This window comes from Lactuca virosa, chromosome 4, assembly GCF_052849685.1.
Source record: "Lactuca virosa cultivar CGN04683 chromosome 4, Lactuca_virosa_CGN04683_v6, whole genome shotgun sequence".
NCBI classification, from domain to species: Eukaryota; Viridiplantae; Streptophyta; class Magnoliopsida; order Asterales; family Asteraceae; genus Lactuca; species Lactuca virosa.
Window position 1 is genome coordinate 199,331,768 of NC_136429.1, and position 144,179 is coordinate 199,475,946.

A 144,179-nucleotide genomic window follows, 5' to 3' on the forward strand; every position below is an offset into this window, starting at 1 on the left:
ACAGTAGCAGTTCTTCATCGAGCTCTTCTAAGGACTTTTTATATCTCCGACTTCTAGTATTTTCTTGATCAAGTGGCGTTACGAATCTTAAAATTTGGGTTGTTACATGATACTTTTTGGTGTCTTATATCATTGGCTTATTTGAAGATCATTGTGACTTGGAGGGGGAGCTCTTCAAAGACAAGAAGTGATTTGGTTTCTTTGTTCTGAAATGGGTTTTTATGGCGGGTTTGGCTTTCTTGAAGATTTTTGGGATTACATTCAAAAATGAAGTTTAAAGACATTACTTCGGTGCTTGGTTTATATATCCTACAGACCGTTTTTGAAGACTATTGAAGAATCAAGATTCGTGGATTGCTTCAAATATTCCTCGATGCAAGATCATATCTTATTTGCTAGATGCTTGTTTTGGAAGTTAAAGCATTGTTATCCATTCCATACTTTGAGGGGGAGATTGTACGGTTTCAAAGTACTCCATGGATGATGGCAATGGGCCCCCTTGATGAAGTGTAGGTTAAAAGCCGAAGACTTGTCTTTTCCCTATAAATAGTCATGTATTATTCATTATTAGGGTTAAGAGTTTGATTCTTATTCCTTAAAGTGTAATCTGTTCCTCATAATTGAATATATCGAGTGATCATTCACATAATCTTCATATTTGTGTTTGTTCTTATTTTCCGCATCTTGTTCATCAAATATCAATTAGGGTTTTATTCCCAACATTTTTATAAGTGATCAAATCATTGCAAAAACTCTTTTAAAGTTATGTTACTTTATGGTTTATAAAACTCCGCTTTTAAAGTACAATCATAATTTAGTAGATAAATGAGTCTTTATTTCAAGGTAGTAACAGTTCAAACAAACATACTAGTAAAGTATAATAGGTATAGTTTAGGGATTCAGTTCATACTATAGCTAGTACAGGGAGGAGCATACTATAACTAGTACAGGGAGGAACATACTATAACTAGTACAGGGAGGAGCCTACTATAACTAGTATAGGGAGAAGTATACTATAACTAGTACAGGGAGGAACATACTATAACTATAACAGAAGAACAAATCATGAATTACACACTTATACTATATATTCCTAGTATCCTAGGAAGAGATCGTATCTTTAACTCATTGTTTATAACAAATTATGGTAATAACACATCGTACCAACTTTGCACTAACAAAGGTACAAATACAATGTACCAGGGTTAGCAAACACGAGGTAATAACACATCATATCGGGTTTGCACTAACAAAGGTACAAATATAACGTACCAGGGTTAGCAAACACGAGGTAATAACACATCATACTGGTTTTGCACTAACAAAGGTACAAATACAACATACCAGGGTTAGCAAACACGAGGTAATAACACATCATACCGGTTTTGCACTAACAAAGGTACAAATACAATGCACCAGGGTTAGCAAACACGAGGTAATAAGCATCATACCGGGTTTGCACTAACAAAGATATGAATACCACGTACCAAGGTTAGCAAACACGAGGTAATAAAACATCATACCGGGTTTGCACTAACAAAGGTACGAATCCCACGTACCAAGGTTAGCAAACACGAGGTAATAACACATCATACCGGGTTTGCACTAACAAAGGTACAAATACAACGTACCATGGTTAGCAAACACGAGGTAACAATATATCATACCATAGTTATTTATAAAGGGTACATCTACAAAGTACCAGACAATCATAAATAAAACACATAAATATATACAGAACTGACAACAGTATCGACTGAGGCGTTAAGAGTATAGGATTTAATTACTTCTAGTAGTTGTCCAAATATTAGAATAAAGCCACATAACTTACTCGTAACATGAACATTCAGTTAGAAGGGGGCCTATAATGCTAACTTTATGATTCCTTGGTAGATACATCAGGGATATATATTAATCGAGTCCAGCAGATAGTAGGATGTGTGCCTTCCGCTTCATTTCCTGTTCCTTGTTTAGTTGTGGGCTTTGAGCAGATGCACCCAGTCTACTATCTATTCGACTTTAGATATATATATATATATATATATATATATATATATATATATATATATATATATATATATATATATATATATATTACGTATACACCAAGTAATCATAAGGAGTACCAGGTATGGGTCAGGTCATAGTATACAAATTCAATACACCGTTTTCTAGTACAAAAACATACTTTCAGATAGAACATTGAGTAAACTAAACTAGAAACTTATCAGTGAAAGGTTTAATCCATTTTATTAAACTAGTACAACTTAAAGGACCTTAAGTGGTTACTTCTATAAAAACTTAGTTTATACATCAAGGTTATATATAATTAATATCCGATAGGTAGTTGGATGTGTGATTTCCACTTTACTTCCTGTTCCTTGTTTGGTTGTGGGCTTAGGGCAGATTCACACAATTAACTATCCATTCGATATTAGATTATATATATCTTGTATAAACTAAGTGATTATAGAAGGAACTATTGTGGTTACCATTTTTACTAAAGGAAAAAAGGGTTATTCTTAAAGAATGTTTTCTTCAAATATAAAGGAACTATTACAGTTAACTCCATGAGTACCAAATGAATACACCAGGGTTATATACAGTAAAGATCTAACAAACAATGGGATGTGTGACTTCCGCCTCATTCCCTATTCCTTGTTTGGTTGTTGGCGTAGGGCAGATTCACACAAACGATTGTTTGTTTGATCTGGATTCTATATAATTTGTATCCATTTAGCATTCGTAGAAAGGATTGAACTGGAAAGGATTTGAGCATGAACTCGACGAGTTGGGAGCTCAACTCGTTGAGTAGGGTTGTATTTCAGGGGCACGAATCGGAAGTGACTCGGCGAGTCAGAAGGGTGACACGACGAGTCAGGGTTGTTTAATGAAAAACCCTAATTTTGGGGTTTGCCCCTATAAAATCCTCATTAAGCGCTCTTGTAGCCTCCCTTAGCATCATAAGAGACGGTGTACGACCGTAAACCCCCTGGTGTGTGAAGCGTGTGCATTGAGAGCTTGACTTTGGGAATTTAGGAAGGAATCGAAGCTTGGAGAAGAAGAATCAAGGGGAAGACACTGGATCTAGCATCTAGTTCGTCTTGGGCATCAAATTGAGGTATGAATCTGTTACCTTAAGCCTATATTCTAATTGGGAGTTCATGACCCAACTTTGAGGAAATGGAAGCAAGCCTAGATCTCGACCTATCACAAGGGTATGGTTCTAGATCTGAACCTCAGTAGGTCCCAAATATCATAAAGTTGCATGCTTTATAAGCTTATTCCCACCCCATGAATAAAAACCTTGTTGGAGTATTAGTTTTGGTGTTTACGGTTATGAAAGGCCCTGCATGCACGTAAAGTTTGTAACTTTACGTGAAATCTACAATAGGAGATGATGGATCTAAAGTTTGGGACCTTAAATCCCACTGGAAAGAACCGTAATCATGATGAACTTTGGAGGACTCTACGAGTCGTGCAAGTGACTTGGCGAGTCGAGAGGGTTTTCTCGTTTACGGCCAAGGGTGTTCGGACAAGGGTGTTCGGCCAAGGGTGTACGACCAAGAGTGTACGGCCAAGGGCGTTCGGCCAAGGGTTTATGGTCAAAGGCGTACGATTAGTGGTTTACGACCGTAAACACCAAGGAACTCGACGAGTCCCTCGGGTTACTCGGTCGTAACATGTATCCTTATGAAAATAGTACCTCTGTTCATGGTTCATATTAAATAATTTATGTGTTCAAATGTGTGTTAACGATAAGGAAATATAATAACTAAATTATATTGTTAAACACCGATTACTTGTGCTTTTACTTGCATTCCCCCCCCCCCTCCCCTTTAAAACATTAAAAATCTTGGAAAATATGGGGGTGTGAACTCACTATTGGTTGCGTGTATGTGCCGGACAACGAGAATTGAAACGAAGACCCTCCATTTGCTATACGCGGAACTTAATGGGATCCTAATAATAATTAAATACATATACGCATATTATTAGCGAAACCATTAATTATAGTGTTGGAAAAACACTTGCTTTTGGTTTAGGAATGTTATCAGGACTCGATTGAATCGGAAAAAAGCGGGTTTTCAACCAAGTTCACGACTTGGGAAGGTGTGCGACCGTGAAGGGTTTCCAGCCGTGAAGTGTTCTCGGCCATGAACAGTTTACTGCCTTTGAAAAGTTTACGATCTATGAAGGTTTTGTTGAGAGAAAAACTTGAGACACTTGAACAAATGTTAGAATAAGTATAGTTGCGGAATAGTTTATCTCAAAGGATCTAAAAGCTCAACAATAATAATAAGTTAACGAGTTAGATAATTAGAGAGTTAGTTGCGGAAATGTAAGGAAATATAAATAACAGCAGGTGATATATCAAGTATACACGTAAGTTGATTCATAACATGGAATGCATTCAGACCAAGTAAGTAAGTGAGATCAAACTTAGTGATTAAGTCACGAATGACTTGCTCCGAAGAGAAATAATATTCGGTTATGTTCTAGAGAACTTTGAGAGTAAGGAGAGATTTAAAATGTCTAATCAGATAGAAGTGAAGTTGTGAAAGTTGTATTGAATGAGATAGAGTGAGCTCTATATATAGAGACTCATGAATTACATTGGATCAAATCTGTCAGAGTAGCCATGCAAGGCATACTGGACAATAGAGAGTATTACAACAAAAGTAGATAAAGTAAAGTAATCGTCTAAGTAAGAATGAATGACTGCGGTTGATGATGACTTTGGGTGAGGTTGCTGATGAAGATCTGACTGCGGATTCTTGAGGGCTGCGGTAGCTAAAGTTCAAGAGGGTCACTTTCTATGATTCAACAATTTCCCCCTAAGTGACCTCTTTAACTTCTCTTCAGTGATCAAGTTTTAAGAACTTGATCAGAATCCACCAAAACTTTCTGATATTTTCCAACCATGTGATCCTTCTTAAAATTTCGAACTTGACTTCGGCAGTCGTGTGTTTTGATCTTTCAACTGTGGTTCGACAAATTTCAAGTTGCTTCCTTGTAAGACGATTCATGGCAGTCATAGGAATGAAGTATTTGATTTTATCGAATTTCCTTTTGAAAATGACTCCGAGTTCAGGGAAGTTTGTTGCACCTAGGGATCTCTCTTGATAACCTTCGGTAGGCATCGGTGCAGGATCAAGTGGTGGTAGATCAAACTTTTTAGCAATTATAGGGTAGATGTCTGCATCAATCTTTGCAAAGTCACAGACAGTTTCCCTCAGAAATGTGCTTTCCCTTTCAAGTGCTAACTTCATCTTCAGATACTTCTCGCTTTTGTTTTGGAACACCTTTGCTATCAGGAAGACTTCTTCTGGATTCATACATGGGAAGTCAGCTTGGGTGCGGACATAGTCCTGATTCCTTATTGTAAGAGTATACTGAATGAAGTTAGCTTTCATGAATTTTCGGGGCTTAAAGTTCTTGACTGCGGATGGTCTATCATTAGACCAGATTTTCTCTATGGAAGAAGCATGTTTGGCATAGAAATAGTTGAGTCTTTCAAATTCCATAGGCAGTCTCTTGTGATCAGGTAGGCTACGGTCAAACTGCTCAAATACATTGAAGTACTTAGCATTTGGGGAGATTGGAACATCCCAGTAACCATCAGAAGGGGGTTCAGCATAGGTAAGGTAGGGTTTGTAGTCATCATCCAGTAGTCTTCGGTGAGGATTGATCCAGGAATTGACTAAGGATTCATCCATAGTGATGTCAAATCCGTTCTCTCTCCATATGAGTTCAGCAAACTTGGCTGCTTTCCAATTTGCTTTCTTCTGTTTCGTAGTGGGAGAGTCGTTGGAGTGTTCGGATGACATATTGGATGCAAGATTCTTGAAGTGGGGAGGGGTCCCTCGTTGCTCCGTAGAAGTTTCTTGAGTGATTTTCTGTTGCGGTGGAGACTGACGCAGTGGTGTCTGATGAGTAGATGGTTGCGGTGAGGGAATTTTTTCAGTTATTATGGGGGGGCTCCTATGATGAGAGACGTTGTTTGAGTGATGGTCTTCATCACTTCCCCCTCTTGAGGAATGCAACATCGGAGCATCCTCAAGCCATTGTTTGGAACCATCGACTTTGGCACACACCTCCTGGAATTGAGCTTTAAGAGCATCAGCCAGTTGCTGATTGTCTGGGATGGCGGTGTTGAAGAGTAGTCGATGAATCTCCATTGTCAGTTGAAGAATCTCCGGGCCATGAAAATTTGACGATAAAGATCGTTGAAGTCTGTTGATTGTGGATTGAAGGACTGAAATGGTGGACTCATAAGCAGTGTGAGTCTCTGCTATCAGCTTTTGAGAGTGAGTTGATTGGTCCGTAATGGCTGATTATAAGTCTGCCTTGATTGCGGATACCTCAGAGATGAGGCGCTCCGCAGCAGCCATGAATTGCTTATGATCAGCTTGGCGACATGTATCTAGGGATCGGATTCGCATTTCAACTTTCAGGGAAATGCGCTCAGCAGCCAGTCTTTCACGGGTTTCCAATATTTCAATTCATTTAATTAAGGACTGCGGTCCTGGAGTGTCTTCAGGTTGCGGTTGAGTGGGCTTGACCGCAACTAGAATCTGATCTACTTTGGCTTGTAGACTCAGAAACTCTTTTCTGGACACATCCATCTTCTTTTTATTCTTCTTCTCTTTTGGCTTGGAGGTTGAGTGTTGAGAGCCACTCGATTTTTCTTCCTCATCAAACATCATCAAATCATCATCAGAAGGGTTAGGCTGATTTACCTCATTAAGATCAAAATCGTCGAAGTCGAAGGTAGGAGTAGAGCTAACTTCGATTGTGGTTCCCTCTTCTTGAGAATCTCGAACAGTTGGAGTTGGAGTTGGAGTTGGAGGGAGTTTAGATGTACCTTCACCACCATGAGTGGACTGAGCCTTGCGGATCGTCTCAGCCATTTCGGACATCCACTCTTGTACTTTCAGAATGGTGGCTACGGTATTAGCATTGTTGATTGCGTCCACCCAATACTTGGCTACGGATTGGATCTCCTGTTGTTTCTGTTGGAGTTGCTTGATTTGCTGATACTTCCTTGCTTGAAATGCCCTATGGAAAGCGACATATTTCTTGACATCGGAGTCAGATACCGGAGTGTAATGTAACCATGAATCATTCGATTCATCACCGTCAAAATCCTTGGAATCGCACCGAGGTGTCCCTCGGGTCCACGGATCCTTTCACATTGGTGCTCACCATGCCTAAACCACCTGTAAAAGGTGTAAGCAGAGTAGGATTTCCTGAGCTTCCTCGGTCTCCTTGAGACCTTAAGGCGAGAACCAGTTCCATCCTCTTGGGAGTGAGCTGGGGGTGAGTCTCCACGTTGAGATGAAACATACTCACTTTCTGTGTCTGAGTGGAATTCGATTGTGGTGTTGAATGGGTATGCGGCCACCCCAAGGACTACCGGAGCCTTTTGAGAGGCTGCAGTATCAGTCCGGTCACGCATTTGGTCTGTGGGATTGGTTTTTCTTTTCTTAAGTACAGAGATGGGTTGTGCATCCTCATTAGAATCACTCATAGAGGGAGAGTGAGATCGATGTTCGGTTGATTCGTGATCTGAGGGCACAGTTTGTTTGAGTTTTCGTTACTTTGAAGGTTCAGCTTGTTTGGGAGCATCTGTTTTCTTAGGGGTTCTTTGTTTCTTGGAGACGTTGCGGGGGCCTTGATGGGCTGAGGCTAACTTCTTTCGTCTTTTTGATAAATTGGATAGAGTGGTGGAGGATGGGACTGCGGTACTACCAGGGATGGTGAGTGCGGTTGTGGCTTGTAGAGGCGGGGTAGAAAGGTATGGGCTAATACCTTCCGTAGCCTCTATATGGTCTGTGACATCAGGGGTTTCAAGACCAAGTGAAGATAGAATGTGGACTGGTAGCCATCAGATGGGTCCAAAAACAGATTGATCAGTAGAGGGATTGTACCTTTTCAGATCTTTGGTGATAAAGAGGTTGGTGTCGTTGCCCATGCTAAGTCCTACATCCGCATGAAGATCTGAGATGCATAGTGACCAGAACCTAGGAAAAGTGAGTTCGGTAGGGTTTTCTCTTGGACTCTCTTTGGGAATGTATTGTAGAAAGTCATCCCATAAGATCTTACCGTAGTTAACGTCGTGGCCAGTAAAAATACTCCACACCAGCTCCAATAGCTTGAGACCCATATTATCAGTGCCTCTGGTTCGGCCTGACAGGCTGCGGATCCCAAAGTGGCAAACAAATTGCAACACCGCAGGCAGCTGATTTTTCTTGAACTCGCCTATGCCTTTGATCTTTTTCTGGTAACCCATATGGTATAGAGCAGAGAGAATTTCCGCCATGCTTGGAGTGAAAACCTTGGTGGAAGGATGAACTAGCAGATTGATGGCATTGAGGAATTTTTCTTTGTTCAGAATAACCAAAGAATCGGTTACCAGATTGAGGTGCACCTCTTGAAGATTTTCAAGAGGTCGATATGCAGAGAAGGCACATTTGAATAGAGTCGAAAGAGGAAGCACATCTGTGAAAGAATCAAAGGGGCCAAACAGGGGGTGATTGGTCAGGAACTTGATCATTAACTTCGTCAGAGCATTGTAGGAAGAATGCTCTTCGAACACAGCCCTAAAATTGCATGAAGCAATCTTTGGCATTGGGTTCCTTGATGCAGAGTCTGAACTAGTAGGGTTTTCTGAGGCAGATGCCTTGGAGTGTTTCTTTGAAATGTCGGATTTCACCATTGTTGAGAGGTTGAAGAAGGTTGCAGAAACAGAGTGCAAGAAAAACAGAGAGTAAGTTCGATGTTCAGAAAGCGTAAACCTTTCTTGGGGAAGAAGAAGGGTTTTATAGTGGTGGACTTGGAACGGTAATTGATTTTTACCCTAGGTGAAATTAGATAAGGTAAAAAACGTTTGGGTGTTTTCTTCGATTGGGAGATGAAATCTCAGCCACAGATTAAGAAAAGGTTTAATCTATTTTTCGAGATTTACCAAAAAGGTTGGCATTTAATGATGTGTCAGTCGAAAACATCACGTCTGAAGAACGTGTGGTGAGGGTGGGTTTAATCCGTTGTGTAAAGGGGAAGGTGTAACGGATTGGACGTGTTGGGGGTAATAGGAAGGGACAGGTTAAAAAGGATTTGTTTATGGGAAAACGTTCTTTTTGTCATCATACCTAAAATAGGTCTGACACAAGGTTTATTCAAAAACGAAAATGGGACAGTTACACAAAGAATGTTTTTTTTAATGATTTTCTTATTTAATGAAGGATCATTAAATAGCACACCATGAATCAAGAATTAATGAAACAGTTTAGAAAACAATCAATGTGGTTGCGGATTGAGATTTCATTGCGGACGGAACATTTGTCATTGCGGATGGATGGTTGAATGACTGCAGTAGAAGAAACTGAGGAGAACACTTGAACAAAAATTCGTAACAACAAACAATAAGGACCATTGAAAGATAGATATGATATATGGTTGCGGTACATATACTGCGGTACATATGATATACCAAAACCATCTATCATAAGTAACTTCAGTTAGGACCGCAACAGAGACCAAGGATGGTCTGCGGTACCTATCAATTCAAAAAGAATTGTGGGTTCGGATTCATTATTCCTAACATTTGTAAGAAACTGTTGAGTTTTGTAGACTCAAGTGCCTTTGTGAATACATCAGCAATCTCTTCATGAGTATCGACAAAAATTAGTTCAATGTTACCTTTCAGGATGTGGTCTTTGATGAAGTGATACCGTAGTTCAATATGCTTTGTCTTGGAGTGCTGAATTGGATTGTGAGAAATCGTTATAGCACTTTCAGAGTCACAGTAAATTGGTATCCGCAGCATTCTGTATCCGTAGTCCATAAGTTGTGTTTTCATCCATAAGACTTGTGAACAACAGCTGGCTGTGGCCACATATTCAGCTTCTGCGGTAGACAATGATACATAATTTTGTTTTCTTGATGACCAGCTGACGAGTCTTCCACCCAAAAATTGACATCCACCGGAGGTGCTTTTTCGATCTAGTCTGCATCCGGCATGATCCGCATCAGTGAATGCCTGTAGGCTGAAGTCATTTCCTGCGGGGTACCATAAGCCAAGAGTCTTGCTACCCTTTAAGTATCTTAAAATCTGCTTGGCTGCGGTCATGTGTGACATTTTTGGGTCAGCCTGGTACCTTGCGCATACACCTGTTGCAAAAACGATGTTTGGTCGACTTGCGGTGAGGTACATCAATGAGCCAATGATACCTCTATAAGTCTTGTGATCCACTGATTCGCCTGAGGGATCAGTAGATATCTTATATCCGAAGGCCATAGGGACCTTAGCCGAAGAACAGTTGTCCATTGAATATTTCTTTAACAGTTCAGTGGTGTATTTCTCCTGATGAATGAATATCCCTTGAGGAACTTGTTTCACTTGAAGTCCTATAAAGAAGTTAATCTCTCTATTCATGCTCATTTGGAATTTGTTGGTCATGAGCTTAGCAAATTCATTCACCATTTTTTTATCAGTTGATCCGAAGATGATATCATCCACATATATTTGTACAAGAATAAGGTGATCACCATTTGCTTTTTTGAATAAAGTAGGATCAATCACTCCTCTTTTGTATCCGGACGAGACAAGAAATTCAGAGAGAGTCTCGTACCATGCTCTTGGGGCTTGCTTTAGACCGTAGACAGCTTTTTCAAGCTTGTAGCAGTGGTCTGGGAACTCAAGACTTTCAAAGCTCGGAGGTTGCTGAAGATAAACCTCCTCTTTTAATTCAACGTTGAGAAAAGAACTTTTCACATCCATTTGATAAACCTTGATGTTCTTGTGAGCTGCATATGCTAAGAAGATTCGGATGGCTTCCATTCGTGCTACCGGAGCATAGGTTTCATCATAGTCAATACCTTCAAGTTGACTATATCCCTTGGCAACTAGTCTTGCCTTGTTTCTGACGACCGCACCGGATTAATCCAACTTATTCTTGTATACCCATCTAGTGCCAACAATGGTGTGATCTTTCGGCTTTGGAACAAGCTGCCATACTTTGTTTCTTTTGAATTCTTCTAGCTCTTCTTGCATTGCGGATATCCAGTCTGGTTCTAGTAATGCTTCTTTGATCGTTCGGGGCTCGACCGAGGACATAAATGCTGCGTAGTGACAATGATCAGATAAATCCTTGGAAGATCGAGTCTGGATACCTGCGGATGGGTTACCGATGATTTGACATGGTGGGTGGTCCTTCGTCCATACATGTAGACGGGGTTGCAGATAATCAGCAGCTGCGGTAGAGGAAATATCTTCAATATCTGAAGATTCTTGGGTTGGAGATGGCAGTTCCCCCTGGATTTGAGAACATCCTGCTAAATTGTCTTGAACTGGAAAGGTGGGATCAAAGTTTTCTTGGGCAGATGGTGAAGGTTCCCCCTGGATTGCTGACGGGAGTTCCCCTTGAACCTGAGAAGGTTCCCCCTGGATTGCGGATGGGAGTGTGATAGTCCTTGAGTCTGTTCTTGTGTCAATGTTCTCGATGTTTTCATCATCCGAGTCCGAAGACACGTTTGATGTTTGAAAGTCTCTGCGGATAGGGATTGGAGCTACATCCTCTAGTATTGGAACATCGATGGTTGTTGTATGGTCCGGAGTTGAGTTTTCCCCCTCAACCGGCGAGGTGGAGGTATTTAGTGATACATCATCGGACGGTGTAGGACCAGATACGTCAGCATGTTGTTGCTGAGCTTCCAGGGTCACAAGAACTTCGGATAACTTGGCTGCTTCTATCGGGTCGAGGAGATCGTCATAGTTTACTTCAACTAGGTTTAGTGGACCCGAAGAGGTAGGAATATCACTTTCTAGGATTGTTGTGGTTTCGGTGGATGGAGCGGTGTTGCGGATGTGATAGTCACCAAATTTCACATCGAAGCTTTCAATTATCAGCCTTGTGCGTCTAATAAGAACCCTATAAGCAACTTTTGTTTGTGGAGTCGCCAAGGAAGATACCTTCATCAGACTTCGGTGCGAACTTGTTAAGGTGGTCTCTGTTGTTGATGATGAAACATCTACACCCAAATATATGGAAGAATCGGACATTTGGCTTGCGGTTGTTAAGGCCCTCATACGGTGTTTTGCTGAGACGTTTGCACACAATGCTTCGGTTCTGTACAAAACAAGTTGTGGCCACTGCTTCGGCCCAGAAGTAGAGAGGAAGGTGTGCGAAGTTGAGAATACATCTGGCAGCTTCTACTGGAGTGCGGTTCCTTCGCTCTACTACCCTATTTTGTTGCGGTGTGTAAGGAGTTGAGAAGTTGTGAGTGACGCCCTTTGAAACCAAGAAACTATTTAGGAGATGATTAGTAAACTCGGTTCGATTATCACTTCAGATACGTCGTACTGGTAACTTGATCTGAAGTTTAATATCCTTGATGAAATTGATCGGGATCTGCGGAGTTTCTGATTTGAGTCGTAAGAGCGAGACCCAGGTGAATCGTGTGAAGTCATCAACTATAACCAGTATGTATTTCTTGTGATGAAGACTGGCTACGGTAGATGGACCGCAGAGATCAATGTGTAAGAGTTCCAATGGTTCAGAAATTGAGGAGTAAATCACCATGGGGTGACTTGCTTTGGATTGCTTTCCACATTCACATGCAGGACAGACAGTATCATTGCTGAACTTGAGGATTGGAAGACCTCTGACTAGTTCTCCGGTGACCAAATTGTTGATGTATCTGAAGTTGAGATGAGCTAGCTTGCGGTGCCATAGCCAGCTGACTTCGAATACTGCTTTGGATAGGAAGCATAACTGCGGTTTGCCTATGATCAGAGATACGTCCAGAGGATACATAGTACCTTCGGATCGGGATTTGATCAGACACGTGCTCCTATCGCTTGTCATTACATAGCAAAATTGGTCATCAAATTCAACTCGATGGCCTGCCTTACATAGTTGACCAACACTGATGAGATTGTGTTTAAGGCTTTCTACATAAGCAACCTTTTGAATAGAGAAGTTTCTCGTAGTAAGAACACCATAACCTCTGATTATCCCATTCACATTGTTGCTGAATGTGACATTTCCACCGTTGCAAATTGGCCTGAAATCCCGAAGGTATTCTAACCTTCCGGTCATGTGCAAGGAGCAGGCACTGTCGATTAACCATTCTTCTTCTTGTTCCTCCTTGCACAAAGCCTGAGAATTACACGGTTAGTTTAGGCATCCAAACTAGTTTGGAGCCTGGGCCAAAAGCTGAGTTTCTAAGTGATGCATGAACTGAGGTTGCAGGGACTGGTTTCGTGTCAACTTTTAATCCTAGTCCTGGGTGTTTGTGAATTTTTGGAGTGTTGCGTTTTTTGGAAAAGTTACGAGGTTTCTGAAACGGATTAGATTTGACATGAGATGAATGATTTTGACAACTACACTGACATTGACATGCTGAAATTTTGTCTTTTGTTCTGACACTTGGTTTGGTCAGCGGTCTAAAGGATGAAGTAGGCTTGTGACTGGTCCGAGGTTGGTAATATCTGACATTGGTGCTGTTGGAATTTGAAAAAGTTTGTTTCGAAAAAGATTTAGCACGTGTAGATTCTTTGGACCTTTTTATTGGATTTGGTAAAATGCCCTTCCACTTGTTAAAACTTTGATGTGATTTTAAAAGTTTTGGAGTGGGTAAGATACTCTTCCATTTTGGATCATCTGAGGAATAGATTTGAAAACCATTGCTTCGAAAAGACCTTGCATTCTTTTGGGTTGTGTCAGATGAGTTAGGAATGACTGTTGAAACTGTACATTCCTTTTTGCATGTTTTCTTGATGCGAGAGTTTTTTGAAAAATAGTGTGACAAAACAAACTTTTCTGGACTTTTAGATTTTGGAAATCTGATATGTCTTTTGTTTTTAGAAAAGATTTGTCGATTTGTGCCTCGGGATCGAATTTCCTCTTTGAAAGCCTTTTTTGCTAAGGTTTTTGGAGAACCGCAGTCATTAGTGTTCAGATGCGGTTTCCTGGAAGCCTTTGAAAATTTTTGAAAACGAGGGCTTGATTCATCCGAACTTGAAGATTCAGGGTTTTGAGAGCATTGACCCACTTCAAAGTTCTCTATGGGTAATTCATGATGAATTGGCTGAAGAGTCACAGAGCCTTTTATTGAGGACTGCGGTAAGGATGATTTGACTACCGCAGAGTAAGTCTGAGTTGGGACAACAGTGGGACTTTTGTGGGACTTCTGTGGCTCATGACTACAGTGAGAGACACTGCGGTCTGAGGGCAGAGATGGGAAGTCCTGTGAGACTTTGGATAGATTGTGCCACAAATAGGAATTTGATCACTTGTGTGACCCGAAACCTCAGGCACGATTTCCTCTATGACACAGTTATTTCTTAGATTATGAAGTCTACCGAAGTGTGTTCTGATATCCTCGGGAAAGATCTTGTCATTGACTGGGAAATGAAATTCTCAGTCCGGAGGGACATACAGTCGATCTTTGATAAACCGGGGTGAGGAGTCCTTTGGGGTAGGATATCCATTGGACCAACCCTAATTGTATGTATTGTCCACAGTTCCATTCTTCACCAAATTTTCAATAGCTTCACTTTCATTGAACAATTTTTCTATTAAAAGATTTAAGCGTACAATCTCACTATGAGCTAAATCTCTTTGGTTCAAAGCTATCTCTAGTTGTGTTTCACTTAACATTCTTGCATCTTTTTCTAACTCTAAGTCCTTTTCTAACATACCTATTTTGATTCTTTTGTTGTCCAGTCGTCCTCTTACATGAAACATCTCTTGGGACGCTATGTTCTTCTCATCTAAGGCTTTGTTATATTCTGTAAGGACGGCAACACATTTGTCATTAAGATTGTCTATGAAGGGTTGACAGTCATGCGTGCTATAGTTTAGAGTTTGAATCATGAGTTTTACCTGTTCGACGATGCTTAGAGTTCCATCCTTTGCCATGTAGCAGTAGTTCTTTTCCAGCTTCGTAGACCCATCATCATCCGCAGTTGCCAGCATGCAGATTTTGCCTTTTCCTTTGACATTGCTGATGGCTTCCTCTTCATCTTCGGATGACCAAACTTGATGGTCTCTTCTGACATGGGTTATGTATGCCCTAGCCTTTTCTTTTTCTTCCAATTCTTGAGCCATTATAAGGTAGAATGCTCTGTCTTTTACTACATTTGCCTTGCAATCTCTTGCAAAATGATTCTCTTTGTTGCATTTGTGACAAATCACAATATCAGTTTCGTCTTCTGAGGGAGTACCGAAGTCAGTGGTTTGAATGGACTGCGGTGCCTCCTTTGGTTGAGTATTTTGAGATTGCGGTGGTGGATGAGAACTTTTGGGATAACGAGAATAGTTATTCTACGGGTTGAAGTTACGGTTGAATGGAGGTTTGTTGAACTGTTGATTTTTACGAAAAGAAGGTGGTGGTAGTCGGTTGAACTGTTGACTAACAAGAGCAATAGCCTTCTGAAATTCTTCTTCATTATCATACTCTGACTCAGCTTCGTATGACTGCGGTATAGTGTCATACGATGGAGAGTAGGATTGATTATGTGGAGCTTGTGCTATAAGAGCAAGTGGTCCTCCGAAGTCAGCACAGTCTTTGAGTACGGTTGATTCTTGTGCTTGCAGTTCCCAGTAGAGCTTGTAGAGAGACAAATAATGAATCTTTCTATCTCCTTGAACTATCATCTTAGCAGTAGTCCAATGTCATCCCAAACCGTTGAGAAACTGAAGGTTTGTTTCATGGTTACTGCGGATGGTGCCAGCATTCGATAACTTGGTGACTATCAGGTTGAACCTTTTAAAGGAGTCTTCTAAGCTTTCACCAGTATGAGCTTTGAAATTGTTGAACTCATTGAGTGCAGTTGTGAGCTTCTTATCTTGAGCTTGTTCTGAGCCTTCGTACAAATTCTTGAGAACTTCCCAGATCTCTTTTCTTGATTTGCAGTTTATGATAATGTCAAAGTTGTCAGGAGCACCTCCACAAGAGATTTCATAAAAAGCAACAACATCATTTTCCATTTTATCGAGATCATCTTTGGTGGGATGGTTCATGACAGGTTGTCCTCCTCCTAGTCTGGTTGTGGCGCCATTGGTTTGAACTGGTGTAAGATAAGGGACATGTGGTCCTTCTTCCACGGATCGCCATACATCTCTACCAAGTCTCCTTAAGTATCTTTAAATTCTCTAAGACCAGTGATGATATTCATTCGCAACCAGTATTGGGGCTCGATTAGAACCACCAACAATGTTGGAAACATTCAGAGATAATGCTTGTGCCATTTTTCCTTGTTTTTTCCTTGTTTTTTTAAGAAATGTGCTTCAGTGGTATTGAAGGCCCTTTGAAAATCAGAGTTTTGTTTTTCAAAAAGCAACCACTATGCCTCTGATACCAATTATTAAGAGAAAAAATTGAGACACTTGAACAAACGTTAGAACAAGTATAGTTGCGGAATAGTTAATCTCAAAGGATCTAAAAGCTCAACAATAATAATAAGTTAACGAGTTAGATAATTAGAGAGTTAGTTACGGAAATGTAAGGAAATATAAATGACAGCAGGTGATATATCAAGTATACACATAAGTTGATTCATAACATGGAATGCATTCAGACCAAGTTAGTAAGTGAGATCAAACTTAGTGATTAAGTCACGAATGACTTGCTCCGAAGAGAAATAATATTCAGTTATGTTCTAGAGAACTTTGAGAGTAAGGAGAGATTTAAGATGTGTAATCAGATAGAAGTGAAGTTTTGAAAGTTGTATTGAATGAGAAAGAGTGAGCTCTATATATAGAGACTCATGAATTACATTGGATCAAATCTCTAAGAGTAGCCATGCAAGGCATACTGGACAATAGAGAGTATTACAACAAAAGTAGATAAAGTAAAGTAATCGTCTAAGTAAGAATGAATGACTGCGGTTGATGATGACTTCGGGTGAGGTTGCTGATGAAGATCTGACTGTGGATTCTTGAGGGCTGAGGTAGCTGAAGTTCGAGAGGGTCACTTTTTATGATTCAACAGGTTTGAAGGGTTCACAGCCTGTTCTTGGTGAAATATGAAGATTTGAAGGGTTCACGGCCGTGAACTCCAGAACAGCAATGCTTGATCTGATGAAAAATGGATGTTTTGATGCTCCAATACGAGTTCCAAGGCGGATAGAGTGGTAGATGAAGAGAAATCTTATGTTTTCGGGTGATGATTTTTAGAGAGAAAAAGGGTGTTCGCGGCCATAAAAGTATAAATGAGGGTAGCACACACATATATAGGGGGTGTATGGTCGGTGGTGGGGTCCACCAACCGTGAACAGGTTTACGGCTGTGATCAGTTTACGGCCGTGATCGGGTTCACGGCCATGAACACTAATCAGACCGGATTTTGCTGATTTTTGAAGGAAAAACTCGGGTTTTCGCGATTTTGGTTCCGACTCTTATATAAAATCTATTTATATAAATTAATGATTTTCCAAGCTATAAGAATTTGACGGAACAAAATAAAATTAAAAATTTATTTAACGGAATCGGGCTAACGTTAACGGGAAAAGTTTCGGGTTGTCACATCATCCCCCCGATAGAGGGAATTTCGTCCCGAAATTCGGATTCCAAGTGGTTGGTTAAGGATAAGGAAAAGAGGTGCGTACCTTGGTTCAAGTTAATCCTTGCGTTCTTCAGTGAATTCAGATCCTCGCTGGGTGTTTCAGTGGATCTTCACTGTTGGATCTGCTGTTCTGATCTGTGGATAGTGTGTGGGTTGACTTGCTTGACTATGTTCATCCAACTGGTAGGATCTCCATTCATAGTCCTGAGCAGCTTTTTCCCAGAAGTTCATGGTAGGACTCATACCTGGTTCATCTATCATCGCCTTGTGTACACAAGTCGTATATAATTAAGATTGATAAGACGGACGGATGGGTGGCTCTGCCCCAGGTCCACAACTAGATAAGGAACAGGAGATAGGGTGGAAACACATATCCTAAGTCTGTAGAATCTTAATTATATACCACCCTCACGTATACACAAAACATTGATAGGCCAACCGTATCCGTCCCTAGCCTCTGAGCTTGAACTTGACTTGCTGTGTGAGTGGTATTTCCAAAATGGTCCGCTGGGAATACTGAGGGAAGGTTACGGGAGGATATCATACTCCTCGCATGAGTACTTCAGAGGTTTGAAGCGAGAGACAATTCTGAGGTTCGTATCTAGTTTGTCGTTACGAGTGACGAGAGTTTTTCTATTCGATCAGTTTAAGGTGAAGGGTTTTCTCGGAGACAGATAGGTTTGGTATGGCGTGGACTCAGTTAGACTAGGCGGGATGACGTCTTCGGATCACTTGTTAAGTTAGTTCGGAAGGAGTGTTTTGTTAGAACATTAGTGTATATGTGTGTGTATGTCTCTAGTGCTTTCTATTTTGACCTTGTTATTACTACTGTGAATGTTTTGTACTGCATTAAGTGTGTACTAACTGAAGGATTGTTCTGATGAATGATACTTGATATTATGATCTCTATCCGGTTCCTCTATAATCTATTGGTGTCTACAAGTCATATATAATTAAGATTGATAAGACGGTCAACTGAGTGACTCTGCCCTAAATCCACAACCAGACAAGGAACAGGAAATAAGGCGCTGTTATAGTTAGGATCTAGTTGGCAACGGTTTTTGTGAAAATGTAAGTTTGAGAAATGATTCGAGTTGGGAAACGTACCGCTGTTCTCAGGTGGTTCCGGGGTAGACTCTCCTGCAGTGATCATTAGCACTCTTTCCTCTTCACCAGGGTTTCTGGCCAATGTACAATCTCTCATGTAGTGCCCCGTTTCACCACATTCGTAGCAGATCTGATTTACTTCCTCAAATGGAACCTGAGATATTGGTCATGCCGGTGCCCTACAGAAACGGATGGTGTGTCCCCTTCTGAGGCAGTTCTTGCAGTACATCTTCCGACACCTTCTGGTATGATGAAAGTTGCACTTATTACATTTAGGGAGGGTCCCAGTATAACGACTGCCAGATGTTGGTGTGGCTGGGGTCGTGGCAGCATAGGTCGTACCCCTCTATTGTCCCTCGGAGGGCTCTTGTGTTGATTGTCTATTCTTCCTGCTCTCGGAATTTTGTTTATCATCACCTCCTTTGGTTGACTCAGGAATGGGGTCCATTATACCTTGGCGGATTCCATAGTCCACCAATGTTCGAGCCAGGCGTTTGGCGCTGTCAAACGTAAGAGGTTTCGCTGCTAATACGTTTCCTTGGATTGGAGAAGGTAGTCCCCAAATGTATCTCTCTACCTTCTTGCTCTCCGGGGTAACTATCCCAATGCATTGTGCAGCTAAATCGCTGAATCTATCGGTGTAGGCTACTATGTCTGAGCTTGCCATGGTAAGATTCCACAACTCTTGCTCTAGTTTCTGTACGTCGCCCCTCGGGCAGTACTCTTCCAGCGTCATCTCTTTTAGATTTTCCCAGCCCATTGCGTTTACCACTACCCGATCCACCGGTACCACTTGCGTTTATTTGAGTCATGACAGCTATCACTGCGGCTGTTACTGCCGCCCGAAAGACAATCGGGTCATACTGAGGAGGTGGCGGAGGTGGTGCGTGGTTTTTGTTTTTTTTCGACTTATTTGGTGGCATCTTTCTGCCATAAGGTTTAAAAGATGAAACGAGGGTAAGTCCTAAGTGGTTACGAGTCGAGTGTTATCTGAATTGAAGTTATCTTAGTTCTGAGTGTTTCATGTTCTGACTCTTGAAGCAAATTCACAATAGAGGTCTATGCAAAAATTAGACTTATAAATTTGATAGTGACTACTCTCTTTGTGAAGTTCTGTGACCCGGTTTACTGTTACTAGCTGATATGATAAAGGAGATAATCCTGACACATAGTGTTAGCAGTGTAATCACTAACTCACTAGATCGAATTAGTTAGTTAATTATTAGTATGACATATATGGTGCTCTACCACCTTGTGCTCCTCGAGAGGGGTTTACTGTCCTAGTTACGATGGTCCTGAATTCAGCTGTGGGGATTTGTTGTCTCTGGACTTTCTTATGGTTTTCCTATTCTCAGTAGATCATGCTTTGGGTTCTATCATTGATCTGCATCCCTCCCTGATGAAATGTTTTGCCTCTTCGTATGATTCCTTCTTCGAATCCACCTTATGAATCCTCTCTCTAGCTTCTCCTTGACTCCTCTGTCGGTGGTCGTAATTGTGATAACCCAAAATTTTTTGCCTTGTAAGTCCAGCCAATCAATCGAGAGTCAGACTCATTTCTGCTATCTTATAGCATTTTTTCGGGTCTGTTTGAGTGTTCTAAGCCTGGTACATTCAAGTTTTGAGTTTAGGGATGAGTTAACTTGGGTTCTGCATGTTGCACTCGAGCCAAACACTCCACCAAGAGGAGTGTACGGCCGCACACATGGGTGTACAGCCGTACACCCAAGGTGGCCGTGAACCCATGCCCATATATAATCCATCCCTTCATTTCTTCATCTTCCAAGTCAAGAAAGCCAATTCTCTCGCAACTATCATTAAGCTTTTCACCTTGTTCTTCAAAAAAAACGTAAGTATTCCTTCCATTGATTAGTTGATACTTGCATTATCTAGTAAAGATTCATGATTCAAAGCCTTGAAACATCATCAAACTCAAGAACATCAAGAGTGTACGGCCGTACACTCTATCTACGGCCGTACACCCTTGTTAGAATCATAATCTAAAGCCTTAAACACTTGTTAGGTACTTGTTATCCATTAGAACTCTTGAACCCTTGAATCCCTATGAATCAAGACCCAAAAATGCATCCATTTTGGAGTGTGTACGGCCGTACACACCTCAAGTCCTTCCAAATCGAGTGTTTTGCCCATCTTCTTGTTGAACACTAGACCCACTAGTTTCCCCATGGATTAAACACCCTATTTTTGCATGTTTTCCCATGAGTGTACGGCCGTACACTCCATGGCCGTACACCCCTTGGCCGTACACTCCCTTGCATTACCATAAACCCTCTTTAGTTAATCACATGTGATTGTAACACTTAGTTCAAGTGTTTCCTAGTCCGTAAGGGTGTTTTCTTGCATGTTAGTTGTGTAAAACACTAATTTCATGCCTATATATGCCATTATATGTCATTTAGGACTCGTTTGGGTCTTGGGAATTCATTCGTGGAACTTCTCATCCTTACGCGAATCTGCAATTGAATCACCCATATAAGGTGAGTTCATACCCCTATCATCAATCTTTTAAATGTTTTAAATGCTTTTAGGGGGGGGAGGAATACAAGTTGAACACAATGATAATTGTGTAAATGTTTTGTGATAAACATCATTTTTTTAAGGATTGCTTATGTGTTTATAAGTGATCAAATCATTGCAAAAACTCTTTTAAAGTTATGTTACATTATGGTTTATAAAACTCCGTTTTTAAAGTACAATCATAACTTAGTAGATAAATGAGTATTTATTTCAAGGTAGTAACAGTTCAAACAAAGATACTAGTAAACTATAATAGGTATAGTTTAGGGATTCAGTTCATACTATAGCTAGTACAGGGAGGAACATACTATAACTAGTACAGGGAGGAGCATACTATAACTAGTACAGGGAGAAGTATACTATAACTAGTACAAGGAGGAACATACTATAACTATAACAGAAGAACAAATCATGAATTACACACTTATACTATATATTCCTAGAATCCTAGGAAGAGATCGTATCTTTAACTCATTGTTTATAACAAATTATGGTAATTACACATCATACCTGGTTTGCACTAACAAAGGTACAAATACAACGTACCAGGGTTAGCAAACACGAGGTAATAACACATCATACCGGGTTTGAACTAACAAAGGTACAAATACAACGTACGGGTTAGCAAACACGAGGTAATAACACATCATACCGGGTTTGCACTAACAAAGGTACAAATACAACGTCCTAGGGTTAGCAAACATGAGGTAATAACACATCATACCGGGTTTGCACTAACAAAGGTACAAGTACAACGTACCAGGGTTAGCAAACACGAGGTAATAACAAATCATACCGGGTTTGCACTAACAAAGGTACGAATACCACGTACCAAGGTTAGCAAACACGAGGTAATAACACATCATACCGGGTTTGCACTAACAAAGGTACGAATACCACGTACCAAGGTTATCAAACACGAGGTAATAACACATCATACTGGGTTTGCACTAACAAAGGTACAAATACAACGTACCAGGGTTAGTAAACACGAGGTAACAATATATCATACCGGAGTTATTTATAAAGGCTACATCTACAAAGTACCGGACAATAATAAATAAAACACATAAATATATACAAAACTCACAACAGTATCAACTAAGGCATTAAGAGTACAGGATTTCATTACTTCTAGTAGTTGTCCAAATATTAGAATAATGCCACATAACTTACTCGTAAGATGAACATTCAGTTAGAAGGGAACCTATAATGCTAATTTTATGATTCCTCAGTAGATACATCAGGGATATATATTAATCGAGTCATGCAGATCGTAGGATCTGTGCCTTCCGCTTCAATTCATGATCCTTGTTTGGTTGTGGGCTTAGAGCAGATGCACCCAGTCTACTATCTATTCGATTTTAGCTATATATATATATATATATATATATATATATATATATATATATATATATATATATATATATATATATATATATATATATTCCGTATACCCCAAGTAATCATAAGGAGTACCAGGTATGGGTCAGGTCATAGTATACAAATCAATAAACCGTTTTCTAGTACAAAAACATACTTTTAGATAGAACATTGAGTAAACTAAACTAGAAACTTATCAGCGACAGGTTTAATCCAATTTATTAAACCAATACAACTTAAAGGAACTTAAGTGTTTAATTCTATAAAACCTTAGTTTATACATCAGGGTTATATATAATTAATATCCGATACGTAGTTGGATGTGTGATTTCCGCTTTACTTCCTGTTCCTTGTTTGGTTGTGGGCTTAGGGCAGATTCACACAATTAACTATCCATTCGATATTAGATTATATATAGCTTGTATAAAATAAGTGATTATAGAAGGAACTATTGTGGTTACCATTTTTACTAAAGGAAATAAGGGTTATTCTTAAAGAATGTTTTCTTCAAATATAAAGGAACTATTACAGTTAACTTTGTGAGTACCAAATGAATACACCAGGGTTATATACAGTAAAGATCTAACAAACAATGGGATGTGTGACTTTCGTCTCATTCCCTGTTCCTGCTTTGGTTGTGGGCTTAGGGCAGATTCACACAATCGATTGTTTGTTTGATCTGGATTCTATATAATTTGTATCCATTTAGCATTCATAGAAAGGATTGAATTGGAAAGGATTTGCGCATGAACTCGACGAGTTGGGAGCTTAACTCGTCGAGTAGGGTCGTATTTCAGGGGCACGAATCGGAAGTGACTCGGCGTGTCAGAAGGGTGACTCGACGAGTCAGGTTTGTTTAATGAAAAACCCTAATTTTGGGGTTTGCCCCTATAAAAGCCTCATTAAACGCTCTTGTAGCCTCCTTTAGCATCATAAGAGACGGTGTACGGCCTCAGACCCCCTGGTGTGTGAAGTGTGCGCATTGAGAGCTTGACTTTGGGAATTTGGGAAGGAATCGAAGCTTGGAGAAGAAGAATCAAGGGGAAAACACTGGATCTAGCATCTAGTTCGTCTTGGGCATCAAATTGAGGTATGAATCTGTTACCTTAAGCCTATATTCTAATTGGGAGTTCATGACCCAACTTTGAGGAAATGGAAGCAAGCCTAGATCTGGACCTATCACAAGGGTATGGTTCCAAATCTGAACCTCACCAGGTCCCAAATATCATAAAGTTGCATGCTTTATAAGCTTATTCCCTCCTCATGAATGAAAACCTTGTTGGAGGATTAGTTTTGGTGTTTACGGTTATGAAAGGCCCTGTATGCACGTAAATTTTGTAACTTTATGTGAAATATACAATAGGAGATTATGGATCTAAAGTTTGGGACCTTAAATCTCACTGGAAAGAACCATAATCATCATGAACTTTGGAGGAGTCGACGAGTCGTGCAAGTGACTCGGCGAGTCGAGAGGGTTTTCTCGTTTACGGCCAAGGGTGTTCGGCCAAGGGTGTACGGCCCAGAGTGTACGGCCAAGGGCATTCGACCAAGGGTTTACGGTCAAAGGTGTACGGTTAGTGGTTTACGGCCATAAACACCAAGGAACTCGACGAGTCCCTCGGGTAGCTCGGCGAGTCGACGAGTTAAGCAGGGAACCCGACGATTGAATGATTGTACTCGACGAGTCAAGGTCAACATGGACTGTTGACCTTGACTATAGACTTTGACTTTGACCCCGGGGGTATTTATGGGATTATGCTGTGTTATTTACTCATTGATTATAGGCAGTTTTGGAGGGGCAGCGTGGGACATATCTGACTACAGTTTCTCGGTTCATCCTGTGAGAGGTGAGTCTTCTCACCATATCAGTGGGTCTAAGGCACCAAGGCCGGACCATTTTATGAGATACGGTTATTGATTGAATGTGCAATATGGTAGTATGTTATTTGCATGGAAGACCACGTGGGGGTTTGCATGGTTTTTGGTGTAAGACCTTGGAGGGTTTCCATGGCATCCTAAATTATTGGCTTGTATAGTTTGCATTATGTTTTGTATGGTAGGAAGACCTTGTGGGGGTTCCTAAGGTAGGAAGACCTTGTGGGGGTTCCCAAGGCAGGAAGACCATGTGGGGGTTCCCATGGCAGATAAAGACCACGTGGGGGTTCCCGTGGCATTTGGTCTAAGACCCGGGAGGGTTTCCTGGGCTTCCCTATTTGTCGAATGCATGAGTTTTGTGACTTATGTAGCGTATGGCTAATTTGATATGTGTTATATGGTTTACGTGTGGGATATGCTCTGGGGGACTCACTAAGCTTTCAGCTTACCATTTGTGGATTTGTTTCAGGTACATCGGAGTCCAAGGGTAAAGGCAAGGCGTGATGATGTGGCGTGCACTCTATCTCTCTTTTCCGATCTGGTTTGGGGGACACTCTGATGTTTTGCAATTAATAATGTTGTAATGTTGATGGTTTTAAAAACGATTATTGGAATCTTTATGAAAATGGTTGACTAATTAAAAATGAAAATTTTCTTTGTAAAATTTGGGTCGTTACAAGTTGGTATCAGAGCCTTGGTTTGAGGGATGCGGGCATACTCTTGGGTGTGTCAGGACTCAAACTAAGGAAAGGGTAAATTTGTTTTCAAAAATAACATAAAAAGGTTTTGAAAGAAGGAAAAGATGAGAGTGCAACGCGTGTGATCAGCCGAGCCAAGTAAGTATAACCTCAATATTCTAGTCATGCTATTTTGATATTTGAACTTGGATGATCGTATCGAATTTTCCATGTGTATGCTTTTAAAAATTATATACGGTTAGGAGCTTGTAGCCTTAGATGGATAGATTTGGCCTTACTTCCTGTTCCTTGTTTAGTTGTGGTCCTAGGGTAGAATCTTTTATTCGAAAATCTATTTGATCCTCTTCTGTGTATAATTCGCATGCATAAAGGCAACCTGTGATGATTGGTCTGTTGATATGGGTAGGGGAAATCTTAGAACAGTCTAGGATGTGGGTTACGCGGTGGTTGGTAGTATATGGTTTTTTTGGGACGAATTGGAATTATCAGGTCGAGCCTTGGGGAAAGGTACAGGTAGGTGTGGAAGGTAGTATTGGGCCCGTACTACTGGAAGCACAGAACCTGTACCCAAGCCAATGTTAGATCTGACAACTTCAAGGAGGGCCGGTGTGGAGAAATCCGTTTTATGAAAATCCTGATCGTTATGATTTATGATATTCCAGTTCAACATGGTAGTGACACGTTTTGGGGCGGGAGGATCAGGATCGGGATCTGGATCCGGGAATGGATCGGGTGACACCACAGACGGCATAGATGAGAGGCTGCGCGAGCTTATTGCAGCCGATGTTACCAGGGGCATCCTTGACGCTACCCCAATCATTTTTGGGACGGTCAAGGAGGGCATAATGGAGATTATGGAGGAGAGACTCAGATCATTCAGGACTGATATTGCTGCGGGCCCGTTGGGGGCCCGAACTTCCTCGTTTCGGGAGTTCAAGGCGTGTGGGGCGCCAGAGTTTTTCGGGGTCAGGGACCTCGTTGTCAGTCGACGTTGGGTGGTGGATATCGAAAACGCCCAGCGCACGAGTTCTTGCCCGGATGTGGCAAAGGTTGGGTTTTCTTCTTGCATGCTGCGAGACAGGGCCCGGGATTGGCAGGGCGAGGTTACTAAACAGGTGGGACCAGCCGGGGTGGCTGAGATATCATGGGCCGAGTTTGTTCGGCGATTTGATTTGGAGTTTGCACTACCCATTGAGGTGCAACGACTAGTGCGAGAGTTTCATGATTTGCAGCAGACCACCCAGACTGTGGCGGAAATCACCGCCAAGTTTCGGGAGCGAGCTTTGTTGATTTCGCAATACGCTACCGATGAGGAAATGAGGCGGACCCGATATCATTCCATGCTGAGGGAAGATATTCGGGAGTTTGTGAGCTTTACGGGGTGTAAGACCCTGAATGAAATGGTGGAGAAGGCCCGAGAACGGGAAATGGAGCTGGAATCCCGCACGAAGCGGAAGCCTGAGCATGCTCAGGCAGCAGTAGGATAGGCTAAGAAGCCTAAGACCTCGGATACATCTAGTAAGGGCCAGCAGGGACGTGGCCGGTGTGCCAAGTGTGGGAGATCCCATGGGGGAGCTTGTCGGGGGTCAAACCCGGTGTGTTATACGTGCGGTCAGTCGGGCCATGTAAGCAGGGACTGCCCCAAGAAGGGCCTGATATGTTTCCACTGCAACCAAACTGGCCATAAAAAGGCCGATTGTCTGAGGTTGCAGGGAGGAGGGGGAGCAGTGGCAGTGCTCGCGCCCGCCACAGTGAGGACTACCGATGGTCTCCCTGCTAAGGCGGAAGCTCCAACAGTGAGGAGCCGTGCATTCCAGTTGACCATCGAGGAGGCACGGGCAGCGCCAGACGCTGTGGCTGGTACGTATTTATTCTTCTCTACTCTATGGATCCGTTTCGCTTATGTGTACTATATGCTTGTATAGGGACCTTTTTGGGCAATGGTATGTCTGCTCATGTCTTATTTGATTCGGGTGCTACCCGATCGTTTTCATCTCTTGCGCTTAGCAAGAAGTTTCGGGATGCGTCAGGAACTTTAGATTCCCCACTCGGGGTGGAGATTGCAGATGACCACACCATTAGTGCTGTGAGGGTGTATCGGGATTGTGTCCTGAATATGCTTAGTGAGAGATTTCGTGTCGACGTAGTCCCGATACCGTTGCGAGGGCTGAAAGTGATTATTGGAATGGATTCGTTGGGGGCCAACGGGGCCATGATTGACTGTGAGCATCAGTTGGTGAGGGTTCGAACCCCAAGTGGGGGAGAACTGGTGATACATTGTGATAGGGCATCGCAGGGGCCAATCCTCTGCTCCGCTGCGAGGGCTAGGAGGTTCCTGCAGCAGGGTTGTTCCAAATTTCTAGAATTTATCTCGGATACAACGGTAGAGATCACGAAGGATGTAGGCAGTGTGCCCGTTGTTCAAGACTTTCGGGACGTTTTCCCCGAAGAGTTACCAGGGGTGCCTCCGGAGAGGCAGGTGGAATTTCGCATAGATTTGGTGTCGGGTGCCGCTCTGATAGCAAAGGCACCATATCGGTTGGCACCACCTTAGATGCAAAAGTTATCTACACAGCATCAGGAGCTGTTAGACCGAGGGTTCATTCGTCTGAGTAGTTCCCCCTGGGAAGAACCAATCCTTTTCGTTAAAAGGAAGGATGGATCCCATAGGATGTGTATCGATTATAGAGAGCTAAACAAGCTAATAGTGAAGAACCGTTATCCGTTGCCAAGGATCAATGATTTGTTCGATCAGCTGCAGGGTGTGTCTTGGTTTTCTAAGATGGATCTTTGGTCGGGATACCATCAGATGAGGATTCGGGATGAGGATATACCAAAGAAGGCTTTCAGGACTCGGTATGGGCATTATGAGTTTGTAGTGATGCCGTTTGGGCTCACCAATGCCCCAGAAGCGTTCATGGACCTTATGAATAGGGTGTGTAGATCGATGCTCGATCGGTCGGTGATTGTCTTCATTGATGATATTCTGGTATATTCTAAGACCAGAGAGCAGCACGAACAGCACTTAACAGACGTGTTGGAGACCCTAAGGGCGGAGAAGTTGTATGCCAAGTTCTCCAAGTGTGATTTCTGGCTGCGAGAGGTACAATTTTTGGGGCATATCTTCAACCAGGAGGATATTTCGGTTGATCCAGCCAAGGTTGAGGCTGTGATGCGGTGGGAAGTACCGAAAAATGCATCAGAGATTCGTAGCTTCTTGGGTTTAGCAGGTTATTATCGGAGATTTATCCAGGAACTCTCCAAGATTGTTGTGCCATTGACCCGTCTGAGCAAGAAGAATGTGACGTTTCGGTGGGGTACGGATCAGTAGTTGGTCTTTGAGACCTTGAGGCGGAGATTGTGCGAGGCTCCGATCCTTGTACTACCAGAGGGATTAGATGATCTAGTGGTGTACTGTGATGCAGCGATTTCAGGGTTAGGTGTGGTACTGATGCAGAGGGGGCACATGATAGCATATGCCTCGCGACAGTTAAATCCGCATGAGGCAAATTACCCTACTCACGATCTGGAACTGGGGGCAGTGGTGTTTTCCCTCATGATTTGGAGGCATTACTTGTATGGGGTACGGTGTACCATTTACACCGACCACAAGAGTCTGAACTATCTAATGGACCAACAGAACCTCAACATGCGACAAAGAAGGTGGTTGGACGTGCTAAAGAACTATGATTGCGAGATTTTATACCACCCAGGGAAGGACAATGTAGTGGCCGACGCTTTGAGCCGTAAGACTGGCCGATTCCCCGATTGGGAGTGTGTGTTTGAGGATGACGGTGATCTCTCCATTTTTGGAGATGATCAAAGAGGCTCGGTTCGAGGGAGTGAAGAGAGAGAATTGGAATGTAGAGAGGATTCGAGGACAATATCCTTTGTTTGTTAAGGATAGTCGTCGTCTCTTGACGTAGTGTGGCCGGGTGTGGGTATCGGTAACCGGGGGAGTGAGACAGAAGATATTAGAGGAAGCGCATAAGTCCAAGCTCTCTATACATCCAGGAGCTACGAAAATGTATAGGGACTTGAGGCTGAGTTATTGGTGGCCATGTATGAAGCGGGAAATTGTTTGGTTTGTAGAGCGGTGCTTGACTTGCAGGAAGGTCAAGGCCGAGCATCAGCGGTCTCATGGTAAGGTCCAGCCGCTACCCATTCCTATGTGGAAATGGGAGGAGATCACGATGGACTTCATTACGAAATTGCCAAGGACGGCGAGGGGCATGGATGCCATATGTGTGATTGTGGATAAACTGACGAAGAGTATCCATTTCATTCCGATATTAGAAAGTATATCCGCAGAGAAGTTAGCAGATATTTACGTGCGTGAGGTGGTGGCTAGGCATGGGGTTCCTGTGTCGGTAGTCTCTGATCATGATGTTCGGTTCACATCCAGGTTCTGGAAGAAATTCAACGAGGAGCTGGGCACTCAGCGACATTTTAGCACGGCGTACCACCACCAGACCGACGGTCAGAGTGAGAGAACGATCCAGACATTTGAGGATATGCTACGGGCATGCGTGTTGGATTTTGGAGGGAGTTGGGATACGTATCTCACACTAGCGGAGTTTTCGTACAATAACAGTTACCATGCCAGTATCGACCGAGCTCCATTCGAAATATTATATGGTCGAAGGTGTCGAACCCCGGTTTGTTGGGATGAGGTTGGACACCGGGTCATGGGAAGCACTAAAGTGGTGCTCAAGACCACTGGGTTGATTCAGCATGTGCGCGACCGGTTGCGGGTCACACAGAGCCGTCAGAAAAGCTATGCTGACCGACGGCGATCAGATCTTGAATTTCAAGTGGGGGATTTCGTGTTGCTGAAGGTATCGCCCTGGAAGGGGATCATTAGATTTCGGAAAAGGGGCAAGCTAGGGCCCCAATATATAGGACCGTTCCGGATTATTGACCGGGTAGGTAAGGTAGCCTACCGCTTGGAGTTGTCGGCAAAACTTAGCCAGATTCACAACACATTCCATGTGTCGCAACTTAGGAAGTGTGTCACGGACGAGGCTGCGGTTGGCTCGTTGGGTGATATCCAGGTGGATGAGAGCTTGAACTACATCGAGAAGCCCGTTTCCATCTTGGAGAGGAAGACGAAGGTTCTTCGAAATAAGAAAGTAAGACTGGTGAAAGTGCAATGGCAACATCGGAAGGGCTCCGAATGGACTTGGGAACCTGAAGACGAGATGCGAGATCATTACCCCAATTTATTTGAGTCAACAGACTTCGATGACGAAGTCTAGTTAAAGTGGGGGAGACTTGTAACACCTGGTTTGAATTGGAAAGGATTTGAGCATGCAATCGACGAGTTGGGAGCTGAACTCGTCGAGTAGGGTCGTATTTCAGGGGCACGAAACGGAAGTGACTCGGCGAGTCAGAACGGTGACTCGACGAGTCAGGGCTGTTTAATGAAAAACCCTAATTTTGGGGTTTTCCCCTATATAAGCCTCATTAAACGCTCTTGTAGCCTCCCTTAGCATCATAAGAAACGGTGTACGACCGCAAACCCCCTGGTGTGTGAAGTTTGTGCATTGAGAGCTTGAGCTTGAGAATTTGGGAAGGAATCCAAGCTTGGAGAAGAAGAAGAATCAAGGGAAAAACACTGGATCTAGCACCTACTTCGTCTTGGGCATCAAATTGAGGTATGAATCTGTTACCTTAAGCATATATTCTAATTGGGAGTTCATGACCCAACTTTGAGGAAATGGAAGTAAGCCTAGATCTGGACCTATCACAAGGGTATGGTTCCAGATCTGAAACTCACTAGGTCCCAAATATCATAAAGTTGCATGCTTTATAAGCTTATTCCCTCCCCGTGAATGACAACCTTGTTGGAGGATTAGTTTTGGTGTTTACGGTTATGAAAGGCCCTGCATGCACGTAAAGTTTGTAACTTTACGTGAAATCTACAATAGGAGATGATTCATCTAAAGTTTGGGACCTTAAATCCCACTGGAAAGAACCGTAATCATGATGAAGTTTGGAGGACTCGACGAGTCGTGCAAGTGACTCGGCGAGTCGAGAGGGTTTTCTCGTTTACGGCCAAGGGTGTACGGCCAAGAGTGTACGGCCAGGGGCGTTTGGCCAAGGGTTTATGGTCAAAGGTGTACGGTTGGTGGTTTACGGCCGTAAACACCAAGGAACTCGACGAGTCCGTCGGGTGGCTCGGCGAGTTGACGAGTTAAGCAGGGAACCCGACGAGTGAATGATTGTACTCGACGAGTCAAGGTCAACATGGACTGTTGACCTTGACTATAGACTTTGACTTTGACCCTGTGGGTATTTATGGGATTATGCTGAGTTATTTACTCATTGATTATAGGCAGTTTAGGAGGAGCAGCGTGGGATATTTCCGACTACAGTTTGCCGGTTCAGCCTGTGAGAGGTGAGTCTTCTCACCATATCAATGGGTCTAAGGCACCAAGGTCGGCCCATTTTATGAGATATAGTTATTGATTGAATGCGCGATATGGTAGTATGTTATTTGCATGGAAGACCACGTAGGGGTTCCCGTGGCTTTTGGTGTAAGACCTTGAAGGGTTTCCATGGCATCCTAAATTATTGGCTTGTATAGTTTGCATTATGTTTTGTATGGTAGGAAGACCTTGTGGGGGTTCCCAAGAAAAGAAGACCTTGTGGGGGTTCCCAAGGCAGGAAGACCATGTGGGGGTTCCCATGGCAAATAAAGACCACGTGGGGGTTCCCGTGGCATTTGGTCTAAGACCCGGGAAGGTTTCTAGGGCTTCCCTATTTGTCGAATGCATGACTTTTGTGACTTATGTAGCGTATGGCTAATTCGATATGTGTTATGTGGTTTACGTGTGGGATATGCTCTGGGGGACTCACTAAGCTTTCAGCTTACTGTGTGTGGATTTTTTTCAGGTACATCGGAGTCCAAGGATAAAGGCAAGGCATGATGATGCGGCATGCACTCTATCTCTCTTTTCCGATCTGGTTTGGGGGACACTCTGATGTTTTTAAATTAATAATGTTGTAATGTTGATGGTTTTGAAAACGATTATTGGAATCTTTATGAAAATGGTTGACTAATTAAAAATGAAAAATTTCTTTGTAAAATTTGGGTCGTTACAATTATAGAAGGAACTATTGTGGTTACCATTTTTACTAAAGGAAATAAGCATTATTCTTAAAGAATGTTTTCTTCAAATATAAAGGAACTATTACAGTTAACTCCGTGAGTACCAAATGAATACACCAGGGTTATATACAGTAAAGATCTAACAAACAATGGGATGTGTGACTTCCGCCTCATTCCCTGTTCCTTGTTTGGTTGTCGGCTTTGGGAAGATCCACACAATCGATTGTTTGTTTGATCTGGATTCTATATAATTTGTATCCATTTAGCATTCATAGAAAGGATTGTAGAGTCATTTTTTACTTATTTTTCAAACATGCGAACTTTTCTAAAAGAACTTTCAACTTACTAATACATCACTAAAATACTTATGAACTCACCAGCTTAAATGATGATCTACTCTTTCAAAATAACTTGTATTCTCGGGAAACTAGTAGACAGGTACGCGCGCTGGAATTCAGAAGATGAAGTACTGTAGTTTCATGTCTTGTTTTGTTATTTACTTTTGGATTCAATCTTTTGTGAATCACTATTTTGTAAACACTTGAATATTAATACAATGGTTGTTTGTTACTTTGATTACTATGATGCATGTCTTGTGATACTAAACATGATGTCCTCCGCCCCCGAACGTTTCCGCCATTCCGGTTTGGGTTGTGACAGTAATGGAGTGGCTATCTGTATCTAGGTTGTTCGCGCGAGAATGGGAATGTCTGAAGAATCTTATGAGATTAAGTAAATCATTTCTGCTGAAGTTATTGATGATCGAAACTGGGACCTTCGAATAGGTGATCCTACTCTAAAACCACAACCAAACAAGGAACAGGTAGTAGAGCGAAGATCACCAATTCTAAGTCTATAAGTTCCCAATTATATATAACCCTGGAAGCATGCACTTCGCAACTATAGACCTGCCAGTAAAGGTCTTTTATTTTTCATATAAGTCTGTTATAGTGCCTAAAATACCCCTATAGTATTTTACATTTATGTTTTGTTCTAGGGATTTCTTGTATATAGAGTTAGGTAAGTTTTAGACTCGTTGCAACACCACTATCACTCCCAAACACATGTTGGTCGTATCTCAAATAAATATAGTTGATCAGGTTATATTTATTCCAGATATGATTACATAACTGCTTAGGTTTAACTGTAGTGTCCAACATCTAAATACTTTTGTTTGTTTTGTTCTTATTTGTTCTTATTGTGATACTTGTTCTTATTATGTATGCTTATTAGTATACTTCTCGCAAAATACTTATATTTCAAAAGTATACTTTTAGTGAGAGCACTCCGGCCCCATTGTATTTATAGTTGTATATCTTTTACTGGTTGATATACTGAGTTCACTATAAACAATGCTCTGATACGAATCTGTCACACCCCCAAACCGAAATGGTAGAAACGTTCGGGGGCGGAGGACGTCATGTATAGTATCAGAACAATTGATTAATAGTAATCAAAGCAACAACAACCATTGTATTAATAGTATAATGTTTACATTACATTCGAATCATACACGATTGACTCCAAACGTAAATAACAAGTAAAGACTCGAAGCTACTATTCTCCATCTTCTTGAATCTGGTGTGTGTACCTGCCTACTAATGTCCTGAGAATACAAGTAGGTTTTGAAATAGTATCAGCATTAAGCTGGTGAGTTCATAAGCATTTTGTTTTAGAAAACAGGTTTTGTGTTCTTTCGAAAAGTGTGTTGTGTTTCTCCAGAAAACCTTATATTTTCTGATGTAATGAATGTTAAGTAAAAATAATTCTGACTACTTCCTCCTTTGAGTACTTAGTGTATACAAATCATATACAACCCAAATCGAACAAACAATCGATTGTGTGGTTATGGCCCAAGCCCACAACCAAACAAGGAACAGGAAGTGAGGCGGAGACCACACATTCCACTGGTTGTCGGATCTTCATGTATGTAACCCTGAAGTATTCACTTGGTACTTACAAAGTTAACTGTATTGGTCTTTTGAAATCTATTGATAGTGTTCCTCAAGAAAATCCAATATTTTCTTAGTGAAAGAATGATTAAACCAATTCCTTCTATAACTACTTAGCTCATACTAGCTATGTATAAACCAATATCGAACAGACAATTGATTGTGTGGATCTGCCCTAAGCCGACAACCAAACAAGGTACATGAAATAAGGCGGAAACCACACATTCCACTGTCTATCAGATATTCTTCATACGTAACCCGGATGCATAAACTAAGGAATTATAGAATTAATAATGAATATTAGTTAGTTGAATAATAAACCAATTGTTTGTAAAGTATTGATGTTTATCCTGGAAAATCCTATATTTACCCTAAGTGTGAGTTATTGTCTTAACAGTTCCGAAACTGAAGAGTACAAGTATTTTCCATACTTATGTTGTTTAAGCATTGTTCTGTTTGAAAACCCTGGCTACCACCAGTAATGTATAGTAGTTTTATTACTTAAAATAAGACTAGTCGAAAATGTATTGCTCTGTATACTGAAAGTGTTGTTAATACCCTCCTGTGATCACTTAGTACATACGAGTTATAGAAATCTAAATTGAACAGACAGTTGATTGGGTGATTCTGCCCTAAGCCCACAACCAAACAAGGAACAGGGAATGAGGTGGAAGTCACACATCCCACTGCATGTCGGATGTTAATTTCATATGACCCTGATGTATATACTAAGTAATCCCCTAGTTATTAACCTTGATGAATGATTGTTAAGTATATTATTACGTGAATGAGTCGTTGTTTCCCCTGTGAGTTCTTATAACCATGCTAATAGACGATAACCACTACGACGTACTTCGGACGTCGTAAACTGAAATGACATTTATCACCCTCGGTTCACTGTAGCTAATAGTCAGGGTGCGGGATTGTCAGTCCCGTGTATATCTATACACAAACTCACGCTCTCCCTCCAGGAGACTCTGGTTCCTAAGGAGTTGACTTCCTGAAAGTCGTGGCTCACAATGTAGTTCTCTAAACGAATCCACGAATAATACTAGGAAAACCCCTTTTTGTTATTAACATGTATCCTTATGAAAATAGTACCTCTGTTCATGGTTCATATTAAATAAGTTCTGTGTTCAAATGTGTGTTAACGATAAGGAAAAATTATAACTAGATTATATTTTTAAACACCGATTACTTGTGCTTTTACTTGCATTCCCCCCTTAAAACAGTAAAAATCTTGGAAAATATGGGGGTATGAACTCACCGTTGGTTGTGTGTATGTGCCGGACAACGAGACTGGAAACGAAGAACCTCGAGTTGCAATACGCGGCACTTAACAGGATCCTAATATTAATTAAATACATATACGCATATTATTAGCGAAACCATTAATTATAGTGTTGGAAAAACACTTGCTTTTGGTTTAGAAATGTTACGGGGACTCGATTGAATCGGCAAAAATGGGTTTTCAACCAAGTTTACGACTTGGGAAGGTTTGCGGCCGTGAAGGGTTTCCAACCGTGAACTGTTCTTGGTCGTGAACGGTTCTCGGCCGTGAACAGTTTACTGCCTTTGAAGAGTTTACGGTCTTCGAAAGTTTGAAGGGTTCACGGCCTGTTCTTGGTGAAATATGAAGATTTGAAGGGTTCACGGCCGTGAACTCCAGAACAGCAATGCTTGATCTGATGAAAAACGGATGTTTTGATGCTCCAATACGAGTTCCAAGGCGGATAGAGTGGTAGATGAAGAGAAATCTTATGTTTCGGGTGATGCTTTTTAGATAGAGAAAGGGTGTTCGCGGCCAGAAGAGTATAAATGAGGGTAGCACACACATATATAAGGGGGGTGTATGGTCGGTGGTGGGGTCCACCAACCGTGAACATGTTTACGGCCATGATCGGTTTACGGTCGTGATCGGGTTCCCGGCCGTGAACACCAATCAGACCGGATTTTGCTGATTTTCGAATGAAAAACTCGGGTTTTCGCGATTTTGGTTCCGACTCTTATATAAAATCTATTTTATATAAATAAATGATTTTCCAAGCTATAAGAATTTGACGGAACAAAATAAAATTAAAATTTTATTTAACGGAATAGGGCTAACGTTAACGGGAAAAGTTTCGGGTTGTCACATTAAATAGGATGAAAAACCCTGAAATTAGGGTTTCACTCTGGCAGCCCTACTCGTCGAGTTGGGGCTCTCAACTCGTCGAGTAGACTGCGTAAAACCCGCGCAATTTCTCTCCTCTACTCGAAGAGTTAGGGCCACTAACTCGTCGAGTTGCCCTTCCAAAATGAATAAATTAATGAGTTAAATGCGTACAAGGAACCAGGCGTTACACAACTAAATCGCTCCTAAACTATAAAAATAAGTGCGTAAAAATTTATGTTATTTATAATATATTCCAAAAGTGCGTGTCTTTATAATCTTGAAAATATAAATTCATAGAAATCCGACTAAGTATGAATTAGATATGTTTTTTATAGGATTTAAAAGTCAGTCGTGCACAAGGAATGTGTGACGTCGAAAAGTATGAAGAGAATGATTTACTTTTAGCTAAATTACCAAAAAGAGAATCATAGTACTCATCGAGATAAAAATTTCTAGAAAAATAACGCCAAAATCGGAGTTCGTATGAGTGACATATGATTTTCGCGAAATCATTAAATCGTATAAAAGTAAGGGCTAAAAATATAGTCAAAATTAGCAAAATTTAACCTAATAGAAAGTTGTAGTACTCGGCGATAGCTACACATGCATATAAAGAACGTCGAAAACAGAGCACGTATGTGGAAGTTGTGAATTTAAAAAGTTAGTGTTTTACACGACGCGCGCAACATACTCGACGCGCGCAACCTTCTAGAAGGGAGACGTGGACCACCAGGAAAGTGATAGGTGGCACCCCAAGACACCCCTCATTTTCACGCCGCACACCCCATTTGCACTTGTCGTACTTTGATATTTGGCCTATAAATAGCACATTGAAGCACCCTCATTCTGCATGCAATTCTACTTTCTCTCTTGAAATTTTCCCATAAAAATCTTTAGAAAATTTCCATTTTTAATATTTTTAGTTTATAAATTATTTCCCTTGAGCCCAGTAAATCCCGATCCCCGACGCCACCATTCACATTCCTAGAGTCTAGTAAAGCACGCTTCAAAGGTGAGTTTCACGACCCTTGTAACCAACTTTTTATCAAAATTAGGAGGGACACATGTTAATTTATCACAAATAGTTATAGATCATTATTATCTGTGCGTTGTAAATATTATTTTTATATTGTATCCCAAAAAAGATAATAGATATTATATCGTTACTCTGCTAGACTCATAGGAACAATATTATGTCTGGTAGTTACGGTGCCAAAATCATAGGAATAATATTATTCCCGGTAGATACTCTAACCAATTTTTAAATATCATATTATACCTAGGCATTATACTGGTCAAATCTCTAGGATAATATAGTACATAGCCGTTATTCTGGCCAAAACTCTTGGATAATGTTGGAGCATGGAAATGCTCTACAAATTATAAGTGATAAGTTAGGTTATTTTATTACCCTTTATTGTTTGTAAGGTACCTCTCTTGATAAATAGAGAGGGAGTGGTCATTGGTTTCATGTGGACCAAATATGTAGTCTTTTTCTTTAGTCAGAGAGAAACTCTTGGTTGGGATCTCACCTATCGAAGTGTTCTTCATTTTCATTTGTAACCTCTCTTTCTATTAATATCATTCAATTACTCATCTTATGTTCTTCATTTATATTTATGTTATCGTTAATTCACAAGATCTTATTATTCCTCACCTAGTCGATAGAACAAATTGGTTCCTACAATTGGTATCACAGACGTAAACTGAAGATCTAAGTGATTATTTCAATGGAACGAATCCCAATCGACTACTTTCATCTTGTATTTTTCGATTTTGATACAAGAATTTCTGGGTTCGCAATCGGAAATTTTTTATGATGAGTTTTCAATGTTTGAAGTGTTGATTCAAAGAATTTTCAAGCTTTCAAGAATAAATGTTGTTGGTGTCTCGTTCATATTTATGTTGAAAATCTGGGTTTAAGAAGATTTTATCTTATTGTTGAAGAAAAAGAAGAAGAAAGATGATATTTGTGGTCTAAAACTCTTTAAGATTTTACTCCAGACACTTTTTTTCTTTGGAATGAAGACAAAATATCATGGATATTTGGTGAAGACTTAATATTTGGAGGAGGTACCTGCAAACCTTTTTGAAGATCATACTACGCATACTTGAGGTATGCTTCTTTTTCTATATTAAAAGAATGATAATATGCATGTCCTTACAACACCGTAAAGTCTTCCCATACTTTCCTGATATTTCCATGTGATAAAGCAACCTTTTACTTTAAACTCATATTTTATCCTTACTTTTTTCCTTTATCTCTCATACTTTCTGTCACTTTTTCCTCTTACCAATACCCCACCTTATCCCCATATGCTTTAGAAATCATTCCCTTGGATAAACACGAACTTATAGCCTCTATGGTATCAATATTCATGAAAAAACAACATTTTTCATCATCGGTCCTCTCATCCTCGATGCTCAGCACCGAAGACCTAAATCCTTGGGCTGGCGGAAGAGTTAAAGGCCATACTGAAGAGACTTGTTCTACTCAGAGGTCCTCGCATGAAACTCTGTGATCCCTCTCACTGTGACATACTGAGGTCTCGCATGCCTTACCAAAGACAATACTAAAGACTCCCATGCTATACTGAAGTTCTTCCTCTGTTGTCCCTTTCACTTTGAGATGCTAGAGACACATACCGCAAACCAACTTTTTTTGATTTGTCCTTGCTCTAAAGCATACCGCAATCCATAATGCAGCCTACCCTCTCTTCGCTTCCTAAACCTCGACACTTCATTCAAACCCGCCTAGCCTCTCTTCCCTTCTCATCTTCTCAGATCTCCTCACTGCAGACCTGTCCTCCTTCTCCCACCTCCTCTCACTGCAACCCTCCTCTCTCCTCTTCCTTACAACTCCTCCTTTCCCTCTAAACCTCCTTTCACCCTTATAATATCGCAACCCCAAAAAAAATTTCAACATTATTTTTTTCAGCCAATTTTTTTTCTCTCTCCATTATTCTTTTTACCACAATTTTTTCAGCCTTTTTATTATTTTTTTACACTCATTTATTTTTTTTAAAACCCATTTTTTATAGTCATTATTTTTTATTAACACCAATTTTTACCACTGCAACCCATGATCGGGAGCACTTTTGTGAAGAATAATTTTTATAAGACTCGATTTATTGTCTTCAAAAAAGATATTATTATTCGATATTTATTCAAGCTTCGATCGTCACGATGGATTACTTTTTGCTTATTATATTGGAAGAATTTTATTTTTGCCATGAGGATTGCCCTTTAATCAAGGTCCATTGACCATCATTCCTTATATCAGTGTCCTAAAACCAATGATCCTCCGTACAACAGTCGAACATCAGATTCCTCTTCGCGAAGTTGGCACCGCAGTTGCGTCTGATCAACAAAATTGTTTTCCTATTTTCGCTCTACGAAGACCTTTTATGACTTGTACCTCATGATCTTTGTTTGACGAACCATGTGTCTTTAGCAAGTGGACTTTATTTATTGAAGACCGCTTCAGGAGTTCCAACCACAGTTCGGGTACATTAGCATTTCTCAGTAGAGCAAAGATTTTTTCATGCAAAGTTCTTATTTGTTACTACGGTACTTGTTCGAGCAGTTTTCAGCAACGGAATCAACCGTCTACTTATAACCTTGGAAGTATTAATATACTTTATGTCTTGTGTTTTATCGATACCCTTCACACATCAAGGGAGAACATGCAAAGATCTTGGTATCTGACACTCTCCATCCTGATTGATTTATTTATTTTTGATATCCTGACATTGGTTATTAAAAATAGGGAGAGAATATTATGAGCATCCGGATTATTGGTTATGTTTTTCAGAGTGTGGATTTTGAAGATATCCAGGAAAAGGTGATTATTTATTATTTTTATGGTGCTAATTGATCTTGGCTTTTCATCTTCTTGTTTAGTCAAACCGACGCCATGATGATAGTTCTGATTGAAGTTGAAGTCTGATCCTTGTGCGGATCACGCAACTTCTATTCCTCGATCCAAACTTGTTTATTATTCCAACTCTATCACATTATGTTTTCATGTTTTTAGCAGGTTATTCTTTTGAAGAATTTTGGCTATATTATGATTCTAAAACTAGAGATGTTTCAGACTTTTGAAGCCGAAGTGTGACTTGATTACGAGACGTTCAGTTCAGAAGTTATTGTGATGCACTTTTGAATTTGATCAGCTTGGTTTACTGATCACATCTGTAGATTGGAATCTCACTCTTCCACGCCATAGATGATGGACTTCGTTGCTTACAAGACTTTGACTAAAGAGATTTCATTGCCCAGTTTTAGACATCACAAACACTTTAGAGTTTCGGTGATATTTCAGCATTTGGTTATCATTATGTATCATTTTATTACCGCACTTTCTAGTTGGTTACAATTTATTTTAGCCTTTTATCACTGTATTTTGTATCCCTCATCATTTGCGAGTATTTAGGGAGAGTTTGTTGGAGCATGGAAATGCTCTACAAATTATAAGTGATAAGTTAGGTTATTTTATTACCCTTTTTTGTTTGTAAGGTACCTCTCTCTATAAATAGACAGGGAGTGGTCAATGTTTTCGTGTGCACCAAATATGTTGTTTTTTTTGTTTTAGTCAGAGAGAACTCTCGGTTGGGATCTTTCCCACCGAAGTGTTCTCATTTTCATATTGTAACCTCTATTTCTATTAATATCATTTGATTACGCATCTTATGTTCTTCAATTATATTTTTGTTATCGTTAAATCACAAGATCCTATTATTTTGCACCTAGTCGATCAAACAAATGGGTTCCTACAGTAACATAACACCGAATCATTATTCTGACTATTTCTCTTAGGTAATGTAGTACCTAGAGCCGGTCAAATATGAGGTATGGCTTTATACCATATCGTTATGCTATTCCCTTTCTCTAGGGTAACATAATACCTAGTGCTGGCCAAAGAAATATAATTGTATCAAATCGTCATGTTAGGCCAATCCTCTAGGGTAACTTGTACATAGTTGATTGATGATAAAAATCTTTAGAATAAACATCATCCTTATCAATTCGTATGGAAATACTAATATATTACGACGTCTCTGCGTTCGATCTAGAATACTAATATATGTAAACCATAATACCTATAAATAATAGAATACTATTTTCACAACCTAAACACTTATACAACTTAACAAAGTTATGTACAAAATATATTTTCAAAAATATAATATACAAAACCTGTGAACTCACCAACATTATGTTGACGTTTTTAAAACCTCATGTATTCCTAGGAAACCAAGAGGTAGAAGATTTCACTCCATGAAGCAGTTGTGGATCGAGGGAGCTATTGAAGACTTATTATTGTTATAGTTACACCTACCAGCAAGGAATCGTTTAAATTTGAATTTCTAGTATTTTAGAAGTACATTTTGATGTAATATTTTTATCCATAATGAAAGTGATATTATGTTTTATATTGTTTTGTATTGTTTAATGTATGTTCAATATATCTGATCCAACATTCTAACGTTTCATAGCTCGGCATTTCCACCGTCGGCTGAGTGTGTGACAATTTTCCTTGTTGTTCAATTAATAGATAGATTTTATTGTAAGCTCGTGATTAAACCTGGTATTTCAAGAGTTTTGAATTTTAGTAGAATTGTTTATTATGTACATAAAACTCTGATAAGTTACTTAGATATTATGTAAGAAAATTCGGTTCGTTACACCTTCGCTTCCTTTTCAACCTATTGTGGTCTCACATGAGACATATTGTTACTCTTTTGATCTCGATTTAATCTTTCTACCGATACAAATACATGATACGAATGAATCCTAACATTTGCAAGTTTATGCTCCATATTTTTTTCATCTTGGACATTCAAAAAAAGCCAAAGGCAATTTTTTTTCCAAATTTAGATAGTTTCTAAATCACATAAATATCTGCAATCTTAATGTATTCTTCAAATACTTTCGACAAAGTGTTCGCATACATCTATTTTAGAAAAAAATTAATGAAGAAATTAACCAATATCTTCTCTGCATCCCGCTGATTTGGGTTTCGACAACTCCACATCGATAGATTATTCCCTATATTGCATTTGTAATCTTTGTAACTTTTGCAATGCTTAGTTTTTCCGGTATGTTTCAAATTGCTTGTTTATTAATTCAATTATTAAGAATGAAAGGTTTTTGGAGGGCAGTATCTGCATGAAGCAGACAATTCTTGAATACAACATGAAGGAAAACCCTAAGTTGTGGCGCGACCATGTATGGGTTGCGATGTGATGCCGCTTTTGTATAAAATCGTAATCTCGAGCCTTAGCCCCTATATAATGACACTAACTCCTAGGATTTGTCATTTTAGAACCTCTATTTCCCCGGAGAAAAAACCCTATCATTGTGAGCGTTCTTAAGTGAATTTGAAGGTCCTTGTGTTTTCTTTGTGCTAATTGAAGAAGGAGGTCAGAGTTTTGGTGCAAGAAAATGCATTCTCTAAAGAAGCTTCAGCCTCTTCTTTCACTTCTAGACCCTTGTAACTTATAAATGTTCCACCTTTAGGGTTTATAGTTCACAAATCTTGTTATTATGTCCCTTTTGGTTCCGATGGATGTTCTTGAAGTTTTAGCAACTCTAGAACCGTAGAAGTGTATTAAGATTATTTTTGGAGTTAGGGTGACAGAAAGAGGGCATGCATCGGCTACCTTTGTGCCATGCACAAATTCTTTGCCACTCTGGACAATTTAGGAGTTTGGGTCTATGATTGGCATTGATTGACTCATGTAAAAGGATAAAATTGGAAACTTTATCCATTAAGACACTTAGACAATCCAGAATTTATAAGCTAAATCTTCTGTCTATATGGATTGAGCATTTAATGAAATAAATTCATTTTCTTGAAAATTACAATGCGACCATGAAGGGGTCGCATTACATGGTTCAAATTAGATTTGTAACCGTTTTGTCACCTAGTGTCCACGATGCATCCAAGCTATGGCTCATGATGCATTGATCGTCGACTTTTTGATTAGGTTGACTTTTGGTTAAACTTTTAGGGATTAAGCTATATGTTGAGGTTTGACTTTTGATTGTTATCTAGGTGGCGCATGAGATCGATTCTTACAAGGATGTGAGTATGTTTGTGATTATTCAACATTTGAAATTCAGGTGACTTTTCTCACTATACTTTGTATGATAGTATATATTCTTTGTATGATAGGACATAGGTATTGTTAGTGCATACAAGTAGACTAGATTAGTCTTCTGAATATATGTTGATTTCTAGATTATATATGTATATATCATGTTTGAGGGGTTGATAACGAAACGATGACAAGTTGTGAGACTATATACCCAGAGACATTGACAGAATGGCCATAGGTTGCGAGTCAACTGTCTATTATCTTTGAGGGGTTGATAACAGGACGTCGATAGGCTGCAAATCTTAAATACCTAGATTCGTTGATGGAACGAAGATAGGCTGTGATTCAATTATGAATGGCGGACCAATGATAGGTTGCAAGCCATTTGTTTTTCTGCATTGTATGTTTATTGTTTCATTTGGTATCTTGGGGATATTACTAATATTTATGCTTATAATTGTGGACTAAATGGTTTTAGGTAGTTTCTCTTATCGTTACGCTATTGCACATGCATTACTATTGAGTTATGATTTACATTCCTATTGTTGTATGATGATTCTGATATATTCTGGTGTTATGGTTTGATGATGTTTACAAAAATTGTTACTTTAACCTTTTATGAAAATGGATTAGATGTTATACTACTGTTTTAAAATAAAATTTTGGTTTGAAATTTGGCACGTTATAAGTTGGTATCAGAGGCTTTGTTTGAATTATTTGGATTAACATTCGCGTGATTCAAAACTTAAACTAAGGTATGAAAGATTTTATAAACCTTTTTGAAAAACAATTTATATAAAAAGGAGGAATGATGTGATGCGCATAATCAGTTCAAAATTAGAAAGGAATGTGATTCTTAATACATCCACACTAGATATATTTGTTGTTATGTGAACTTTTATAAGTGCATATTAGTATGTAGACTAAGGTTCTTTTCAGGAATTGCATGTTAGAAGTTTATGATCTTTAAGATGTCTTGTTGCCTTAGAATTTTCTTTCCATGTGCTATTTGATTAAGTAGTTATTAATTGAATTCTCAACGTCAAGAAGAATTTCTTCAAACTTGAACGTTGCATCACAACAAACAAAATAAGAAAGTGATTTTTAAGACCCTTAGAAGTAACAAGTAAATCCTACCCTTTTTGACCCAAGTCTTTTGCAGCAGTTCCCTGCCAAGAATAGAGTCACGTCATTGTGTTTGATTTCACAATAAGGGTAGATTTATAAGGTTTGACCTTGAGCAAAAAGAGGGAGTTCCCAAAGGTAGAAAGATTATAAACATGAGCCAATTCAACTAAGCCTATGCCTAGATCACTAGATTCATTCAACAGATTGATTCGAAACATTATCCTCCAAATGATAGGCATCACTTGGATATATAATATTTTACTGGTTTCAAAAAACTTAGAGATGCTACCAAAAAAGAGGTATTTCAAACCCAAGGAAAATGGGTATTCAGGAAAGCATACCCACGACGACGAAACAAAATTTTGCTGAATCGAAGCATCGTAGGACCTACAGATGGTATATGTGGGAAAATCCCCATTGGATTTCATGGACCCGATATCCTCATCATCAAAAGAGCAAGTCTCATTGTACGTGAGGAGCTTTCGATCAATGAAATCGTTATCAGAAGGGGTTGTGATACTGGCAAGAGAGCGAGCGATCTTTTTACCCACAGTGAAAAGATTGCAAAAACTAAAGAAAACGAAAAAAAATGATAACTTCGGAGATAGACGGTGATGATCGGAATAAAACAAGAGCAATTGAAGAAGAAATCTCTCACTATTTACCCTTATTTATTTACCTAACAGAAGAGAGAGGATTGAATTTACTGTGCCATCATGAGCATCAAACGGATAAAATTCTATTCGTTAGGGTTTGAATTTCAAAAACCTTATCTCCGTTTAAATGAAATTATACCTTAAAATATTTGAAATTAACTTAAATATTTTGTAGGTATAATTTGGAGACAATTGTTAGGACTAAGATCCCCAATTCTATTCAGGATCCCACATCCCAAAGATATCTGAGGATCCCTAAACATATGACATGATCCTGACTATTATTGATAATAATAATAATAATAATAATAATAATAATAATAATATTATTATTATTATTATTATTATTATTATTATTATTATTATTATCATTATTATTATTATTATTATTATTATTATTATTATTATTTCTTGCTATAATTTAACCGCTATATGTCTTGCTTATTTCTCACATGTGCAGAAATAGTCAACATAAGACTCATTCTCAATGAAGAAACATTTCAATTAGACTTAAGACCCCGAAATACCAAGTCAAACCAACATGCTATACTTATTAAAGAGTATCTCAGGAATATCGGACTTTTAGTTGCTTATATTAGACTATAAAAACACATGAATTACACACACTACACACAACTAGCCTTACAACAACACCTATACTAGTTTACATACTTCCATTTTCTATAATCCACATTTCAATCAATATAATTAAACAAGGCAAGTGATCATTATAATCTCCTGTGGTTTTGTGTCGTAGATCCTAGAAAGGATGAAGGGATTTCCTTATAAACGACTTGTTTAATTTTGTTCTAATTTCTATAATCATTTCAACTACAACACCACAGCCTGTCATTCACTTTGTTTGATATTAATTTGATTGATTTTTTACCAAAACACAACGGTAGACTTCCCAAGACCCGAGATCCATCATTTTGAAACCATTGAAATCATTCCATGAGGTTGACTGTCAATCTCCTGATATACACATCCCCTAGTCCCTCACATAAGAAACATTGGCATACCATTCTAAGACGAGCACACAAAACATTATGACCATAACAACCAAACCAATTTCCGTTTTAGAAATTCATAACTGAAAGACCTCAGATGTACATCTATTTTCCTAAAAAATAATCACTAACCCACCACTCCCACGAACATAACAATGGATTAACCAAATTATCCTGTCGCATCCAGACTTCATCCTAGCTCAGGTGCGCAACAACCTGATAAATCATCAAAAGACCCACTATGAACTATAGTACTGGTAACTCAACAAGGAAGTACTGGTATATGATGTGTAATTAATATTCTAAAGATAAAGACTTGATGTCATAAAACTTTGATGTCATAAAAGATAAAGACTTGAAAATACAAATCTAGTTTTACATTTTTAATTCTTAACAAATAAAAATGACTATCTACACCAAATCAATAATAGTACAACTTAGGTAAGCAACAGTGCCGAACACATGGAGAACAATAGTGTACAAACATATTAATATCTTCTTACTAATCACTCTCAAAAGAAAGAAAGTAAAGGGGAATAATTGACACTCAAATAAAATAGCAAACAATAAGCAAATAAACAATAGAAAAACAACTAACCTTATCAACCATGGTTAACTATATAGATAACATAATATGCATGTAATCATACTTGTATTTAATTCATCATAGTCTAATTAATTAATATCCTTTAAATAATATTGGTAAGTTATCCACCAACTCCTAAATTGATTAACACAATGCTAATATCATTAATCCTATGATTCTAAGTGTTACGGGTGATATTTTCACAAGCTTATTTTATCTAACATCTTGACTTTGTACTAACATATTGAATCGCCCAAGATCATGAACCACCTAAGATCTTGAACTGCCCAATATCTTGAACAAAGAAATATATTGGGATTGCGATCGTAGTTTTTGTTGTATCTCGTATAGGACTTGAAGAGATTATCAAAAAGAGATGGACCAGGTCAAAAGGGATGTGATCTACAAGGAAAAAATGCATAGTCTCCCAGAAATACCTGGTGAAGCTAGAATAGGGAAGATCCTGTATTTTTAGGGAAGTTATCCAGATGTGAAATGTATAAATAGAGGAGCTAAGATCATTTCACACATGTTCACCACTGATCATATACATGCACTTGGTTAATCTCACTCATACCACTCACGATCATCTTGCACTTGTAACATTTCTACTGATTTGTAATAAAATCCCAAAACACATTGTGATTTTTCTCACCTCCCGAGGTTTTATGTCGGTGATCTTTAGAGATCAAGGACTTTCCTTGTTTATCTATCTTTTCTTGCACATATTTTAATTATTTACCTAAGTATTTGATCTATATAAGTTGTTACACATGTTTTTATAAATGTTTATTCAATTTCGATACTTTGTTTTCTTAATTAGAACCTCAAGATACTTTATGGTATCTTGACCATTTTTTTGAATTTCTTATGACTTATTGCTATACTCAGTGAATTAACGATGGTTATGACATGATTTATAGTTTATACTTTACTTTTGATGACTTTTAGAGTTCTCGGTCTAGGACCGAAAACACCATGTGTTCGGTGGTGTTTGGACCGAAATCATCATGTGATTTCAGTGAGCTTAATAAGGATTTCGGTTGGGTTTTGGTTGGGCCTTCGTAATTAGGTCTAGGTGTATATATAGTATTATTTTCAGCCACATAAAGGGTTGGTGATTCTACTAAGCTGATATCGAGTTTTAGAGAGAGAGAGAGATATATAGATAGAGAGAGAGAGAATCACTATCTAATTTATATTTCGCATTCTTTAGATAGTTTGATCATTTATTGTATTCGACTGTTAAGAGGGTCTTTGTGTACCAGACAATTTAATCAAATAAATCGTGTGCCTTAAGAGTTATTTGAGTGTTCTTGAATCACTATCTAATTTATATTCCGCATTCTTTAGATAGTTTGATTTATATCATATTGATCTAAGTGTTTTGGGACTTACAGTTGGTATCAGAGCTTTGAATAGGTATCAATCGATTCAAGGACTTTGGGGACTCGTTTTTTAGCTGTTTTGAGATCATTGGTTTAATAGAAAATCAATAAGTTTCGATTTAAATTGATAAAAAATTTGCTGTTCTTCGTGTTCTTCACTGTGTTGAAGACTTTGATCGAAATTGGTCTTCACAAGTCACAATTTTCGTGTTTTTGGCGATTTTCGGGCGTCTTCGGTCTCAACCTCGGTGTTCTCGGCGACAACTCTGCCATCTCAGCTAGGGTTTAAGAGTTCTCGATAGCCAGCTAATCATCTTCGGTTAGGTTTTGAGAGTTTTCGGCCAACTCCGTGGACACGTCTTCGTTGGCGGTCTCTGCCTCGAAGTTCTCGGTGGCGGCCCCTTGTTCTCGGTTAGGTCAAATTCGCTTCTTGGTACTCCTTCAGTCTTCGGTCTGCATACTAGGCCTCGCATCCTCGGTTAACTTCTCGGTCTTAGAGATTTCGGCTAAGTCTTTCGGTTGAGAAACCTTGTTCTTGGCCAAGTATTTATTCGGACAAAAAGTTGATCTTCAAGGTTCTCGGTCAACAGGGTGTTGACCATTCGTGTTTATGATCAAATGTCATTTATTTTCTTGGTTTTCGATCAAAATCCATTTACACAATCAGATTCCTTTCATTGGTAAATAATGAGTTCCTACAACAATACCAAGAAGGTAGGTGAAACCCCATGCTCTCATTCCTGTGAAGATAAAATAAATAAATACCGTGAGCATAATGAGTTATTAATAATGGAAATTAAGGATCTTAAATATGAAGGATATACTCTCAGAAAGACCCAAAAACCTTTAAAAGAAAAATTAGAGGCCCAAACTAAAGATCTAAAAAGAATTAAGGAAGAATACAGTACTAAATGTGAACACTATGATTATGCTCAAGAAAAGATTTACAGTCTAACTGCCGAGCTTGACACATTGAAAATTATGTTTGAAAATGCAGATTTTAATTTTAAAAAATTTGATGTGTCAAGTAAGAAATTTTAGACAATGATTGAAAAGAAACTTAGATGGCAAGTCAAAAAGAATGTAGGTCTAGGGTATGATAGTGTTCCTCCTCCATTCAATGATAACTACACTTTTACTCCTACGACTGAGGAAGAAAATGCAAGGGAAGCACACCTACAGTATGGCAAACCTACTGTAGTTGAGCTAGTAAATAATGATAGGGGGCACGATACTAATGTTTCTACCTCATGTGCAGATAAGGTCACAGTGCAAGATGGGCAAGAGCAGAAAAAAAATAATTTTAGTTCCGCTGAAAATGATTCAAAAACTTATGATGATGATACTCCCACTGTTGAAAAATTCAAGCCACAAAAATTTGTTAAAAAATCTAATAAATGTTCATGTGCATATGCTTGTGGAAGTTCCTTGAAACAAACTTCATTTGGACAAGGACCAAGTCACAATCTTAAGACCGACTCGTTTTAACTGTGGGACTCCCGGTCACATTGCTAGAAATTGCCCACATCGTTCATATGTTCCCTACTATGAACAAGGTTGGCAGAACATGCCAAGGGGAGATCTCACAAAAGAAATCCTTCGAGGTCACGTTCATGCAATGGTGATTGGAATGCTAAAAAGACCAAAAACCTGACTCCCAAGGGCAAAAAGGGCATGTCGGACAAGAAGCCTAATTCGAGAGATGGTTTAGCTAAACCGAAATCAGTAAGGTTGACTTCATCTCAAGGGTCATCTTCTAGGTCACACTCACAATACAAGCCTAATTAGGTTCAGCCAAACCTAATTACCAATGGGTTCCCAAAGGTCACATTTCAAAATCTTCCAAAAGTCCTATAACTTCTTTATGTTTCTTATCTGATAAACAAGATATGTCATGGGAAAGAGTATTTTGTGTAGATAGTAATGGTAAACCCAGCTTCAAAATGGACTGGGTTCCAAAAACCAACTAATCCCGCACTGTGTGTCGGAGAAGCTATGGAGGAATATCATCAAACTTCGGTATGTTGATAGTGGTTGTTCCCAGCACATGACAGGAGACATCTCTCAACTACACGGCATTCAGAACTTGAATTGAGGGTATGTGTCCTTTGCGGGAAGGAAGAAAGAAAAGATCACAAATAGGGATCGTATTTAACGGCGTGATGAATTTTGAATATGTTAACTTCGTTCTGGAATTGAAACACAGCTAAGGCTGAATACGTTGTTGTCACTGCGTGCTTCAATTGCTGAATTACGGTTTGAATTTTCTTGATAATTGTAGGTTTTCTTAAAATGATTCGTTTTGAAAACTAAAAGTTTTTTTTTGTTTTGTACATTTAGTATTTTATTTTTGTTTTTGTTAAATTTCTTCATATTTTTATTCTATGCATAAATTTAGGGGGAGAATTCAAACCAAACAAAAATCATAAAATTCAAAAAAAAATCCAACAATATGTTTATTTCTGTTTTTATTTCTTTTTCAGAAAACTCAAAAAATCCAAAAATATTGTTTTTGAGCATATTTTACTTTTATTTTTATTCTTAGTTATTTTTGTTGTGTGCTAAGTTTATTTTATTTTTATTTTTATCTCAAAAATTTCTTTTGTCTTAAAACACGAATCCAAAACAAGAAGAGACTCAAGGAGACTGTGTCGGAATTTTCTGTGCAATAAAAGATCTTGAAAGAAATTGACGGAATTACATTTCACACTACTTTCACAAGGAATTGAAGGCATGAAACCGTACAAATTTTCCGTTGGCAGTTTCTCTTTAAGAACTGTTGTATTCATGGAATTGAAGGCATGAAACTGTACAAACTGTCAGTTAGGCAGTTTCTTTCTAAGAATTGTCGTATTTAAGGAATTTGAAGTTTGAAACTGTACAGAATATCAAAATTGGTATTGTCAGTTATCTTTGCCTAAGAACTGTCATGGCACCAGGGTGATTCACCCAACTGGGAAATAGATATGCGCTGAACATCCCGCCCAGGGTCTTGACATTCTTTTTGTCATGCAAAACTACGGAGACTCAAATGTATTCTCGGATACGTTCCCTGTAGGTAAGAAATTTATGGTATTGGAACTAGGGCGATGCACCTCGCAAGGCCCGATTATCGCTGAACGTCCCGCCAAAGGGCCTTGACCTCGTGGCATGCTAAACTGTGGTAATATGTCTTCGGATATTTTTGTCACATGATGGTTTTGTGATTTATTCCTAATTAACTCTCACTGGTACTAGAATGGTACACTCAACTAAGATTCAGAAACCATTAAACGTCTTTCCAAGGGCCAAGTTAACTTTGTTAACTTGAAAAACTGTATTGAGATCTTTGATCGAGGATATGCAGGGGCGAACATCAAAAATAGCCATGAGTAGTTCTCTGATACTCAACAAATCGCAGTGTGTTCCTACGTGTTCACATAGATACTGCGAGTAGTCTCTATCTGAGCCAAGGCTGGGTCCTTGGACAACTGTGGTGAGAAGGGTGTTTATGACTCTGTGATCCAAAGGGATTTTTTAGTCATGGTTACTTTTCAAGACGCTTCTGTGATCAACAAATAATATTCATTCGAAGGAACAAGAAGTGAAGATTATTTTCCAACACACAACCTTTCAACCCCAGAAGCAAGGTGAAGTTGTATTTGAAGTTATGTGTTAAATTACATTGAAGCCTCCTCAATCAATTTGTTGTTGTCTATAAACTTGCTGAAGTGATCCTGAAGAATCGGTCTCTCTGTAATTATCTCTGAATTTTCTCAAAGCTGAAAGTGTTGATACAAGAAGCCTCTATACCCAATGTACGTTCAAAGTTAAATTTTAAAGGAAGTCCATCTATTCAAGATGAAGTCATTCATGTAGAAATTCATATGTTCATCTTGAAGTTGTGAAGAAATCGAAGATAAAGGCTGAAGGTGAAGAACAAAGAGAAGATTGAAAAGAAAAGAAGGATATAAACCAATGGGAGATTGTTAGGAAATGATTTATGGTTTATACTTTACTTTTGATGACTTTTAGAGTTTTTGGTCTAGGACCGAAAACACCATGTATTCGGTGGTGTTTGGACCGAAATCACCATGTAATTTCGGTGGTCTTAAAGAGGATTTCGGTTCAGTTTTGGGTTGGGCCTTTGTAATTTGGTCTAGGTATATATAGTATTGTTTTTAGCCATGTAAGGAGTTAGTCATTCTAAGAAGCTGATATCGAGTTTAGAGAGAAAGATAGAACCGAGAATAATTGAGAATCTTATGTACTAGACTAATTTTCAATATAGTGTGCATTGAAGATTTTGTAACTGTGTTCTTAATTCGCCTTAACTGTTTCGCATTAATCACTTGATTAGGATTCCGCACCAATTCTAGTGATTTCGATTGATACACTAAATAGGGTTTTACAATTGCATAATACAACAAAGTCTTTTGTTCCCTCTGAAAGAGACAAAATTGGTGCACTGGACAACAATTATTTCAATTTTTGGAAAGTAGACTCTTGAATGTCTCCTCAATTGGACTTTTTGTCTTTTTGGGTTAGGGTGGTGAGAGCTTTGTCTATCTTGGAGAATTTATTGATGAATCTCCGATAGTAGCCCGCTACCCTAAAAATTGGTGTAGTTCAGATGGTGTTATTGATGCTTTTCAATCCTTAACTGTTTCGATCTTTGTGGGATCGACATGAATCACTTTATTGTTGACCACATGGCCGAGGAAATGCACTTCATTAATCCATAACTCACATTTAAAAAACTTTCCATAAAGTTTCTCTTTTCCTAAGATTTCCATAATTAAATGAAAGTGTTGGTCATTGTCTCCCTTGGTTCGTTAATCTATCAATATGTCGTCGAAGAAGACCATCACGAATTTATCCAACCAGGGTTTACACACCTGATTCATAAGGTCCATGAATATGGATGGTATGTTGGTCAGTCAAAATGGCATAATTAGCAACTCGTAGTGACCATATCGATTCTAGAATATCGTTTTTGGAATATCTGCTTCTTGAACTCTAAGTTGATGGTAGTCGGATCTTAGGTCGATCTTCGAGTAGTATCAGGATCCTTGCAGTTGGTCGAACCGGTCATCGATCCTCGGTAGTGGATATCGGTTTTTGATAATAATCTTGATCAACTCTCGATAGTCGATACACATTCTGAACGATCCAGACTTGTTTCTGACAAATAATATCGGAGCTCCCCACGGAGAGAAGCCTGGCCGGATAAAGCCTTTGTCAAGAATTTCTTGAAGTTGACTCGATAGTTCTTGAATTTCTGATGGAGTCAGACGACAAGGAGATCATGCCAGTGGTTTTGCACCCAGGATTAGGTCGATTCGGAATTCGACCACTCTAATTGGTGGTTGTAACACTCGGTTCCGGATTGCTTCGTTGCTGGGGGTTGCAACCCAGTCATTAGCTGTCATGAGACTTAGGGCTTCGGGAAGGGAAGGATTTAGCCCATTCTGAATATAGTTTTCATGGTGGTATTTGATTGTGTCTTCAGAAGCCAGGGGTAGAATCGTAATTTGATAACTCGGTTTTATAGGGTTTTGGGTTATATTCGGAAGGTTTTAAGGCTCGGGGGTGTTGCTAGGAGCGTAGGGCTTCTCAACACCTTTTCGTGGATATAAGGTTTGTTGGAAACGGACTTAGGACGAGTGAGTTATGACACTTTGAAGGTTTTGGCAGAACTAGTCCCTAATGGAAAGAATTGACGGATCAGTCCCAGGCATGCAAGGAAGCATGCATCTTCTTGGATGGGTATGCCCAGCGTAAGCTGGTGTTCGCCCAACGTATAAAGGAGATGAGTCGTAGGTGGTTCATGAGTACACCGGGCGTACAAAGGGGTACGCGGGGCGTACTCCCTTCAGACCAAAACCCTAAATTTCCAACTTGTACCCTATATAAGCAACATTATACCACTGCTTAGGTCATTTCAAGTCAGCCACCACCCCTTGTCACGTCCATGAAACCCTAGATTTGCTTTAGATAGAGATTGGGGCTTGAAAGAAGACTTGTTAGTGTGTGTGCAAGAAGAGAAAGGTGGTGTTCAAGTGTTGATCATGGAAGGGAGCTTGTAGATCCCGAAAGTTCTCATATTTCGCAACCCATTGGAGGTAAAAGACTCTGATCTTGTCTTCTCATTTCATAGATCTCCTTTTTGGGTTGTTCTTAACCATTTAAGCATCTTTTTGGAGGTTTTGTGAGCTTTAGCCATTTCAGAAGTTGATATTGTAGATATGGATGTTTTTGGTGTCCCAAAGTCATAAAAATGCAATCTTTATGGTCCATTTGGACACATGCATGTGTTAAGACCTTTCATTAAGCTCTTTTGAGCTCTAGAGTCCCATTAAGTTGTTTATGTAAGTAAAGTTGTTGACTTTACGTATTAAGTCATCCATGGGAATCAGATTTGAGATTTTGTGACAATGACTTAAGTGATTAAGTACTTTTGGGAGGAAGGATCGGATTCAGAGGAGTATGTTGGCCGTACGTATGGTACGTTGTGCGTACTAGCCCAAAGTGGTGTACGCTGGGCGTACCAGCTGAGTACGAAGGGCGTACTCGGCTTGGTTCACTCACATTGTTTTGTTTACCTTTTGGTCCTTGGACCACGGATCAGGAGTTGGTTAGAGTAGCCCATTTAGTATTTCAGGCCTTTTTGGAGATTGGGCCTTCCTGGGTTAGGTCCAAGATGGATTTGGGCCTTATTAGGACTTGTGGGCCATTTCGGGTTTGGGCTATTATTTGGGTTGTGGATTGTTGGACCAGCTAAGGATGTATGTTTCGATTGGAAATAAGTTATTGGGCTTACGGTGAGGCCCATGTAAGGGTTTGGGCCCAATTTGGAAAATTGGGCCATTAGTGGGCCATTAATGGACTTTTATGTATCTTACGATTTTGAACCTTATTGGTTTTGGGCTTTGGCCTTAGTTATGGGTCTTGTTAGGTCAGGGCTAAAATGGGCATTTTACCCCGTAGTTTGGATTATGGTTCATGGTTTAGAACTTAATTGCTAATTGGTTATTGTGTTGGAAATTGTTAGATTGGGAAGCTGTCAGGGTAGCAACTAGGGAGTTCAGGCAGCGAGATTCAGCATTCGAGGTGAGTCTTCTCACCATACCAATGGGTCTAAGGCACCAAGGCTGGCCCATTTTATGATATATGGTATACTAGTTGATGTAGTAATATGTGGTATGTTAGTTGGTTATATGCTACGTGGTATGCTAGTTGTATATGTGTACTTGCATGAAAGACCATGGGGGGAGCCCATCGCGCTTGGATGTAAGACCATGTGGGGGAGCCCATGGCTTCTCAGGTAAAGACCATGGGTGGAGCCCATGACACTTGGATATCAAACCATGTGGGGAAGCCCATGGCTTTCCAATTAAAGACCACGGGGGGAGCCCATGGCACCTAGGTGTAAGACCATGTGGAGGACCCCACGGCATCCTGGAGTAAGACCCTGGGAGGAGCCCACGGCATCCTTATATGTTTGTATGTATGGTTTATTTGGCATCTTGTATGTTGTATGTATGGTTTACATGGAAGTAGGTTAAGACCATGTGGGGGTTCCAATGGCACCCGGTGTAAGACCTTAGAGGGTTTCCATAGCACCCTTGCATGTAGCTTATATGGCTTATGTGATTGATATAGTTTATGTATCTGATATAGCTAATATGGATTATGTGGTTATGTGGATTGTGTGGGGTATGCTCTGCGTAACTCACTAAGCTTCGTGCTTACAGTTTTTTTTATGGTTTCAGGTATCATCGGTTTGGAAAGAAAGGGCCCGACTTGATCGCAGCGCAAACAACCGTGTTTCCACAATATGTGATTTTGGGATGAAATCTAATAAGTGGTTTTAATTAGCAATGTTTTTGGAATACTTGGATTTAAATGATATATGTGTTTTAACTATAATAAAAATGAAATTTTTACCCATTGATTTTTGGGTCATTACAAGTTGGTATCAGAGCCTTGGTTTGAGAGATTCGAACAACTTCTGGGTGTGTCTGAACTCAAACTGAGGATCTATAAGGTTTTCAAAAGAAAAATGTTTTCAATGAAAGAGTTTTCTAAGACAAGAAAGGGTGTGGTGCATGCAATCGGCAGAGCTCAAGTAAGTTTTCCCCAGAATACCCACATATGTTATATGTTATGATTTAATTTATGAATATGTGAATTGCATGCTAGTTAGGGCTAGGAGAGATGCATTTATATGTTGTGTGAGCTGGTACACTTGCATGCTAGTGTTGAGTAGTCAGTGATAGATTGGCCTGATATGTGATGCTTGTAGCCTTGGGGATACTGGATGTCATGCTAGAATGAGAATGATTATTGGTATTAGTAACTATTAAGTGTATGCTTTGAAAATTGTATACGGTTAGGATCTTATAGCTAACTGATTTGGCCTTATTTCTTGTTCCTTGTATGGTTGTGGTCCTAGGGTAGAGTCTATTAGATTATGTTTTGTGTATAATTTGCATGCATAAGGCAGCAAGCAGTGAGGGTGGATGTGGATAGCATGATTTGTGGTATGTGGGTTGAATGTTCTATGATAGTTCTTTGGATCGGAGTGTTACTGAACGAATGTTGCTTCTTTTGTGCTTTGTGGAACTCTTGAATGATGGGAGTCAGCTACTAACTTAATATGACGATATTCAGGAGGTGGATGGCTGGCATCATGAGAAGTTCTTCAGCAGCTGATGGCAGGGCGGGGTTGGGAACCTAGGAAAGCCTAGGATATGGTCCAGTGAGTTTAGTGGGGCAGTTCGGTGAGGTTGGGAACCTAGGGGAGAGCCTAGGAGTTGCTTCGGTGGGTATCATGCTGCTGTTTAGCGGGTATTTGGTGCATCAGTGGAGTAGGTGACTTAGAAGTGTCACACCCCCAAACCGAAACGGCGGAAACGTTCGGAGGTGGAGGACGTCCTGTGTAGTATCACAAGAATTGCATCATAGTAATCAAAGTAAACACAACCATTACATTGAATATATAAAAGGTATTTACATCTGTTTGATTCATATTCATATACATCAAAAGTAGCAAAATATAAAGACGTGACTCTAAAGGCTCCATCTTCTCAAAAGCTGCGGGAGTACCTGTCTACTGATTTCCTAAGAATACAAAGTTATTTCGAAAGAGTAGATCAGCATTTAAGCTGGTGAGTTCATAAGCATTTTGATATAGAACAACAGGTTCTAAGTTCGTTGACAAGTGTGTTATGTTTCTTCAGAAAAACCTTATAATTACTGATATAATGAAACCAATATCGAATAGACAGTTAATTGTATGGATCTGCCCTAAACCCACAACCAAACAAGGAACAGGAGATGGAGCGGAAACCACACATTCCACGGTGTATCGGATATTCTTCATACGTGACCCGGATGTATAAATTAAGGCATTATAGAATTAACAATGAATATTCGATGGTTGAATGATAGACTGATTGTTTGAAAAATACTGATGTTTGTCCGGGAAACTCCTATATTTTCCCCCTGAATGTATGTTGTCTCTTTAATTGTTCCATAACTAAAAAATACAAGTATTTTCCATACTTATATTATTAAATCATTGTTCATGAAAAGTATATTACTACGTAAATATATCGTTGCTATCTACTTGCGAGTTTTATAACGATACTAACTGATACGAAGGTTATATCAATTGCATCAGTTTTAAGTGTGTTAAAGTCCTTTTTGTATAAATTCACAAAATCATTTGTGTCTGGCTTGTATTCTCCCCCAGAAAACATTAAAAGCATAAAAGCATAGGGGTATGAACTCACTGTTAGTTGCGTGAAAGCGTCGGACAACCAAACTGGGAGTGAAGACCCTCGGGTTGATGTACGCGGCACTTAACGGGATCCTAATATCAATTAAATACACATATGCATTTATTAGCGAAACCATTATTTATAGTGTTGGATAAACACTTGCTTTTGGTTTAAGAATGTTACCGGGACTCGATTGAATTGGAGAAAGCGGGTTTTCAGCCAAGTTCACGACTTGGGAAGGTTTGCGGCCGTGAACTGTTCTCAGCCGTGAACAGCCCCTTGAATGGTTTATGGATGTGAACGGTGTTCTTGAAGGAACTATGAATGTTTGAAGGGTTCACGGCCGTGAACGGATTGCGGCCCTTGAAGGTTTGAAGATTTGAAGGGTGTACGGCCGTGAACTCAAGAACAGCAAACTCGATTTGATGAAAAACGGATGTTTTGATGCTCCAAAACAAGTTCTAAGGCGGATGGAGTTCTAGATGAAGAGAAATCTAGTGTTTTCGGGTGACGTTTTTTAGAGAGAGAGAGGGTGTTCGCAGCCAGAAAAGTGTAAATGAGGGGTAGGAGCTCATATTTATAGGGGGGTTTCATGGTCGGTAGTGGGGTCCACCCACCGAGAATGGGTTTACGGTCGTGATTAGGTTTACGACCGTGATCGGGTTCATGGCCGTGAACACCAGTCAGGCCGATTACTGCTGATTTTCGAAGGAGACTCGGTTTTTCATGCGATTTTGGTTCCGATTCTTATAAAAACGATCTTTTAAACCATAAGAATTTAACGGAACAAATAAAATTCGAAATTTATTTAACGGAAAACGGCTAACTTTAACGGATAAAGACTCGGGTTGTCATAAGAGGATTCAGGAGGATTACTGAGGAAAGTATGGATAGGTGTGGAAGGTAGTATTGGGCTCGTACTACTGAAAGCACAGGATCCATACTCGAATCAGTGAGAGTCTTGGAGAATATAGAAGCTTATGGGAAGGAGAATTCTTGGTTATGCTCTGATCGTGGGAATAGCTGCTATGCAGAATGAGAATGAGCATGCATGGCAAAGGACCAGGGTTTGGTCCCGACTCCAGTGGTGAGCCTGTTAGTGGAAGGACTGCCAGGGTTTTTGAGTTCACTTTGGATCTCTTGTATCAGGAGGCAAGGAGTTGTTGGGGATTGATTGTGCGATCTATTGCACTTTTGGGATTGGAGACTATGTCTTGGGAGTAATTTGTAGCCCAGTTTAGAGCAGAAGTTGCTCCAGCTACTGCAGATCAGTTGTGGACGATTGAGCGGGTGAGTGTGTCAGGGTGCGAGACCCTGGATGATATGATTTCTAGAGCCCTAGAGTGGGAGACTGATTTGGAGCACATTGGGAAGGGGGGCCGGATCTGGTGTATACAATGGAGGGTCCCTGGGAAGGGACCCAAGATTTCGGATCAACTTTTAGAGGCCAGAAGGTTTGGATTTAGTACAGCACATGCGGGAAACCGTACGATGGAGTTTGTAGTTCCAGGGGTTTGGGCTGCTACAAGTGTGGCAAGGTTGGTCACGTCAGCAGGTAATGCCCACAGGGGGAAATCCCATTATGTTTTCACTGTGTTCAGGTGGGCTACAAGAAGGCCGACTGTCCGAAGATCAGAGGAAGAGCGGTGAGTGTTCCTACTCCGACTATTTTGGGGATCACTGACGGATGAGAGGGTAGGGTAGGAGCCCCAGCAGAGAAGGGCCACACTTCGCAGTATCAGACATGGGAGATCGGAACTTCAGCAGGGGAGGGTGCGGGGTATGTACCTTTTTTCCTTCTTTCCAGCTTTATCTGTATTTGATTGTTGTTATCTTACATCAGCGTCAGTAAGCATATTGTTGGGTTGTTATCTCAGTTTGTGGTAGAGTTAAATGTATACTCAAGAAGAGTTATATGCCATTTGTATACCGTGAAACTTTGGTGGAGTATTATGAGGTTGTCTCCTTATACATACAGATTTCCATTGTGTTTGAATATCATCTTGGGTGTAGTCGGGTTAGGTTCAAGGGCTTGTACGAGGGAATTATGACTAGGACTCAGTAGCCTTAGTACTTATGCTTGGAAGGGCTTTTGGGGTTGCCGAAGCAAGAGAGAGTTGTTGCTGAAGTTTTGCTTGGAGCATCCAACCTTTGGACTTCGATATCCGAGCGTGATATCATTTTAAGCATCTGGAGTCATTGATGTTGTTAGGATTCGAGAAGTGTTAGCTGGTTTCTAGGAGTTGTGCTGTTTTGGGAAGGGTTACTTATGGTGTACTAGCTTTGGTAGGCACCGGTCGTCAACGCATTGATCATTGGAACGTAAGAAGGATTCGGAATCTTTCAATTTTCATGTGCCGAGCAGACTTAGTTGAATCTAAGTGGGGAGAACCGTTCAGATATCCATGATAGAAGCGAGTGTCAAACTAGGATGTGTTTCACATCCCCATCGGGGGAGGGAAGGTGGCCCTTGGGGCTATATGAATATAGGATGTTGCGGGATGGGAGTTCGGGAAACTCCCCAACATTTGGATCACGTCTTCTTGACGTCAGATAGTAGGCTTTAGGGGGGAGGGAACCAGGTTGGGTTACAGTCCGTACTTGAGTTCAGTTTGGGAGGATAGACCGTGTGGGTGCTCAACGTTGAGATGTGTTCGGATTGGTAGATGAGCGATAGGGCCATGGGCAGCGGTCATGTAGTATGGGAAGTGTTGTAAGACTACGGGTGAGCCATAGCATTCACTAATGGTCAGTTAGGGTGAAATTTGTTGGATATAGTGTCTAAGTCCATAACTATATTTGGTATGTACTTAACCCGACCCGGCATGGTCCATTTGGGTTGCATGGCATTGCAATACTTGGATAGACCAAAATGAGAGAATGGACACTTAAGGTTTATTAATATATTATAAGTACTAATATATTAATAATATTATTTAATTAGTATTGATCAAAGAATTAATGTGGAATTAATTAAGTGATCAAAAAGAGACTAATTAAATATATGGGGTTGATTGTGTAAATAATCTATTCTTGTATAGTGGGCTAATGATCCATGGTTTGTATGGATTGGGCTAAAACCCATAAGGTGCTCCATGGATAGTCCATGGAGGTTTCAAACCCATGGATCATGGAATATGGAAAGTCATGACCATTAGGGTTTACATGGTGTAACCCTACTTGTGTCACAACTATATAAACACCCCTTGTCTAGCAAAATCGGCACTACTACAAGCAAGTAAGAGGGCTAGTTGATTTTTGAGAATAGTGAACTTCACTCAAGGTTATTCCAAGTATTGTGGTGTTGTGTGAAGCATTTGAGGCATCACATTTGGGGTGCTAGGCTCACAAAGTCATCAAGGAATCCAAGCTACTAAAAGGTATGTTATTCTATTTGAGTTTTGTATTACAAGTTCCCCATAACATGCTAGTTAGGAAGTAAACCTTGGAAAATCAAATTTGCATGTATTTTAGAGAAAACATAGATCCAAGGTTTCTAGGGTTGCATGTACACCATAAAATGGCAGCTTAATGGGTGTCCACTCTCACCCACCGCTTCCTTGACTGGTGGAAGGTCGTTAGCCGAACCTGTAGGAATTTAAATCCTCATTAAAAGTATAATGAAATTATCAAGTAAATATACTTTAATAATTCCCAATCTTAGTTACTTTAGGAAAATGTGAAATAGGTGATAACCCATGAAATTACACTTTGTACCTTACCAAGTCGTTAGTGGAGCGTGTGTGGTTAACCGGCACACTAACAAGGACTGGTAAGAGTGGCAAAGGGTAACTTAATTGTATCATAGATCGGTGGAGCGCGTGTGGTTAACCGTCACTTCGATTAGGTGATAAAAGTTAAGGGTACCAAGTCAATTTGCATGGTTATTCACACCTTGTTTGTGATCCTCGGCATCCCAGTCACAAACTTGAGAGGGCGCAATCGAGATTCAAACATGCCATTGAAAGTTCAATGTATCTCAAAAAGATCTAGGAATTTTAAATCCAATAAAACTTAATAATCTATTTCGTTTTTGTGGTGGAAATTGGTAAATCATCATTTATCTACCTTCAAATATTTTATAGCTTGGATTACGGCATCCCTTTTCCAACTATAAATAGTTTGTTGGGTCCTAGCCTTAATACTTCGTTTGGGTGACTTATTAAGGACTCTTTATCTAATAAAACTTGTCTTTCTTTCTTTTTCAGATGTCTTCCAACACTGCTACTGGCTCAAACCCTACAGGCTCCTTTTCCTTAATGAACTTGTGTGGGAAAGTCACTTTTGATGGTTCCAATTTCAATGAATAGATTAGGAACATCAGAATGATTAGTCGCTATGAGGGGAAAGAGTATGTCCTCGATAAGGAGCTAAAGGTTATCGATGAGTCAAGTGCTACTCCTGAGGAGATTGCTGAGTACACTACTCATGAAAAAGATGCCACTAAGGTGTCTTGCATCATGTTGGCCACAATGACAGCATAACTCCAGAAATCCTATGAAGATTTCTACCCTTTTGAGATGCACCAGGATCTGATGGATAGGTACTATCAGAGTGCTCGTTAGGAGAGGTATGAAATCATTTCCTCCATGATAACAGCTAGGATGAAAAAAGGAGAACCCCTCACCGGTCACTTGCAGAAAATGCAAAGGGTCGTGGACCGGTTATTGAAGCTTAATGTGGACTTTCCTGAGGAGATGGCGATTGACATCATTCTCCATTCCTTACCTCCAAGTTATGATCAGTTTCGTATGACTTATCATATGAACAAGGATGAAGTCACACTAAGTAAGCTTCAAGGACTTTTAAGGACCGCTGAAAGTGGCCTTAGAAGTAAATCAGCTGTTACTCCTACTCCTACTACTGCCCCTGTCTTGGCAATTGGGCAGGGAAAGGGGAAGAAGAGAAAGACCCCTTCGAAGGGTATCAAGGGAAATTATCTTGATGCCTCCTCTTCAAGTGGAACCAATAAAGGTTCCATTCCTCCTTCTTCAAACTCAAAGGAAGCACAATGCTTCTACTACCAGGAAAAGGGGCACTGGAAGCGAAGCTGCTCCAAATACTTGCAGGATGTAAAGGATGTGAAAGATAAACTGTAACAAATTGTTATTTCAAACCTATGTAATAATGTAGGTCAATTTGTATTTCTTTTTAAATAATAAAGAGAAATTTTAGCATACTTTGTATATTTACATAATTTACCCTCAAAAATAAATTGTTAAACAATCTCGATTAGGATGAACCAAGTGGTAGAGATTGTAACAAAGTTTCCAAAAACATAAACAACACTAAAATCCGAGTTATAACGAAGAAGTTATGACCAATCGAAGATCCGCGACAAAACCGGCAAATAATGATCGAGTGATTTTTAGCCGACACAACCTAAACGAGAATTGAAGGTCTCGTCAATAGTAGTACAACGGTAAAAAGACAGACAAAAACGGACGTCGGATGAAGAAGTTATGAATTTTTAACGGATTTCCTGTCCCGGTCTGTTAAAAATAATAATATTAAAAATAAAGTCAAAATTTGCCGACGAAGTCTAAACGAAAGTCGTAGAGTATAACTTTACCTACGCGTGCATGTAAAGAACGTCAAAAATGGAGCTCGTATGCGAAAGTTATGATTTTCGTAAGTTTTTGGCACAAAAATCAAGAAATATTGAAAACCGGGCAATTTCGCAAGGCTGGCCTTCGGCCACGTCACCCTCGCATGCGAGGCTTCCACGTGTCACCATCGGATTAGACCGAAGTTCACCGTGTCACCATCTGATTGGACCGAGACTGAGGTCCAATAGGCAGCCGACAACCCTCGCAGGAGACACCCCTCGGACACATGCCCTCTTCCCATTGGACCAAAGTTCGGTCCAGTCCGAAGCCGACACCTCCGAGCCACCTGTCCGAGCCTCGACCCGTGTACCCTTCGCATGACCGACGCGTGTGTTGCTGACTCTTCCTTCGGACCGCCCCTCGCACCCTATATAAAGGGTGCGAGGTCTCTCGGATTTCACACATATTTCACCCCAAAATTCATCTTTCTTCACACTTTCTACCCCCACAAGCATATTAACAATCCCCAAAGCCCCGGTATCCAATTTCAAACCCTAACCAAGCCTCAAAGCCCCGAGATTCCCGAGAAGTTAAACTCTCTCCAGTCGAAACTCTACCCGATTTGAGCCGGTTTTTCGTCAAATAAACTCATTTCCGGGAAACGAAACGCTGTCTGAATCACCACCTATCATGTGAGTTCATACCCCCGTATTTTCATAATTTCTACTGTTTTAAGGGTGGGAATAGAAGTATAACACAAGAACTTTGTGTTATAAATATATGATTTCAAATCATGATAAAATGAAATTAAATCATCAAAATATACTCAAAACATTAAACTCTTTTGTAAATTTATATTTTTCCCCAAAATTCATATTTGTATGTATATACATATATATATATATATATATATATATATATATATATATATATATATATGTATATAAATAAGATTTAAAAGGCTTAGGACTGATAACTCATTCTGGGTCCTTTTCCTTGTTTGGATGTGGGCTTATAGTATCGATTATTTGTCCGAATGTCCTTTAAATTTTACTTATATATAGAATTGTGTATATATATCAATATAAAAGTTATTTCATCAATTCAAACACCTTTGTAACATGTTGAGCAAGGGATTACATGCAAACATAGTTAAATACCCATTCAGAAAGTACATATAAATTATAATAGGTATAACTTATGATACATAGAACAATAATTCATGGTTCAAGTATACTAGAATACACTGTTTTACAAGAGACAAGGGTTTTGATTCAGAACAAATCAAGGGTTTACACTTGTCAAATACATGTTCGGAATACTAATTCAAGAACATACTGTCAATCATTTATTTCAGAATGATTGGGTTTTCATAACTAATATACATGTAACGTTTATATGCTTTTTATGAGTCATTCAATTCAGGTTGTTTAATTCATTTAGACAACCAAGGTAAAGTCCTGACATTATAACCAGAATCTCCAGCCAAGGATCGAAACAAGTTGTGTGTAGATCTATATCGGGATTGAAACCCCGCACTCAGGCTGCTAGCTACAGTCAGGCATACACGCCAACGAGTGGCAATTGTTATCAACAGTTTAAACGCCCACAAAGCGTTTGTTCAGGCCATCCTGTCATAGTATGGTTATAATAACTCATTAAAAAGATATTAACAATACGTTAATGTATAAACAACTAAACGAAAGTACTCCTTCAAAGTACCAGTTTACAGAATACAAACTACAATGGTTCAATACAGTTCTCAATAATAGCTGGTGGAGCCAGGCGCACTCCCAGTTACAAGTTTTACATAAAGGAATACAAATACAAAATATTGATTTACAAAGAGAACGGTTTTATGGGAATAAAACTACTTTTCATATACAACAGAAAATATAGGATTTTCTGGAACAGTTTTACATATGATAGATACATAGACACCCTTTCAAACATAAACACGTATGTACTCACTCAACTTTATGTTGATACTCTCTTTTCAAATTACTTGTATTCTCAAGGAAATAATACACAGGTACTCCCCGAGCTTTTTGAGAAGATGGAGCTATTTTGAGTCATATCTTCTTTTATATAACTATTTTGGTTCAATATATAATGATTGAACACATGTAAATACTTATACTTTTTAAATACAATGGTTTTTGTACTTTGATTACTATGATGCATGTGTTGTGATACTACAATTGAAGTCCTCCACCCCCGGACGTTTCCGCCTTCTGGTTTGGGGGTTTGACAGATTGGTATCAGAGCATTGTTTATAGTGAACTCAGTATATCAATCCATAAAAGATATACAAACTATAAATACATCGGGGCTAAGAGCTCTGACTACAAGTATACTTTTTAAAGATTTAAGTATTTTTAAAAGAAGTATACTAACACACATAGCGACAAGTACAGTATCACAGTCATAAGAACTTAAAAGTATTTGGATGTTGAACACTATAGTCAAACCTGGGCAATTATGTAATCATATCTGGAATTAATATAGCCTGATCAACTATATTGATTTGAGATATGACCAACATGTGCTTGGGAGTGATAGTAGTGTTGCGACATATCTAATACTTACCATACCTATTCAGAAGAACTATAGAACAGAACACAAAGATTAAAATACTACGGAGAGTATTTTACTAACCTTACTTCTAATACAGAACCTATGGCTGAACACAATTTACCTGGGGACCCCTACAATCCACAAAATGCAGGCTGGATCTCAGACTCAGATGAAGAACCCTTTGAGGACAACGAATCAAGTGGTACGGATACAGAGCCACAAGTCTGCAACCCTGGGGAGCGTCCCCTGAGGCAAGATGAAGCAGAACTCATACCCGAGTGGGGCCAATACATAAACCATTGGAGTCAACAAGACGGCCAACGCCCTCCTTACGAAATGGCACGAGGTTTCTATAACGTCTTCAGAGGAGGAACAGTTGATAGAGCTCTTCCAGATATTGTAAACCGAATAGCCCGGCAAGCCGATCAATCAAGGATGTCGATCAATCGAATCCTATAAGTGAATACGGTTGCGCAGGCTAACACTGCAGATATCCTTCGTCTTGATGAGATGCAGGATGACACCCAGCACCATACAGAAGCCCTTCAGAGGCAAGTCTATGCTTCTCAATCAGAGATAAGAGAATTGAGAGAGCAGCAAGCTGCCCAAGAAAGGCGCTGGAAGACGCAGGATGAAGCAGGACCCAGCAACCGTCGTAGCAACCGCCGCAAGTAGTGTTCGCACTACTTCTACTTTCTACTTTCTATATCGAATGTATATACTACTTTTCACGATATGTACAAAACCGGGTATCAATAAAACAATAAGCACTTTACTTCAACAAGAGTTATTACAATTCTCATAAACATCCTATTCCAAAGTTTTGGATCACAGAAATGTTCCAGCGTTATTTTTCATGCTTTCAATACGACCACGAAAATTTTATTTTCGGTAGGTCGGTTTGATGTCGACGCTTTCTCAGTATTAGGGTATATTATAGTCCTGCTTTAAGGTCAAGTTTTCCGGACCTTAAGTACTTAATATACCAATACAGCCGACATGTACATTCATACTCTTTGAAAAATAACCATTCAATTTCATACTATCCTATTGAAAGTTGTTTTGCAATAGATTTCTATTTCCAATCCTTTACAAGTTTCACGTTGAGTTAAGTGTTTTGTTCAGAGATATCAAATTCATATTCATTCTTGATATCTTACCATCTTTTATCTTTTAACTTGTATAGAAAAGATACCTCCTCGTAGAAATCCAAGACGTGACAATGAAGCACCGATGCCACCCCCACCACCACCTCCTCAATTCGACTCCACTATGTTTCAAGCGGCGGTCACAGCGGCTGTAGCGGCTGCCATGGTTCATATCAATACTCCTGGTGCTAGTGGGTCGGGAGCTGGTGCACGTCCTTCTAACCATGGCGAGGGTCATGAGCACTCGCGAGAGTGCACTTATAAATACTTCTCGAATGCCAAACCCATGACCTTTAATGGAACTGGGGGTGTAATGGTTTTAAGGCAATGGATTGAGAAGAAAGAAGCAATCTTTGAAATTTGCTCTTGTTCGGAGGGTAGCAAAGTTAAATTTGCTACCTGTACTTTTTCAGATAGGGCCCTAACATGGTGGAATGGCCATGTTAAGTCACTAACTTTAGTAGTGGCTAATACGATGAGCTGGGAGAACATAAAAGCCATGTTGAATTGCTGATGCGGGAATACTGTCCGCGCGGGGAAATTCAAAAACTTGAGCAGGAATTCTGGGGTCTTGTCATGGCTGGTGCAGACATAACCACTTACACGAATCGGTTATGTGACTTGGCGATTCTGTGTCCTGAAATGGTTCCTCTGGAGAGCAAAAAGATCGAAATGTATATTTGGGGACTGTTGCCCCAGATACAGGCAAGTGTCATTGCCTCTAGGCCTGTTACCTTTGACAGTGCCAAGGAATTGGCACAATCGTTTATTGACCACGGAAATCGTCAAAATTTTGTGGTTACTGCTACAGAACAACCTAAGGATAACAACAACAACAGCAAGAAGAAGGTTTGGAACAAGAGGAAGGGCAAATCTCCTCTGGAACCTTCAAAGAAGCAACAAGTAGTGGCAGTCCATGCTACTACTGTACCTGCCACCATACCTACTATACATGTTGCTGTCCCTAATAACCTTGCACCAACTAAGCCCTATGCTGGTACCCTCCCTAAATGCAACAAGTGCAACTTTCACCACAACGGAAATTGCCAAGAAATGCAGTGTCGTAACTGCAACATGAAAGGGCATACTGCCCGATTCTGTAGAATACCACCCCAACCACTTAACCAAGTATCTGCCGCTGGAGTAGGCCGAGCATGCTACCAATGTGGTGATGTGGGGCATTTCAAGAAAGATTGTCCAAAAGCTGGAAATGTCGTTGGAGTTGGGAGGATTCTAGCACTGGGTCATCAAGAAGCGGTGGCAGACCCTGCAGTGGTCACGGGTACGTTCCTTCTCAACAATACTTATGCATGCATTCTAGTTGATTGTGGTGCTGAGAGGAGCTTCTTGAGTCATAATTTTAAACATCTACTAAATCAAAACTCCCAACCACTAAATGAAACGTTTACAGTAGAAATGGCTAACAGGAAATCCGAATCCACCAACGATATATACATAGGATGTATCCTTACCTTGAATGACTTGTCTTTCCCAATAGACCTTATGCCGGTCTCTATCAAAAGTTTTGACATCATAATAGGTATGGATTGGTTGTGCCCCAACCATGCCGACATCCTATGTTATGAAAGAGCTATTCGTTTGAACTTGCCAACTAATGAAACTCTTATTATCTATGGCGACAAACCCGGAACGAACCTTCCGATCATTTCTTGCATCAAGGCACAGAAGTACCTTCGCAAAGAGTACTGTGCTTTCTTAGCTCACGTGGTAGACAAAAAGCAAGAAATGAAAGATATCGTGAGCATTCCTGAGGTCTGCAACTTTCCCGATATCTTTCCCGATGATCTTCCAGGAGTGCCTCCCGAACGACAAGTCGAATTCTGTCACACCCCAAAACCGAGAACGGCGGAATACGTTCTGGGGTGGAGGACGTCATGTACAGTATCATAACAAAGCATAACAGTAAAGACAAGCAACAACATCCATTGCATTAAGATAATAATTGTAATACAAACGTGTTCAGTACAAATGTTAGACACCAAAAATACAATCAAAATAAAGTGGAGTCTTATGTGTGCTCCGTCTTCTCAAAAGCTGCATCCGTACCTGTCTACTGATGACCTGAGAATACAAGTTATTTTGAAAACGTTTATCAGCATAAAGCTGGTGAGTTCATAAGTATTTAGTGTCGTTTCATGTATAAAATATTCACAATTATACATTGTAAAAGCAAGTTTCGGTGTTCGAAAATAGTATGAGCCCTAGAAAACCCTATGTTTTCCAGAAAAAGTAGTCTTCACCAAGACCCGGTGGTTTGTTTGTTCCTTTGATAATGTACAAGTTTTCCCAGTAGTTATTAGTTTGAAAATATAGTTTTAGACTTTATTCATGTATAGTAATGAGAAAAACGTTTTACCCCAACAGTATCACTGTCGGCCATATGTAATGAAATGCAGGCTCCAGGTAGTATTAAATGTACAATACTCCTCAGGGAGTCTGTTGCCTTTAATTCTTAAAGTATTAATTAAAGGTTTGAATGTGAACTCGTACGTAACCATGATGATTGACGATCGAATCCCTTTGACCCTCCGAGTCATATGTAGATGTGACATTTTGTCACCCCTAGGCCTAGACGGCTCGGACTGTAGCTAGCAGTCGGGATGCGGGAGTGTCTGTCCCGTATAGATCTATACACATAATGCCTGCTCTCCCTCCAGGAGACTCTGGTTACGCGGTGATAGCACAAAGATGTGTCGTATTGAGAAATAGTATGTCACATTCTATTTTAGTAAGTTCTCTTGTATAGTATGTAGTGTTCTCTTTGTATAGTACTTAATGTTCTCCTAGTATAGTATATAGTGTTCTCTTGTATAGTACATAACATATATTGACTCACAACTGAACTGACTCTAGTAGTTGTCATGGCAATAGTAGTAGTGAGTAGTATCCCTTAACTATACCCATTATAGTTAAATAGTATTGTTGGTTGCATGTCTTTGATATCCAAAGGCATTGAACTGATATGAAAACTTTTATATCTGACACAAATATATAAGATATATAACTAAGAATTCAACGAGAGTCGGACTAATAACAAAATACCCTAAGCCCACAATCAAACAAGAACAGGAAATAAGGTGAGCTATTAGTCCTAAGTCCTTCAAGTCTTACTTATATAAATATATTGGTGTAGATATGGTTTGAGAACAAAAATAGTTTAAACGAATTTTGGAAAAATAGTTTTATAGTGATTTACACGAAAATGAATTTGGTAAGCATTTGAAAACAGTTTAATTGGCAATATAGTTGAAAGTATAGAAAATCCCTTTTTGGTGGTAAAAACAGTTAATAGTGTAGAAAATCCTTTCGGTTGCAACTTATAATTCACATGCGATTGTTACTATAACTTATTTGGTTCAACTTGTATTCCCCCCCCCCCATAAAATAGTTAAAAACACTTAAAAAGTTTCATTTAGGGGTATGAACTCACCTGTAGTGAGTGAAGTGGATGGAAACGACGGGTAGGATGCTAGGTGTCAAGTGAGGACTTGAACACACACACGGATCCTATGTAACATGTAGTGATGTATAAAGTACCTAATTAGTTGTGTAATCACTAATTAAGGGAGTAAAGGCACTTTAATGTATGAAAACACTTTGTTTCAAGTGTTAGGAGTGCTAAAGGTTGCGTCTAAGGAGTGTATGGCCTCACTATGGAGTTTACACTTCACTTGGCCACACTTAAGTGTGTTTACGGTTGGGAGACCATTTCCCCCATGAGTTTACGGCCGTAAACCCATGGAAATGGTGAGTTTGTGTGTCTAAAGGTCTCATGCATCACAAGGAAGGCTCCTAGGATCAATTCGAGGGCTTGGGAAGTGATTAGGGTTCAATTGGGTACTCCCTTGGAGTTTACGGTCCTTGGACCACTCCTTGGGAGTTTACGGTCGTAAGCTCTAGGGTTTACGGTCGTAAACCCTTGACCACTTCTTGGGAGTTTACGGTCGTAAATTCTGGGGTTTACGGCCGTAAACCCTTGACCACTTCAACTATTTCATGTTTTGGGGTCCTAAGCTCATCTACACTAGTTTCTTGTTCATCAAACAAGCTAAGGAAGGGTTTAGGGGCATCAAAACACCATTTGAGGTGTTTACGGTTTTGGGTTTACGGTTCTTGAATGTTCAAGAACCGTAAACTCAAGTTTATGGCCAAAAAGTCACGATTTTGGGTTCCTTAGTTCATGCATGCAAGTATCTAAGCTATATCTAAGCATTAGAGAAGGTTTGGAAGTGTTTTTGGGGCTTCTAAACCCCTTTTTGGGAGTTCACGGTTTTGGGAGGCTCCCCAAACCGTAAACACATGCATGTTGAGGCATTTGGATGATTCAAACTTGAGATGGCATGAATACTAAGTTAAACAACAAGTTAGGAAGATTACCTTTGATTTTTGAGGCTTGAAAGTGGTGTTCTTGAGCCAAACCCGATTTTAGAGAGAGAAAGTAGAGAGAGAAAGCTCCAAGGTGGGAAAAGGCTCTAAAGGTGGACACTGTTCCTTTATATATGGCTGCCTAGTGGGGACCCACCATACACTGTCGTTTAAACAGAGCTAAATGTTTTTACCCGGTAAACTAACCGTAACCCGACTTAGAAGCTTTTATTCCGTCATTATATATATATTATTTTAATAACTCAAAACGAATTATTTTAAATAAATAAAAGTTAACGGAAAATTTTAATAGAACTAACTTTTATTAACGGAAACGGGTTACAATGACAGAGTAAATTTCGGGTTGTCACAAATTCCGAATCGACTTAATCCCTGGAGCTACCCCTGTAGCCAAATCCCCCTATCGTCTTGCACCTTCTAAAATGCAAGAATTATCCAACCAGCTTAACGAACTCCTTAGCAAAGGTTTCATAAGACCAAGCTTCTCACCTTGGGGAGCACCGGTTTTGTTCGTAAAGAAGAAGGATGGATCTTTCTGCATGTGCATGGACTACCACGAGCTAAATAAACTTACCATCAAGAACCGATATCCTCTGCCTCGCATTGACGATCTGTTCAACCAACTTCAAGGTGCGGACTACTTCTCCAAAATAGACTTAAGATCCGGGTATCACCAGTTACGGATTTTTGAGGAAGACATTCCCAAGACCGCGTTTAGAACTCGTTATGGTCATTACGAGTTTATAGTGATGCAATTCGGATTGACGAATGCACCTGCTGTGTTCATGGATCTAATGAACAGAGTGTGTCGTCCATTCCTGGACAAATTCATCATAGTCTTCATCGACGACATCCTTATCTACTCAAGAAGCAAAGAGGAACATGGACAACATCTTCATCAAGTATTACAAACCCTTAGGACAGAAAAACTCTGTGTGAAGTTTTCAAAGTACGAGTTTTGAATTAGGAAGGTTGAATTCCTAGGTCATGTGGTCAGTTCAGAAGGAATACACGTGGACCCTTCCAAAATCAAGGCAATTGAAAACTGGCCAGCACCCAAAACACCTACAGAAATCCATCAATTCTTAGGTCTTGTTGGCTACTATCGCAAATTCATCCAAAATTTCTCCCGAATCGCTAAACCGCTTACCACCCTGATGTAAAAGGGTGTAACTTTTAGTTGGGGAGAGAAGCAAGAAACAGCATTCCAAACACTCAAACAAGCCTTGTGCAGTGCACCGATCTTGTCTCTACCCGAAGGGACAGAAGACTTTGTAGTATACTGTGATGCTTCAAATCAAGGGCTTGCGTGTGTACTTATGCAAAGAGGAAAGGTTATCTACTACGCCTCAAGACAACTTAAGACGCATGAAGTCAACTATACAACACACGACCTTGAGCTAGGAGCAGTGATGTTTGCTCTGATGATCTGGAGACATTACTTGTATGGCACGAAATGCACAATATTCACGGACCATAAAAGTCTCCAGCATATCTTCGATCAAAAAGAGCTGAACATGAGACAACGACGATGGGTGGAGCTACTGAACGACTACGAATGTGAAATTCTTTATCACCCTAGTAAAGCAAACGTAGTAGCTGATGCCCTTAGTAGAAAAGAATACTCGGGACGCCGAGTAAAGTCGTTGACCATGACAATCCATTCACATCTGTCCACACAGATCAAAGCAGCTCAAATTGAAGCCTTGAAACCCGAAAACGTGGCAGGTGAAACTCTGAGAGGAATGGATAAGAACTTCGAAGTCAGTGATGATGGAGTCTATTATTTCATGAACCAGATCTGGACACCAAATTTCGGTGGTTACAAAGACGTGGTTATGAATGAAGCACACAAAACCCGATACTCCATTCATCCAGGTTCAGACAAGATGTATCTGGACCTTAAGAAATTATATTGGTGGCCTAACATGAAGGCCGAAATCGCTACCTTTGTGTGCAAGTGCCTTACTTGTGCCAAAGTCAAGGTAGAGTACCAAAAACCTTCAGGTTTATTACAACAACCTGAAATCCCTGAATGGAAGTGGGAGCGGATTACAATGGATTTCATAACCAAATTACCCAAGACTTCGGGTGGTTATGATACTATTTGGGTAATCGTCGACAGATTAACCAAAGTCGCACACTTCTTGCCAATAAAAGAAGCCGACAAGATGGAGAAACTAACCAGAACTTACCTCAGGGATATTGTTAGACTGCATGGTGTACCAATATCTATTATTTCGGACCGAGATAGTAGATTCACCTCTCGTTTCTGGCAATCTTTACAAAACTCTCTGGGAACCAGGCTGGACATAAGTACAACCTACCATCCACAAACCGACGGACAAAGTGAGAGGATGATTCAAACATTAGAAGACATGTTGCGAGCTTGCGTGATAGACTTTGGAAAAGCATGGGATATTCATTTACCCCTTGTTGAATTCTCTTATAACAATAGTTATCACATTAGCACAAAGGCTGCTCCATTCGAAGCCCTCTATGGCCGCAAGTGCAGATCCCTTTTGTGTTGGGCTGAAGTGGGTGACACGCAGCTAGCTAGAGGTCAAACTCCTGACAGTACTCTCACTGCCCGGAAATTATTCGAGAAACCACCGAGAAAATCGTACAAATTCGGGAGCGACTTAAAGCTTCCAGAGATAGACAGAAAAGCTACGCTGACAAAAGGAGAAACCCCTTGGAATTCCAGGTTGGTGATCGTGTCTTGTTAAAGGTCTCACCCTAGAAGGGCATGATACGCTTTGGAAAGCGTGACAAATTGAATCCAAGGTACATATGACCATTCGAAATTCTTGCTAGAATTGGTCCTGTAGCTTACAAACTTTGACTACCCCAAGAACTAAATAACATTCATCCTACCTTCCACGTTTCGAACTTGAAAAAGTGTCTATCCGACGAGACTCTTGTGATCCCACTCGAGGAAATCGAGTTAAACGAGAGCCTCAACATTGTGGAAGAACCCGTAGAGATTCTAGACAGGGAAGTTAAGAAAACCAAACAAATCCTTATCCCGATAGTGAAGGTTCGCTGGAATGCAAAACGGATACCTGAATTCACTTGGGAACGAGAGGATCAAATGCAATAGAAATATCCACATCTTTTTCCCTAGTCTATCTGTAATGCTAATTTCGGGACGAAATTCTCTCTAACGGGGGGATAATGTAACAAATCGTTATTTCAAACCTATGTAATAATGTAGGTCAATTTGTATTTCTTTTTAAATAATAAAGGGAAATTTTAGCATACTATGTATATTTACATAATTGACCCTCAAAAATAAATTGTTAAACAATCTCGATTGGGATGAACCAAGTGGTATAGATTGTAACAAGGTTTCCAAAAACATAAAGAACACTAAAATCCGAGTTATAACGAAGAAGTTATGACCAATCGAAGATCCGCGACAAAACCGACAAAACACTGTTCAGTGTAAAAACTGAATTTTCAATAAAAGGCTTTTTAGCCTTAACAATCTAAATGAAAGTTGTAGTTTATATTAAACCGAGAACTTTCATAAAAAGAACGTCAAAATCTGACTTCGTATGAAGAAGTTATGATTTTTCTAAGTTTCAGTAGAGCAGTGCACAGCTAAAAACTTGAAATAATGATCGAGTGATTTTTAGCCGACACAACCTAAACGAGAATTGAAGGTCTCATCAATAGTAGTACAACGGTAAAAATACAGACAAAAACGGACGTCGGATGAAGAAGTTATGAATTTTTAACGGATTTCCTGTCCCGGTCTGTTAAAAATAATAATATTAAAAATAAATTTAAAATTTGCCGACGAAGTCTAAACGAAAGTCGTAGAGTATAATTTTACCTACGCGTGCATGTAAAGAACGTCGAAAACGGAGCTCGTACACGAAAGTTATGATTTTCGCAAGTTTTTGGCACAAAAATCAACAAATATTGAAAACCGGGCAATTTCGCAAGGCTGACCTTCGGCCACGTCACCCTCGCATGCGAGGCTTCCACGTGTCACCATCGGATTGGACCGAAGTTCTCCGTGTCACCATCTGATTGGACCGAGACTGAGGTCCAATAGGCAGCCGACAACCCTCGCAGGAGACACCCCTCGGACACATGCCCTCTTCCCACTGGACCGAAGTTCGGTCCAGTCCAAAGCCAACACCTCCGAACCACCTGTCCGAGCCTCAACCCGTGTACCCTTCGCATGACCGACGCGTGTGTTGCTGACTCTTCCTTCGGACCGCCCCTCGCACCCTATATAAAGGGTGCGAGGTCTCTCGGATTTCACACATATTTCACCCCAAAATTCATCTTTCTTCACACTTTCTACCCCCACAAGCATATTAACAATCCCCAAAGCCCCGGTATCCTATTTCAAACCCTAAGCAAGCCTTGAAGCCTTGAGATTCCCGAGAAGTTAACCTCTCTCCAGTCGAAACTCTGCCCGATTTGAGCCGGTTTTTTGTCAAATAAACTCATTTCCGGGAAACGAAACACTGTCTGAATCACTGCCTATCATGTGAGTTCATACCCCCGTATTTTCATAATTTATATTGTTTTAAAGGGGGGGGGGGGAATAGAAGTATAACACAAGAACTTTGTGTTATAAATACATGATCTCAAATCATGATAAAATGACATTAAATTATCAAAATATACTCAAAACATTAAACTCTTTTGTAAACTTATATTTTTCCCCAAAATTCATATTTGTATATATATATATATATATATATATATATATATATATATATGTATATAAATAAGATTTAAAAGGCTTAGGACTGATAACTTATTCTGGGTCCTTTTCCTTGTTTGGATGTGGGCTTATAGTACCGATTATTTGTCCGAATGTCGTTTAAATTTTACTTATATATAGAATTGTGTATATATATAAATATAAAAGTTATTTCATCAATTCAAACACCTTTGTAACATGTTGAGCAAGGTATTACATGCAAACATAGTTAAATACCGATTCAGAAAGTACATATAAATTATAATAGGTATAATTTATGATACATAGAACAATAATTCATGGGTCAAGTATACTAGAATACACTGTTTTACAAGAGACAAGGGTTTTGATTCAGAACAAATCAAGGGTTTACACTTGTCAAATACATGTTCGGAATACTAATTCAATAACATACTGTCAATCATTTATTTCAAAATGATTGGGTTTTCATAACTAATATACATGTAACGTTTATATGCTTTTTATGAGTCATTCAATTCAGGTTGTTTAATTCATTTAGACAACCAAGGTAAAGTCCTGACATTATAACCAGAATCTCCAGCCAGGGGATCGAAACAAGTTGTGTGTAGATCTATATCGGGATTGACAACCCCGCACTCAGGCTGCTAGCTACAGTCAGGCATACACGCCAATGAGTGGCAATTGTTATCAACAGTTTAAATGCCCACAAAGCGTTTGTTTCAGGCCATCCTGTCATAGTATGGTTATAATAACTCATTAAAAAGATATTAACAATACGTTAATGTATAAACAACTAAACGAAAGTACACCTTCAAAGTACCAGTTTACAGAATACAAACTACAATGGTTCAATATAGTTTTGGATAACAGCTGGTGGAGCCAGGCACACTCTCGGTTACAAGTTTTACATAAAGGAATACAAATACAAAACATTGATTTACAAAGAGAACGGTTTTATGGGAATAAAACTACTTTTCATATACAACAGAAAATATAGGATTTTCTGGAACTGTTTTAAATATGCTAGATACAGAGACACCCTTTCAAACATAAACACTTATGCACTCACTCAACTTTATGTTGATACTCTCTTTTCAAATTACTTGTATTCTCAGGGAAATAATACATAGGTACTCCCCGAGCTTTTTGAGAAGATTGAGCTATTTTGAGTCATATCTTCTTTTGTATAACTATTTTGGTTCAATATACAATGATTGAACACATGTAAATACTTATACTTTTTAAATACAATGGTTGTTTGTACTTTGATTACTATGATGCATTTGTTGCGATACTACAATTGAAGTCCTCCACCCCCGGACGTTTCCGCCATCTGGTTTGGGGGTGTGACATAAACCCACCCATGCAGGTATTTACACTATATTGTCTAAAAACTCATTGCATACTAACTCTTGGGTGCTTGATACAGGTTGTGGTATTCACATTTGTACTGATTTGCAGGGCCTAAGAAGAAGTGAGAAAGTGGAGCACGGGAAGATAAACTGAATCATGGGGAATAGGAAAGCATCACCTGTTACCAAGATAGGAGTTTATTCTTTATTGCTTAATAACGGGTTAATGTTAGATTTGAATAAATGTTGTTACTCGTCTGAAATGGCGAGAAATATTATTTCCTTTCTTGGCTTGTACAAACAAGGCTTTTCCTTTTCATTTGATAATGATAATGGTGCTATTAATGTTTATTAAAATGATGTATTTTACTTTAAAGCGTTACCTTGTGATGGTGTATATGAAGCTGTGAATGTTGTAGATAATCTAGGAAATAATGTGTTGTGTATTGATTCTTCAAATAGTTTAGACAAAGCATATTTGTGGCATTGTCATCTTGGACATGTTAACAAAAAGTGCATGGGCCAACTCCAAAAGGCTGGAGTTTTAGAATCATTTGACCTAAAGTCGGATGATAGTTGCGAGTCTTGTATACTTGGAAAAATGACAAAGTCACCCTTCACTGGTTCTTGTGAAACGGGTGAGGGTTTGTTGGACCTCATACACACCGATGTGTGTGGACCCTTCAAAACCACCACAAGGCTTGCTAATCGCTATTATGTGACTTTTACTGATGCTTATAGTAGATATAGATTTATCTACTTAATCAAGCATAAGTCAGAAACCTTTGAAAAGTTGAAAGAGTTCCACGGAGAGTTAGGAAGGCACCTGAGCATTACTATGGTTTCCATATTACTGCAGAAGGTGATACACTTATCAGTGATAGTACATTGGTAAGTCTGGATGAACCTAACAGCTACACGGAAGCCATGGCAGGCCCTGAGGCTGCTAAATGGAAAGAGGCTATGGACAGCGAGATACAGTCCATGTATGACAATCAAGTTTGGAACTTGGTTGACAATGTACCAGGTCGTAAGACAGTCGGGTGCAAATGGATCTTCAAGAAGAAGACCGACATGGATGGTAATGTACACACTTATAAGGCGCGATTGGTTGCAAAGGGCTATTCTCAAACTCTGGGAGTTGATTATGATGAGACCTTTTCACCAGTAGAAAAGATTAAGTCTATTAGGGTTATGCTAGCCATTGCTGCATTTCATGATTATGAAATATGGCAAATGGATGTCAAAACCGTTTTCCTTAATGGAAAGTTGGCTGAGGATGTTTGCATAAATCAGCCAGAGGATTTTATCGATGCTAAATACCCTAATAGGGTGTGTAAGCTTGAGAAATCCATCTATGGATTAAAACAAGCACCTCGCAGATGGAATCTTTGCTTCGATGAGAAAGTCAAAGAGTTTGGCTTTTCAAGGAATGAGGATGAGTCCTGTGTATATGTTAGGGCTAGTGGGAGTATAGTTAGCTTTTTGGTGTTGTATGTGGATGACATACTACTCATAGGAAATGACATCCCAACCTTGCAGGAGGTTAAGTCCTGGCTTGGGAAGTGTTTCGCTATTAAGGACCTTGGGGAAGCTGCCTATATCCTAGGGATAAGGATATTGAGAGACAGGATTAAGAGACTAATTGGACTTAGTGAGAGTACTTACTTGGATAAGGTATTGAAGAGGTTTAGTATGCAGGATTCCAAGAAAGGGGAATTACCGATTCAGAGTAACGCCAAAGTGAGTAAGACTCAAAGTCCGAGTACAGAGGCTGAGATAGTTGAGATGAGTCATGTACCATATGCTTCCGTTGTGGGCTCAATCATGTATGCTATGACTTGTACTCGCCCTGATGTGGCCTTTTCTTTAAGCATGGTCAATATATATCAAGGGAACCCTGGCAGGGCTCACTGGACTGCGGTAAAGAACATTCTCAAGTATCTACGAAGGACTAAGGACTGGGTCCTTACCATTAGTGGCAGTGATGACTTGTGAGTGGTAGGGTATAGTGATGCTAGCTTTCAGACTGATAGGGATAATTTCCGCTCTCAGTCAGGCTGGGTCTTTATCCTGAATGGAGGAGCAATTACTGAAAAGTTCCAAGCAGAAGACGGTAGCTTATTCAACTTGCGAATCAGAGTATATAGCAGCAAGCGAGGCAGCAAAGGAGGCGATATGGCTAAAGAACTTCATTGGAGACCTTGGAGTTGTACCAGTTATAAAAGAGCCAATGGAAATATTCTGTGACAACGAAAGTGCGGTTGCCTTAGCTAAGGAACCAAGGGATCACGGGAGATCCAGACACATTGACAGAAAATACCATTTTGATTAGACATCTAATAGAAGAAGGACTCCTCGTGGCAAAGATGGTATCATCAAATGAGAACCCAGCAGATCCCCTCACGAAGGGACTGAGTAGGGTTAAGCATTTATAGCATGCAAGCCGCATCGGGCTGAAGGGTGATATTAGTTTTAATAATTACGTAGGTTTTGAAACTTGTAAAATCTAATTGACATTTGATGATTAAATAAAAGTTGTTGTTTATTTATGAGTAAAGTGTTACTATCTTATGTTAATAGTTTACTATTGTTTCAATTTTGCATGTTTTGACTTCCAGAATAATTATATTCTTTTATTTGATTTGGTATTATGTTCTTTTTCCTATATCACACAAGTAAAGATGTTTCTATCGTTGAGTTTTATTTTGTTTTGTTCAGAGTTGTTTTAGTCCCTCTTTGGTTTATAGTTGCATATCAATGTGTGGTTAGATATGGCAGTTCACTATAAACAGAGCTCTGATACCAACCTGTCACACCCCCGAACCAGACGGCGGAAACGTCCGAGGGCTCGTGTGACTTAAATTGAATATCATCACAATAGATGTAAATGAATCATAACATAAACATCACCATGCATCAATACATTACAACTGATATTGTTCACATCCAGTATATTATTTTAAATATTACACATCCATAACATAAGTTGTTTAAGAGTTTTCAAAACATAGCTTCCTAACATACTTGATATTACCCTGCAGCTTACCTGTTACCTGAGAATACAAGTTATTTTGAAAAACATCAACATATGAAATGTTGGTGAGTTCATAAGCAGGGTTGTGATAAAAATGATTTGTGTAGTTTGTAAAACCCAGAAAATCCGATATTTTCTGAAAAGACAATAGTTTACCAAAGTGTGAAGATCCATGAGTTGATGCATGAATGATTTCAAAACGTGTATAAAAAGGGAGTTTTGTATTATAGTTATAGAAAAATACAAGCAAGTGATGTTGATTTCCTCGAAAAACCCGATGTTTTCCGAATACATAAAATACAGTTGTTTCTCAAATTGCTATACCGCCACAACGAATGATTTTGATTACTCTTCCTTGATTACTCGGATGGTATTGGATTAATTAATTTTTGTGAGTCGTTATAACCATGCATAATAATGACTAGTTCGTCTTTCTTGGCAACCTATCGTGCGCCGGGATTGATCTTAAGATTTTGTCACCCTAGACTGGCCGAGTCTAACTGTAGCGAACAGCTGAGGTGTGGGGGAGTCACCCCCGTATAGATCTATACACAAACTCTCGCTCTCCTTCCAGGAGACTTTGATTATAACTACAGACTACGAACGACCCTTAGAGGTGTCGCCCGTTATTACTCACTTAATCCAAACAACATTGATTACTATTGATTAACGACCTGAATTTGTTTACTTTGATTACACATAAGCCTAACAAACGAGGAGAAGAGGAATACAAAATCCTGCTACTTTCGTGAGTTATTTTAGGCTGTTGGGTATACGAAGGACACGTTGGCCCATTTCGCATTTGATTTACTTGGACCTTACTAGCAATGCAAATGGGCCACTAAGGCCCAATAGCACTTAAAGCCATTGAGGGTCCCTAAAATATGAAATTGGGTCATAGAAGGTCCAATAACATTTATTATTATTATCCCTTGGGCCCAAAAATCATGTTAATGGATCACAAAGGCCCAACAAACATGATTGTAACTTTTAAGCCCAATGTTTCGAATGTTTACTTGTTTTAGGTATAGTATATTTGTTGGAAAGTTTGATTGCCGATTGTTATCTTCGTATCGACACGAGACCGGTCGATTGTTTATAACGATATTTGGATTTATACGTATATTCATCTTTCTATTTTTCATGAGTGGTAGTTTTTGGTATTTTTGACTCAAATATCTTAAAAATAAAATAATTGGTTCAAAATGTTGGTTTGACCTTTTCAGCCCTTCTTTAAATAAAAATAACAATTTTAGACCTTTATACAAAAAAAAGACATTTTAAGCGCTTAAACCATTTTCTTGACACTTTTGACCCATAGACTTGTTCAAGTGATATTTTTAGCTCAAAACTTATTCTTTGGCAGTTTCAGCCCTTCCAGAAAAGTGTTTTTCGGTTAAAGCCCAAACTTTCTGCAACTTTTACAATTTTGGCCCAAAATCCAAAAACTTTACATTTTTTATCCTTTTTGGAAAAGAAAAGCATTTTAACCCCTGAACTATTTTTGGTTACACTTTTTACCTCCTGTTTTGTGAAATTTATCATTCAGCCCCTTGAAAATGTGGTTTTTCGCAATTTTGACTCATTGGGCCGAAAAGCCCAAAATTTGGCCCATTAAGCCATAAATTTCATTTCTAACCTTTAAAAGAGTATGATATTCATAAAAACACTTGTTTTTACTGTTTAGGCTTTTTTAGTCCTTGAGAAAACCGTGAATAGTAATTTTTCAACCCAACTTTTGTTTATTTGACAATTTAAGCTCAAAAATGGGTTTTATGTTGCAATATGTGTATCATAATCTTAGAGGGTAATTTTCTTGACTTGTTTAGTGTCATATACCTTAGATCATGTTTGTTTTCCTTCTTATGCCATAGATCTCGAGATTTCTTTCTTTTTGTTTACATATTCAACACATAAGCACATATAATCACACATACATGCATAAAATCATACATAGCATACACATACACATAGATCTACACATTTTACTTGTATTCTCCCCCATAAAACTTATGAAAACCGAAAAGAGAGGGGTATGAACTCACCTTGAGTTTGTGGGTTCGGTTTTGAAGAAGAATGGAAGAAGTTTGATGCTATTCTCGGCCTAGCAAGCTTCTTGGAGGATATTTGCCTTAGATGTGTTCTAAGATGCAAGATCACGAGTTTGAATAGATTAGGAGGAGATTTTTGATGAAATGAAGTAGTTAGATCATGGATTTAAGCATCAACTTACCTTAGATGATGACTCTTATGGAGAATCCTACTTGAAAGCTCTTAAATCTCGAAATTTTTGAAGAAGAAGTAAGAGTGTTCTTTGAGAGTGTTTGAGTGAATTGTGTGTGTGTGTGTCTTTCCCTTTGTGTTCTCGGCCGAAGAAGAAAAGAGAGAGGAGAAGAGAGAGTGTGAAGTGATAGGTGCTTGGGAGTATGAGATGTTGCATGGACATCCTTTGTGTAATTGTGAGGTGGCATGTAGGAAAGTCAACTCTTCCCCCCCCCCCTATTTGTGTAGTTGGGCCGAGAGAAGGAGAAGGAAGAAAAGAAATTGGGCCTTCTTGTGCTTAAGTCCATATTTTGGCCCAATTGGATGATTTTTGGTCCAATTGGTCTTTGAAGAGGGTTCATGGCCCAAAATAAGTCAAGAATGAGTTTTATGGCCTTTTTAAGTTATTTAGATTTGTTATGGCCCATTAGGGTATTTCATTTCATTCTAGGCCCATTATGGCCCAAAATGTTAAAATAAATGAGAGTGTGTCCAATTAGAGTCCATATAGAAGTTCTAAGCCCAAAATAGTCAAATTGGAAGCTTATTGGTCCATTAGGCCCAATAAGAAAATCCTAATCCAAAATGAACTTAAACCGGGATTTATTGGGTTTCCAATTCTTTGTTGACTATTTGCAGTGCTTGTATAAAGTGTTTGATGGAAGTTTTGTTGTTATTGAATAAGCATCTTACATGCTCTCACATTTTTGGTTCACAAATGTTATCATTGTTGTTGTTACAAAGCATCAAAATTCCTAGTTGTGACATCATCCCCCCGTTAGAGGGAATTTCGTCCCGAAATTCTTTTGAAAGCTAGATTTGAGAATGCGAGAATAGGTGAGGGTACTTCTGCTTTATTTGGTCTTCACGTTCCCATGTGAATTCTGGTCCGCGTCTCGCGTTCCATCGAACTTTCACAATCGGAATGCGACTTTGCTTAGTACGCTTCACCTCCCTGTCCATGATTTCGACTGGTTCCTCGATGAACAGGAGATTCTCGTTGATTTCGATTTCTTCTAATGGAATGACGAGAAATTCGTCGGATAAACACTTTTTCAAATTGGAAACATGGAACACGGGGTGTACACTGCTAAGTTCAGCGGGTTAGTGCAGTCTATAAGCCACTGGACCGATTCGGGCAAGAATCTCGAAGGGTCCAATGTATCGAGGGTTTAGTTTTCCCCGTTTCCCAAAATGAATCACCCCTTTCCAAGGAGAGACCTTTAATAACACCCTATCCCCGACTCTAAATTCCAAGGGCTTTCGCCGCTTATCGGTGTAGTTCTTTTGTCTGTCTCGTGATGATTGCAGTCGGGCCCTGATCTGAATTATCTTCTCGGTCATTTCGCGTATGATTTCTGGTCCCGTTAATGCATTGTCTGGTGTTTGTCCTTTTGCTAGCTGAGTGTCACCTATCTCAGCCCAACACAACGGTGATCTACATTTACGCCTGTATAATGCCTCGAAAGGAGCAACTTTGATGCTTGAGTGATAACTGTTATTGTACGAGAATTCGATCAAAGGCAAGTGGATATCCCACGACTTTCCAAAGTCTATCACACATGCGCGAAGCATATCTTCTAGGGTTTGGATGGTTCGCTCGCTTTGACCATCCATTTGTGGGTGGTAGGCAGTGCTCATGTCAAGTTGTGTTCCCATAGCCTTCTAAAGAGATTGCCAAAAGCGTGAAGTAAACCTATTCTCTCTATCTGAGATGATAGATATGGGCACTCTGTGGAGTCTCACGATTTCCTTGATATAGATCCTTGATAGACGCTCCATCTTGTATGATTCTTTTATTGGCAGGAAATGAGCGGATTTTGTTAATCTGTCAACTACTACCCATATGGTATCCAAACCATCAGTCGACTTGGGTAGTTTGGTCACAAAGTCCATAGTAATCCTTTCCCTTTTCCACTCGGGAATTACTGGTTGTTGTAATAATCCCGAGGGCTTCTGATATTCCACCTTTACTTTAGCACATGTGAGGCATTTGCTAACGTAAGTGGCAATCTCTGCCTTCATGTTAGGCCACCAATAATGTTGCTTGATATCCAAGTACATTTTATCAGAACCCGGATGGATGGAGAATCGCGTCTTGTGGGCTTCATTCATGACCACTTCTCTGAATCCCCCAAGTTTAGGGACCCAAATGCGGTTCATGAAATAATATGCTCCGTCCTCCTTCACTTCGAGATTCTTTTCCATTCCACGTAACGCTTCGCTCGTTCTGTTTTCTGCCTTCATGGCATCCGACTGGGCTGCTCTGATTTGCGAGGTCAGGTGGGATTGGATGGTTATTGAGAGAGTCTTCAAACGACGATACGAGTAATCCTTCGCATTTGATTACACATAAGCCTAACAAACAAGGAGAAGAGGAATACAAATACGAAGGACACGTTGGCCCATTTCGCATTTGATTTACTTGGACCTTACTAGCAATGCAAATGGGCCACTAAGGCCCAATAGCACTTAAAGCCATTGAGGGTCCCTAAAATATGAAATTGGGTCATAGAAGATCCAATAACATTTATTATTATTATCCCTTGGGCCAAAAATCATGTTAATGGATCACAAAGGCCCAACAAGCATGATTGTAACTTTTAAGCCCAAAGTTTCGAATGTTTACTTGTTTTAGGTATAGTATATTTGTTGGAAAGTTTGATTGCCGATTGTTATCTTCGTATCGACACGAGACCGGTCGATTGTTTATAACGATATTTGGATTTATACGTATATTCATCTTTCTATTTTTCATGAGTGGTAGTTTTTGGTATTTTTGACTGAAATATCTTAAAAATAAAATAATTGGTTCAAAATGTTGGTTTGACCTTTTCAGCCCTTCTTTAAATAAAAATAACAATTTTAGTCCTTTATACAAAAAAAAAGACATTTTAAGCCCTTAAACCATTTTCTTGACACTTTTGACCCATAGACTTGTTCAAGTGATATTTTAGCTCAAAACTTATTCTTTGGCAGTTTCAGCCCTTCGAGAAAAGTGTTTTTTGGTTAAAGCCCAAACTTTCTGCAACTTTTACAATTTTGGCCCAAAATCCAAAAACTTTACATTTTTTATCCTTTTTGGAAAAGAAAAGCATTTTAACCCCTGAATTGGTTTTGTTTACACTTTTTACTTCCTGTTTTGTGAAATTTATCATTCAGCCCCTTGAAAATGTGGTTTTTCGCAATTTTGACTCATTGGGTCGAAAAGCCCAAAATTTGGCCCATTAAGCCATAAATTTCATTTCTAACCTTTAAAAGAGTATGATATTCATAAAAACACTTGTTTTTACTGTTTAGTCTCTTTTAGTCCTTGAGAAAACCGTGAATAGTAATTTTTCAACCCAACTTTTGTTTATTTGACAATTTAAGCCCAAAAATGGGTTTTATGTTGCAATATGTTTATCATAATCTTAGAGGGTAATTTTCTTGATTTGTTTAGTGTAATATACCTTAGATCATGTTTGTTTTCCTTCTTATGCCATAGATCTCGAGATTTCTTTCTTTTTGTTTACATATTCAACACATAAGCACATATAATCACACATACATGCATAAAATGATACATAGCATACACATACACATAGATCTACACATTTTACTTGTATTCTCCCCCATAAAACTTATGAAAACCGAAAAGAGAGGGTTATGAACTCACCTTGAGTTTGTGGGTTCGGTTTTGAAGACGAATGGAAGAAGTTTGATGCTATTCTCGGCCTAGCAAGCTTTTTGGAGGATCTTTGGCTTAGATGTGTTCGAAGATGCAAGATCACGAGTTTGAATAGATTAGGAGGAGATTTTTGATGAAATGAAGTAGTTAGATGATGGATTTAAGCATCAACTTACCTTAGATGATGACTCTTAGGGAGAATCCTACTTGAAAGCTCTTAAATCTCGAAATTTTTGAAGAAGAAGTAAGAGTGTTCTTTGAGAGTGTTTGAGTGAATTGTGTGTGTGTGTGTCTTTCCCTTTGTGTTCTCGGCCGAAGAAGAAAAGAGAGAGGAGAAGAGAGAGTGTGAAGTGATAGGTGCTTGGGAGTATGAGATGTTGCATGGACATCCTTTGTGTAATTGTGAGGTGGCATGTAGGAAAGTCAACTCTTTCCCCCCCCCCCCCCCATTTGTGTAGTTGGGCCAAGAGAAGGAGAAGGAAGAAAAGAAATTGGGCCTTCTTGTGCTTAAGTCCATATTTTGGCCCAACTGGATGATTTTTGGTCCAATTGGTCTTTGGAGAGGGTTCATGGCTCAAAATAAGTCAAGAATGAGTTTTATGGCCTTTTTAAGTTAATTAGATTTGTTATGGCCTATTAGGGTATTTTATTTCATTCTAGGCCCATTATGGCCTAAAATGTTAAAATAAATGAGAGTGGGTCCAATTAGAGTCCATATAGAAGTTCTAAGCCCAAAATAGTCAAATTGGAAGCTTATTGGTCCATTAGGCCCAATAAGAAAATCCTAATCCAAAATGAACTTAAACCGGGATTTCTAGGGTTTCCAATTCTTTGTTGACTATTTGCAGTGCTTGTATAAAGTGTTTGATGGAAGTTTTGTTGTTTTTGAATAAGCATCTTACATGCTCTCACATTTTTGGTTCACAAATGTTATCATTGTTGTTGTTACAAAGCATCAAAATTCCTAGTTGTGACAAAACTCTCCACAGTCAGTCATACTTTGGAAGTAGGTATTGAATTAAGACTGTCATGAATTGGGTTTGTAGATTGTCTAAGTTGTATTAGACATAGCAATGGTTGTTGCAACATTCATGAGTGCTCATAAGTTCTGAGTATTGGACTCAACCCACGCTCACTTGTATCACTTCATGGAATTTATCTCGAGTGATCATGAGACGGTAATATCATATAAATCTTCAAACCTAGAGATATGAGTTGTTGACTATGAGTTGGTTATATATTGATTGTACGAAAACACATTGATAACTCGATGTTATAAAACGTGCTTTTGTGCATAATACAATAAGTAGTCAGTACAAGTATATTAGTCGAAGTTTATATGTTCCTTCTAGGATTAGAAGCGATATATGGGCCCCTCGATGATTTTGTTTTGACCTATGTACCAGGCCCGGTCAGAACCTAATTGATGTATTCAATTTAGTTCTATGTCAAACAGATCAGAGATCGAGAAACAAATGTTGCACAATAAGTAAGAGAGAGTTGTTGCTGAAGTTTTGGTTGGAGCATCCGACCTTTGGACTTCGATATCCGAGCGTGATATCATTTTAGGCATCTGGATTCATTGATGTTGTTGGGATTCGAGAAGTGTTAGCTGGTTTCTAGGAGTTGTGCTGTTTTGGGAAGGGTTACTTATGGTGTACTAGCTTTGGTAGGCACCGGTCGTCAACGCATTGATCATTGGAACGTAAGAACGATTGGGAATCTTTCAATTTTCATGTGACGAGTAGACATAGTTGAATCTAAGTGGGGGGAACCGTTCAGATATCCATGATAGAAGCGAGTGTCAAACTAGGATGCATTTCACATCCCCATCGGGGGAGGGAAGGTGGCCCTAGGGGCTATCTGAATATAAGATGTTGCTGGATGGGAGTTTGGGAAACTCCCCAACATTTGGATCACGTCTTCTTGACGTCAGATAGTAGGCTTTAGGGGGGAGGGAACCAAGTTGGGTTCCAGTCCGTACTTGAGTTCAGTTTGGGAGGATAGACTGTGTGGGTGCTCAACGTTGAGATGTGTTCGGATTGGTAGATGAGCGATAGGGCCATGGGCAGCGGTCATGTAGTATGGGAAGTGTTGTAATACTACGGGGGAGCCATAGCATTCACTAATGGTCAGTTAGGGTGAAAGTTGTTGGATATAGTGTCTAAGTCCATAACTATATTTGGTATGTACTTGACCCGACCCGGCATGGTCCATTTGGGTTGCATGGCATTGCAATACTTGGATAGACCAAAATGAGAGAAAGGACACTTAAGGTTTATTAATATATTATAAGTACTAATATATTAATAATATTGTTTAATTAGTATTGATCAAAGAATTAATTCGGAATTAATTAAGTGATCAAAAAGAGACTAATTAAATATATGGGGTTGATTGTGTAAATAATCTATTCTTGTATAGTGGGCTAATGATCCATGGTTTGTATGGATTGGGCTAAAACCCATAAGGTGCTCCATGTATAGTCCATGGAGGTTACAAACCCATGGATCATGGAACATAGAAATCCATGACCATTAGGGTTTACATGGTGTAACCCTACTTCTGTCACAACTATATAAACACCCCTTGTCTAGCAAAACCGGCACTAGTACAAGCAAGTAAGAGGGCTAATCGATTTTTGAGTATAGTGAACTTCTCTCAAGGTTATTCCAAGTATTGTGGTGTTGTGTGAAGCATTTGAGGCATCACATTTGGGGGGATAGGCTGACAAAGTCATCAAGGAATCCAAGCTACTAAAAGGTATGTTATTCTACTTGAGTTTTGTATTACAAGTTCCCCATAACATGCTAGTTAGGAAGTAAACCTTGGAAAATCAAATTTACATGTACTCTAGAGAAAACATAGATCCAAGGTTTCTAGGGTTGCATGTACACCATAGGAGTGTTAGAATGCTCAAAACCCAACAAAAGTGTTGTAAGACTACGGGGAGCCGTAGCATTCACTAATGGTCAGTTAGGGTGAAAGTGTTGTAAGACTACGGGGGAGCCATAGCATTCACTATTGGTAAGTTAGGGTGAAAGTGTTGTAAGACTACGGGGGAGCCGTAGTATTCACTAATGGTCAGTTAGGGTGAAAGTGTTGTAAGACTACGGGGGAGCCGTAGAATTTACTAGAATTCAGTTGGAGTGAAAGTGTTATAAGAATACAGGGGAGCCGTAGCATTCACAAGCGGTCAGATAGTATGGGAAGTGCAGAAAGACTACAGGATATCCATGGCATACATGCATTCGTTCAAATGATATAGGCCAGTGTGGGTCAGCCGCATGAATGTGAGTAGTCCATAGTATGATCGGATTCGGGAAGCGGTTGGTCGTTGGAGACCAGGAGTGATATAAGACTACAGTGGTTCTGGTAGCATTCACTAATTGTAGTAGATTCGGCGGCAATGGGTAGTCGGACAATATGATCGGGAGGATTAGCAAGAATAATGGAGCCATGAGTGGTAATATGGTCGGGACCGATTTTGATAGTCGGAGTTCTCCTCTGAAGTTGCAGGAGGCGACTATGAGGTTGCTCTTTAGCTCAGCAACCGGGTAGGAATTCGGTATTCCGGATAGTGGCAGTGAGTTAGGATTTTACGTAGAGCGGCTTGTGGACAGGAGGATGCTAAGTCACTTGCAGTTGGATTAAATAACCTCAGAGTAATTGATTTGACCCTATTTCGCAACTCTCGTATGAGTCTAACCGTTGTAGGGATGAATCTTCTACTCGAAGGATTATCTGAGCCTTTTGTCAAGTATAAGAATTCTATAGCAGGGTTATAGATAAGGGCTTCATTTTTTAAAGTTGCATCAAGGTCATCAGATTTGGAAGTTCTATGGTTGACCAGTTGTTCAATGAGGTTCGAACATGGTAACCTTAAATTGTAGGCGGTCTGTCAGGGAAACAGACCATTATGGCATTCAGACTTTGCGAAGGCAGAAGTGGTTTACGGAAGCTAGGAGTTCATTTCTTCAGGATGGAAGTTTGGTACGGTTTCGGTTGACCAGAGCAGGATCATTGGTTGCATTCCTCGGATTAGTAGTTTTGGATAAGAGTATTGGTAAGGAGCAATTTCGAGGACGAAATCTAATGTAAGTGGGAGAGAAATGTAGCACTCAGTTCCGGATTGCATCGTTGTTAGGGGATGTGGCCCAGTCATCAGCTGTCATGAGGCTTAGGGCATCGGGAATGGAAGGATTTAGCCCAATCCGGATATAGTTGTCATGGTGGTATTCGATTGTGTCTTCGGAACCCAGGGGTAGAATCATAATTTGATATCTTGGTCTTTATGGGGTTTTGGGTTTTATTCGGAAGTTTTTAAGGCTCATGGGTGTTGCTAGGAGCGTAGGGCTTCTCGCCACCTTTGCGTGAATATAAGGTTCGTTGCAAACGGACTTAGGACGAGTGAGTTATGACACTTTGAAGGTTTTGGCAAAATTAGTCCCTAATGGAATGAATCGTCGGATCAGTCCCATGCATGCAAGGAAGCATGCACGTGCCTGCCTGGGTATGCCCAACATATAAAGGAGATGCGTCGTGGGTGGTTCATGAGTACGACGGGCGTACAAAGGGGTACGCAAGGTGTACTCCCTTTAGACCAAAACCCTAATTTTCCAACTTGTACCCTATATAAGCAACATTATACCACTCCTTAGGTCATTTCAAGTCAGCCGCGACCCGTTTTCACATCCATTAAACCCTAGATTTGCTTTGGATGGAGCTTGGAGCTTGAAAGAAGACTTGTTAGTGTGTGTGCAAGAAGAGAAAGGTAGTGTTCAAGTGTTGATCATGGAAGGGAGCTTGTAGATCTAGAAAGTTCTCATATTTTGCAACCCATTGGAGGTAAAAAGCTCTGATATTGTCTTCTCATTTCATAGATCTCCTTTTTGGGTTCTTCTTAACCATTTAAGCATCTTTTGGGAGGTATTGTGAGCTTTATCCATTTCAAAAGTTGATATTGTAGATCTGGATGTTTTGGGTGTCCCAAAGTCATAAAAATGCATTATTTATGGTCTATTTGGACACATGCAATTGTTAAGATCTTTCATTAAGCTCTTTTGAGCTCTAGAGTCCCATTAAGTCGTTTATGTAAGTAAAGTTGCCAACTTTACGTATTAAGCCATCCATGGGAATCAGATCTGAGAGTTTGGGATAAAGACATAAGTGATTAATTGCTTTTGGGAGGAAGGATGGGATTCAATGGAGTACGTTGGGTGTACGTCTGGTACGTTGTGCGTCCTGGCCGGAAGTGGTGTACGTTGGGCGTACCAACTGAGTACGTAGGGCGTACTCGCATTGGTTGACTCACTTTGTTTTGTTGACCTTTTGGGCCTTCGACCATGGACCAAGAGTTGGTTAGAGTAGCCCATTTAGTATTTTAGGCCTTTTTGGAGATTGGGTCTTCTTGGGTTAGGTCCAAGAGGGATTTGGCCCTTATTGGGCCTTGTGGGCCATTTCGGCTTTGGGCTATTATTTGGGTTGTGGATTGTTGGACCAACTAAGGATGTATGTTTGGATTGGAAATAAGTTATCCGGCTTAGGGTTAGGCCCATGTAAGGGTTTCGGCCTAATTTGGAAAATTGGGCTATTAGTGGGCCACAATGGACTTTTATGGATCTTACGGTTTTGGACCTTATTGGTTTTGGGCTTGGGCCTTAGTTATGGGTCTTGTTGGGCCAGGGGTAAAATGGTCATTTTACCCCAAGTTTGGATTATGGTTCATGGTTTAGAACTTAATTGCTAATTGGTTACTGTGTTGGAAATTGTTAGTTTGGGAAGCCATCAGGGCAGCAACTAGGGAGTTCGGGCAGCGAGCTTCAATATTCAAGGTGAGTCTTCTCACCATAACAATGGGTCTAAGGCACCAAGGTTGGGCCATTTTATGATATATGGTATACTAGTTGATGAAGTGATATGTGGTATGTTAGTTGGTTATATGCTAGGTGGTATGCTAGTTGTATATGTGTACTTGCATGAAAGACCATGGGGGAGCCCATGACGCTTGGATGTAAGACCATGTAAGGGAGCCCATGGCTTTTCACGTAAAGACCATGGGGGAGCCCATGGCACTTGGATTTCAGACCATGTGGGGGAGCCCCATGGCTTTCTAATTAAAGCTCATGGGGGGAACCCAGGGAACCTAGGTGTAAGACCATGTGGAGGAGCCCATGGCATCCAGGAGTAAGACCCTGGGAGAAGCCCACGGCATCCTTATATGTTTGTATGTATGGTTTATTTGGCATCATGTATGTTGTATGTATGGTTTACATGGTAGTGGTTTAGGGCCATGTGGGGGTTCCCATGGCACCCGGTGTAAGACCTTGGAGGGTTTCCATGACATCCTTGTATGTAGCTTATATGGCTTATGTGATTGATATGGTTTATGTAGCTGATATAGCTAATATGGATTATGTGGTTATGTGGATTGTGTGGGGTATGCTCTGGGGAACTCACTAAGCTTCATGCTTACAGTTTTGTTTATGGTTTCAGGTATCATCGGTTTGGAAAGGAAGGGCCCGACTAGATCGCAGCGCACACACCCATGTTTCCGCAATATGTGATTTTGGGATGAACTCTGATAAATGTTTTTAATTAGCAATGTTTTGGAATGCTTAGATTTAAATGATATCAGTGTTTTAACTATAATAAAAATGAAATTTTTACCCTTGATTTTTGGGTCGTTACAGTGGTACTCCAAGTAGATATTCTCGGAATACATCCGAGTAATCGCACATTTGTGGTATGTATTTGATTTCCTTACCCTTGCCTTGCATATCCACCATGTAGGCCAAGAAAGTGAATCATCTGTTCTGCAAATACTTCCTTGCCTTTATGCAAGTGATGACTCTTACACCCCGTTCCCGAGTTGAACTTAACGAGAGAAAGGAAAGGAAATGGGTGGAAATGAGAAGAAAATAAAAGAAATTGGTGTTCCCGAGTTTCATTAAAGGAGGGAAGTGGAAGGAAGTGGAGAGAAATGGGAGGATCACTTTCCCTCCTAACTTTCCTTCCGATTTGGGAGGATTTGGAAAGAAAGAACAAAATGATTCATTTTTCTTCCACTTCTCTCCAACTCGGGAACACAAAAGAAAATTTTGTTTTCCTTTCCTTTCTCTTCTTTTCTCTCGTGACTTTCTTTTCTCTTCTCTTCTTTTATTTTGTTAAACTCGGGAACGAGGCGTTAGGTTCTTCCCTGATTTATCTCCGGAAATCATAAGGGCTTCGTCGTTTGGTAAGGGTAACCGAACGGCCTTTTAATAACATAAGATTTCCACTCGGTGTAGTGATAACAAATCCATTTCGATGATTACATCGAAGCTTCCAATGGTCATTAGCATTAGGTCCACATGGAAGATTTGATTATTTAGGGTGAGAAGAGAATTGGTGAGTATTTCTAAAGTGCTTTCTATTTGACCAATTCCTACTTCTATCGTGTAAGGTTCATTAAGTTTGTAGGATTTATGAGTTATCATTCTTCTAAACTTATGGGAAATAATGCTTCAATCGGTACCAGTGTCAAATAATACGGAAGCATAAATATTGTTGACAGGAAACGTTCCAGTAACCACAGTTGGTTCCTGGTGTGCATCTCATGTACCTATCACGAATGCCCTTCCTTTACCACCCTGGTTCGTCATTTTAGGGTAGTTTTCTTGAAGTACCCTGGTTAGTTGCATTCAAAGAAGTTTCAGCTTCCTCCTGCTGCAGTGGTTGAGGTCGTGTTGTTTGGGGCTTTTTTACAAAACTTAGCGGCGTGGCCCCTCAAGTTGCAGATGCTGCAGATCAAGCAGTTTCCAACATGATGGAAGTTGCACTTAGTACAGTGGGGTAGGGTTCCAGAATAGGTCTTTGATGGAGTGGGAGTGTTATGGTTGCAGCATACTTAGTCACCGGTTATGGATTGGGCTTGCGATGCTTGAAGTTCCCTTTCGGCCCTTCCATGGAACTTCCTCTTTGTACTAATATCTTGGTTCTTCTCCTTTAGCGGCGTCATGGTACCTCGATGGATACACTGTTCCATCAAATGATAGGCTAATTTCTTGGCACTATCTAAAGTGGAGGGTCTGGATGCAGTAACCAGACCTTGGCCTGGTGATGCTAATCCCTAAATGTATATTTCTGTCTTTTTGTCTTCTGGGGTCACCATTCCCGGGAAAAGGTTAGCAGGGTCATTGAATCGAGAGATGTAGAAAGCCTCCTCTGATCCTTGCATGGTTAGATTTTAAAGCTCCTGCTCCAGAGCCTATACTTCCTGTCGTGGGCAGTACTCCTTGATCATCGTCTATTTCATAGGTTCCCAAGTCATGGAACAGGCTTCATTGATTCCGATGGATTTGGCATGGTTGTTCCACCAAGTTAAGGCGGAATCCATCAGTGTGCAGGTAGCGTACTTGAATCGGTAGTCATCATGGCAAGAACTGATGTTAAATACTGCCTCCATCTTTTCTATCCAACGGGATAGACCAACAGCACCTTCCGTGCCATAGATGGATCGGGGTTTACAACCCTTGAACTCTTTGTATGAACAAGCTCTAGAGTTGTTTTGATTAATGACTCGACTGCCACCACTATTTCTACTGTTCCTAGTGTTGTCATTTCTGGCAACCTCATACACGGCTAAGGCTGTAGCAATCCCTTGCGCTAGCACGGTCTGCATTAGAGCATGATCTATTTGAAATGGCGGGTTTAAAGTGATTACACATGGAGCTCCTCCTGGGTTTGGAGTTTCTCCCGAAGTTTGAGTTACTTCTGGAGCACTACTTCGATTTCCTCGGGGAGTAGGCGGTGGACGAACTCGTGGACTTTTTCATGGGGCCGTTGTCCTAATATGTTTAGATGGATATGTTAGGTTTGTTTTACACTATATAGTCATAAACAAGGATGTATAAGACAGTGTATTAGTGTAACTTGTTCCTGAAATCCTACATATTTTCAAGTTATAGAGAGTGATCGATTCCAAAAATCCTACAAATTTCCAAATGATAGAGAAAGAATTGAAATCCTTCCGATTTCAAATAATAGAGAGAATTGAAATCTTTGTTATCTTTGGGAGAGAGAAGTTTGGAGACTATTGAATGATTGTCTGAGAACTTATGGGTTTCACTGCTATGAAGGTAGCAGAGCTATTTGTTCTTCGGATTTAGGCGAACTAGGAAAATTTGAACGTTATCTCAGATTTTCAAGTATTTTTATGATTTAAAATGTATACGTTGTTTTGGGGTTTATATAAGGTTTCTAAGGTACTAGGTATTTGTAGTAAATCTTCAGAACATTCTTCGATCTCTAAAACTCTTAACCATTATAGTTTGTCAAACTCTTTGCTCAAGATTGGTTGTGCACCGGCCCCACCATACATAACATAGGCACGCGTTCCAAGTTTATGCACCATAAATAGCATATATATATATATATATATATATATATATATATATATATATATATATATATATATATATATATATATAGGGCGAGGTTCAATAGAGAACCATAATTAACCAAGGAACCAATCTTTTTTTCAACTTTTAGAACTTATTTTTTATCAAAAAAAAAAACCAAAAATACAAAAATTCATAACTTTTTATCCTTTTTCCAATGATATCAAATTCAATTTTTTTTTTACGTCAAATTCACAATGTGAATCTTTGAAAATTCACAATGTGAATCCGAAAAATATTTTTCATATTCACAATGTTAATATATGAAATTAGATATTTTTAGATTTTTTTTTTCGATAAAGAATAAGCTCTAGAAATTGAAAAAAAAAGATTTGGTTCATTGAAGAACCAATAATTATGGTTCTCTATTGAACTTTTCCATATATATATATATATATATATATATATATATATATATATATATATATATATATATATATATATAGAGAGAGAGAGTTTTTTCTTATGAGATATTCTAATATTTTAATGTTAAAAAGTATATAATATGTATAATATTTTATTTTTAACACAATTTAAAGTATAATATTTTAACATAGAATATGATAATATTATACACATAATATTTTTATGAACATTAAAATATTACAATATATTATTAAAAATAAATAATCTTTACGTTCTCACAAAAATAAATACGTCTCATTTAAACTTTTAACTACAATATGGGTTTTATATTGTAAACGAAAATATGTACTTAATAAGTGTGATTATAATTATGGTGGAGGTATTTGTTATGGGTTCTATCAGTAAACGAAAATATGTCCTTAAGAAGTGTTATTATAATTATTATAATTATGGTGGAGGTGTTTGTTATGCTATGGTTGTTTGGTAGATTACCTATCCTTGTTTGATTATTATTTTCGTAATACGATTTATAAGTGACTTAAATGAGACAAATTCATTTATTCGACAACGTTGTCATGAAAGACCTACGCTACTTTTAAATTATTCATATGTTAACTAATCTTTTGTTCTTGGCAAGTTTTTCTTATTTGATTATTATGGGTTAGGAGTTTAAGCGCATCAACGCCCTTATTATATTGTTTTTTTAGAACGAAATGATTTATTGAATGTGGGGATCATACGTAAATTATAAAAGTTTTGGCAACAATATTTTACTTGATATTAACAATGAACTAAATTATACGAGGACACTAATGCAAGAAATTAGAACCATGCTATAGTTTTTTATACTCTTAAAAGAGATGCTTTTGTTGTATGTAACATCCTAAATTTAATACTAGATTATTAAATTAATAAGGTAAATAAATAAGGGGTAGTTTTAAATCATTATGGCATAATCATATCATTAGTTGACGTGAAGTATAGGAAGTTAGAAGCGAAGATTACATTTTCAAGTTAAATGGTCAAAAGTGTCAAGTTGACAGAGTGAGTTAACCAAAATGTTAACTTAATTAATAGAGGGACCTACCAAAGTAATAAAATAGATAGATGAAGACTTGGTATGTCAACCTTTTAAGCAAATGTAAAAATAAATGAAATATTGGTAAAATATGCAATAAGACATTAACTAAAGAGACCAAATATGAAAAATGTTAAGCAAATAAGATTTGTCCATCTCCTACTAAGGCTCCATCACGTAGAGATAAAGTGGAGAGCTCCTCTAATGGTGGTTTCCTCCATTTTTAAATCTAGGATTTGAATCAAGCAAGTTTTGAAACATCGAAGCAAGAAGTGAAGCAATCAAAGGCTAATAAGGTATAAATCCTTCTCCTCTGGCTCTATTTTTCAAGTTCATCATTGGGATTGAACCTCAATGTTGATTTTGGATTCCATTGATTATCAGGATTTGGTTTTCTAACCTCCCTTGAGTTGTTTCTATGGTTCTAATCTCAATCTAATTATCTCAATGATGGATTTGATGATTTAGTTAAAAATCTCCATGAACCCTAAAAATTTAATTTGTGGATTTTGTATCTATAATCTATTATGAAATGGATTCAATGACATAGATGATGTTTGATGACAATAAATCTAATTGGAATTCTCAAACACATTCATGATGGTAGAATGTTGCATAAACATGGATTTTAGGTGGTTTTGGGAAAAATATGATGACATCAATGGATTTTATGTATGATGGTATATTTGTTGAGCAAATGAAATTCATAACCATGAATGGATGCTATTAGAATGATTTGGATGCAAAAATATGAATACTTGAATGATCTTTAGTTTCGTTTATTGAATACTTGGCCATAAGGGCCATTTGGGAACACTGAATGAAATTGATGATTCCATAGTTAAATTAAGCACTTGCAATAGGATTGGTTGTGGTTTTATGTACTTAACAATATTAATATGAGTGTTCAATATGTTGGAAATAAACTACGTGAGTTTTAGAATGTTCAATTGCAAAATATACTAGTTAACCCCTTTTTTCAAAACTTGAAGATAATCATGTTCTTAAAAGGCTCAATAAGCACTTAATGGATTAAGTAGAGTGTTTTTGGATGATAAAACACCTCCTAATCATGTGTGAGAACCTATAAATATGGTACAAAGTGAATTGAAGAGGGCCTTCAAGAACTATGCAAAGTAGAGTGTCATTTTGAGAAAAAATAAGATTTTGTGTATGCAGGCTGGAAAACACAGGTTGTGTTTTCACAAGGCATAATAGAAGGATTAACGCCACTCACTTTCTAAGTAACGACCCAAAATTTCCATCAATCAAAAAGGTTAACATATGTTACTTGAATATTAATATTCGTTACTGACTTCGGTCTTTATGATTATAAATTTCATAAATCAAATAAAAATAATGTCAATTAATAACTAAAATAATTAATCGATATATTCAACGACTATATAATTTAATTATTTGATTTTGTGAAAATAGGTTAAATATAATTCATTCTAATGGTGTAATTAATGTTGAGGGGCTGAAATGTCATTAAAATAAACCTATAATGTTATGACATCTAGGATTAGGGTAAAAGGAGAAAAAGGTTGAGGCTTTAGAGACTAAAAGGAAAAAATCGCATATAACAACCAAGGGGTTTGGATCGACAGATTTTATGATGAATTAAGCGTTTGCCCCTTTTTTTTATTAGCATGCGATTAAAGAGTTCTTCCAATTGTTCATGGGATGGTGTTTCTTGCTAGACGTCAACTGGAAAAAAAAAAGTCAAGCGAACATTAGGTGATCATCAAGTGTGCATTAAGCAAGGTAGGAGGGAGAAGAAAGTAACGGGTTTGAATAAAACTCAAAGTATGAGAAGAAGGTAAGTGACTGTGTGATTCAATTCGGGGATAGGAATCGATCTTGGCAAGGCTTTGATTTCCTTCTTACAAACTCATTCACTAATTCATGAGAATTGGTTGAAATCATTGTCAATCACTTTCTCTTTTTATATTCTTGATCAAATTGCTTTGTACTCTCGGGTATGTGTCATTAAAATCTGGTCATATTTGAGTGTTTTTTGATGGTTTATGTATTTCAAAAGCTTTTAAGAAGACTCTCAAAATTGTTATTAATCACGTCTATGAATTGCTTAAAGTTTTGGAATCAACGTCTTCATTTTTGTTGCTAGATTTCATGTTTCCTTCTATCTTAATTATAGTGATTTTATATGAGGTATTTTTCTGCATAAAGACCATGTTTTAAACTATCTAAAAGGTTCTCAAAACATTCCCTAAAATGCCTTTATTTTTGGCTTAATGGTGGAAGAAACTCAAACCCCAAATTGTGTTTACTCTTTTAGCATTATACTTTGGTTTTCCCTTAAAAAATTATACTTTGAATCATGGTTTGAAGTTTGAATTTTCCTTTTACTCAATGAATTATTGTTACTATTAATAAGTTAATTCCCAGATTAGGAGTCATTTTTGTTATGGCTTAACGGGTTAGGATGTCAATTAACCCTTAAAATTCAATGCTAGGAAATTGTATGAAAATACCTATTATGCCCCTGTTTTATAAAAATACTTAAAAAATCACCGAGTGTCGGATTTAGTTATCGTAAAAATACTAGAATATCCCTGATTTTTCCATTGATCTAATGTTGACTCTAACTAAGGTGAAAATCGACATTTTCACAGACTAATTCGGAATTAGCTTTGTTGATATGTAATTTTGTAAAATCCATAGAAAATTGTAGAAATTCATATGCGTTGAATTATAGGCCTTGAGAGTGCTTTTCTGATAGATTCTGTCTGGAAGGATCGGATGCTAGATTTATTGCATGTCTCCTATGAGATGGGGCTCGTGACTAGTGGGGCGAGGTGGTTTATGATCATGGAGCATAGGAAATCAAGGTTTTGAAATGGGTTGACTTTGCCACCAAGTTTAAGGCTAAGTATGTACCTATGATTGAGGTTCAATAGTTGGCCCAAAAGTTTCAGGCTCTCGATCAGACTATAGAGATTGTGGTAGAGATCACCGCCGAGTTTAGGGAGAAGGTATTGCATGTTCAACAATATGCAGATGATGAGAAGAAGAGGATGACTTGGTATCATGACTTGTTGAGGACGGACATTAGAGAGTTCGTCAATGTGGCGACGTTCAAGATGCTTGAGGATTTGATTTATTTATCCCGAACTCGGGAGATTGAGTTGGAGCTTTAGAAGAATTGAAAGCAGCCAAAGGTTCAGGATGAAATAGTATTAAAGAAGAAGTTCAAGACTTATCATGAACATTTTGGGGGCATGACATGGTTTGCCACGCGACAGGGTCGGGTAGTTTCAAGTGCGGTAAGACTTGCACTTTAGTAGGGATTGTACTTAGAGTTCTACAATGATATGTTACCATTGTAAAATATTTGGCCATAAGATGCCCGATTGTCTGAGTTTAACTAGTGGGGCGGTGAGGGCACCCGGTCTTGCCACACTATGGATCACTCATGGATCTCAAGTTAAGGCAGAGGCCCACTGTGGTAAGGAGCCAAGCTTTCCAGTTGACACCTAAGGAAGCCAAGGCAGCGCCATACGATGTTATAAATATGTATTATTGCTTTATTTATTGTTTCTTTCCTTGTTTGTGCTTATATTTATTATGCTTGTGATTAAGGATGTTTCTCGTTAATGATGTGCTTGCTCTTGTATTGTTTGATTCGAGGTCCAGTCAGTCATTTATATCTCTAGGGTTTAGCAAAATGTTCGATGTTGCTCTAGGATAGTTAGATCATTATTTGGAGGTGGAGATTGTTGACGATCGTACTATGAGTGCCTCAGGGTCTATCGTGATTGGGTTTTGGAGACGTTTCGGGTCAGGTTTCTGATTGATCATGTTCGTATTCCTATGGGAGAGATAAAGTTGACTGTGGGTATGGGCTGGATTAGTCCGTTTGGGGCCATGATTTACAGCGAGAATCAGTTGTTGTGAGTTCGAACCCCAAGTGGGGGAGAGCTGATTATTTGTACAGAGGGCGCATAGCGCGGTCCGACCATTTATTTAGCCACGAGAGCTAGGAGGCACTTACCGCACGTATGTTCAGGGTTTTGGATTATGTCGTGGATACTTGGGTTAAAGTAAAGAAGTCTATTGCAGATGTACCTATTTTTTGGGATTTTTCCGATGTGTTTCCTGAGGATTTGTCGGTTGTGTCTCTCGAGAGGCAGGTCGAGTTGAAGATTGATCTAGTTTGTAAGTCCCCAATCTGCTTGTGTATCAATCAGATCCATTTGATGGTGCGGAATCCCAATCAAACGAATGATGCCAGATCAAAATAGAAGAGAAGAAGAAGAATAATGTGAATCTTGAATGTATTGATGATATGAATGAAGTTCCTTACGCAAGATTCACACACTTACACACACTTATGCTCCTTTCTCTCTCTCTCTCTCTCTCTCTCTCTCTCTCTCTCTTGGCGTACACTCTCTCACATGCATCAACCACTCCTCACCCACCTAACATCTATTTATATACTTATGGGGAACATGGGCCTTAGATTGGTTTGCGGTCGTGAACAGGTTTACGGCCGTGAACTGGTTTACGGCCGTAAACACTCACTTGGCCGCGAACACAGCTGCAAATATATATTACATTACAGAAAAATATATTTCCTAGAATAGTAAAGTATAAACCAAAATTTTAGACCCAACAATAAGCACGTTGGGTGAGGAGGCTTCTTGAAAAGATTTGAAAGATGGCGCTTTCAGCTTGAGAATCTTCAGATAGAATATCAGAGAGAAATGATCTTCTTGATCACTTCAGCAGGTTCAAGAATAGCAGCAAATAGATTGAGGAGGCTTCAATGCAATCCGTCACATAATCTTCAAGTCAGCTTCACCTTGCTTCTGGGGTTGAAAGATTGAATGTTGGAAGAATAATCTTCATTTCTTGCTCCTTCGAATGAGAATTCTTCGATGATCACGGATGAAGCTTTGGCTCAGAAATTTTTGATACAGTCTCCATGAGTCTCGTCTACATTTGAATTCACTTTTCAAGACAAAACAAAACTAAAAGAAAACTTAGCACAAAATATTTTTGGATTTTTTATATTTTCTGAAAAAAATAAAACAGAAACAAAAATATTTTTGGATTTTTTTATTTTCTGAACAAAAAATAAAACAGAAATAACACTATTTTTGGATTTTTTTTAATTTTTTTGATTTTTGTTTGATTTTTGTTTGATTTTTGAATTTTTTAATTCTCCCCCTAAATTTGTGCATAGAGGAAAACTATGAACAAATTTAACAAAAACAAAAATATTTGGGATCAAAGTTGTCAAGCAATCCAATATCGTTTATCAGCACACGCCTGCATGTCTAGATCTGGTCAATCACCGGTATTGTGGTCCACTTAAACATAAAGGATGTTGACAATTTGGACAGATTATAAGTGACAAATCATTGTGATATATATTCCTAAATGGACATTTAGCTAACGACGACCAAGGATATTGTTGTCCACTTAAGATAAGCAGCAAGATCTACAGACAACCTATTAAATGGTTCAATTTTAGATGTACTAGAACATGTTTCCCACTTCCCGATATACGCCGGTAATCAAGAACTTCCAAAGAACGCCTTACTTTAGGTGAGTATTCAATCATTAAGAAAGAAGTTAGATATAGAAGTGCATATGTTGTATCCCAGGTCGGATGTCTTCCAATCACATAGAGGGAACAACATATGACTAACATAGATAGGGGTTTAGAGAGACAGTAGAGTGCATATGTTGTGTCCCAGGTCGGATCTTCCGATCACGCAGAGGGAACAGCATATGGCTAACAGATAGAAAGAATTTCATAGATATGGAAATGCATAGAGATAGAGTTGCATATGTTGCATTCCAGGTCGGATATGTTCCAATCACGCAAAGGAAGCAACATATGACTGACAGATAGAAAGCAAGAAAATAATTTCCTACAGACCTACTTTATCAGAACCCCCCGGTTGCCCTATCAATACCGGAATTAAGGACATTAGTCCATACATCAAGGAAATGTCCAGCCACAGTTCTAGATAATTAACTTTTAGTGTATCTCGCAGGCTCCCATGTTTATCTCACTGCTCAATCTACCCGAGCGTCGTATGGTCAGTCCAAATGAAACTATATGAGTTCATATTAGTCAAGTCCTTTCAGTTTTTCAAACTGAGTCTAGTCCTTTTGAATCCTTTGTGCCTACCAGCACATTGAATACAGAGTCTTGACAATTCGGCTTTAGTGCATTACACGCATCATAAATTGCCCTTTAGCACTATACTTCATATCACTTCCCAAAACAACCTACTAAAGAAAGACATATAAGGAAATAAAAAATTGTCTTCAAAATGAATCAGTTTAAGATAAGCTCAGTAGTATAGAGAAGAAAACTCAAACCATAAGTCACTGATTGAATTTGCATCCAGAAGGTCTGAGAACAGCACGCATAATCTCATAACAGGTCCGAAAATTCTTCACATCGTTAAGCACAAACCCCATGAGTGATCCCTTCCTTTCTTTCTTTCCCGCAAAGGACACATACTCTCAAACAAAATTCTGAATGTTGTACAGTTGGGAGATGCCTCCTATCATGTGCCTGGAACAGCCACTACCAACAAACCGAAGTCTGATGATATGCCTCCATAGCTACTCCAGCACAGAGCGAGATCAGTTGGTCTTTGGAACCCAGTCCATTTTGAAACTGGGTTGACCTTTGTCGTCTACGCACGGTACTCTCTCCCATGAAATTTCCTGCTTATTACAAACAAAAGATGAAGAAATATTAGAATCATTAGAAGATTTGGGAGAGTGAACCTTTGGTACCCATCTGTAGTTGGGTTTAACCCATTTCTTGTTTGATCAGATGGGTGGCTCAGTAATTGCTTTTGAACTTGAAGTCGACCGTCGAGATGGCTTTGACCTAACCGGTCTTGGCTTCAATGGAGCATCTCTTGAGCTTGGCTTCTTTCCCGACTTTCCCTTCTTGTCCTTGGGATTTTGATTCTTGTCCTTGTGGGTTTGATTCTTGGCCTTCTAGGCATTCCAGTCACCATTTCGTGATTGTGATCTCGAATGATTTCCTTTGGAGTATCTCCCTCTTGGCGCATTTTTCCATCCTTGTGCGTAGTAGGGAACGTATGCACGATTAGGACAATTTCTGGCAATGTGTCCAGGTGTTCCACAATGAAAACATGTCTTTTTCTTCACTGGGAAGTTGTTTCTTCCTGCCCCTGGTGGCGTATCCTTGCCTTGTTTCTGGTTGTTCCCACATGTACAAGTGCAAGAAACAGATTGTGTGACAGGTGTAGATGGAGTAGATGTGCTGGTAACATCAGACGTATCAGACACATCATCACTCTTATCAGAATCATCAGATTTTGAAACCACATCATCACAAATCAAAACATCAGATTTATCATTAGACATTTTCTCTCCAGCCTTTTGCTTTCCTTGGCTTAGAGACGAATCTGCATCGGAAGTAGAAACGTTAGTATCTAATTTCCTAGCACTACATTCTGGTACCTGAGGATTTGGTTAACCGTAACACCATAAATGGTTCACAGTCTATCTCCTCTTGAGTTACAGGAGTAACATAATACGAATGATTAAATGGAGGAGGGACACCCTCATATCCTATACCTACTTGTTTTTGGTCTCTCCACTGCATTTGTTTTTCAATTATTTTTGCAACCTTTTCACTTGACCCATCGAACTTCTTAAAAATAAAATCAGCATTTTCAAAACGAATTTTCAATGTGTCAAGTTCTTTGGTTACAGCAGCAAGTTTGTTTTTAAAGTGATCGTAATTCTCACACTTGTTGTTGTAATCTTCTTGCAGTTTCCTAAAATCATTTGTTTTGGACTCTAATTTTTCTTTTAATGGTTTTTGTTCTTTCCTAATAGTGTACCTTTCATATTTTAGATCCTCATTTTCTCTCTTATTCAACTCGATTTGGTCACGCAAAAATTTGACAGTTTTAATGCAAGATTGAGAACAAACATTTTCGCTGACCGGAATGTTTGAGGAACTCATTGTTTAAAAATATGCCCTTTGACTTGAAACCTCAAAAGTCAACCTTAAAAGTCAAATTTAAAAAGTCAAACTTGAAAAGTCAAACTTAAAAGTCAAAGTCAAAATTTTAAGTAAAAAGTCAAAATTTTAAGTAAAAAGTCAAAAATTAAAAACTAAAATTTTTGGAAGAAATTGGTATTTAAAAATAAAAGAAATTGATTTTTGGGCTGAAAATGACAATATTGCGAAAATAGGATCGAGACAGGGACGCTTTATTAATTAAATTCGGAAGGTGTGGAACAAAGGACTTGCTAGTCCAACTGGTAAAACGCGTGGGATGATTACACAAGGATCCGGGTTCGATCCTTGCAACACTCGATTTTCTTTTAATTATTTTCTGCTTGCTGCGTAGACTATATGAACTAAAAACGGAAGAGGTTTAACAAATTCCTTGCTAGTTCAAGTGGTAAGAAGCGTGTGTTGATAACTCAAGGGACCTGGGTTCGAACCTCGGCAATCCCCAAAATATTTTTGAATTAAATCGGCCGTAAACGAGACTGAGCCGTGAACTCTGAGGACCGTAAACCACCGACCGTGAACTCCTAGCCGTAAACGCAGGTCTACGACCGTACACCCTTCAGAGGCCGTAAACACTGCTTCAGATACGAACAAAAACAGTGATTTTTGCCCCTTTTTGCTCCAAAACTCGTGTTTATCAAAAATGCAAAGAACAAACCCCCCCCCCCCCCTATTTTTCAAAGATCTATCCAAAAACGCAAAATTCCTTCAAAAATAAGATTAAATAAGCTCCAGATCAGACAAAATTGATTCATACAATCCAAGCTCTCATACCAATTGTAAGTCCCCAATCTGCTTGTGTATCAATCAGATCCGTTTGATGGTGCGGAATCTCAATCAAACGGATGATGCTAGATCTAATGAAGAAGAAGGAGAAGAAGAATAACTTGAATCTATGATGTATTCAAAGATATAAGTGGTGTTCCTTACACAAGATTCACACACTTACACATGCTTATGCTCCTTTCTCTCTCTCTCTCTTGGCGTACACTCTCTCACATGCATCAACCACTCCTCACCCACCTAACATATATTTATATACTTATAGGGAACATGGGCTTAGATGGGTTCACGACCGTGAACAGGTTTACAGCCGTGAACTGGTTTACGGCCGTAAACACTCACTTGGCCGTGAACACAGCCGCAAATATATATTACATTACAGAAAAATATATTTTCCTAGAAAAGTAAAGTATAAACCAATATTTTAGACCCAACATAGTTCCAGTTGCGAGTCTAGTAGCGAGGGCACTTTCCGCCTCTTGTAATGCAAAATTTATCCACAAAACTTTACGATCTGTTGGATATGCAATTTATCCGGTCGAGTAGTTTACCAATGGGAGAACCTATATTTTTCGCCAAGAAAAGGATGGATCACACCGAATGTGTATTGATTATAAGGAGCTGAATAAGCTGATAGTGAAGAACCAAAGTCCACTTCCGAGGATCGAAGATTTATTTGATCAGCTTCAGAGTGCATATTGGTTTTTGAAGATCGATTTGTGGTCAGGGTATCATCGGATAACGGTCAGGGATGACGATATTTAGAAGACAGTCTTCCGGACTCGTTATGGGCATTATGAGCTCGTGCTGATATCATTTGGGCTCACCAACGCACCGAAAGCATTCATGGATCTCATGAACCGGGTGTGAAGACCTATATTCGATCAATCGGTGATTGTGTTCATTGAAGATATTTTGGTCTATTCTATGACGAAGGAGTAGCATAAGGGTCATTTTCGGGAGGTTCTGGAGACTCTAGGACAGAGATTCTTTATGCTAAATTCTCCAAATATTAGTTCTTTATGTGCGAGGTTCAGTTTCTGGGTCACCTCGTCAACCTGAATAGCATCTTGGTTGATCCAGCCAAGATCAATGTGGTTATGTAGTGGGAAGTTCCGAGGTCTCCATCTGATATTCGGAGTTTCTTAGGATTGGCAAGTTACTATAGGAGATCTATTCAAGATTTCTCTAAGATTATGGTTTCCTTGACTCATTGATGAAGAGAAATATTCCTTTTCAGTTGGGGCCTGAGTAGTAGACGAGATTTGATGTTTTGAGACAGAAGTTGTGCGAGTCACCGATTCTAATGCTTCGTAAGGGTGTTAAGGATATTGTGGTTTATTTTGATACCTCGATTTTGGGTTTGGGTGTTGTGGTTATGCAAAGGGGATGTGTGATTTTGTATGTTTCGAGGCAGCTGAAGCCTCATGAGGTGATTTATCCTACTCATGGTTTGGAGTTGGGGAGATAGTTCTTCTTCTCAAGATTTTCTGTAATTGCTTTTATGTTTGGTGCACTATTTTTGAGTATCATAAGAGTCATTGTTATCTAATGGATCAACCTAACTTTAATATCAGGCAGCGTTGATGGTTGGATGTGATGGGTTTTGAGCATTCTAACACTCCTATGGTGTACATGCAACTCTAGAAACCTTGGATCTATATTTTCTCTAATATACATGAAAATTTGATTTTTCCAAGGTTCACATCCTAACTAGCATGTTATGGGGTACTTGTAACATAAAATCTAGTACAATGACATACCTTTTTCTTGTGGTTGATTGCTTGGAATTTTGAGAGCCTAGCACCAATAATGTGGATGCCTCAAGTGGAATCACAAATCACCACACAACTTGGAAAACTTGAGAGAATAGTAATGCACACTAGAAATCGGCCCACCTTCTCTATCACACACTCTAGTGACATTACATGTGCCAAAGACCTCTTTATATAGTATGGTGGATTAGGGTTACATCCATGTAAACCCTAATACCCATGACCTTTCATTTCCATAGGATCAATGGGTTTAAAAATCCATGGACTATCCATGCAAGCTTAGCCCATCCTAAATGAACATTGGCCCATTCTATATACATAAGAGTCTATATTTAATTAGTTTCTTTTGATTACTAAATTAATTCCAAATTAATTCTTGATCAATACTAATTAAATAATATGATTTCATATTAATATATTATAACTAATAATATATTAATAAATCATAAATATACTATTCTCAAAAGATTATCCATACAAATTGTTTTGGTGAAGTGCAACCCAAATGGACGATACCGGGTCGGGTCAAGTACATACCAAATATAGTTACGGACTTAGACACCTTATCCAACAGTCTCCCACTTGGATAAGTCTGATAACTATAGTTGCAAGTATGACTTCAGGAACCGAACAGCAATCGTAGCTCTTAAAACTCTGTTGAACTATGAAGTGCCATCTAAGATAAGTGATCATATAATCCTCTATTCTAAATATCAGCCGGACAAATACATGGAACAACGTCATACTTATTGTCCAGCAGTTTGTTTCCCGATTTCCGATTTGTTTGACATAGAACTAAACTGAACACATCAATTTGGTTCTAACGGGCCCGGCACATAGGTCAAAACAAAATCATCGAGGGGACCAGATATCGCTTCTACTCATCCAAGGATTAAAAGGAACAGATAAACTTCGACTCATATGCTTGTACTACTACTTGTTGAATCATACACAAAGGCACGTTTTATAACATCAAGTTACTGATACGTTTTCGTACAATCAATGTACAACCAACTCATAGTCAACAACTCATATCTCTAGGTTTGAAGACTTATATGATATTACCGTCTCACGATCACTCGAGATAAATTCCATGAAGTGATACAAGTGAGTGTGGGTTTAATCCAATACTCAAAACTTATGAGCACTCATGAATGTTGTAGCAACTTTTTCTATGTCCAACCACCTTAGACATCTACAAGCCCAATTCATGACAGTCTTTAGTCATACCTACTTCCAACGCATGACTGACTGTGGAGAGTTTTAATAAAGTAATTATTCTGGAAGTCAAAACATGCAAAGTTGAAACAATAGTAAACAATTGACACAAGATAGCAACACCTTACTTATAAATAAACAACAACTTTTATTTAATCATCAAATGTCAATTACATTTTACAAGTTTCAAAAATAGCTATCTAATCTGTAAAACTAATATTGTCCTTCAGCCCGATGCACCTCGCATGATACAAATGCCTAACCCTAGTCAGTCCCTTCGTGAGGGGATCTGTTGGGTTCTCTTCTGATGATACCCTCTTTGCCACAAGGAGTCCTTCTTCTATCTTGTGTCTTATGAAGTGATATTTTCTGTCAATGTGTCTGGATCTGCCATGATCTCTCGGTTCTTTGGCTAAGGCAACCGCACTATTGCTGTCACAAAAAATTTCCATAGGCTCCTTTATAGCTGGTACAACTCCAAGGTCTCCGATGAAGTTCCTCAGCCATATCGCCTCCTTGGCCTCTTCACTCGCTGCTATGTACTCTGATTCACATGTTGAATCAGCTACTGTCTCCTACTTGGAACTTTTCCACGTAATTGCGCCTCCATTCATGGTAAAGACCCAGCCCGACTGAGAGCGGAAATTATCCCTATCAGTCTGAAAGTTGGCGTAACTATACCACACTACTCTCATGTCATCACTCCCACCAAGGGTAAGGACCCAGTCCTTAGTCCTCCGCAGGTACTTGAGAATGTTCTTCACCGCAGTCCAGTGAGCCTTGCCAGGATTCCCCTGATATCTGCTGACCATGCTCAAAGCAAAGGCCACATCAGGGCGGGTACAAGTCATAGCATACATGATCGAGCCAACAGCGGAAGCATATGGTAATCGACTCATCTCAGCTATCTCAGCCTCTATACTCGGACTCTGAGCCTTGTTCAGTTTTGCATTGCTTTGGATCGGTAAATCACCTTTCTTGGAATTCTGCATGTTGAACCTTTTCAACACCTTGTCCAAGTAGGTGCTCTAACTAAGTCCAACTAGTCTTTTACTCCTATCTCTCAATATTCTTATTCCTAGGATATAGGCAGCTTCTCCAAGGTCCTTCATAGTGAAACACTTCCCAAGCCAGGACTTAATCTCCTGTAAAGTTGGGATGTCATTTCCTATGAGTAGTATGTCATCCACATACAGTACCAAAAAGCTAACTATACTCCCACTAGCTCTGACATATACACAGGGCTCATCTTTGCTTCTCGAAAAACCAAACTCTTTGACTTTCTCATCAAAACAAAAATTCCAGCTGCGAGATGCTTGTTTCAATTCATAAATGGATTTCTCAAGCTTGCACACTCATGTAAACATCCCCAGCCAATTTTCCATTAAGGAAAGCGGTTTTGACATCCATTTGTCATATTTCATAATCATGAAATGCAGCAATGGCTAGCATAACCCTAATAGACTTAATTTTCGCTACTGGTGAGAAGGTTCATCATAGTCAACTCCCTGATTTTGGGTGAAGCCCTTCGCAACCAGTCGCGCCTTATAAGTGTGCACTTTCCCATCCATGTCAGTCTTCTTCTTGAAGATCCATTTGCAGCTGACTGTCTTACGACCCGGTACATTGTCAACCAAGTTCCAAACTTGATTGTCATACATGGACTGAATCTTGCTGTCCATAGCCTCTTTCCATTTAGCAGACTCAGGGCCTACCATGGCTTCCCTATAGATGTTAGGTTCATCCAAATTTACCAGTGTACTATCACTGATAAATGTATCACCTTCCGCAGTAATATGGAAACCATAATAATGCTCAGGTGCATTCCTAACTCTAGTGGAACGTCTTAGAGGTACGGGCTCGTCAGTTGACTCAACAGGAGTTTCCTCCTTAGGTTGATTGCTAGGGTTTGAGGTTCCTTCACCACTTTACTCTTGAAGCTCTTCAAGGTCAATTTGCCTCCCATTGTTTCCTTGGCTTATGAATTCTCTCTCGCGAAAGACTCCTCTCCTTGCCACAAAGACCACATTATCACTGGGTCTGTAGAAGTGGTAACCAAAGGATTTCTATGGGTAGCCGATGAAAATACATCGCTCACTTCGAGGTTTGAGCTTGTCGTGAGTCTCACGCCTCACGAAAGCCTCGCAAGCCCAAACCTTGATGTGGTCTAAATTTGGAACTTTCCCAGTCCACATCTCGTGAGGTGTTTTGGCAACCTTTTTGGTAGGGACTAGATTAAGGATATAGGCGGCAGTCTCTAAGGCATACCCCCAAAATGAGATTGGTAACGAAGCTCGACTCATCATGGAACGAACCATGTCCAACAAGGTTCGATTACGCCTCTCAGCCATACAATTAAGCTGTGGTGTTCTGGGAGGTGTCAATTGTGAAACGCTTCCACATTCCTTAATATAGTCAAGGAACTCGATACTAAGATACTCACCACCTCGATCGGATCGGAGCATCTTAATGTTCCTGCCGAGCTGATTCTCCACCTCCTCTTTAAACTCTTTGAACTTTTCAAAGGTTTCTGACTTATGCTTGATTAAGTAGACATAACCATATCTACTGTAATCATCAGTAAAAGTCACATACAAGCGGTTAGCATCCCTTGTGGCGGTTCTGAAGGGTCCACACACATATGTATGTATAAGGTCCAACAAACCTTCACCCCTAGCACAAGACCAGTGAAGGGTGACTTAGTCATTTTTCCAAGTAAACAAGATTCGCAACTATCATTTGACCTTAATTCAAATGACTCCAAGACTCCAGCCTTTTGGAGTTGGCCTATACGCTTCTTGTTGACATGTCCAAGACGACAATGCCACAAGGATGCCTTATCCAAACTAGTGGAAGAATCGATATGCAACACATTATTTCCTAAGTTGTCTACAACCAACACAGTTTCATATACACCATCACAAGGTAATGCTTTAAAATAAAGAACATTATTATAAAAAGCATTAATACCACCACATTCATTATCAAATGAAAAAGTAAATCCTTGTTTGTACAAACCGTGAAAAGAAATAATATTTCTCGCCATTTCAGACGAGTAACAACACTTATTCAAATCTAACAATAACCCACTACTTAGCAACAAAGAATAAACTCCAATCTTGGTGACAGGTGAAGCTTTCTTATTCCCCATGATTAATTTTATCTTTCTGTGCTCAACATATATGAATACCACAACCTATATCAAGGACCCAAGAATCGGTATGCGGTGAGTTATAGACAATATAGTGTAAATACCTGCATGGGTAGGTTTCACCTTCCCATCTTTAACATCTTGCAGGTACTTGGGGCAATTTCGTTTCCAGTGCCCCTTATCATGACAACAGAAGCATTCAGCTTCTCTTGGGTTGGAAGAGGGAGTGACAGAACCACCTTTGGTTCCACTCGAAGAGGAGCCATCAAGAGACTTTCCCTTGGTACCCTTCGAAGGGGCCTTCCTCTTTTTCCCTTTACATTCCCGATTTCCAGGACAGGGGCGGTGTTAGGAGTAGGAGTGGTAACAACCGATTTACCTTTGATACCACTTTCAGCGGTCTTCAAAAGTCCTTGAAGCTTGCTGAGTGTGACCTCCTCCTTGTTCATATAATAGGTTATCCGGAACTGATCATAACATGGAGGTAAGGAGTGTAGTATGATGTCAATAGCATACTCCTTGGGGAAGTTCACATTCAACTTCAGCAAACGGTCCACAAACCTTTGCATTTTCTGCATGTGGCCCGTTATGGGTTCACCATCCTTCATTTGGGTTGTTATCATGGAGGAGATGATTTCATACCTCTCTTGACGAGCACTCTGATGGTACCTTTCCATCAGGTCCATGTGCACCTCAAAAAGGTAAAAGTCCTCATAGGACTTCTGGAATTCAGCTGTCATTGTGGCCAACATGATACATGCCACCTTGATGGCATCTCTCTCATGAGCCCTAAAGTCAGCGATCTCCTGTGGAGTATCAGAAGACTCATCAATTTCTTTCAGCTCCTTGTCAAGGACATATTCCTTGTCCTCGTAAAGTGTGACCATCCTGATGTTACTGATCCAATCATTAAAGTTTGAACCATCAAAGATGACTCTCCCAGAAAGGTTCATGAGAGAGAAGGAGCCGGTAGGGTTTGAGCCAGAAGCATTGTTGGAAGACATCTGAAAAGAAGAAAGACAAGTTTAGATTAGATAAAGAATCCTTAATAAGACACCCAAATGTAATATTAAGGCTAGGACCCAACACAATACTTTATAACTTGGAAGAGGGATGCCGTAATCCAAGCTATAAAATATTTGAAGGTAGGCGAATGACGATTCACCAATTTCCCCCATGAAAAACGAAATGGGTATTAGGTTTTAATTGGATTGAAACTCCTAGATCTTATGAGATTCATTGAACTTTTCAATGGCATGTTTAAATCTCGATTGTGCCCTCTCAAGTTTGTGACTGGGATGTCGAGGATCACAAACAAGGTGTGAATAACCATGCAAATTAACTTGGTACCCTTAATTTTTATCACCTAATCGATGTGTCGGTTAACCACACGCGCTCCACCGATCTATGATAAACATTAAGTTACTCTTTGCCACACTTACTAGCCCATGTTAGTGTGGCGGTTAACCACACACGCTCCACTAACGACTTGGTAAGGTACAAAGTGTAATTTCATGGGTTAGCACCAAATTCATATTTTCCTAAAGTAACTAAGATTGGGAATTTATAAAAGATTTAGTTATTTTATCATCATCATTATACTTTTAATGAGAATTATAGTCCTTGTCCTACCCGTTCGGCTAACGACCCTCCACCAGTCAAGGAAGCGGTGGGTGAGAGTGGATACCCATTAAGCTACCATTTTATAGGCAACAACCTCATACCCCCTTATAGACCGGCTTCGTGAATGAGGCGTACTAACGGTAAGACTGACTTGATCTTATACATATATATATATATATATATATATATATATATATATATATATATATATATATATATATATATATATATTAACTTATAATACTATAAAGTATAAGGCTTGAATTTTAAACCTTTTCAAACTCTAGGGATTGGAATTAAAGTGTGTGTGACACTTTACGAATTCCAAGACTTGAGGGAAAGTTTTTGAAACTATTAAAGACTTTTCATTTCTATAACTTATGAGTCTTAATGGTTTTAAAGAAAAGACTTTTGTAATTCCATAACTTGAGGACAAGTTATGGAGTCCATTAATTGGCATTTAAATCAAGAATTACACTAACAAACAATTTGCAAATACTTCCTATGATCTACCAAAACTCATAAGCATGAACATTCATATCAACAAATTTCTAGAATCATATAAACATATATAAAACTTGAAACTTTGATAATTATCATTGAAATTGGATTAGCATAATCATTACCCCATCAAAAACAGATTTTACAAGTCCAAAACAGTTTAGGCTAATGATTCTAGTCCAATTCTAGCAACAAAACTCGAAATTCTGCACTCTGGGCCTCCTACTCGCCGATTGCAAGAACTTACTCGATGAGTAGGATGAGTTTTCACTTGGACTCGTCGAGTCCCCCCATGGACTCGGCGAGTCCACTGAACAGTGAGCACAATTTCGACTTTTTTCAGCAATTTGCATCAAGTATGATGAAAACATGCCTAGGCTCAGTACCACTCATGGGTTTTGAGCATTCTAACACTCCTATGGTGTACATGCAACCCTAGAAACCTTGGATCTATGTTTTCTCTAATATACATGCAAATTTGATTTTTCCAAGGTTCACATCCTAGCTAGCATGTTATGGGGTACTTGTAACATAAAATCTAGTAGAATGACATACCTTTTTCTTGTGATTGATTGCTTGGAGTTTTGAGATCCTAACACCAATAATGTAGATGCCTCAAGTGGAATCACAAATCACACCACAACTTGGAAAACTTGAGAGAATAGTAATGCACACTTGAAATCGGCCCACCTTCTCTATCACACACTCTAGTGTCATTCATGTGTCAAAGACCTCTTTATATAGTATGGTGGATTAGTGTTACATCCATGTAAACCCTAATACCCATGACCTTTCATTTCCATAGGATCCATGGGTTAAAAACTCCATGGACTATCCATGCAAGCTTAGCCCATCCTAAATGAACATTGGCCCATTCTATATACATAAGAGTCCATATTTAATTAGTTTCTTTTGATCACTAAATTAATTCCAAATTAATTCTTGATCAATACTAATTAAATAATATGATTTCATATTAATATATTATAACTAATAATATATTAATAAATCATAAATATACTTTTCTCAAAAGATTATCCATACAAATTGTTTTGGTGAAGTGCAACCCAAATGGACCATGTCGGGTCGGGTCAAGTACATACCAAATATAGTTACGGACTTAGACACCTTATCCAACAGGATGTACTCAAGGATTACGACTGTGAGATTCTTTACCACCTAGTCAAGCCCAATGCGGTGGCTGACACATTGAGTCAGAGGGTGATTAGTGCACCTACTCGGGATGTATGCTTTGATTTTACTGTTACTTCTCTACTTTTGGACCTCATCAAGGAGGCTCTGACTAATGCAGTTAAGGAGGAGCATCAGAAGAGTGAGAGGATCATGGGCAAGATTTTGGCTTTTGACATCGATATTCATGTATTATTGACTCTTCATGGTAGAGTTTGGGTTCCATATTCGGGTGGGGCCTGATAGTTATTGATGGTGGAGGTACACAAATCCAAATTTTCGATCAACCCCGATGCAACTAAGATGTATTGAGACTTGAGAAATACCTATTGTTGGCCCTGTATGAAGAAGGATATAGCTTGGTATGTGGACTGGTGCTTGAAATGTCGTAAAGTGAAGGCCGAAAATCAATAACCTGGTGGCAAGTTGCAGCCATTGGATATCTCATTTCGGAAATGGGAACAAATATTTATGGATTTCATCACCAAATTACCGAAGACTGTGAGGGGGTTAAACATGATATGGGTTATTTTGGACCGGTTGACCAAGTGGGCACACTTCATTGCTATTCAATAGAGCTCTTCGACAAAGAAGTTGGCCGACATCTACATTCGAGAGGTGGTTTCCCTTCAAGGTGGGCTGATATCAGTGGTTCCGAACCGATATGTTCATTTTACTTCGGGTTTTGGGAGAGATTCCATGATAAGTTGGGTACTCGGTTGCATTTCAGCACTTCTTATCATCCACAAACAGACGGTCAGAGCGAGCGGACTATTCACACGCTGGAGGATATGTTGAGGGCTTGCGTTCTTGATTTTAGTGGGAGTTGGGATTCGTATCTTCATTTAGCCAAATTTTGTTACAACAACAACTATCACGCGATTATGGTATACCTCTTTTTGATTTTCTCTACGGGAGAAAGTTTAGGACCCCAATATATAGGGTTGAGGCCAGATAGAGAGTCACGGGGAGCACTGATATTGTGCTTAATACAGCTAAGATGATACAACAGATGTGCAGGAGGCTTCAGACCGCATAGAGTCAACAAAAAATCTATGCAAATCGGTGCCAGTCCGATTTAGAGTTTCAGGTTAGACATTTTGTGTTGCTACAAGTGTCACTTCGGAAGGGTTTCTACCGGTTTCAGAATTGGGAAAAGTTGAGGCCCCGATTTATCAGACCTTTTCGAGTGATTTCCCGAGTGGGCAAGGTAGCGTACCGTTTGGATCTGCCCGAGGAGCTTAGTCAAATACACAAGACCTTCCATGCTTCTAAGATTCGAAAGTGTTCGGCCGATAAGTTAGTTGTGGAACCATTACACGCAATTCAGGTGGACGAGCATCTAAATTATGTGGAGAGACCGACTGTAATCTTGGATAGGAAGACGAAGGCCTTATGCAACAAGGTGGTGAATTTGGTTAAGATTCAGTCAGAAGGGTTCCGAATGGAATTGGGAACCTAAGGAGGAGATGCGCGAGCACTAACCTGATTTATTTAGTGTAATGGCATTTGGAGGACGAAATCAGATTCAATTGGGGGGGATTTTAACATCCACTTCCCGGTACTGAATTTAATCTCGTTTTGAATTTGATCGTTTGGCTAAAATCTGAAAAACTGGAAAACTAGATTTATTCGCAATAAGTATGGGGTGCCTACTAAGAGCGTGACGCGCCAACCCATTGGTTTAACAACCTTTTAGGATTTTGGAGGCAATTTAACTACCATTAACCCCTAGGTTTAGCTCATTCTCAGTTTCTATCACTCCGTAAAGAGATCCCATGAAACCCTAGCCTCCTCTAACTTTATTTGAACATTCATTCACCTTTTGAGCTTATTTTTCCTTGTTTTGTGCTTAAACCTTGAATATGAAGGTTTCTTTTGGTGTCTTGGAAAAGAAGAACATGTGTCCATCTAGATATTTTGTGCATCTCTTGGACTTCTGTGAGTATAAAGCTTCTAGCTTTCCTTGTCGTTCGTTCGATCTTGCCTAATGACCATTTTATGCACTTTTGGTACCTTTTTGGAGGTGATCTTGGATTTTTCATGTCCCCAACTCCATTTGGTCACGTAGTGCTATTGTTTGAACCATTTGAACCCATAAAGTTTGGACCTTTATCCCTTCCTTCAAGTCATGCAAGTTTTGGAGGTGATTTAGGTCATTTAGAGTACAAAAGTTTAAATCTTGGTTGATGTGGTGTGTCTCAATGGATAAAGTTAGAAACTTTATCCATTTAGACCTTGTTGGAATTCAGATATGGAAGATGGAGTTGTAACTTAATGGATTAAGTAAAAAAAACCTTGCGAAATTGGCTTGAGCGCGATGTTCTTTTCCTGAGCATGACATACTTTTAGCGTTTTCTCATCATGCCTTTTTTAAACCTAAGATCCTAATTATTTTGTCATTTAGCGAAGCGAGGTATTCTTTTTTATCACCATGGCGCAATTTCTAGCATTTTGTGGAATTTTATCTTTTTTACCACGTTTGACTTTAGGTCTAACTTTAGGGTTAGGTCATAGGCTAAGGTTTGACCTTTATCACTTGTTTAGGTGGTTATTGAGCCAAGCTTCCTTTTCTGCTAGTGGTGGTTATTTTTTGACTGACTGTCAGGTGAGACTTCTCAATATATTGTAGGATACTAGGTTCCGTTACATGCTCTTTGTCTTTGTGACTCTTCGTGGTATGATCGTATGACATATACATGTTGGTTGAAATAAACATGTTGGTTTAAAGGAAACTTGTTGGCTGAAATAAGTCGTTGGATTGAAATAAAATCGTTGCTTTATGTATGAGTTTATATAGTATTTTGAGGAACTCACTAAGTTTTGTGATTATGCTTTATGTTTAAATCTTTCAGATACTTCTGGTATCAAAAGGAAGACCCTGACCTGATTGTATTGCATCCACTAAAGATTTCATACTATCTATTTTATATTTTTTTTTCTCTGATGTTTATTGAGACTACATTTTACACTACGATTATCTCGTGACTAAATGGGATGAATGGTTTTATCTTAATTAAAAATTAAAATTGAACTCTGTATTTTGTGAACGTTACATTTTATATTTTCTGTCATTTTACACCTTTTAAAACCTTACAACTATTTTTTCTGAAGACTTCTACACAAATAAAAGATACACCTACCAATTGCCAGTTAATTTTGACAAAGATACCCTTAAATACTGACAAAGCATAATGATCTTTTAAAGTAAGGTTTTTGAGATATTAGATATTAAAATTTTTAGCTATTGTATCTTGACTATTTTGTAATGGTTTGTATCGATCGGATACACGTCAAGTATAAAGAAAAAAAGCAAACTAATCTAAACAAATAAAGAAAAAAAAGTAAAGAACACAAGGAGTTCTCCAAATTGTCTTTCACCAAGAAAGGGGTTGTCACAAAGACGTTCAGAGAGGCGATTACGACACCAAACCGTAGCTTACATTAGGGTTTCACCCTAATGTCGAATATATACTAATCTATACAAGTATATCCCTTTATTTAAGGGATTGTATCTAATATATACTAAGAACCAACCTTCATAACAAAGTTATTGGATCTATTATCTATTCTATTCTTATATGTATCATTACCTAATATACAAAAGATTACATAGAATACCTGTCTTCACGCTGACGATGATAGACTTGATACACTGACGATGATGATGATGATGATGTAGACATTACGCTGACAGATAGCGTGTAGAGTGTTTGACTCATCATATCAAAAGGTGTGACCTTACAATCTCCCCATATCTGATGATTTTAAATCTAATGTTGATTTCTTGAGCTTGTGCTCCCCCTGAGAGTAAAATTGAAAATTTATGTTCTTCAGTTTCAACGAATGTCAGCTTTACTCCCCCTTGGATTTTGCTTTTATTTGGATCAATAACATTGAGCAAGATTTCTTCAACAGGAAAGATGATTCTCCCCCTTTTTGACATCAGCAGTAAATATGGGACTGGTGGAAGCGACCAGAGTGTCGGAATTGCAGCTTGTAGTCTAGTAAGATTCAGATGTCTCCTGATAGTATAGGTTTGAACTACCATTCATTGACATAGTATTGCGAGATCTCATCAGTGGACGGTTTCATACGCTGACTCATTAATCACGTTTATTAGAAGAGACGGGAAAGAGTGGTATGATGCGTGTAATACATTTCGGTATGAAATTTACCCATCGAAAAATATTGTCAAAATTTTATCAGTGTATGGCTAATACAGTGAATTATTAACTTCTTAATTGAAGAATTGTTGGCACAGAGTGGGTAGGTGTCTGTAATATATCACGGACAATGATATACCCATCGGCACATATTTACTAATTATCATCAGCGTCTGGTATCTTGCGTTGAATCATAAAATTCTAAAGAAGAATTTATGGAGAGAATGGTTTGATGTGTGTGATAATTTATGGTGTTTTAGCTTAACCATCAGCATAGATTTTTCAAGCTCTCATCGGCGTATGGTACATTACGCTAAATCATAAAGCATTAAAGAAGAATTTAAGGGCAAGAAGGGGTTGGTGTGTGTGATAGCCTACGATACAAAGACTAACCATTGGCACATAGTTTCAAACTTTTATCAGTGTGTGGTATATCACATTGAATCTTCAAGTGTTATTAAGAAGATATTAAGGAAAGATTGGATTGTATCAGTCACGCTAAGGTGAAATCAGCATGAGTCATAATCGGTGTTAACTCGTCAAAAAAATTTTGTTTAACTTTCGTATCATAGAGTTAAGTTATAGTCCAGAGCAATAAAGTTCACCATCAATTCATTTAATGTGGTATGGGACAGAATAATAAGAATACAAGGAAAGAGTTAGTGAAACAAGAAAAATGAATATATAGCCTTTTTAGAGGCCCTCAACATTGCCTTTTCAGAGGAATCATAAAGGAAGACAATCTTTTGCGTAGTATCATCAAAGATAAATCTTTTGAAATAACTACACATTAATTAATTTCCTTTCTTCGATATATTTACCCTTCAAGTCTGGCTATAAAAGAAAACACAAGAAAAGATAAACACATCAATATAAAATACATGTCACTATAAACCAAGATAGATGAATCCATTTATCATTGAAACGTTATAGATAGATGCCAAGCTTCATATTTATGAAGGGAAAGAGAGGACCATAAAACAGTCTTTCTAACCAACGAGTTAACTGGCTTAAATCCATGAAACTATCATGTTGTCAAGATCAACACGAGGGCATTCGAGGTTTTATCGAATTATGAGTCAGTAGATGAAAACAAGACTTACTTTATTGATGGTTGCTCATTGCACCCATAACAGTGAGTAGAGGAGAAAGAGGGTATTTGCAAGAATAAGAGGACATGATGCCACTCTTTTTCTCAACACTAAGAGCATTGAGATCTTTATGGATGACTCTAGCTCTTGAAAACTCAGTAGATAAATCTTAGATAGGCCTTAAAGATAGATAAAAGAGAGAAAAGAGAATACTTGTAAATAATAGAAGCAAAACTTAAGCAAACTATGTAAAATTCTATATAAATAATAAAAAAACATTTGTTTTTAGTGTTTTTTAGAAAGCAAGAAAAAGCAATTTTAAATCAAATGAGTTAGAAAACAATTAAGTCATTAAAAGCATGCCAAGATTTGCAATCAATTTGTTTAGTGTCTTCTCGTCCAATGCCTTGGTGAAAATGTCAGCCAGCTGATCAGTGGATGGAATATAGAACAACTCCACTTTTCCCTTTTGAACGATTGAAGGTTTATACAGATTGGATACACTTCAAGTATAAATAACAAGAGTAAAATAATCTAAGAAAACAAAGAACAGAAAGTAAATAACACAGGGAGTTCTCCAAATTGTCTTTCACCAAGAAAGTATGTCTTCACCAAGAAGACGGTTTTTCACAAAGACGGTCACCAAGACGAACTCTACATTAGCGTTTGCCATAATGTTGATTATATAATAATCTATACAAGTATATCCCTTGATTAAAGGGATTGTATCTTATCTATACTAAGAACAGATCCTGATCACAAGGATATCGGATCTGCTATCTATTCTATGTGTGTGTGTGTGTGTGTGTATATATATATATATATACGTACCTAATATACAAAATATTACACAAAATAACTATACTACTCTTTGACGTTGATAAACATCATTCGTTGGCGCTGATGAGAAGGTAAATGCTGACGCTGACAGATAGCGTGTAGAGTGTTCGACTCATCAGATCATAAGATGTGACCTTACAATCTCCCCTATCTGATGATGTCGAAACTAACTTTCTTCTTCTTCAGAGTCATCAGAAGAACCATTGTAAAACTTGTCAGCTTCGTTGAAGATCTCAGGCTTGACCCATCTAAATTCATCAACTTGAAGCTCTTTTAATCTTTTACTAAGCATCAGGATATCAATACACGATATCCTCTTTCCATTTCAAAGTGACTAAGTCCTTCCAAGCGAAGATGAAACAAATGACCAGTGGGAGCAGCAGGAAGATCATCAGTGCGTTGAAAGCACATGTAATTTTGACTGTCAGGATAAAAAAAAACCCATGCTCTGGTTCTCGAATGAACATTTACTGGATTGGTTCAACACCCACTGGTAGTTAATTATTGATGTACTTAGTGCCATAAGGAAGAAGAAACTTGTTATTCTTGGAGTATCTGGGAGTGCCTGTTCTTCCTGAGGAGGAATGATCCAGATAGACTAGCTGATGGCACAACGCTCAACTTCTTGACTTTGTTGAGTAACTGTTAAATTGTCAACTTCACTTCCTGTGCATGAATACCCTTGTGTTTGTCAATAATTTCTTGAATTTTCATTCACTCTTTGTAGCCAAATTTGACTAGCTCACGAGAAAATACAACCTCAACATATTCATATTCAGTCTTCTTCCTGGCCAAGTGAAGCGTCAGTGACACGTTCCTGGGTTTGGTGCATCTCACTTAGATGATGGGATTAGGCTTTCTTCTTCAAGGTGGAACGTCTCCAAACTTCTTCCTATCTGTAACACCCCCAAACCGGAACGGCGGAAACGTTCGGGGGTGGAGGACGTCATGTCAAGTATCACAACACATGCATTATAGTAATCAAAGTACAAACAACCATTGCATTAATAATGTATAAGTTTTACATGAGTGTTTAAACATTATATATTCAAACATCAAAAGTAGATATAGTAACAGAAAAAAGATGCAGCACGGTACTAGGTTGTCTTCACAAAAGCTTCGGGAGTGTACCTGTCTACTGGATTCCTGAGAATACAAGTTATTTTGAAAGAGGGATCAACATTTAAGTTGGTGAGTTCATAAGTATTAGTTATTGTTGCTTTAGTTTTAAGAAAGGGATTGATTAAGTTCCAGAAAATCCTATATTATCTGCTTTACAACTGAAAAGTAGTTTTAATCCCATAAAACCGTTCTGTTTAAGTATTATTGTACTAATAATATAGCTTAACATAATTTTAACTCTCCATAAAATTATAAGAAGAATGTATTCCGTTTTGTTTGTGAAAAGTAGTTTTAATCCCATAAAACCGTTCTGTAAAGTAGTTTTAATCTCATAAAACCATTCTGTAAAGTAGTTTTAATCCCATAAAAGCATTCTGTTTTGTAGTTTTAATCCCATAAAACTGTTATGTTTTGTTTGTGGAAAATGATTAATACAGTAGTATTTCTTAAAAATACACTACCGGTGAATAACTACCCTATTATTAAACTGGTTAAATAGGGTTAAAATGTGATAAATTTATAACCATACTAATAGACTAGAATGAACACGACGACCTTCCGGCGTCGAAACTGGATATGTGACATTTGTCACCCCTTGGCCTGCCGGCCAAACTGTAGCTAACAGTCGGGATGTGGGATTGTCGGTCCCATATAGATCTATACACAGAATACCCGCTCTCCCTCCAGGAGACTCTGGTTACAAGAATGTAACATAGCAAGTATATTGCAATGTCATGAAGACGTATCATCACATTTTAGTTTGAGTAAAGATTGAATTATACCCTTTTCTTGACAAAGTAGTTTAGACCTCGTATACTTATCTAGAAAATAGATTTCTCATTTATTTCATAAATTATACATATTATAATTTATACGTTCTATCTGATTAGCATGATCTGTCATGAATGTACCCCTTTGCTCAACATGATACAATGGTAACAATATTGATGGAAGTAACCTTTTATATTCCTATATGTATAATATATATATTTAAGAAGGAAACGGCCTTCGGACAAATAACCCCACCTTAAGCCCACATCCAAACAAGGAAAAGGAAAGAAGGCAACTCATCAGTCCTAAACCCTTTAAGTCTTAATTATATACTTATACATATACAAACATGATTTTGACAATTATAAGATAAAAGAGTTTATAAGACATTTTGAAAGAGTTTAACAATATTAAAAGAGTTTAACAGTGTTTAAAAGAGTTTAACAGTGTTTAAAATAGTTTACATGACTTTAAGTCATTTTAGAAGTATTTGGGTAATCCTTTATTGTAAAGATAATAATTCAAAGCATAAGGAAATCTTTTATGTGATTCATGTCACATGTAATTATTAACACAATTAGCTTGTGTTAAACTTGTACCCCCCCCAAGAAGCATTTAAAATCATTTAAAAGGTAAATTATAGGGGTATGAACTCACCTTATGTGAGTGATTCGATTGAAGACTGGAATAAGAGTGTTACTCCTACGAGTGAAGTTCCGAAGTACAAATGAGTCCCAAATAGCATATAATGATACATATAGGCATGATATTAGTGATTATAACCACATAGGTGATAGGGAATCAACCTAGGATGCAAGAAAAACTCGCCAAAAAAGGGTTAGAAACAAGTTAGGAGGTTGAATGAGGGTTCACGGCCCTAAGGTGTGATCACGGCCCAATAACACATGAAGTGTTCACGGCCCACTTAAATATTCACGACCCAATATGATGGGTTCACGGCCCACTTGAAGGTTCACGGCCCAATGATGAATGGTTCACGACCCAAAGCTTGAAGATCTTGAATTTCGAGATGAAAAGATGATGAATTAAGATGGAAGGTAAAGGGCTTTCAAGTAACAACAAGAAGAGGGGCGAGTTACTTACGTTGTTGAGGTCATAGAAGGCTCTTTTGTGGATGATACTTGACAAAGAACTCAAGTTCACGGATGGAAGGATGAGAAATGAAGAGAAAATGAGCCAAAACTCACATATATTGAGTTCACAGCCCTAGGAGGGGTTCACGGCAGTGAACCTAGTTTGCGGCCGTGAACCTCTTTTGAAGGTGTTTCCGGCTCGAATGCAGTCCACTGATCTCTTGCTAACACTTGCTAACACTCAACCCTTGACTGTACTAGGCTTAGAAACTCTCAAACAGACCCCTAACACAGTAAAAAGATAACAGAAACAAGTCTGACTGTTGATTGATTAGATTGACTTACAAGATAGAGATTTCGGGTTGTCACATCATCCCCCCGTTAGAGGGAATTTCGTCCCGAAATTAAGTCTAAAGGATACACTTGGATGAAGGGAAAAGAGGTGGATACTTACGTTTCTGATGATCCTCACGACCCCAAGTGAATTTGGGTCCTCGTTATGCACTTTAAGCGGACTCTCACTATTGGGATAGGGATCTGATTGGTCCTATTGACTTCACTGTCTAGGATTTTTACGGATTTATCCACAAAGTTAAGGTTCTCGTTTACCTCGATCTAATCGAGTGGGATAAAAAGAGTCTCATTGGGCAAACACTTTGTCAAGTTAAAGACGTGGAAGGTAGGGTGTATGTTATTGAATTCTCAAGGTAATCTGGGCCTATAAGCTACTGGATCAAATCTAGTAAAAATCTCGAAATGTCCTATGTACCTTGGATTTAGTATTCCACGCTTTCTGAGGCGTATCATGCTCTTCCGGGGTGAGACCTTCACATGACGAGGTCACCATCCTGGAAATCCAAGGGTTTTCTCTTATCAAAGGCTTAGCTTTTTTGTCTGACCCTGGGAGCTTCATGCCGCTCCTGGATTTGTACTCTTTTCTCGATAGTTTCTCGTATGATTTCTGAACCAGCAAAGGTGATGTCTAGAAATTGGGCCTCTAGCTAGTTTCATGTCACCTACCATAGTCCAGTGTAGAGAGGATCTGTACTTGCGACCATAGAAGATTTCAAATGGAGCAACTTTAAATGCTAGCATGGTAAAGGACTCGACTAGTTGGTAAATGGGTATCCTATGCTTAACCAAAGTCGATCATATATGCTCTCAGCATGACTTCTAATGCTTGAATGGTTCTCTCATCCTGCATGTCGGTTTGTGGATGCTAGGTTTTACTAATGACTAGCATAATTTCCACAGATTTCTGAAGTAACTGACTAATCTGGGAGAGGATTCTACTATCTCGAATAGAGATAACAGATATTGGAACACCGAGCAGTCTACCTAATCTCTCGGACACACATTCTAGTAAACTTCTCTATTTTGCTTGTTTCTTTAAAAATGTAGGAAGCGCGCGGACTTTGCTAATCTTCCGACGATCACCCAAAATGGCATCAAGTCCACCCGTTGCCTTGGGTAACTTGATTATGAAGCCCTATTGTAATCTGATACTGCTTCCACTCAGGTATCTCATGTTGTTGTAGTAAGCTTGCGAGCTTTTGATATTCTACTTTAACCTTGGCGCAGGTAAGACACTTGTCTACGAAGGTGGCAATATCTGGTAGGATATATGATGAAGGTCTTTGCTCTGAAGTTCATGATAAGACTCATACTTGGTTCATCCACAATTACCTCGCGTATAAAATTCGTATATAATTCAGATTGACAAAACATTCGGATGGGTGGCTCTGCCCCAGCTCCACAACCAGACAAGGAACAGGAGATAGGGCGGAATCACACATCCTAAATCTTGTTGAGTCTAAATTATATACCACTCTTGCGTATACACTTATCAGCGATAGATTAACCTCATGAGTTCTTAGTCTCTATTCTCGAACTTGACTTACGGCACAAGTGGTCTTCCTATGAGGTCTATTGGGTGTTCTACGGGTCGTTACTGACTTCTGAGACTCCTTTGGTGTTTTTCTCTTTGAGTTTCCTATCTAGTGTGTAGGCTAGAAGGGTGTGGTACCCCTCGCATGGGTAGTTATGAAGTTTTGAAGTGAGAGGTGATATAAGGGTTTGCGTTATGGATTGGAAGAATTTCATCTGACGGCTGATTAAGGAAAAATTTCTTTTACACAGCATAAGAGTTTTGCTTGGTAAGGACAAAGCCAAACCATGTCGGATAAGGATGTCGGAACTTTTCGACGAAATAGATATTAAGTCGATCTGGAAGAAATGATTACTAGGACGGAGAACTATCCTATGTACATAAGTTTTCAGCGCTTTCGGTTTTATTCTGTTATTATCGTTGCGAACCCCTTTTGATTCGAAAATGGCGAGTACTTAACAATACGAGGGTTCTGATAATTTGAAATTATGAACTTTCATGAAAAGATCCCTACTAGGTCTCTCTTTCATCGCTTGGTGTACACAAGTCATGTATAATTAAGATTGGTAAGACAGTTGACTGAGCAACCCTGCCCTAAATCCACAACCAAACAAGGAACAGGAAATGAGGCGAAATCACTCACTCTAAGTCTACAAATCTTAATTATAAATGGCCCTAATGTATACACTAATCCATCATAGTTTTACCTGTTAGGGTTTCGAGTTTTATATGAGTGATGTGATTTGGTTCTAACGAGTGAGTAATCATAATTATAATTATTTATTGGGGTTTGGAAGCGTACCAAAATATAGCAGGGTTCTTTGATGCCTCCCCATGCCCTGGTGTCAAACTCCTCCTGTTCCCCCGTCATTCTTCTCTGTTGCACAGTCCCTCTTAAAATGTCCTATTTCACCACAAAGATGACATATTGGACTGGTCCCAACATTGGTGGTTGAAGTAAGGTACTCAGTCGGAATCCTACAGGAGGAGGCGGTGTGCCCCTTCATGTTGAATCTATTGCAATGCGGCACTCGGCAGACTCCATAATGATGGTAGCTGCACTTGCTGCAGTGTGGGAGGTTTCCTAAGTACGGTGTGGTAGGTGTTGGGATAGTAGGGCTGATGGGGGTATTGACTGCCCCGGTTTGTTGCCCTTCGGTAGGTCCTTGAGTTGAACAACTCCCTTTTTCGTTCTCAAACTTTCGTTTCAAGATATTAGGTTTGAGGTCCGGAGTGTCTTTACAAGTAGGAACTTTTTGCTGAAATTGGTTATCACCACGATCGGGATTGCCAATTACATTCCCACTAACATTTGCATTGTTAGCATTAAGGTGAGCCATGACAGCTGCTACGGCTGCTGTGACTGCAGCTTGAAACGTAAAGGAATCTATCTGAAGGATTGGTGTTTTACCGGAGGATTGGTTACGTTTCTTCGGAGGCATGATTTTGTTACACGATGAGAAAATGAGTTCGCGAGCAACGATGGTTGTCTCTATATGTATCCCAATCATTATATATATATATATATATATATATATATATATATATATATATATATATATATATATATATATATATATATATGTACATATAAATTTTTCGTTTTGGTTATACGGTTCTTTATGTTTCGACCTACATCCTTATGATGCAGTCCTGGTAAAGAGTAGAAGTAAGTTTCTAGAATGGTTATAAGACGAGTGTCATCCGAACTAAGTTATCTTTGGTTGGTGGATATCATGATCCAACTTTAGAAAATATTTGAAAGTAATTCATAATAGAGTCTACATAAAATAGACTTATAAATTTGAGAAATAATCACTCTCAATTGAGATTTCGTGATCAAATTTATTGTTATTACCCGTGATAGGAAAAGACGATAAGCTCAAAACCTAATGTGAGTAACGTAATCACTAACTCACTAGGTTGCATTAATTATTAGTTATTACAGTGACGAAAAGGCACTCAAACACTTCGCATGCAACACGCGTGGTTTTCTTCTGTTCTCCGTTCTATTCTGGGTGGTAATGATTTGTTCTCTCCTGGTATCTATATGGTGTCCTTCTCTTCTGTAGGTATATTGAATTCCTATGACGTCTTACTTCCGATTCTGACACTGATCCCCATTACTTCATAATGGAGAGTTCGAATCCTGGAATTTCATGTGAACTCCTCATCGGTGTCCTTAATAAGGTAAAGGCATTTGGTGGTTTCTATAGTTTATTTACTCCTCATCTGTTTCTTTCTTGGAATCCTCCTAATGAACTCTGTCACACCCCCGGTCGAGGCGGCGGAACATGACGGGCTGTGCTACTAAGTTCATGGATCACAAATAAATTGAATATACAACACAAGTACAATAATATACAAAACAACATTTCATTACATATTTATGTTTTCATACAAGATTCTTACAGATAGTAATAAAATAATAATACGAGTTTGCCTTAACAGTTAGGCATAACAGTTCAAAAGTAGAAAATTAAAGTACTTACGAGCCATGTTTTCCATCGTCTGAGTGTGCCCGAAATTTCACTGATTTCCTGAGAATACATGTATTTTGAAAGTCAACACGAGGTTGGTGAGAGTCACAGGTTTTCTGCTAGCCGCAGTAATAATACTTTCAAAAGTCCAAAAGTATTTATCATGTATAATAATAGTTGAAACAATGCTTGTCATGAGTCTTTAAAAGCCAAAAAAAAATTATAAATAAATCCATGCTTTTAAAGAAAACGTGTTTGTAATAACTTCATGAAAGTTTAAATATATCCATTGTATAAGTAACAACTATACTTAAAAATAGTTCTGAAAGAAACCAAACCTATGGTTGTAGTGAAAAAGTGAGAGAGATTCATGTTAATGTTTTTAGTGAGTTGTATAATCGAGCTATGGACGAAAAGTACCCCTCCCTACGACGCTTCATTGGACGTCGCAGTAACGATCGTAGACATATATCACCTGCTTCGATTGATCAGTCGATGGTTGTAGCTAGCAACCGCAGGTGGGGTTGTCGACCCCATATAGATCTATATATATGTACCTCGCTCCGAAAATTAACGATTATAGCAGTGTGGGGCAGGCTAAGTGATTAAACTAAGCTAATGAATAGTAGCGTCTCACTCAAAAACCATTAACGAAAAGTTTGTGAATAACTCTCAGCCCTAACTTAATTATAGATAAGTACCGGGCATAATGAATTTAGTAGTATAGTATTTGTAAAGTCGAGTATGGTTGACGTATTTATAAAAGTATAAATTACTCGCTCTTATAGAGATATGTATTTTAACATAACGATCTTGTATAACTGTGAAAATCCTTATGCATGATAGTAATCAGATATGGAAGTCTTTATAACTTTAAACTTGTAGCATGCATATCATATAAGACTTATGTATTTGCATAATAAATACTATTTAGCACATGTATTCTCCCCCAAAAATAAATAAAATATTGAAAAGGGGCCGTAACTCTCACCTTATCGAGTGGTTAACGAGTAGTTCTGAAGACTGGAATGTATTGCCGAGAGGTCGTGATCTCCGGGATTAGTTCGATTTCCTAGAAATTTCGATATATATTAATATTTGGACGTGATTAGGTATTATAACAATTTCTTCAATAACTTCCTAAGTTTTGCCAATTTAAAATTTATCGAAATAATTATTTTAAATAAATTTTAAAATTTAATTTATTATTTTTCCGCAAGTATTTAAATAACCCAAAATTAAATGAAAATACAATTTTTGTAATTTAAGATTTAACAACAGTCAAATATAAAAATGTATATATATATATATATATATATATATATATATATATATATATATATATATATATATATGTAAAAATAAATTTATGAAATTTCTATTTTAACATTTTGAGCTTCTATTGAAAGGATTTTAAAAGATTTTTCGAGATTTGGGTATTTTGTGAATATTTCAAATGTATGTTTAGGGCTTAGGACCTAATTTAAAAACAGTTTTTGGGAGTGAGGGGTTGAATCTGGACAATATCATAGTTGGGGGGCTGTATGTGGCAAAATCCTGTGCATGTTTGTGTATCTGATTCATAAACAGGAGGGAAACCTCCTGTTCATCTTCTTTGTTTTTGTGATACACCGAAAGCACAACCAAAATATATACACGGTGGTCCTTGATTTGTTTAAATCGACAAGAACAAAAGAAAATGAAAGGGAGGGTGTTGATGACTCATAGAGGCGGAGCAGCAGCAGAAACTGGCGTTGTTGATGGTGGCTGGGAGCTGCGACGGGAGACTGACGGAGGTGGTAGTTCGTTGCTGCTGCCTTCGTTCTTCCTTCTTTCAACTATATGCCGATGCAGGAAGTGTGGAGATGTTTTTGGGGATCGAAATTAATAGCAATCTTAGTTTAGGGATGAAGCTTTTGGATGGTGGCAATGGGTATTTTAAGGTGGCAGCGGGGCTTTTTTTTTCAGTGGAGTTTGGTGGTGGCCGGCAGCCTCCTGCTGCCGGTTTCTTCTTCTATTTCCGGCCAAATTGAAGGCTGAGGAGGTTGGTGGTGTTTAAGGGGGTTATAAGGAAGGGGTTGGAGGGTTTGATGGTGGTTTTGGATGGTGGGTTATTGTGGCTTCTTGGTTGTTTAGAGGGTACTCGAGAGATAGATATAGAGTGAGAGAGTGAAAAGAAGAGATGGCTGATGAATTGTGTGATTTTGGAGGCTGCTTATGCATGTATTTTATACTAAAAATGCATACTCACACATAAAGAAGCCATACTCCTACACCTATCTCTTGTACTATGTTGGTGAAACTTGTAAACAAAGAAGGAGAGGTGGAAGGAGAGCACGTGGGTTTATACCAGCTGGAAGAGGATCAGGTTTTTGGAGTCCTTCGCCCCATGTGGGCCCCACATGGGGTTATACCTCCATTTCATGTCCAAAACATGCAAAAACCGGGTGCCTTGGGATTCGTGCATCGAAGATTTTTTTCGAAGGCACCGTTAGATAGAGTATAATTCAAGGATTCCATAACCTCAAACGGATTAATTTTTGGAGTTACGGATCTCCGTGAAATTGCGTTTGAAGTTTCGCGTCTCAACGGCTCGCGGTGTCCGTTTTCGCGACTTTTGTGAATATTTTCGTAAAAATTATTTCGAGTGTGAAATTAAATAATATATTATATCCCGAGTCCAAAAACGCTCTCGGAAACCCCGTCGGCAAAGCATAAGTGCTTCAATGGTTCGATTCGGTTTTTTCGCGATTAAAGAAAAACAGTGTTTGACTGTCTGTTTTTCTCAAAACCGTCGTATCTTATGCATACGAACTCCGTTTTTGACGATCTTTATATTTTCATAAACAAGGGAACATGTACTAGCATATTTTAATGTTTGTTTTGCTCAAAAATGATTAATGCTAAATTTCAGTTTTCAGACGCATTAGTCAGCGCTGCAGTTGAGCGGTTTGATTTGGTTACCAGTTTACACGTTTGGGCATAAAAATATCATCAGATATTACGTAATAATTGAACTTAACTCATTTATATTTCATTAGATGCAGTTAAATTTGAATGAGTTAATTACAAATAGATTTGCCGTAATTTAGTCGTTTGAAGTCTATGCCCTAAATTCTGGGATGTCACATTACCTCCCCGTTAAGGGAATTTCGTCCCGAAATTATTACATTTGTGGATACTTTATACTACTAGTTAGTTGTTTCACTAGTGGAGGGGGCATCGTTGAATAAGTGTGGATACTTTTGTTCCATTTGGTCCTCGCGTTCCCAAGTAAACTCCGGCCCTCTACGAGAGTTCCATCGGACTTTTACTATAGTTATGCGGTTTTGTTTGAGTCTTTTAATTTCCCGATCCATAATCTCCACTGGTTCCTCCATGAAGTGAAGCTTTGTGTTGACCTAAATTTCATCAAGTGGTACGACCAGGTTTTCATCGGCTAGGCACTGTTTGAGATTACACACGTGGAAGGTATCGTGAACCTTGCTGAGCTCTTGAGGTAGCTTGAGCTTATAAGCTACCGGACCAACCCTTGCTAGGATCTCGAAGGGTCCGATGTAACGTGAGTTTAGCTTTCCTCTTTTTCCGAATCTAATGACACCCTTCCATGGGGCAACTTTTAGTAGGACTCGGTCTCCTACTTTGAATTCCAATGGTTTGCGTCTGTTGTCAGCATAGCTCTTCTGCCGACTATGTGCGGCTTTTAGCCGTTCTTTTATCTGAACAATCTTTTCTGTTGTCTCCTGAATGATTTCAGGTCCAGTGAATAGTGTATCCCCAATATGTTTTCCTGCTAGTTGGGTATCTCCAACTTCTGCCCAACATAATGGTGAACGACATTTGCGCCCATACAAGGCCTCGAATGGAGCGGCCTTTATACTAGTGTGATAGCTATTGTTGTAAGAGAACTCAACTAATGGCAAGTGAGTATCCCATGTGTTACCAAAGTCTATCACACAAGCGCGGAGCATATCTTCCAGAGTTTGTATTGTCCTTTCGCTCTGGCCATCCGTTTGAGGATGATATGATGTACTCATGTCGAGTTTTGTGCCTAAGGACCTTTGCAGTGATTGCCAAAATCTGGAAGTGAATCTACTATCTCGGTCCGAGATGATAGATATTGGCACACTGTGTAGTCTGACTATCTCCTTGAGATAAGTTCTAGTGAGTCTTTCCATCTTATCAGTTTCCTTGATGGCTAAGAAGTGAGCGGACTTGGTCAAACGGTCAACCACTACCCATATGGTATCGTAAACGCTTGATGTCTTGGGCAACTTTGTTATAAAGTCCATTGTTATTTTTTCCCACTTCCATTCTGGAATTGATGGTTGTTGTAGCAGGCCAGACGGCTTCTGGTACTCCGCCTTAACCTCGGAGCAGGTCAAACACTTACCGACATAGGTGGCAATTTCTGCCTTCATATTGGGCCACCAATAATGCTTCTTGAGATCGAGATACATCTTATCTGATCCTGGATGGATTGAGTATCTTGATTTGTGGGCTTCGTCTAGAACCAAACTCCTGACTTCTCCAAACCTTGGAGCCCAGATTCGGTTCATGAAGTATCGTGTTCCGTCTTCCCTAAGGTCGAACTGTTTGTCCATACCCCGTAGGTTTTCTTCCGCGACATTCTCAGGTTTGAGTGCTTCTACTTGAGTATCACGAATTTGGGTAGTGAGGTTTGAATGGATGGTTAGAGTTAGAGCCTTTACACGAAGAGGTTTCACCCTTTCTTTCCTGCTTAAAGCATATGCCACGACATTTGCTTTACCGGGATGATAACGAATTTCGCATTCATAATCATTTAGTAACTCGACCCATCTTCGTTGTCTCATATTGAGCTCTTTTTGATCAAAGATGTGTTGGAGGCTCTTGTGATCGGTGAAAACGACACACTTGGTTCCATAAAGGTAGTGCCTCCATATCTTCATGGAAAACACTACAGCTCCCAACTCTAGATCATGGGTAGTGTAGTTCGTCTCGTTTGGATTCAGTTGTCGGGATGCATATGCAATAACCTTATTCCTCTGCATCAGTACGCACCCTAACCCTTGACGTGAGGCATCACAGTATACTACAAAGTCTTCTGTTCCCTCGGGAAGAGACAAAATCGGTGCACTGCATAACAATTGCTTCAATTTTCGGAAGGCAGACTCTTGACTGTCTCCCCAGTCGAACTTTTTGTCTTTCTGGGTTAGTGCGGTGAGAGGCTTGGCTATTTTGGAGAAGTTCTTGATAAATCTCCGATAATAGCGTGCAAGCCCTAAGAATTGGCGTACTTCAGTTGGTGTTGTTGGTGCTTTCCAATTCTTGATAGCTTCGATCTTTGCGGGATCGACATGAATCCCTTTACTGCTGACCACATGACAAAGGAAATGAACTTCGTTAATCTAGAACTCACACTTAGAAAACTTTGCATAAAGTTTTTCTTTTCTTAACAGTTCTAGAATTAAACGCAAGTGTTGGCCATGTTCTTCCTTGATCCGTGAGTATATCAAGATGTCATCGACGAAGACAATCACGAATTTGTCCAAGTAAGGTTTGCACACCTGATTCATAAGGTCCATGAATACGGCTGGCGCATTGGTCAGTCCAAATGGCATAACTAGAAACTCGCAGTGACCGTATCTGGTTCGGAATGCCGTCTTTGGAATATCTGCTTCTTGAACTCTAAGTTGATGATAGCCGGATCGTAGGTCGATCTTCGAGTAGTAGCAGGATCCTTGTAATTGGTCGAACAGGTCATCGATCCTTGGGAGTGGATACCGATTTTTGATAGTGAGCTTGTTCAACTCTCGATAGTCGATGCACATCCTAAACAAACCATCCTTCTTTTTGACAAACAATACCGGGGCTCCCCATGGAGAGAAGCTTGGCCGGATAAAGCCTTTGTCGAGAAGTTCTTGAAGTTGACTGGATAGTTCTTGCATTTCCGATGGAGCCAGGCGATAAGGAGATCGTGCCACGGGTGCTGCACCCGGGATAAGGTCGATTCGAAATTCAACCTGCCTGATAGGAGGTACTCCAGGTAGGTCTTCTGGAAATACGTCCGAGTAGTCGCACACTTGTGGTTTGTCTTTGATTTCCTTATCCTTGCCTTGCGTATCAACCACGTGGGCTAAGAAAACGTAGCATTTCTTTTGCAAATACTTCCTTGCCTTCATGCAAGTAATGACTCTTAGATTTTTCCCCGGCTTATCTCCGTAAATTACAAGGGTTTCATTGTTTGGTAAGGGTAATCGTACAACTTTTTTGTAACATAGAATCTCCGCTCGATGGGCTGATAACCAATCCATTCCGATGATTACATCGAAACTTCCAATGGTTATGGGCATTAAGTCGACAGGGAACACGTAATTATTAAGGGTGAGAAGGCAGTTTGTAAGTATTTCTAAGGTGCTTTCTATTTGACCATTGGCTACTTCTACCATGTAAGCATTATTGAGTTTGCATGATTCATGATTTATCATTTTTCTAAACTTGTGGGAAATAAAGCTCTTATCGGCACTAGTGTTAAATAATACGGAAGCATAAATATTGTCGATAGGAAACGTACCAGTAACCACAGTTGGTTCCTGGTGTGCATCTCCCGCACCTGTCACAAACGCCCTTCCTTGACCACCCTGTCTCTTCAGCTTAGGACAATCTTTCCTGAAATGTCCCGGTTGGTTGCACTCGAAGCAGGTTAGACCTTCTTTTGCGGTAGTATTTGAGGCTGTGTTGTTTGGGTTCTTTTTGCAAAATCTGGCGGTATGACCCCTTAATTTGCAGTTGCTACAGATCATGCAGTCTCCAACATGATGATAGTTGCACTTAAGGCAGCGAGGTAGAGCTCCAGTGCAGGCCTTTGCTGGAGTGGGAGTGGTTGTGACTGCAGCAGACACTGTTATAGGATTTGGGTTTGGCTTACGGTGCTTGAAGTTCCCTTTCGGCTTCCCCTGGAACTTTCTCTTAGAATTCCCAGTTTGGTTCTTTTCTTTTGCGGGGGCCATGGTGCCTCGTCGGATACATTGTTCAGTCAACTCATAAGCCAGTTGCTTGGCGCTGTCAAAAGTGGAGGGTCTGGATGCAGTAACCAGACCTTGGACTGGCGATGCTAATCCCCAAATGTATCTCTCCGTCTTTTTGTCTTCTAAAGGCACCATTCCAGAACAAAGTGTTGCAAGTTCTTCGAATCGGGAGGTATAAGCAGCTACCTCTGATCCTTGCATGGTTAGATTCCATAGTTCTTGTTCTAGTGCCTGAATCTCCTGCCGTGGGCAATACACCTTAGTCATCATTAGTTTCAGTTGTTCCCATCCCATGGCATAGGCTTCCGCAATTCCGACGATCTTGGCATGGTTGTTCCACCAAGTTAAGGCAGCATCCATCAGTGTGCAGGTAGCGTACTTAACCCTGCAGTCACCGGGGCAAGAGCTGGTGTGAAAGACAGCTTCAATCTTTTCTATCCATCGGGACAGACCAACAGCTCCTTCAGTTCCGTAGAAGGGTCGGGGTTTACAACCCATGAATTCTTTGTAAGAGCAGTGCCTCGGATCGTTTTGGGTAACTACAGGAGTACCACTTCCACTATTTCCAGTATTCCCGTTTCGAGCAGCCTCATAAGTTGCCAAGGCCGTAGCAATCCCTTGTGCAAGCATGTTTTGCATCATAGTGGGATCCATCTGGAAATTTTGGTGGTTATTTGTAGCACCTGGGGCTTCTTCAGGGTCTGGAGTTCCTTCTGTTGTTTGAGTTATATCAGGAGCACTTCTCCTGTTAGTTCGGGGAGTCGGTGGCGAACGAACTCGTGGTTCTTTTCGTCGAAGCATTATCCTAATATGTTAGATAAGTAAGTTAAGTTGTTTTTTAACCATGTACTTATAATATGTGTCTATTTTGTATTTGTTCAATTTGTTTTTTTTTCTTCTTCCGAAATCATACATATTTTAAGTCAGAAGATGAAAGCTTTACCTGATATAGAGTTTTGCAAGCAACACATAATAAATGCAAACATTTAACAAAATACTAAAACATTGTCATCATAACTGCTTGTTTTGGTTACAAAGTTTTAACCATATAAGGTTAGAAATAGAAAAGCTTTTCAAAAGATCTATTACAAACCAGGAAGTGATAAACACTTGCAAAACAAAAGCTATTCCTCAAAAGTCCTAACCTTATGCTACGGCACAGGCTGTCCTAGATATCTACCTCCCAAATCGAGTCATCACATAGAGAACAAAGTCCTCAAACTGGTCCAAGATGTAGCTTCGCTCCTGCGCAGAGATAACCAGCTGATTTCGCTATGCAGCAAGCTCGCTCTCCATGATCTGAATCCAGTAGTTCTGTGCTCTAACTTGAGTACTCAAGGCATTCACTACATCATGATCAGCACCCGAGAGATGATATAATATCTGGATCGCATCAGAATTCTCCTTCTCCTCTTCCTCGAGTGTCTCAACTCGATGGTCGAGGGAAGTAGAGCCTGGACCTCTCACAAACTGCTCCAAGGATCCGATCCTATCCTCGGTCTGATCAGTCCGAGTCATCAAGCGAGGTATCGGATCATCCTCAGGGTTAAACCTTAGTGGTGATCGTGAAGATTCACCAACCTCAAACCGTGGTGGTAGATCAGTAGCATCCTTCCTGCTAACGAGGTCTGTGAGCCAAGATGGCTCACTGGGTCGAGTTTGTTTCCCTAATAGACCACTAGTGGGTCGGGAAACCTGAGTAGTTGGGTCCAAGTGGTAAATAGGAGATATAGTAGTCCCTGGGGTCCTCATCATACAAGGGCCCTTGCCGCGCAAAAGGTACGGCTGGTAGTAGGGTCTCGGTGGTGAGACTGGTGGGGTAAGGAGAGTAGGTTCCTCTTCGGAGAGGTCTCCCTCATCCTTTGTAGGACCATCATCATCAGTCTCTTGGCCATCCTGCAATATGCCCTCATCCTCGAGCTCCTCCTCCTCAGGATCCTCTTCGGGATCCTCCTCCTCAAGAGCGTCCTGGGGAAAGTACGGATCCCCAGCTAAGTGTAGTGGAAAGCATTTGGTTTATCTGTACTTCAGCTAAGCTAAAGGCATTTGGTGGTTTCTATAGTTTATTTACTCCTCATATGTTTCTTTCTTGGAATCCTCCTAATGAACTCTGTCACACCCCCGGTCGAGGCGGCGGAACATGCCGGGCTGTGCGACTAAGTTCATGGATCACAGATAAATTGAATATACAACACAAGTACAACAATATACAAAACAGCATTTCATTACATATTTATGTTTTCATACAAGGTTCTTACAAATAGTAATAAAATAATAATACGAGTTTGCCTTAACAGTTAGGCATAACAATTCAAAAGTAGAAAATTAAAGTACTTGCGAGCCATGTTTTCCATCGTCTGAGTGTGCCCGAAATTTCACTGATTTCCTGAGAATACATGTATTTTGAAAGTCAACACGAGGTTGGTGAGAGTCACAGGTTTTCTGCTAGCCGCAATAATAATACTTTCAAAAGTCCAAAAGTATTTTTCTTGTATAACAATAGTTGAAACAATGCTTGTCATGAGTCTTTAAAAGCCAAAAAAAATATTTTTATAAATAAATCCATGCTTTTAAAGAAAACGTGTTTGTAATAACTTCATGAAAGTTTAAATATATCCATTGTATAAGTAACCACTATACTTAAAAATAGTTCTGAAAGAAACCAAACCTATGGTTGTAGTGAAAAAGTGAGAGAGATTCGTGTTAATGTTTTTAGTGAGTTCTATAATCGAGCTATGGACGAAAACTACCCCTCCCTACGACGCTTCATTGGACGTCGCAGTAACGATCGTAGACACATATCACCTGCTTCGATTGATCGGTCGATGGTTGTAGCTAGCAACCGCAGGTGGGGTTGTCGACCCCATATAGATCTATATATATGTACCTCGCTCCGAAAATTAACGATTATAGCATTGTGGGGCAGGCTAAGTGATTAAACTAAGCTAATGAATAGTAACGTCTCACTCAAAAACCATTAACGAAAAGTTTGTGAATAACTCTCAGCCCTAACTTAATTATAGATAAGTACCGGGCATAATGAATTTAGTAGTATAGTATTTGTAAAGTCGAGTATGGTTGACGTATTTATAAAAGTATAAATTACTCGCTCTTATAGAGATATGTATTTTAACATAACGATCGTGTATAAGTGTGAAAATCCTTATGCATGATAGTAATCAGATATGGAAGTCTTTATAACTTTAAACTTGTAGCATGCATATCATATAAGACTTATGTATTTGCATAATAAATACTATTTAGCACATGTATTCTCCCCCAAAAATAAATAAAATATTGAAAAGGGGCCGTAACTCTCACCTTATCGAGTGGTTAACGAGTAGTTCTGAAGACCGGAATGTATTGTCGAGAGGTCGTGATCTTCGGGATTAGTTCGATTTCCTAGAAATTTCGATATATATTAATATTTGGACGTGATTAGGTATTATAACAATTTCTTGAATAATTTCCTAAGTTTTGCCAATTTAAAATTTATCGAAATAATTATTTTAAATAAATTTTAAAATTTAATTTATTATTTTTCCGCAAGTATTTAAATAACCCAAAATTAAATGAAAATACAATTTTTGTAATTTAAGATTTAACAACAGTCAAATATAAAAATGTGTGTGTATATATATATATATATATATATATATATATATATATATATATATATATATATATATATATATATATATATATATATATATATATATAAATTTATGAAATTTCTATTTTAACATTGTGAGCTTCTATTGAAAGGATTTTAAAGGATTTTTCGAGATTTGGGTATTTTGTGAATATTTCAAATGTATGTTTAGGGCTTAGGACCTAATTTAAAAACAGTTTTTGGGAGTGAGGGGTTGAATCTGGACAATATCATAGTTGGGGGACTGTATGTGGCAAAATCCTGTGCATGTTTGTGTATCTGATTCATAAATAGGAGGGAAACCTCCTGTTCGTCTTCTTCGTTTTCGTGATACACTGAAAGCACAACCAAAATATATGCACGGTGGTCCTTGATTTGTTTAAATCGACAAGAACAAAAGAAAATGAAAGGGTAGGTGGCGATGACTCACATAGGCGGAGCAGCAGCAGAAACCGGCGGTGTTGATGGTGGCTGGGAGCTGCGACGGGAGACTGACGGAGGTGGCAGTTCGGTGCTGCTGCCTTCGTTCTTCCTTCTTTGAATTGTATGCCGATGCAGGAAGTGTGGAGATGTTTTTGGGGATCGAAATTAATAGCAATCTCAGTTTAGGGATGAAGCTTTTGGATGGAGGCAGTGGGTGTTTTACGGTGGCAGCGGGGTTTTTTTTTCAGTGGAGTTTGGTTGTGGCCGGCAGCCTCCTGCTGCCGGTTTCTTCTTGTATTTCCGGCCAAATTGAAGGCTGAGGAGGTTGGTGGTGTTTAAGGGGGTTATAAGGAAGGGGTTGGAGGGTTTGATGGTGGTTTTGGATTGTGGGTTATTGTGGCTTCTTGGTTGTTTAGAGGGTACTCGAGAGATAGATATAGATTGAGAGAGTGAAAAGAAGATATGGCTGATGAATTCTGTGATTTTGGAGGCTGCTTATGCATGTATTTATACTAAAAATGCATACTCACACATAAAGAAGCCATACTCCTACACCTATCTCTTGTACTATGTTGGTGAAACTTGTACACAAAGAAGGAGAGGTGGAAGGAGAGCATGTGGGTTTATACCAGCTGGAAGAGGATCAGGTTTTTGGAGTCCTTCACCCCATGTGGGCCCTACATGGGGTTATACCTCCATTTCATGTCCAAAACATGCAAAAACCGGGTGCCTTGGGATTCGTGCATCAAAGATTTTTTTCGAAGGCACCGTTAGATAGAGTATAATTCAAGGATTCCAGAACCTCAAACGGATTAATTTTTGGAGTTACGGATCTCCGTGAAATTGCGTTTGAAGTTTCGCGTCTCAACGGCTCGCGGTGTCCGTTTTCGCGACTTTTGTGAATATTTTCGTAAACATTATTTCGAGTGTGAAATTAAATAATATATTATATCCCGAGTCCAAAAACGCTCTCGGAAACCCCGTCGGCAAAGCGAAAGTGCTTCAACGGTTCAATTCGGTTTTTACGCGATTAAAGAAAAACAGTGTTTTACTGTCTGTTTTTCTCAAAACGGTCGTATCTTATGCATACGAACTCCGTTTTTTGACGATATTTATATTTTCGGAAACAGGGGAACATGTACTATCATATTTTAATGTTTGTTTTTCTCAAAAATGATTAATGCTAAATTTCAGTTTTCAGACGCATTAGTCAGCGCTGCAGTTGAGCGGTTTGATTTGGTTACCAGTTTACACGTTTGGGCATAAAAATATCATCAGATATTACATAATAATTGAACTTAACTCATTTATATTTCATTAGATGCAGTTAAAGTTGAATGAGTTAATTACAAATAGATTTGCCATAATTTAGTCGTTTGAAGTCTATGCCCTAAATTCTGGAATTTCACAAACTCTGCTGGATTCTCGTTAATTCCCCTATTGGTTGTTGTGGTGAGGTGGTTACATCTATCTAAGTGGTTTATGTAAGGGTCGAAGACCTGTTGTAATATGTCGAAGTCATAAGTTTATTTTACAAGGCATTTATGTAACGAAGCGTATTGTTTTAGTCCTTGTAATTTTTTGTGTGCTTTCATGTTTACTATAAATAGGGACATTACTTAGAGTTAGATAAGAGTATTTGTATGAACTTGTCTAAATACTCTCTGTAACAGTGAAAGCATAATAGAGTTGAAACCAGATCATATTTACATCGTGTGTCCAATCTACATTTGTTTAACTCTGATTTGATTCCTTCTTGATTCAACACTTCTTCAATTGGTATCAGAGCAGGAATCATGATTTGAGATCTAATTTTCACTATGATTCAACAGGTTTTTGAATCAAATTTCTGGTTCGAAAAGTTCTGCACCTTTTGACATGAAAAAGCGTTCTAGATCTTCAGTTGTGATTTGATTCTGCAACTGATTTGTTAAATAGAGTATTCTACTTCATATTTTTGTTCAATTCAACAATTTGCTTTCAAATTCTCTTTGATTTCTCAAAAACTCTCAAAAATCTTCTTTCATACATCAATGGCGAGCTTTAATCTCAACTCGATGACTTCATACTCTCATCTGCTACGATCTTCAACTAAGATTCCTATGCTCATTCCTGTGACAACCCGATATTTCGAGTCAATGTAATGTTCAAAAAGTCAAATATTATAAACTATTTTGAATCAATAAAAAATAATGTCAAAAATGAAGTGTTCTAAAGTCTCAATTGGGATACATAAAATATTAAATATTGTGTCAAGGTTCTCAGAAATATAAAGAACACTCAAATCCGAGTTATAACGAAGAAGTTATGACCAATCGAAAATTCGCGACACAACCAATAAAACACTGTTAAGCGTAAAAAGTGAAATCTCAATAAAATACTTATTAGCCTTAGGTATCTAAACGAAAGTCGTAGATTAGGTTAAATCGTGAGCATGCATAAAAAGAACGCCCAAATCTGACTTTGTATGAGGAAGTTATGATTTTTCTAAGTTTCGGAACAGTAGTAGACAGCTAAAAACTCGAAATAGAGATCGAGCGCTTTTAGCCAACACGACCTAAACGAGTATCGAAGATCTCGTCAATGGTAATACAACGGTAAAAAGACAGACGAAAACGGACGTCGGGTGAAGAAGTTATGGATTTTTAACGGACTTTTTCAGTCCCGGCCTGTTAAAAATATATCATTAAAAATAAAGTCAAAATTTGCCGATGAAGTCTAAACAAGAGTTGTAGAGTATATACTCACCTTCGCGTGCATATAAAGAACGTCGAAAATGGAGCTCGTACGCAAAAGTTACGGATTTTACAAGTTTTAGGCACACACTTCGAGCCGGGTCCGAAGGGAACGCCCTGCGTTCCGAGGGAACGCGCCGCGTTCGTGCTCGCAGACCTGACTCTTTTCCGTCCCATTCGAGGTTCGTAAGCGATGACGTAATTCAGCTTCGGAACGCGCTGCGTTCAGGGGAACGCCCTGCGTAGGGGGAACGCCCTGCGTACCCAGCAGGAACGCCCCGCGTTCGCACCATGACCAGCCCCTATAAATAAGATGCGAGGGTTCCGACTTCCCTTGCTCATTTCCCTTTTCTCTCTCACTTCTACTCTACGTTTAGCATCCCGAGACGACCCCGACACCCCGGTTACATATCCAAGTTCCGACGAAGGTCTGAAGCTCCGAGAATCCCAAGAAACTTACCGCTTCCCGGTCGAAGCGCTACCCGAGTAAAGCCTCATTTTCTTCAAATCATCACACTTTCCAGGTGAGTTCATACCCCTATATTTTCACGTCTTTTTCATGTTTTACGGGGGGGGGGGGGGGGGGAATACAAGTGAAACACGAGAAAAACTTAGGTTCGAATACGCACCGTTATATATGGTTTCGAATATTTTACTTACATCCTGCTTATAAATGTTAAACAACGTTAATACCCAAGTTGAACCTTACATGCAAAGTGGGTATTACGTCAAGTTCTTATCACCAAATGGAACACACTTTTGAAAAACTATAATAGGTATAGTTTACGAAATATTCATGACAACTTCACATAAACACGATAAAAAGGAAATACTTTTATTTACAAGTAATGTGGACTTTTCATTCCGTAAATCTATTGATACTAAGTTTTGTGAGACATCCGGCTTCACCGTACTCTCGAGTACGCATTTCAAGTCCTGTATTATAAACCATAATCTCTTGTAGGGAGAGCGTGA